Source organism: Puccinia triticina, chromosome 4A (assembly GCF_026914185.1).
Source record: "Puccinia triticina chromosome 4A, complete sequence".
In the NCBI taxonomy this organism is placed as follows: Eukaryota; Fungi; Basidiomycota; class Pucciniomycetes; order Pucciniales; family Pucciniaceae; genus Puccinia; species Puccinia triticina.
Genome location: NC_070561.1, coordinates 5626747 through 5769889, shown reverse-complemented (window position 1 = coordinate 5769889; position 143143 = coordinate 5626747). Strand labels below are relative to the sequence as shown.

General features: G+C 45.8%; 16 protein-coding genes across 16 annotated transcripts; 9 read left to right on the top strand and 7 right to left on the bottom strand.

Annotated features, from left to right (window-relative positions):
* Positions 1 to 9157: 9157 nt before the first annotated feature.
* On the bottom strand, positions 9158 to 9691 carry PtA15_4A657 (uncharacterized protein; the record flags this gene model as incomplete). Its single annotated transcript, XM_053168563.1, has 1 exon — positions 9158 to 9691. One exon carries the CDS (start codon positions 9689 to 9691, stop codon positions 9158 to 9160), a length of 534 nt encoding a protein of 177 aa, XP_053019760.1.
* Positions 9692 to 10593: 902 nt separating this feature from the next.
* PtA15_4A656 (uncharacterized protein) lies at positions 10594 to 12504 on the top strand (the record flags this gene model as incomplete). Its single annotated transcript, XM_053168562.1, has 8 exons — positions 10594 to 10888; positions 10944 to 11149; positions 11226 to 11390; positions 11482 to 11601; positions 11665 to 11808; positions 11880 to 11957; positions 12024 to 12256; positions 12333 to 12504. 8 exons carry the CDS (start codon positions 10594 to 10596, stop codon positions 12502 to 12504), a joined length of 1413 nt encoding a protein of 470 aa, XP_053019759.1.
* A 17605-nt stretch (positions 12505 to 30109) lies between these two features.
* Positions 30110 to 30464, bottom strand: PtA15_4A655 (uncharacterized protein; the record flags this gene model as incomplete). Its single annotated transcript, XM_053168561.1, has 2 exons — positions 30110 to 30257; positions 30349 to 30464. The coding sequence occupies 2 exons, from the start codon at positions 30462 to 30464 to the stop codon at positions 30110 to 30112; spliced, it is 264 nt and encodes an 87-aa protein (XP_053019758.1).
* A 3167-nt stretch (positions 30465 to 33631) lies between these two features.
* PtA15_4A654 (uncharacterized protein) lies at positions 33632 to 34727 on the top strand (the record flags this gene model as incomplete). The annotated part of the gene is made up of 4 exons (XM_053168560.1): positions 33632 to 33763; positions 33828 to 33914; positions 33996 to 34292; positions 34389 to 34727. 4 exons carry the CDS (start codon positions 33632 to 33634, stop codon positions 34725 to 34727), a joined length of 855 nt encoding a protein of 284 aa, XP_053019757.1.
* A 24643-nt stretch (positions 34728 to 59370) lies between these two features.
* PtA15_4A653 (uncharacterized protein) lies at positions 59371 to 60028 on the top strand (the record flags this gene model as incomplete). Its single annotated transcript, XM_053168559.1, has 2 exons — positions 59371 to 59438; positions 59512 to 60028. 2 exons carry the CDS (start codon positions 59371 to 59373, stop codon positions 60026 to 60028), a joined length of 585 nt encoding a protein of 194 aa, XP_053019756.1.
* Positions 60029 to 63665: 3637 nt separating this feature from the next.
* On the bottom strand, positions 63666 to 64456 carry PtA15_4A652 (uncharacterized protein; the record flags this gene model as incomplete). The annotated part of the gene is made up of 2 exons (XM_053168558.1): positions 63666 to 63687; positions 63810 to 64456. The coding sequence occupies 2 exons, from the start codon at positions 64454 to 64456 to the stop codon at positions 63666 to 63668; spliced, it is 669 nt and encodes a 222-aa protein (XP_053019755.1).
* A 9974-nt stretch (positions 64457 to 74430) lies between these two features.
* Positions 74431 to 77612, top strand: PtA15_4A651 (uncharacterized protein; the record flags this gene model as incomplete). The annotated part of the gene is made up of 3 exons (XM_053168557.1): positions 74431 to 74784; positions 74877 to 75544; positions 75617 to 77612. The coding sequence occupies 3 exons, from the start codon at positions 74431 to 74433 to the stop codon at positions 77610 to 77612; spliced, it is 3018 nt and encodes a 1005-aa protein (XP_053019754.1).
* Positions 77613 to 90456: 12844 nt separating this feature from the next.
* PtA15_4A650 (uncharacterized protein) lies at positions 90457 to 90774 on the top strand (the record flags this gene model as incomplete). The annotated part of the gene is made up of 1 exon (XM_053168556.1): positions 90457 to 90774. The coding sequence occupies one exon, from the start codon at positions 90457 to 90459 to the stop codon at positions 90772 to 90774; it is 318 nt and encodes a 105-aa protein (XP_053019753.1).
* Positions 90775 to 96298: 5524 nt separating this feature from the next.
* Positions 96299 to 96638, bottom strand: PtA15_4A649 (uncharacterized protein; the record flags this gene model as incomplete). Its single annotated transcript, XM_053168554.1, has 2 exons — positions 96299 to 96307; positions 96393 to 96638. 2 exons carry the CDS (start codon positions 96636 to 96638, stop codon positions 96299 to 96301), a joined length of 255 nt encoding a protein of 84 aa, XP_053019752.1.
* A 2424-nt stretch (positions 96639 to 99062) lies between these two features.
* PtA15_4A648 (uncharacterized protein) lies at positions 99063 to 99647 on the top strand (the record flags this gene model as incomplete). Its single annotated transcript, XM_053168553.1, has 2 exons — positions 99063 to 99090; positions 99274 to 99647. The coding sequence occupies 2 exons, from the start codon at positions 99063 to 99065 to the stop codon at positions 99645 to 99647; spliced, it is 402 nt and encodes a 133-aa protein (XP_053019751.1).
* A 66-nt stretch (positions 99648 to 99713) lies between these two features.
* On the top strand, positions 99714 to 100386 carry PtA15_4A647 (uncharacterized protein; the record flags this gene model as incomplete). Its single annotated transcript, XM_053168552.1, has 3 exons — positions 99714 to 99768; positions 99835 to 99986; positions 100348 to 100386. The coding sequence occupies 3 exons, from the start codon at positions 99714 to 99716 to the stop codon at positions 100384 to 100386; spliced, it is 246 nt and encodes an 81-aa protein (XP_053019750.1).
* Positions 100387 to 102080: 1694 nt separating this feature from the next.
* PtA15_4A646 (uncharacterized protein) lies at positions 102081 to 104613 on the top strand (the record flags this gene model as incomplete). The annotated part of the gene is made up of 15 exons (XM_053168551.1): positions 102081 to 102312; positions 102385 to 102441; positions 102512 to 102607; positions 102674 to 102742; positions 102809 to 102904; positions 102974 to 103033; positions 103102 to 103194; positions 103256 to 103324; positions 103402 to 103485; positions 103556 to 103627; positions 103732 to 103794; positions 103868 to 104032; positions 104124 to 104189; positions 104278 to 104442; positions 104525 to 104613. The coding sequence occupies 15 exons, from the start codon at positions 102081 to 102083 to the stop codon at positions 104611 to 104613; spliced, it is 1476 nt and encodes a 491-aa protein (XP_053019749.1).
* A 19367-nt stretch (positions 104614 to 123980) lies between these two features.
* PtA15_4A645 (uncharacterized protein) lies at positions 123981 to 124274 on the bottom strand (the record flags this gene model as incomplete). The annotated part of the gene is made up of 1 exon (XM_053168550.1): positions 123981 to 124274. One exon carries the CDS (start codon positions 124272 to 124274, stop codon positions 123981 to 123983), a length of 294 nt encoding a protein of 97 aa, XP_053019748.1.
* Positions 124275 to 124681: 407 nt separating this feature from the next.
* On the bottom strand, positions 124682 to 125523 carry PtA15_4A644 (uncharacterized protein; the record flags this gene model as incomplete). The annotated part of the gene is made up of 4 exons (XM_053168549.1): positions 124682 to 125142; positions 125222 to 125278; positions 125351 to 125447; positions 125518 to 125523. 4 exons carry the CDS (start codon positions 125521 to 125523, stop codon positions 124682 to 124684), a joined length of 621 nt encoding a protein of 206 aa, XP_053019747.1.
* A 344-nt stretch (positions 125524 to 125867) lies between these two features.
* On the top strand, positions 125868 to 127115 carry PtA15_4A643 (uncharacterized protein; the record flags this gene model as incomplete). The annotated part of the gene is made up of 4 exons (XM_053168548.1): positions 125868 to 126294; positions 126374 to 126757; positions 126829 to 126928; positions 127013 to 127115. The coding sequence occupies 4 exons, from the start codon at positions 125868 to 125870 to the stop codon at positions 127113 to 127115; spliced, it is 1014 nt and encodes a 337-aa protein (XP_053019746.1).
* An 8994-nt stretch (positions 127116 to 136109) lies between these two features.
* On the bottom strand, positions 136110 to 136348 carry PtA15_4A642 (uncharacterized protein; the record flags this gene model as incomplete). Its single annotated transcript, XM_053168547.1, has 2 exons — positions 136110 to 136136; positions 136220 to 136348. 2 exons carry the CDS (start codon positions 136346 to 136348, stop codon positions 136110 to 136112), a joined length of 156 nt encoding a protein of 51 aa, XP_053019745.1.
* Positions 136349 to 143143: the final 6795 nt, after the last annotated feature.

Sequence of the window (143143 nt, the reverse complement as noted above, 5' to 3'; positions counted from 1 at the left end):
ATGGAAGCAAGCTGTGGCTGGTAAGGAGGGTTCAAGGGTAAGGCTGGATCAAAGTGTAGAAGAACTTCAACTTTCCTCGACTGTTGAGGTTGTTGAATACATCAATATCAATGAGAAGAAGTTCACCACAAAAAGCCATCACCCAGGAAATTGCTTAGTGGAGTTCTACTTAGGGAGGGATCAACGATTTGGAGAGGTGGAACAAATATTCCGATCAGAAGAAACACCTGCAAAAACTTGGTTGATAGTCAAACCATTCAAGGAAGTAGCACAACAAGAAGATCCATACAGGTATTACCCGGATCTCAACTGCCGTCTAGTTCAATCCGATCAGGAGGTTAGTGAGGTGATTGACAGTGGAAGGGTTATTGGTCATGTTGCAATCCTGGCAAATCCGATCTCAACCTTTGGAATTTTGACAAACACCATCAGTGCTTTTGGATTGGGTACAGCTGTGAGTCTCATTCAATTTTGATACAACATTTGTGTACATACTTATCTGAATTTTGGGTTTGTTTGGTTTTGTTTTTTTTTACGTATGAAGGGGTGGGAGGGCCTTGTGAATTGATTGAAAATTGAAGGAAGAAAAAGGGATAACTGATTATCTGCCAGACCCCCTTTTCTTTGTTGTAAAATTCAGAAACGCATTTTCCACATATTCGGTGTTGTTTCCCTTGATTTGCAATAGTGATACAAATCCCCATCAGCCTCAATTGCTGAATATTTCACCGAATTTGATGCACTTTAGCCAGTTTATCCTTTATTACTCTACTTTCTCCTTTTCAACCGTCAAACTCTGCTCAAAGCGCTTTTTCTCTTGAACTACTGCATAAAATACTCTTTCAATCATATACTGTCATTCTTCTGAGATCTGCTTTCATCAAGTGTTCGAGAAAAACTTCTGTGTGTCATGCCTTCAGAATTCAACAAACAAAACGGGGCTGGGAATGAAGACAACAGGAATGATGCCTCTTCTGGTGTGGGTCCGGATGATAGTTGGATTTCGGCGGTTGTAGATGGATTAATTCCCAAGTTTGGAGTCAATGGAAGCGCTTCTACAATGGAAACCGGTGTTGGTGGTCAGTGTATAGTTAAATTTGATTGGTTTTCTGCTTGCTGATAGATGGGTGCACTTGCTAGCAGGAAGTGATGCCCAGGAGCCAAACCAGCCATCAAAACTGCCAGAGACTTCTCGATTGGATCCAAAGTTTGTGGTGGAGAATGCCCGGCGTGCAAGGGAGGAGGCAGAAGCAAATGAAGACCACCATCGAGCTGAAAAGAGGTTGAGGGGTATTGCGGGAAAACAGGCTCTGGCAGAACATTGCGACAAACTATCTCGTGGTATCCAAAGCTTTGTAAAGTTCTTTCTTGTAAATCCTGACAAACCTCAAGATTATCCGCCTGCCCCAACGCGTGAAGAAATCAAGGCCCAGTACAGGGTGGACCAACGGACGGCTTCAATCAAAAGGGAACTCGATCGATTACGCCAGAGGCTCCAAGGGAAGACTCCTGCAGAGTTGGACTACTTCGTATCTCTGGCAGAGAAGGAAATCCGAAAGAACATCCAGTTGCCTTCTTTCATTCCCGCCGCTCAGAAGGGTAATCATAAAGGTCAACCTGTCAGCTCGCAAACTAAGGGTGATGTGGAGAGAGCTCTTGCTTTGGCCGGCATCTCAAGGCTCACTTTTGAATGGGAAATTAGCCACGGCGTTGTATCAACCTGGAACTCAACCATCTTAGAGGTGTTGGGAGGCAAGTCTGTTGAATGGCTTCGATGATCTATGCCAGTCACCGATGAACAGGCAGCCCAGGCGCCAGCAATAATCCAACGATGGGTCCGTACCAAGTCCCTTGAGATTCAATAATTCAAGAACATGAGCAGCAACACTTATAGTAAGATGAAGGACGAAAAGGCAAAAAAGGTGCAGTACCAAAGATGGAAAAAGAAGGTAAGTTACAATTTTTTATTGCTAAATTTTGTTTTGTGTCCCTGTCTGATGAATTACAAATTTTGCATTGGCCAATGGATGTTCAAGATAAGGGAAAACAGGTGCAAAATGGTCAACAAAGTCTTCCAAAAGAATGTCCAGCTGGCGCACATTGTTGAAAACAAGGACTGTGGCTCCGACATTGAAGATGGCGAGCTGAACATGTTACCAGTAAGAATGTGTCCGAATTGGCGTAGTGGCAATCTCACTTCGGTACTCCACTGCCTTGACAAAATGGTGAAGGCACAGGCGCAGCACCACAAAACCATTGAAACCAACGAGAAGATCTACGGCCGCTCTAAGACAATTTTCAAGACTTTCAAAGGCGCGAGGGGGGTGCCCAGAGATTTGCCTCGAGATTGCTATGATGAGGCCTGGTGGGAAAAGTTGAGTCCATTCGAGCGGGAAACCATCTCAACAGTCAAATCATTTGGCATCAAGGATATTACGAAGAACCTTGAAACACACTGTCATGGTACAACTATAACGGGCGATTCAAATGCGGCATCTCAAAGTCCCACTCAGACCAAGAACAAGCGACAATTGGAAGACGATTCTGGGAATGCTGGTCCAAGTACGACGTCTGGGGAAGGTTCGGGTGAAAATGGAGGGAGAGGGATGAATGTGGATTAGATTGAATTCTCTTTATGCTTATTTTCCATATGCTTTTGACTATCCATTTTCCCTTAGTCAAAATTGGAGATAGTTGGGGTACTTTGTGCCAATATGAAATCGTACTCTCCTGTGTGCTAACCGGATTGTATGTTTGAGTTCCACTCTGCTGCAGTAGGGCCAAAAAGAGGATTGTCCTTATTTGTCACTCTCATGTACGCGCGTACATAGCAGTGACATAGCCCTCTAATGCAATCATAGCAAAAAAATGACATGCGAGGCAGTCTGCATGTAGATCTTCATGTAGTGGGTGAAATTTCATGTTACATTTGCATGATGTCACCCTGATGTACGCGCGTACAAAAGGGTGACTCAAGTTCATACACACTTCAGATGGACTTCCAGCACACATATCACCCATTTCCTCTTCTAAACCCACATATATTGTTGTCAGTACCACATGCCTTCCTGAGAAATCTCTTTGCAGCTCTGAATAAGTATGTGCTTACGTTTGGAATTCCATGATTTGCTGTATCTTTTGAGAGTACAACAGTTTCATGGTTGGCTAATGACGAGATAATCCACTACTCTGTAAACAGAAAGTCACGTGATATTCCAGTGCTGACCTCCTCTTCAAATAAGCATGCATATTTCAGGCTGATCTGTTTTAGGCTAATGAATACATAAGATTGGGAAGGGTTTGGCCATGCCAAACAAATATGTCTTTGTAGTTTATAACAAAGGTGGATTGTGGGTGAACAAAGGTTAGGTTAAAGGTTTTTCACACAATGGGAGTATTCTAGAACCGTGCACAAAGACTACATAAGAGCCTCCTTCCCAGCCCATTCACCCCACAACAACCAAAAATCTCAACATCCTATCCTTCATCGTTCAAAATCCTCCTGATATCATTCTAAAATTTCACATCAACATGGAAAACAATCAGCCTGTTATTTCGAATGCGCCTTCCAACACCTCATCCTCTTTGGACCCATCTTTTCCACCGGGTGCTTTGACTCCCCCCCCAAGTATGTTATTGCTAGCTTTCAGATAATCACCCGCTCTCTATGTACATCTAATTCACTTGCTTCTTTCCATAGGTCAAAATTTCATTGAAGCAAACTTTCCATCCAAGACTCTACCGGCCCCCACGTTCAAAGAGTTTGCAATCAGAAAAGACGACCCTGGTGCACCTCTCCCACTGAATCCCGATGAACCCATCCTTGACAATGAAATCCAGCAAATTACAGCAGAAGAATTTGGCTACACAATCCAAGCCGCCGAGGAGGCTGCTAAACATCTTGCCAAACTCAAGCTCCCCCGAATTTGGAAGAAACAGGTGGATGAACTTTCTCATTCCATCAACAGCACCAAGCGCAGTAAGTCATCTAGTTCCAGATTTCCCCCTCCCGAAACAACTTCGTGGTGAATTTCTTACTGACATCATTTTATAGCATGGGAGGAAACTGGTGAAATTCCAGATGACGAAGCCATTAAGACACAAACCGGTAAATCCAGTTCCAACTCACCAAAAACATCGAAAGGATCCAGCAAGCCCCCCAAGAAACGTGCCAGGAAAGCGAACTCCTCCAAGCCAGTCGATTTGTTGGTCAAAAAAAATAACACGTCAACACTCACCACCCCATTGCAACCAATACCACCTTCAAACTCGCCAAACCCATCCCAAATTCCGGTCTGCAAAGATTCTCGAGTTGAACATTGTCCTCCCGAAGATCCTCATTCCCCAGATCTTCCCATCCAGAGCACCACCACCGATTCAGGAAACGCGGTCAACTCAATCGATCCAGGAGCTTCTCCGGCTCCTGTAATAACTTCCAATCCCCTAGAACTTGCTCCTATTGACCAAAACCCTGCACCAAAATCAACTGCCAAAGATCCCCCCAGTATTTCCCCATCAAATGCCACGGAGAACAATGATCAACAACCAGCCCTTTCCAAAAACGATCAACCTGCTGCTTCCCACCCTCACCAAAATAGCTCCACCTCAGAAACTCAAAATTCAACCAAATCAATCCCTTCTAACCAAAACCCTGGCCCAACGACCTCTTCAGGTCAACTAAATCAAACTGGCATCGGCCCACAGAACCGATTTTCCACCAACCCCCCCTCAAAATCGCCTGCTCGGCTACACAGGGGGGGCGCTTCGCACATCCTGAGACGTTCCTGGGACAGCCCCATCCCAGTGGCATCCCAGGATGAGCACTGCCGTCCGCATGACAGCCCAAGAAACCGGGCTTATCCAGGGGGGATCCCCCAGACGTTTCACCGCCCTGACCGTCCTTGAGGCATCCCCGCTGAAGGGCACGGCAGGGCAGCAGCTCCGAGATGCCAGATCACCTTCGCTGCCAGCACCCACTTGATGCATCCAGGCAACCCACGCAAGTTGCCCCATAGATGCCACCAGCGCGTCCCACCCTAGCCCTAACAGCCTATTGGCATACCCCCGTCAAGGTACAGCTGCAAGCCATCCGCAAAGAGCATAGCCATGACATGTATCATCGCAAGGGAAACACCTCCTCGCCTGCCCCCTGTATCAGCCCAAGGAGATGCATGTAGTTCCCTCCCCTTCCGCACCGACATGCGTCAGCCAAAGGGCCAAACCAAGTCCAATTTGCCCCTGCAAATTCTCCTGGGCAGCACTGTCTCCCCACACTTATTTTGCCATTTTATTGCTAACTCATCCAATCAATCCGGACAATTTCAGCAGACCTTAAATTTGCCTATATCACTCCGTTCAGTCAGCAGACCCTAAGCTTAACTATGTTGCCCAATCAATTTATACGCGCCAGTATGACTTAAGGACTTCTTGTTTGCTCCACTGGGGGTCAGTTTGGTGTCCAGGCGAGCAATTAAGCATCTTTTAGCTCATCGGACGCTTCTCACCTCGGTCCGCCACAGGATGAACATTATTCTCACCCAGATGAGGCAACCAAAATTGATGAGTGCAATGAAGATTGCCTCACAATTTCTCGCGATTCATTCAGGATCCTTTCAGAGCGAGCCAAAAATACTATCGTCCAGACCTCTTGTTACTCAGCTCAGTTCTACTACTCCACCGTCAGTTGTTAAGAGATGTCAGGTTCGCAACACCCGCTGGGATTGTTGGAGTTCTCTGGAAAGCAACGAGCTCAAACATCACACTGTTGACCCTCCAGAAGAACTCACATCAATCATTTGGTTGCTTGTGATGATAAATTGATAACCTGTCCTCCCAAACAATTAGTATTGCTATACTAAATGATAATACATCTCTACTATGTGCCGAGGGCTGGGTCAACCGCTTCCAATGGTCCCGGTGGGCCTGTCCTTGTACCAGAAGCATGCCACTTGGCTAAGCCTTTGTGCAAACTTGACAGGTGGCTGCGATCGGCTAAGGATTCAAAGGGGATGCCCGAAAAATCACGATGCGCCAAAGTATTTGCTAGAGATGCCAGATTCACCACGTAGTTTTCTCGATCCGAGTGCGCAACCTCCCCTGAAAAGTTTGTGGTATCTTGCCTCTCCAATTGAACAGCTCTTGTTAGAGTGATTGGACACTCGCCATTGTGACAGTTATGCTGCACATTCAACTTGGCACGCACATTCTAGTTATTTGTTTTGAATCAGCTTCATTAAAACTCTTGTGCGGAAGAACGGAGATACTCACCACAATACTGATAAAAGTCCCCTCTAATTGACGCTTGACCTTCCGCATGTTGTAGAATGTATCCACACCTTCAAAAGCAAACGGTGACAAACACAGGTAGAGAACTACTCGCCCCCCTTTACGGCCTTCCCATAAGTGACTTATTTGACCTAAATGGGGTGTGCCCTTAGAATCCACTCCGGAATTATACTGTGTACATAAAACCAAAAATGACAAATTCAATACCTGCCAAAAACAAAAGACCCATCGGACTTACCGTGACAAATGATCCTGCCGCAAGAACAGTTTTCGAGTTCCAACTAATCTGATTAACCTGCCTGAGGACGTAGCCCCTGAGGTGTGCTTGCAACTCTGGTGGTATGCCAACTTTCAGGCCAGTTGGTACCTTCCACTTCCTGACTGCTGGATATCCAGCGCTAGTTACATCGACGGTTTCTGCGTTGTAGCCCATGGACTTCTGAACAGATGGGTTGTCCAAGAAGATACTGATGACCGCAGGGCTGGCCCTACGATAAACTCCACTTTGTTTATCATAGAAGTACCCACCGGAAACAAGTTGCCTCACATTGCGGTAATCCCCAAAAATGACGCTGATGTCCTTACCAGGACTTTGGCGGTTGGAGTGGATGGACGCATTCCGTAAAATACTATTATATCCTTCGAATTTCTCCGTTGCATACAAGGGGGGCGGGCCGAAACGGAGGACGGAATCCATCAAGTGTAAAAGCATGTGAATCTTGGGCTTGTTGACCCACTGAGCAGTTGATCGGACAAGAAAATAAAGGAATTTGCGTATGTGATGAATAAGGTGTAGTTGATATTCGACCATATCCTCGATGTGTGTTTGAAAAATCAGTGGTGCTAGTGTACACAATGCACCCCAGAGCTCCAGCTGATCGTCGTCCATATAATCAAACAGAACAAACGGTGCGGCCTGCAGAACAATGCGGTAGTCCTTGCCTATGAAATTTGCAAAGTGCCTAGTGAGGTATTCGGCTTGCATCGATGCAATATTGAGGCCGTCAATGTTGAAGGATTGATACCTTGCCTTCACTAAGGGTTTCTGTTTCGGAGCCAGGCTGCGCATGAAGTCTCCTACCATGTACTTCACAACGCCAAGGAGAAAGACATGGAGGATTTCAACAGGGGTGTCCTGACACCCATCGAAACCTTCATAAGTTTACAATTATGGATTAGAAATGGTTATTACAAAAATATCCTTCAACATGAAGCTTTGCTTACCATCAAGTTCAAAGAACGAGTTAAACAGTGTTTCTGGCAACTCCTTGAAAATTTGCTCCAGTTCCTCCACGAAAACCTTCTCCCGGGCTGTTGGCACTTTTCCCGGAGCCAGAATTGCATACCTCCGATCAATGAGCGTCCGATTGAGAATATCCTTCACCCCCAGTTCGGACGAACTATCTTCTACTGCAGTCTTCCTCTGTGGCTTGTGCGCCATGTACCACACCTCGTAGCAGTGTGCTTTAATTTGTCCCCATGAGCGCGGTGGAGCAGATATCTGTTTATTCTCAATGGGTTCAGCATTCGCTTCCCCCAATAAAATATGGAATAAATTAGACTTACACACGATCCAGTTGGTCCAATCATGAAGAACCTTGAAACATAGGCTATAGTAGCCTTTTCCTTCACACTCTCTGAGTACAATGCACACATGCGGCAAGGATGAAGTGCATTCCCGGGGATTGGTGTACTCGTGATCTCGGCATGCATTGGTGAATCGCCAAGGAAGCACAACACGGAAGAAATCAGAAGCACCTCCTCTTGAATAGTACAATCAAAAGTTGGGAATCCTTCATTAGACATCGTGCGCAATTCAGACACAATCGGAGCCGCTAGTTCCATTGCTCCAGCTTGATTAGACGTGGTCAGATAATGACAGTTGTAGTTCTGGTTTGTCATACTCGGCGGAAGTCCAGATAGAGTAAAATAGAAAGAAATGTGCTTGTTCCATCTCTTGGACTGGTTGCCAGATGTGTCATCGGAGTAAAGAGTGATAGGTAAATGGCGAATTATGCGGCCATTTGCTTTGGCTCTCCAGGGGTTCGGAACATGATGCCAAGTTACGCAATCCAAACTAAGTTCTGAAACAAGGTCCAATTGGAAGAGATTGATTTAGTGTTGTGCATGGTACTCCCCCAAAAAACAAAATAGACAACCAGTGATCATACCGTATACTGAGTGGCGACATCTCTCATGTAGAAGAGTTCCATCACCACCTGAAATTTCAGTGTAGTCAAAATCAAAGGACGAAACAACAACACTTTTCAACTGAGGGCTTCCAAATGGCAAGCCGGCCGGGAAGGTAAGTCGTAGATTTGAGCTGAATCCGTCAAAGTGGTAGTCTGGTGTGACACACTTTGCACACATCACATCCCCTTCACGATAAAAAAACAGAGGAATCACAACTTCATCAGAGGTGATTTGCACAGGTTCAAATAAAAACCAATCCCGTTCGCCAACTCGGCACATGGGTGCTCGGGAAATTGGGTCAAGTTCTTCTAGCCACTTCTTGGATTGAGAAAGCTTGTATATCCCACGTCCGTGTGCTTCCTCCGGAAAATAATCGATCAAGGGGCTGACAATAGGATTTGCGACCTCTTGAGCAAGGACCTTGGGCAGGCTCAACCCGTACGTTGGAATATTGAGTATTGATTTGCTTGCGTGGACGTCCATACCCAGTAACCCACGTAAGGCTTTCTTTTCTCGTCTGACGGTGTTCCAGTCCGGTAATTTGATGTCAAACAGCTTGAACATGGCTTTGACATAGTTATACAAGCTCCGGCTCATGATTGAGTGTGTATAACCTATTAACAACGATGCAACCAGGTACTAGGTGAAGAACAGCATGAGATTCTAATTCCAGTTGAAGTTAATTGATAAACAGATAAGAGTTCAGCTCTACCTCTTTGGATCGGTAAGGCCACCAATCTTTTTCCCCATCACACTGGTTTCGACGACCTGATGTGTCTGGCTCAGCGGGCTCAGCAGGGTTGACTCCTGGTGAAGGTTGCGGGCCTGGTCGAGGAAGTTCCCACTCCTCGTCATCAGCCTCATTGTTTGAGTCGTACTCTGATATCTGAGATGCGTCACTGATGCCGCTGCTGGAATCACTTGTGCTGGATTCGGAGTAGATTGAAGACTCATCAGCGCAACCTCGGTTAGCACCATCTTTGTCAAAGTGAGATTGTTCGTCTGGGAGCCCATCAAAGGGATGCCAAGGTGATGGAATCGGATCCAAAAATCCATGTTCTTCCCGTTCCATGTGCACCAACTCCGGTGGAGAATTCCGCTGCTCAGGTATATCTGCCTGAGTCCTGGCCTGTTCCCGTGCCACATGATACTCCGCCACCCGTTGGATGTGGCTAGGATATTTCATGTGTTTCAGAACAGATGCTTTCAGCATGGTTCGCCCCGTTTTGCAAAGCATACACATATAAACCTCGGTAGGTGACTCCGACACCCGGTGCCACACATCTTTATGTACACACAAGGAAATGTTTCTCAGAAAAATAATCAAGATTTCCTCTCCAGGCAATCACTCACCCGGTTCCAATTCCAGTGGTACACTCCTCTTGCTACGACGTCCCATTGTTCCTTCTTTGCCTCCGGGGACTGCTTCTTCTCGGTAAAAAAGGGGTTCAAGTTAAACGTCCGCCAGGCTAAGCTCAATGTTCCTGTGTGAAAAATTAATGATTTGGCGGCCTACCAACCAAAAAATTCCAGGCATGTAATTTCATACATGCAACCCCGTATGACCGTAGGTATCACCTGCTTCTTTGAGTGCGTGAAACCAGGGATATATTAATGTGTGATGGCGAAATGTAGGCACACCCAAGGTGGGTTGGTGCTTTGGTGATTTCTGTGTAATTCCAAGGCTGGGTTCACCCATATCGCTTATGGAAAGAAGCCCAGGTCCTTTGAGCAATTTAACTGGGAATGATTGGGCACAATTTTACGGTGCATTTTGTTTGGTGTGGCGTATTCCCCTGGGATGAGGCAATTCTTGTACTTCTTGGTGTAATTCTTTTCTCGGGAATCATCAAAAACATCAATGAATGGGGGACAGCCATTTGCCGTGAGCTGGTTGCTCAAAGCGTCAGCTGACTGCGTGAGCAATGCTGTCTTGGGAGATGTGCTGAACAGATTGTAAAAGGCGGTCTCCTCTGCACCACCTGGTTCTCACCAGTTTCCACCCATCTGATTTCTGGTGCTCAATTGTATTGACCCAATCGTATCGACCCAATCAGTATTTCAACTTCTTTTTGTCATATTTTTGCCTCAACACAACCCAGGGAATTTTTTGCGATGTCGCTTTTATACTCAGAAGATTCTGGAAGCGACGGTGCCGATGATGACTCCAGAATATCACCTGAACCAGTCAGACAGCATACTTCGACTGGTCGTAGCTCAGCGAACACTCAAGAAAGCCAGATAGGTCCCATTCGTCAATCTGAACGTCGCGAGAGAAATGCAATGGCTGGGAGGCGTGATGCTGTACCTCTGAGAGGTGCAGCTGCCATCGCTGCCGCCGGGTCTGCCACCACTGGCCGCCAGAGTTCTACTCCTGGGGCAAGGCGCTCCACTGATATTGCACGTCCAGGTATGCCCATTTTTCTGTTCCCCTTGGGTGTAGTTTTCTCACTCGGAATGCACAGCTGCGATTCCACCAGTTCCAGGAAGTGTCGCTACTGGGGGACAAGCACCTCGACGTGTGGGTCTGCCAGCTATTCCGACTTTCCCAAATGTCCCTTTCACCATGCTCCAAGACAATGAACCGGTCACCGATGCATTCCTTGGCGAACTCGAGGGCGTGTTTGAGCTTCGAGGTGGCTACGCCGACCTGGCGGAGAACTTGGTGCACGTGAGTACATAAATAGATTGCATTGCAAGTCCAACCCTTGGAAAAATATGTTGATTCCACTCGGTGTTTTTTTCAGGTGCCCCCCCCTCGTCAATGGGCAGTTCAGATGTACAGTCAGATGTCTATCCGCCAAGCGATTGATGAAGCTAGACAGCAAGCAAAGCTTGCCCGAGTCCAAGCCGTGATGCAGCCTCCACCAACTGTCCGAACCAACGATTTCCACTATGTTCCTGTCTTCAGCGTGTGTAAAGCTTTGTTTGAATCTTGAAACCCAAAAATGCCCCACGCTGACACCTCTTTATGACAAACACGTATTATGTGTAAATGTACAGGAATTTGTCAAGAGAAGTATTCGTGAGCTCCTGATGAGCAAAAATCTGAAGATGTATAGTTCGGACCTCCCACGTGGTAACCACCGCCACAATGTCAGGGGATTGTTATCGCTTGTATTGGTATGTCCATTGGTGGCTGTTTGATTTTGGTGTAATCTTCTGATGTTCGCAACATCCGAGCAGGACAGAATCAATGCCCAGCCAGTCCAATTCAGGCTTGATTACTTGCCACATGGTTACAACGAGGCGGAGCCTTCAGCTGTGGCTAGTGTTGAGAGGTTCGTCAGAAGAAAGCTCAGAAATAGCAGGGGGAAAATGAGAGACTTGGTGAGCAGCTCGCCGGGCCAATGACTTGCAAGCAGATGCAACTGACGAGTGTCTAATCTCGAATATTTCAGCTCCTGACTGACATCCACAACACCGAGTGTTGGGAAGACATCCGACCTGTTCCGACAATCTCTACCTTGCTTGCTGAGGTATGTCGGGGTCGCTGTGCCGCTCATATGTTGAGGCTGATTTTTGCCCCCTTTTTCTGTTTTCAGATGCAGACCAGCTTGCTTCCACTGCTCCCAAACAATCAACGCAACGTCCCAGCGGGAGAGCAAAATGCACCTCGCGGACATCAAACCCACATGAAGGCCCGACTTGCATACTTGCGCATCCACACAATTGGACAGTTGGTCAGCAGGGGGCCAAGGGACACCGGTCGGCAGTGGCTCAATATAGATTCACATTTGCGGGAGTTGGATGAGAAGGGGCGGGAATATCGCACCTCGTGAGTCTTAAAGCTATTATATTGGTTGCAATACTTAGATTAACTGGTTACGGTGCCCTACGGTGCCTGTTTCCAGCTTCTTCCAGCTGGTGTTGGACTATGACCGCAACACATTTGGCCATACAACGATGTCTCAATTGGACCGCGAGTCAATCTCTCTCCCGACTGAGGAAGAAGTACGAGCTCACATGGCACGAATTACTGCCGACAACTTAAACCTTGACGAAGAAGATGTGGCACAAGTGTGAAACAACGACGCTTTCCTTGGCGGCTGGCCAGAGACCTCCAGAGACCCGCTGGTCGGGTCCAGTTTTTGATTATATGGTCTTCTTTTGTCACTTTCCTCGCTATTTTTTAGTGCCTAAATTATAAATACATCCTGTTTGTCTATCATATCAAGTCTTTCGTTACTGTATGATTTTGTGAATAATGTACAAATGTGATTCTGTACCCTGCAAGGTGTACACCTCCTGTTTGGTCCCAAGCAGCAAGGTGGTAACCCGGAAACGTACACTAATTCCCACCTGGTGGGTGGCTGTGGGGTGCACTGGGGCTAAATCCAGGATGGCTGGATGCTGCGTGTTAGTGCGCATCATGGCCGAGACCCTCGCCTTTGGGGGTGTCTGGTGGCTGGCTATTTCTCATCGTTGGTAGGGGACACTATCCTGTAGGCAACTCGTGGTTGGTTGTGGGATGCCCTGTCAAGCTGCCTTGGGGACACCATGAGGGGACATCACTGGGTTGACCGTTATAAATTGGATTTGGATGATCCTGGGATGTCACTCTTGCTGTTGAGGATCATCCGCAGGATGTTCGGCAGGAGGCCGTACCTGGGATATCGAACTGCCCCCGAGGTGTACTTACCATTCTCAAGTCTGACGATGTGCGAATTGAAGTGGTTCGCATCCACCGCGAGTTTGATGGAGCCAAGCCTTCCTGGCAAAAGTACCAAACAACCTGGGCCTCCCTTACTCTCCTGGTCCAATTCCGAGCACAGTCAATGCAGACATCAGTTCCATCCAACCCTGAATTCCGCTTCCAACGCACCTCCTGCTCATATGCTTTGTGGATCAAAACCATAAGCTCTTTGTGCAAGTACTCCATCATTATATCATAATTCCTCTTAGAAATCATTCTAAGACTAACTTTATAACCATTTATTTTATGTAGCAACAGAGTTCTTGTCACCATCTTCCAACGAACAATGGTACTGCCCTGATGTTATCGACTTTCCCCTGCTTTCTACCTTCGGAAACAAAGATATCCCTCCCCAATCCTATATATCAACAGCTTCCAAAACCCCTCATCCGGAGTCAACCCTAGTCCGCTTTCTCTATCGCCTTCTACACCCTGCTCAAACTTCAATCTCTGATTGGGTCAAGCTGGTTGCAGCCTCTGTTGAACTCATGGCCGATAGTCTTTATGTCCCACCTGCACCCACCGCCTTACACGATGAAGACCAACTCATTCAAGGTGTGCAAGTACTTCAACATATCGAGGCCATCAAAAATTCTTCCTCGAGCTTTGACACTGTGGAAGACAACCCTGGCGAAGACTCTCAACCTACTCAACGTTCTCATTCCGTTGATGTTCTTCGCAAATTTCGAAATTCAATTCTTGATGTCTTATCAGCATATGTTATCTTCCAAACCCATGCACTGAGCGAACCACCATTGACGGATGCGCAGAAGAAGACCAATTCACGCAACCTTTGCACGACCACTCGGAACCCATCTGGCACTGTTATTACCTCTGAAAACAAATCGTTGGACTTGGCGAACATTCGAGCTGAATCAAACCGTCAACTCCAATCATACCAGCACCACCAGAACTACCAGCCATTGATTTTCTTTGTCCTTGCTGGAGTTCGGGGCCTTTTTCTAGCGTCCAGAAACCATCGCCATGCTTCCACAATTGATTGCATGTCATTCAATCAGGCAATTACGGTAATTAAACAACACTCAACTGCGTCACACACGCCTGAGGAACCCATATGGAAGAACCTCTCAGCTTATATCGTCAAAATCTTTGCACCTGTCTTTCGCTTGCCAAACAAAATATCCCACCTTGAAAAGACACCAACTCGATATGAGATTGCTGAAGCAATCACTATGGATTTTCTTAATCACTGGCGTGAAATCCAGCCCACTTCCCCGTTTCTTATTCCTCATTCATCACATCAAATTCAAGAAAGTTGATTCTCAAAGCGTGTACATAGACAAGAGCTTATCTCTTTTTGCTAGACAAATCAATACTCTTGACTGCCTTTTTCCCAAATTTTACGTGTTTATCTTCTTGTGATTTGTACATGGGGGGAGTATTGAGCTTCTCACCCATTCACACCAAAATTCAGATATACTTTCTAACACGGTGAAATGTGGATCATATGCAAACACACTGCAGAGCCAGCTTTGGCACGCATAGAACACATGAATTGAGGAATGAAGAGATGAAAATCAGGATAAGATTTCATGAGTCATACTATCCATTGACATGCCCGTTGGAATTTTTGATACATTTATTGTGTGAGACAAAAAAGAAGTGGTGTAAAATTGAGTTAGGTCCGCTCGTGTCAATTTTTTTTGTTTTTCTTTCTTCTTAAGGCAACAGGGAGCCTCCAATCCTTCACTTTCAGCTGGAACCTCTTCTTTGGAGCACCCCTTAAGCCATATTTTGATATTTCAGATCGACCAAGTTTCACCGCACACTCGACCTAACAAAAGCTCCAAAAATCTATCAGGAAATGTCATATGTGTCACCTGAAAAATCATGATATTGAACCACACGTACACCTACAGCAAGTAAACCACCAAGACTTGGGACTCGCGATGCCATGCCCCCAAACCAAATGGAATCGCCAGCGCTAATTGTCTGAAAAGTTTGAAGTGCCTGACGACTGAGTGAAGCCAGTTTGATACAGCCAGATTGGGACTGAAAAAGGACATTGAATAGACATTTTTTAAGCGTATAATTTCTCCTCTGAAACTATTTATTAATTCTAGAGGGAAATTCATACCTGCTTCATGGTCCCATCAACTACCTTAATGTGAGTCACACACTCCCGAATTGGATGCCACTCCACCTTCGCCACTCGAGCCGTCCCAAATACTTGTGCATTTTCATATTCGTATAATCCGGGAAGTTGCCCCTGGTGTACATACCAGTCTAACATCTCTACTTTAATTGTTGGTTGGTCTGAATCAGGACATATGGTTAATTTTCCGCAAAAGAATACCTGGCTAGAACTATCATTGAGGATGGGATGATTAGCTGCATCCAACGACTTGAGAACAATGTGATATTCTTGATAGCTATTGTTGCGGTAGGGAAGATGAAATAAGGCTATAGGGGTTTGCATATGAATCTCTAGCCCATCACTGTGTATACTACGCTTGTTTGAAAGAAGTACATTTGCTGTGATTTCAATCATTCTGTTGATAAATTGAGCTGATTAATATGAGAGCCAGTGAAGTGCTCGGGGACACCAAGAGCAAGGGAGGTATGAGAAAAAACAGACCCAACCACCTCAAGGGTTGATTCATCTTATGGCCCACATGTGTGATGGGTCTGGCAGTGATCCTTTTTGGTGGTTTGAGCCAACAAAGGCAACACTTCTTTTCAGGCCTTCATGAATTTTTTAACATTAAAGATTAATTGCGGGGACACCATTACATACGGTAGTTACTTTAGTGGTATTCACAGGTGCCTTTGTCCTTCACCGTTGGTAGTTGGACCACCCCTTACAATCACCGTGGGTTTGGTCCTGAGGGTGTTTGTTTGTTTGTCTGTTTGTTTGTTTGTTTGAATTCGTTTTCAGCAATCCCCTTGTGAATTTATTCCCTTTCACTCTTCTATTTGGACACACTTGGTCCCTTTCAGGCCTGACAACATGCCAGTGTCACTGCGATGTACGCGCGTACATGGTAGTGACATGAGTAGTCTTCTGCTTCTTGTCCCCTCCTCTGACCACAGACATGGGACCAATGCCCTATAATAAAGACTAACCAAATTGTATAAATTTATGCATTGTATCTGGCCCAACAAAAAAGGCAACAGTACCAAATGTTTTTGTTGTCAATGGCATTGGTCCCAATCCCGTTGGAGACCCCAGTCCCTGGCTTCTGCCAAGCTCTGATCCAAACATTCAATCTATAGTAAAAAAACTTCTCCATAATTCATTATCTTCTGAAAATTGTGTTGACAAAATTCCAACCTTGGAATTAAGTTGCATCTCAAAGAAAATTTCACAAGTGTTCAAACTAAATCTTGGAAGTAAAATTAGATTATTTGTTTTCTGAATGCTTCTCTGAAGGCATACAAATAGAAATTTGGATGGAAATCACCTATCTTTGATGCATCCACAACACTTACAATATTTCAAGATATTTATCAACCCATTTTATTAGTGGTTGCATTTCTTCAATGTAAAGTGCGATGTAGGTCTTTCCTGCAGATCCTAGTTGTGTCCTGCATTCCGATTCTGTGAGACTTTTTACATGTGGTGCACCTGACCAAAAATAATCCGCAGCCAGCAGAAATTGTTAATATTATCATCTCCCCCACATTAGAACAACTAAACTGGCCTTCAAATTACGTTGAATTTTATCACCATGGTTATGTCTCAAGGCTCAATGTATCCACCCAATTCCACCTCATCTCCTGGTCCAAACCCTCCACAGTTGAAATCATCCAGCCCAGGTTCACTAATTATGCGCATTGGGGGGGGGGGGGGTGATGAGAGATAGGCAATTTCTTGGCATTAGTCATTACTCTTTTAACTTTGGCTGTTGATTTTAATACCCAGAAAGATAGCACAGATGTTTTCGCCCCAGATCAACAGCCACAAGAAATCTGTCAGATGAGTTGTCCCAATCCAAAAAAGATGGCTTGTGATTGGTACTGTCCCGGCTATGAATACACTTTCATCTCTTTCTTTTTTGAAGACCCGGAAAAAGCTCTCCAGACTGTGGAATCCACTGTCTGCATCCAGAAAATAACATTGTGAAGTCATTTTTGCGGGTGAGGAGAAGGGTTCCTTGCAAGCACGTTTGTGTTGTAGCAGGCGTAAAGACAAACCCCCTGGGTATGTTAAAAAGGCTTATTTCAAAAATATGTCACATTTCCAGAGGATAAAAGAGAAACTGAGCACAACAAGACAAAATCTGACTCCAGAAGCCAATCACATCAAAGTTACTATCAGGTTGGTTAAGTTTGAAAAAGCAGTTTTTCAAAAGGGAAAGCATGATTTGTTTTTCCGTTTTGTTTTTGAATGGGTCATTTGGGTGAAAAATAACTCATGGCTAGTGTGAAAACCTGGCTCAGGAGCCATCTACCCAAATCTTGAGTTCATGTCTTTATTTTTGTTAATTCTTTGCATTGTCTCATATCATACTCAAATCACAAGTCGTCCCTTGGTACCACTTGTTATACATACACAGATGGCTTCTCAAATACTGCGTGAACAGCTCTCCCCCTCATACACCGCTCATCCATGGCTCCTCAGAAGCATGATCCATTTCTATCATTCAAATCATCAACCACTTGTCCTCCCATGGCATTCATATGGCATTTTACCTCCAAGGCTGATCTCAGATTCATGTGAAGGCAACCTAGTTTTGTCTTGAGATGTCTATTTTGATGTCACTGTGTTGTACGCGCGTACATAGTGGTGACAATACTCACCCTTTTTCCCACATCTCCATTGATGTCATTGAATATTTGTACCGCTGTTCTGCTCCCCAAATCCACTTGCCCCCACACTCACAAAGTTTATTTTTAGAAAGGTTATCAGATTGAAAGCAGTTGATGCAGAGATAACTCGTTGCCCTTCTGCTGAGCTTCTGAATGAATACACCCATCACATGACGTTTTGCTACATACATGTATTAATTAAGTTTACTCCGGTGGATTTCTCTTTTGAATTATCCATAGTATATATAGCTCGAAGCTTTGATTTCAACTTTTAAACCAACTTAATTTTTGTTATAACTTCACCTTTAATCAATCTCTCACCACTTGGGTATTCACGTCTTCTCTCATGCCAGAGTAAATTGAACTTTCCACCACTCATAACATACCGCTTCTAGACCTCATTTCATCAATCAGAACACTCTGATGTTGATGATGATTATTAAATGAAGCTGGATTTACTGTTCAAGTGGTTGTTTAGTTTTTTTCTCCCGTACATATCACTCAGACCTATATGCATCACTCAGGCTTATTGAGAATTCCCTCGCCTCATTGAATGCTGACCTGGCTGCACTGCCTTGCATGTATTCAATTCTAGTTGCTATTTCAGTTTAATTTGGCCTGTTATTGATGAGAGCGCTGTGCTCATCATGGGATGTGCCAAATCTTGTCATGTATGTATTTCAATGTGTTGATACATTTTGCGTCAAAATAAGCAAAAAAATTCACACACGTAGGGAGTACAGGCAGCTGTCCACATTTGAACAAAATATGGTTCGTGTGCTGAGATTCTTTCAAAGTTTTTGTGTGCTTGTTTCAGACTGGCACGTGTGGGAATTGATGTGTGTTCCTGCCCACCATGTCCGGTCGGACCCAGCTGTCTTGCTTTGTGTTTGAAAATCCGAGCTTGCTGTTTCACTGTGAAACCCTCACCCGTTGCCCTTGAGACCAACTCCAAGACTCCATTCATCAAGACTTGCACACACCTTGCCACTCAGTTTCTATCCACTCGCCATCACCTTGCCAATCGCCCCTGGACAAACACTCGCCATCACCTCGCCAATTGCCCCTGAACATACACTCGCCATCACCTCGCCAATCTCCCCTGAAAAAAACCAGCATGCCCGAATCGCAACTTGCCAGCAGCAGCGATAACTCAATAGGAGCAAATGCCAGCACAAGCCCCGCAGCTGTCTTCATCTCTCTCAATGCTTATTTCTCCGCTCGATCGCGCGATTCAATGGCAAGTACCTCTATCTATGTTGTTGAAGCGATCTGTTGTTGATAAATAACTGATTGGTAATCGTTCGTCCACTCCATTTGGATCATTGAATCTTTTTATAGGACAATCGATCATGTGTTGAGTCTCGGATCAACAACCGTGAGCTCTGGCGCGACCAACTTCAGCAGAAAATGCAGACTGATCTGATTAAACACTGTTCCTGCCTGTGTTAGCGATAGCTCCCCCAGAATCAACCAATCAATCCAGCTTGGTGGATATTGTCCGCTTGGATCAGACAGACCAATCTACCTCGGTCAGTTCATTAATTCCAACTCTTTGCTACCTGAATCAGCAATTACTCATCGCCACTCCTTTCAATTTTATGAATAGATATCAATGGGTCAGGATGCTCAAAATGCTGTTCAAGATTGGCCTGAGGGTAGTGAGTCCTGCCAAGTAGTAAACAAACAACATACCTGTCGTTTTCTGACCAATTTTTTTTGGTTATGTATATGCTGGCTCAACAGCATCAACGGAACAAAGTTGGATTGAAAAATACATCACCTGCGAGGATCATCGCCAATTGATCCATCATCCCCTGCAATACACCTGGGCAACCAGACAGACAATTCGGAACGAGAAGGTTTCCGTGAAGCCACCATTCCCCCGTGTTGGCTCGGCCACCACCACTCACTTTTCTCTCATGGCTCCACCTACAATGTTTTCCTTTGGTGGTTCTTTCAATGGTTGTTTGCAGCAAGATCTCTTCTCCTTTTCTCCTGATCCTCAATATCCCGAATTGCACCTCACAGTCTCTGTTCTCAACACACGCGGCTCCAACCCGGCACCTCGCTCTGATGCTGTTTTGGCTGCAAACAATGGCCAGCTTTTTCTTTGGGGTGGCCAGCTCTCCTCAGAGGGCCTCGCCGAGCAAGACACGAATCTCTATGTACTTAAGCTGTCTACACATTCCTGGACTCGCTCAGAAACGTCGGGCTCCTCTCCCCATGCTGTGGCTGGCTCAACTGCTACACTATTCGAGGATTTTCTTTACCTCTTTGCTGGTGAAAACCTTGATGGCTCCATCAATGGCGACCTTTGGCGAATAGGTGTGGATTGGGATACATGTAAGCCATCATCTGTCTATAATCATGCGCCTGGTACCCAGTAGAGTTGATTTTTGCAATTTGATTTATATGTACAACAACCCAGCTCCATCACCTCTTTACTGGCATCGTTACTTGTTTGCACAGGACCTGAAACTACCTCCTGCTCGTACCAGGCACTCAGCAGTACAGTACAGGAAATCCTGGATCATCTTTGGCGGCACAAGCGGTATGGATCTACTCAACAATCTCTGGGAGTACTCTTTTGAAAATCAAGAGTGGAAGCCTATCTCTTGCTCCGGTTTAATCCCAGCTCCTCGCAAACTGCATTTGGCAACCCAAATTGAAGACTACATGTACGTTCTTGGTGGTACTGGCGATGATGGTGCCATACTCCACGACATGTATGCTCTAAACCTAAAATGTTCGTGTTTATTTCCTTGCTTCTCTCTCCAATTGATCTTTTTGTATGACTCACTTCCAACAAATTTTTCAGCTCATGTTTGGTATGCTTTGCCGGTCGGTGGCCTTGAGCAAATCATCAATTGTGGCCAGCTCTTAGCTTCTTGGAACGAATCCATCTACGTTTGGGGTGGTCAGGCAACGAATCTGGGAAAGCTCAGCAATACTTCACTTTACCACACTCTCAACATCCCCGTGAATCCTACCTCCGCCAGTCAACCTCTCTCGCCAATATTCTCCTTGCTTGCAAAAGAGGAATATCCAACCAATCCATTTGTGTATGTCCTTTCTTCCCTTTGCGCATTTCCTTCTTCCCTTGTCAGTGGTATTGCGTAGGAGTAGTGCAGTTGGTGAAACCATCATTTTCGCCACGGCTACTCCTACAATATGCTATCTGATTGAGGGAAAGTTATTCGGGTGCAAGCAGAAGAGTGTTGGCCAAACCATCATTTTGGCCGCGCTCATGCTGCTGGCTGCACCCCCATCGCACCACTCTCAACACTGAAATTAAGTGTGGTTTGCTACTGATTTTTCTTATTTGCCTCCTATTCATAGGCCCCACCGCCGAATTCGACCGCAGAAACAAATGAAACACCATGAGAAAGCGCGAGAAAAACGAGAAGCACCGCTTTGTCTTCCTAACCAGCATCACCACATCTACCATTGTGTTATTGAAAAATCTCGTCAACATGATCCGTGCCCTTCCAAACTTTTCACAAGCCAGAAGACCATCAAGGAAGAATACTACTCGCTCACACATGGTGTTTGCATCGTTGCGCCCGAGGACCTCCCCCCATTCTGCATGGCCGCCTGGTATCCTTTCGAGACAATGGCCGCCGATGAGAAGAAAGGGTGGGAAAGATTTGTCTTGCACCTTCTCAGCCGAATCGACTATGTAGCCAAAGTCAAAACAAACGGCCCACAGAAAGGTGGAACCTTGTGGGGTGATGGTTGGCGTAAGTGCTCCAAGAACACTGAGCACTTTGGAAGGTTTTGTGCTGTTGAAATGCTGCGGAAACAAATGCGCCTGCTCAGATTCGACCCCGATGACCAGAAGGCCCGTTTACTCGAAGCTGGCAAATGGCTCTCAGACCACTTGAAAGCCTTTGCACCCACTGTGCACAAAAACTATCACGAAACCCTAACAATCAACCAATATCCTTCGATGAATCACACAGAACTTGGCGAACCTTACACATCTTCCGACTTCGCCTCTTTCCTCACTTTCACTATGTATGACTTCTACAATCTCCCACACAACAACAACGACGTCAACGACTGGACCTTGGTGGGTTGGATCCCAATCTTCAATCCTCAAAACGGCGACAATCCTCAAATCTTAGCCGATGAAGGGTTTGATATGATTGGTGGGCAGTTTACTTTTTGTGATTTTCAAGTGTGTTTGGACTTGAATAAAACACTGGGTGTTACCCTCTGTGTGTTCCGCTCCCAAGATTATCATCACCAAACTCTCTCTGGCTGTTCCCTGTCTGGCATGTACACCAGACTTGGATTTTCTTGTCAAATAAACAAAAGAATGGCAAAAGCTATCACTGCTTATATTCAAGGGCATTATGAAAAAAAATTAAAAATAGGTGGTCTAAATGATCAAATTGAAGAAGCAAATGCTCCTCCCAAAAAAAGAAAGACCTAGTTGTATTTAGTTGGCATGTTTTCTTCTTGTGGCTCTTTTCTCTTTATCTACCAGAATCACCAACCATTAAACTCAGTTCTTTATCTCTTGCAGTGAAAAAGATTGTTCAGTTTGTTCCATTCAACTAAAATTTACTTCATTTGAGAAAGACCTGATATGTCATTCTCACTCATGGTGTGTTGAAGTATCTAATTATCCCTAAAATTTGTCTATTTCCCCCAAACTAAAATTCTGTGTAGGTAAATGGGAAATTACAAAGTTATACGTAGCAAAAGCCTGATATTTATAAGAATTACAATTCTGAGGCACTGGTATATCCAATTCGTACCACAGTGCTCCTTTTCCTGTTGGGTGCAATTTTAATCTTCATTATATTTCACATTGGAAATGGATCCTTGGTTGCCAGAACATTAAAAAGAATTGGAACAACTAAGAGTTGAATTTCCAATTAGTCCCTATACAACTAGCTACAATACTGGTGCAGACAAGGCTTTCTAAGGAAAGGAAAGTTACCTAAGAGCGGGTCGAAGTCCGACTCTTGGTTGATGAGAATGTATAGGGAATGGATGGGACTGCTTCAATGCAGCTGGGTTTTTCGCTAGTGAAGCAGAGACTCGGAAGGTCCTGGATAACTGTGCAATGCATCAGTATCTATCTTAACTCTCAGAGTTAGATATTACGCTTACGTTCAGTCCGTTCGGACAATGCCTTAACGTCTGACGATGCGCTCGGATAGGCGGCTGATCGTGCTGGAGTCTGTATTCAGACACGTCAACGATTCAGTCCTGCAACTATCTTATGGGGCTCTACAGAGATAGGAGACTCACCTCCTTTCGGAGCCGGGGTGATCCTTTCTCTGAGGCTGGAGCCGTTTGGGCCTTGACGATGGTCGGTATCGATCGTGCTGCCATAGTGCTACATAGTCAGCCGTCGATCCGTCACATCTGCTGAACCAGCTCGCAATACTTACCTGTTTGGTAGCAACACTGGGTCGCTACGCTACGCTACGCTATTTCAGCGCTACGCGTTAGCGTAGCGGAAAAAAGCGCCCATCTATTTTGCATAGCGTTAGCGTGCTGTTAGCGCCGCTACGCTGCGCTAATTTTCAGCGGCGCTAACAGCGCGCCAATTCTTTGTTAGCGTTAGCGCGCCGCTACAGTCGCTACGCTACGCTGCGCTGCGCTACACCGCTTTTAGCGGAAAAAAAGCCCTTTTTTCCCGCTAAAGTGCTGTAGCGCAGCGTAGCGCGCGCTCTTTTGCGCCCTGCATGCGTAGCGTTAGCGCAATTGCGCGCATCTGCGCTAACGCTACGCTATCAGCTAAAATAGCTGCGCACCGCGTGCGCATAGCGTTAGCGCATATGTGTGCAATTGCGCTAACGCTACGCTAAAAAATAGCGCATTCGCGCTGCGCTATGCTACGCTAACCGCTATGGTTAGCGTAGCGACCCAGTGTTGTTGGTAGTTTGCGTGGCTTGGTCTGTTGTGGCTCTGCGTCTGCTGACGTGGCTGGAAGGGAGCGGAGAAGTTAGCTTGAAGCTTCTTCATCCGCCTGGATCATATGCATATGCATAGACTGAGGAGGAGCAGTCACTGACCTGTCTCCCTGAGAGGGTTAGGTTTAGAGCCAAGCCCCTTTTGCCTTTTTGGCCTGGGCGCTGGACTCGAATCCTCACAAACATGACAGTGACTAATTTACATGAAAATCATCAAGCCTTTTGCTTGAAATGTGCTGCCATGGAAATTTCCCATTGCTATTTAAATTTCAGAATCAAATCAAATCTGAGAAACTCATTGTGCCAAAAACCTTCTCTCATTTTGTGTTGAAATCATAATTAAATCATTGTAATTTTGAGTTTGGGGGTACATTGGGTAGTTTTAACACCAATCAAATAGTTTTTCAGTTTTAATCCAGTCTGTTGAAGATGCTTTCCTGAATTTATGTTTTGTATGGAAATTTGAAAAAGGAAACTGCCAAAAATTGGTGGTATTTTTTTCTCACTGGGCAATGCAGCAGATTCTGACAGTGTTTCAGCGATATATCTATTTCAACCAAAATCATTTTTGGTTGAATTGGCCACTTGTGAATTGCGCTCCCAAATAATTGGGATTGAAGTTTGATTGGAGCATTTTACACAGCTTCTTTTTTATGGCCTGTTGCACATACTGAATCATTATAAATAAAATTATATGACTGTAGTCTTTATGTATCATCTGAATTTTATTTTTCTCTTAAATTCTACTTATATTTCAATTGCAGCCAATTTGTGATTCTTGATCAGTTTAGGTTCTAGTTTACTTCGGCAAGAATCTTATAACACTATTGCTATAAGTTGTGGATCAGCTCAGAAGTAATTCAAGAGTAGCTCCAATTGTGTTTTGGTGGATCCCAGTTGATATCCAAATGAATTCCAGAGGAGTTCTGGAGGATTTCATGTTGAGTTCCACATGGATTTTGGGTAATTTCTGGAGGATTTTGGCCAAAGTTCCAAATAAGTTCCACAACAGTTCCAGAATTTATCCTCATATTTCATACTATGATTACTCAAGGCATCCAGCACAGTTACAGAAAAAGGGTATGGTATGGCACTCTCTGGAGAGTGCGTCAAAGTCTCCCCTGGTGTAATCCATAAAGCTTGAGGAGAGCGGGAGAATTGCAATGGATCAATTGCTGACGATAATCCATGAGCAGTTGAAATGTTAGGCTTACCACGAACACGATGAGAAAGAACCAATATTGACCCATTTTCCAGTTGTTAGCAATTGGGTTAGAGGCATTGTGAAACACGTTATTCAAAGCTGTGTCATAGACATGGTGAAATTATCCCAATTGGCAGTAAGTGGGTAGCATACTTGGGTGAGGACCTGAGGTGGGAAGGCAGGCTATCGGCAATAGATCAGCTTGAGCTACTGCTACATGGGTGCAAGAGCATGAATGAAACCACAACAAACCTCCATTGGTAGTGATGAGTTTAGGCAAACTGTGAGACCATGTTTGATGTTGAAAAGCTGGAAGCAAGGATCCTTTGGTGTATGTATGCCGTCTGGAGGAAAAAAAACTTGTTTGTGGGAGATGTTGTGCAACAGCGGCAATAATCGCGGGCAAAACTCTGTTGGCCAGTGGAGGCTGGGAATTTTGCCATGCATGCTTTGCATGCAATATTGTCTTGTAATGTTATGATATGCAAAATTATGCTTTGTGAGTGCGAGATGTAATCTTGCATTACAGTGGTGCAAGTGTTGTAACAGAAGGCTGGTAAATTTACTTGGCAGGGGTCCCCAGCTGTAAGTTTGCGGGGGATATTTTGCATGTTTTGTTCTTGCATTTCATGTGTCACATGTGATGTCTTGCAAAATTCCAATGACCGGGTCATTTGGAATTTTGCACACTATCAGATTTGCAGGACTTATGTCTTGCAAAAAATGTCTTGCAAAATTCCAATGACACCCGGGTCATTTGGAATTTTGCACACTATCAGATTTGCAGGACTTATGTCTTGCAAAATTATGGGCACCCCTGTAGAAGTAAAACTGACTGAAGAATTCAGCAGGAAACATCCTACATTCCCTGTCAGCTTGGTGAAACCATACAGAGACCCCAATCCAGATAAGTTCCCCTTGAGACAGAAGGTTAAAGTTGTCATTCCCCCCATGGATAAGACCCCTCAGAGTAAAGTCATACAGAAAATTCTCAGAGAAAAAAGATTGAGAGTGGAGAACAGAGATGTTATGATGTACTTGGCTAGGCATGAGTGCTGATCATGATGAATGGCTCCTTGAAAAGGACATTCCAGACTCTGCTATCCTTCTCAGCAAGGGTGGGCAGTTACATTATCAAGTTATCCATTAATTTCATTTGTAAGTTAGATTTTGGTGGCCTATATTTTTGTTTATTGGCAATTAAAATAAAACAAAGTTTTATTTGGTTATAATGAATCATTTTTTCAACTTTGGAGACATAGGCTTTACCTCTGTAAAATATTATCCCTGAAAACAAACCTGAAATCAGTTATCCAACCAAATAGTTACGGATAACTGAATTTTTGACCTAGATTTAATGATTAAAAAGCAGCCAGTGAGCCAATATGTAAATCCAATGAATGTATGTTAGGAGGACTATCAAGCAACACAAAGATACAACAAAAACTCTGTTGCACATCTCTATAGCTTTTTACAGTCAGTTGCAGCCAGATTTTCATCTGGATAACTGCCCACCCTTGTTCTCAGGAAGTTCAGAAGTGAGAAGAGTTCTACCCCTGTGATTTAATTTCTTTGTGAAACCCCCAGCTCCACTGAGGTTTCACAAGGCCTCATGAGCCATGTTACATGACAGTGACTGTAGTTCAGCCTGTTCCACTTGCCCCATCTAGCCCGGCAGAGACTCTGGACCCCATTCTCTCTCTGCTTGGGCTAGGTAAGCCTTTCCCTTTCTTGCTTGCCATCTCTTTCTCCTTCTCCCTTCTTCCTCATGTACATAGACTAACAAGAGACTCTGGACCCCATTCTCTCTCTGCTCAGGCTAGCCACGTAATCCAAGCTCCCCAAACGTTGGTTCTAGAACCGCTAGGCCTTTGAGCCCGTGCCACCGTGCCTCTCCAGCCTCCGCTTAGTGAAGGGTCTCCCAAACCTTACATTCTTACAGAAATCCAACCCTTTTGGTGGTAGGGAATGTCAGCCTTAGAGTCAACTCAGCTGACCTAAAGTCTGCCTTTTTCTATCTTTTACATATGATTTACTTCATATCTTTTTCATCTTTGGAGATAACCTTGTTTTGAATTCATATTCTGTTTCCTCATGCAAGTTTAACCCTAGTTACAACTTGCCAATTCTTTGTAACTCTACTCCTTCCCTGAGTTATTGAGTTGTAGCGCGCATGCGCAGTTGTGACGTGTCAACGCTACCAGGCGCGCCAAACCACATGTACATATGTAAATTACATAAGCAAAGTGTGAATTTTTTTTTAGTCAGGATCCCCTTTGCCTGAGGCGGATCTACAGACTCCAGCACACCAGAACCACACCCCAGATAACCCCAGGATCACCACCAAAGAGTTTACAACACTCCCAGTATAAGTATTGTCACAGGCGCCTAGGATATTGACAGTAAGTAACCTCTTTCACTGAACCTTGTTTATCTCAGAGGTACAACTCTGTGTCTTGCTTGATCTGCTCTTCTTTGCTGGCCTTTGCCTCATTCTTGATCACAGGGCTGTCCCTGCTTAACATCATTATTTTTTTGTGGTTTTTGCAAGAAACAAACCACATAGGTTTCCCCTTAAAGAACCTTGACTATCCAGAAGGAAGCTAAAAAATTGTGGCTGGATTAAACTTGTCTAATCCAGGATCCCTCCACATTTCTTTGGTGAGAGGAGGCTGTAGCACTCTCTAGCAAAGCTTTGCGGCACTCTTCTGAAGGGGTAGCATTGCCAGTGGACGTGCATTCCCACCAGAATAACCTTCAATATCTGCTTATCTTGATCCTGCTCAGTTTCTCTCTCTCTCTTATATTTGTATTTTCTTTATCCAAAGAAATCCAAATATTCCCCCCTTCTTTCTTGTGTCCTGCTGTCACTATAGAGACTCAGGCTCACAATATGCCAAGCAGTGATGGCCAGGTGCATGCTCCCATTTAAGCCAATGGACACCTGAGGGATCGCCAGATCGCACGGCTGCTTGGTCTTTGCTTGGATTACTGTTTGGATAAGGCAAAAGGGGTCTGGGAATGAAGATGTGGGCCGCCGGTGGGCAGTTTGATCCTAGCATTTGGGACTCAAGCACGGAGAGGAGGCTTGCGTTGCTAAGCGGTGAAGTGATTTATGTTTGAACTGATGAGGCCACATTTACAGTGAGTTGTAAGGCCAGGGTGGCAATCCACGGAAAAATTGTGGCCCAATCTGGTCAAACCAGCTATTGTTTGACCATTTGTTATAAGCTGTTTTGAGAATACGCCTGAACTGGTTGTGTTTAAGCATGAGGTGCCGCGTAGTTTGAGGTATTGCTGGTATTCAAGTTTGAGCAAGAGGATAAGGGTTTGCAGATTGGACAGTCAGTTATTATTTAAATATCTGCCCCTGCCCCCCCATCCGGTGTAATTCAACATATCATTCAGCACAAAAGCGGTTAAAATATTTGCACTCAACTTCCAATAGATTACGGAGCTTAATAACTTGTTGACATTGGCCAGACTTCAAAATCCTTCTCAACTGAATTATCATCATTTCAAATGGCAATTCAAGTGGAACAAGGTACTTAGCTCTTGGTCTGGAAAAGGAATTGGATCAACTCAAGTTCAAGGTGGGGTGCAAGCTTGGAGAGAAGGTAAATGGCCATATTGCTTTGTCTTTCCTCACTAGGTTATTGGACGGGAAGAACTGACTTACATGATTGATTGTGTTACTTAGTTTGAAGTGGTCAACAGCATTGGAGAACAATCATGCTACTATGTGATGAAGATCAACAAAGGCAGGCGCCGGGGTCACAATGGTGTCTATTATAATGAAAGTGGTGATTCTGAACCCGTTGTGTTGAAAGCGCCCAATTTATCTGATTTGGGTTGCGACTTGGCCACCGGCAAGTGGTATGTGATGAGTGGACACGTGGATCAGAACTGGGATGGATTGACAGATTGGACTTTCAATACGCTGCAGGCGGAGAAGACAGGGCAATTGGACCTGGCTTTCCACCCGATTCAAATGAGATTATCTGGCCGCAGTGTGGTGCTCCATTCCAAACCATAAGTAGTATTTTATTGCTTTCCTTTACATATATTCATCATTACATTGCCCATTTCCCCATAACCCTTCACAAATATCTCATTATTATTGCATATTCAGATATTACGCCAAATTTCACCTATAGTCACTCATACATAGTACCCCCTTATCTCCAATGGTTCAATAGTTATAGAGGATATAAGAATTACATAAACCTTACAGTCTTCATTAGCAACATCACTCATTTCAATAGTAACTTACTTGAATCATTACATCACATTCCTTTTGCATATATATTCTTACATACTAAACCCTTTACATACATTACTGATTATGTACTATGGCTATTGTACACATTACATCATTGGATCTGTGCTTACCTCTTTCAGTAGTGCTCATCATTACAAGCTGTTACTATGTTCACATCACTTTCCCCATTTGTACAATCTTTTATTCCCATAACCAGAAACTTTCCCCATTTGTACAACCTTCATTCCCATAGTCAGAACTCCTCATTGTTTGTGCTCATCCTTCCTTCATATAAGAACTGTCCTTCCCCCCCTCACTTGTACCTTATGCAGAATTTTAGATACAGAAATTATAGTGCCCATTCTCATCAAACCATTGCCATTGAATCATTGCCATTTATTTCCCCCTTCAACCATTGCCCCAATCCTCTCATCCTCAGTAGTCAGTAGTCAGCTCACAGTACTAGCTCCTAAGATCAAGTAGAAATCAGCCACACCTTTTCTTCTTTTTCTTAGTGTTACTCTCATCCCCTCAGAATTAGTCAGGAAGGCAGCCTCATCAGCACCCTTGCATAGCTTACATTAGTACTAGTGTTGCTATACATTTCCCTTCCAAGCTCTATTCTCACCTTTGAGTAGTTCCACAGCGGTTCATTGAAATCAATCATGTGCGTGTGGGGGTGGGATGGAAGTGAAATTATTGAACACAAGGTGGTAGTTACTCACCATATTGGGGTAAGTCCAACAGTGGCATCGGAGACGTCAATACTGATGAATTGGGTTTTGCAGGATAACAGCCTTCCTGTTGATGTGAAGGTCATTGTTAGACTGGCGGATCTGCCGGCCAAGCTTCAAGAGTGGTATCAGGTGGGAATGCTGGTTATTTTCTCGAGGATTCATGTTGCAGGTACTGGTGACAATATGATGATCACGGTCAAGATGAGAAGTTTAATTTTGATTGTGACATTTGACAAAAATCTCATGTGCTCCGATTTGAAGACTTGGTAGTTCTGCGGGTGCGGGGGATCAACCACACATTGTAGTAGGGTGGCTGAAACTTGGGAGATGGCGATATGGTAGGGTGTACGTGGGTAAGATTTTGTATCAGGGCAGCCATGTTGGGGTGTTGGTGATGATTAAATTGAATGCGTGTTGGGGCTCTTTTGTATGGGGGCTGCGGGCAATGCGACCACTGAAGCAAGTGGGAGCTGGTAATGGGCTAAGGAGTCCGATCTCAATGTGGGGGTGCTGTTGGGCTGGTGACTAAGAGCTTGATGGCATAATTGCCTATGTCATGAGACAGACGCTTTCAGATGGTTGGAGTGCAAGGCGGATGATCCGTTTGAGTGCGGGGGGGCCCCAGAGGGGGGGGCTTGATCCCTGCGGCGGCGTAGCCGCTTTGGCCTCTAGTAAGTGAAAGAAACCACAGGGGGGGATACAAGGATGAGCACAGACATGGGAATTCTGGATATGGGAAGAAAGACTTTACAAATGGGGAAGGTTATGTGAACATAGTAACAGCTTGAAATGGTGAGCACTACTGAAAGAGGTGAGCACAGATCCAATGATGCAATGTGTACAAATAGGGATAGTACATAATGAGCAATGTCTGTAAAGGGTTTGATGTGTGAGAAAATAACTGTAAGAGGAAAGTACTGTAAGAGGAAAGTACTGTAATGATCTATATCAGTTACTAATGAAATGAGTGTTGTAACTAATGAAGACTTTGGTTTTCTGTAAATCTTATATTCCTTAAAACTATTGAACCATTGAAGATGAAGGGGTACTATGTATGAGTGACTAGAAGTGAAATGAGGCGTAGAATTTGAATGATCAATAATAATGAGGTATTTGTGCAGTGCTTTGGGGTAATAGGCAGTGTAATGATGAATATGTGTAAGGAAAAGATAATAAAATACTACTTATGGTTTGGAATGGAGCACCACACTGTGCATTTCCTCAAATTTTTTAAAAATAAATCATAAAGGCCTTAGATTTGGCTCCAAAGTTTATTAAAATTCAATTTTGAACCCCCCTAATAGACAATTGATTTCTTGGATTTGTATTTGAGGAAATACAAAGGATATCTTGATGAGGAAAAAAAGGCAAGGAGGGAAGAACAAAATCTGACTATGTATCATAAACCTGAAACAAATGATGATCCCAATGACCAAACTAAATGAAGCCTACGTCAAGGATAAAAGCGCTGCGCTTCAAAAAGCGCGGCGCAGCGGTTTTGGTGGCCTCTGCACTGTGCTAAAAGTAGCGGCCCTGCCCGCTGCGCTACCACTTTTTGGGTTGGAGAAAAAGCGGGGCCCCGCTATTTGCAGCGGTAGCGCAGAGACTGGCGCTGCGCTATTGCTTTTTGGGCTGACTGCGCAGCGGTTCCCTGCTGCGCTGCGCTAAAAGACCATTTTTTTCCAGCGCAGCGCAGCATTTCAGCCGTGCCTACGTCATAACTTCACCAATCAAATTAAAAATATATTCAATGGACAAGATTGACAAATTGACAATTCAAGCTTAGTTAAAGATTTAACAGATGAAATAAGCCAAATAGTTAGCATAACATTCAGATTAGAACCATAAACATCATTGTAATTGTTACAATTAGGCCCTTGTGTAGCAGCTCCCTGAACTTTTTCTCTTGTATGTGCTCATGTGCCTAGTTTGTTCTCTTGGTTATATAAACCCTTTGTCTCCTACCTATGTCCCATTCCCCAGTCATCTGCATTTATTTGTCATTTCACATTGTTAGCACCGTTTTAGCTTCATCTTTGCATTTCAAAGCATTTCAGCCAATTTGCTTTGCTGTGGTCTTCTTAGACCAAGAGTCCTGTGCCTTTGCAGTTACAAGTTGACAGCTCTGTTTGTGAAGCTTTGGGCTAAAAACCCGTCAAAATAAGGTTTTTGGGCCCTAGAACTATAACTGTGCTGATATAAACACTGGTAAATTAATTTACCAAACTTGATACATGGCAAATATTACCACTACAAGGGTTTAACAATCTGTAACAGAGGAAAGATTCATTATGTAATTGATCCAAGTTTATTAAAGACACATTTTTGCGCAGAAAAAAAAAAAAATCAAGGGTTTCCCCTTACATTTTGTCAAACTAGAAAAAAAACATCAAGGGTTTCCCCTTATTACAAAACACAAAAAAAATTACAAGGTTTAATCTACATACAGCAGAACTGAAAAAAATGAAATCTCAAATGCCCCCAAACAACACCAATTAAGGTGTTGTGAACAGCAATGGCTGTTGCGTCTGGGCCAACCTCCAGCCCGCGTCAAGCGCGAAGGTCAAAAAGGAAGGGCGGTGAAGGCCCCCATCCCGCAGCAAAGGCTGCAAAACCCTGGGGGGCCCACTCTTTAGCCCCTCAAACTGTGCAAGTGCAACAGGGGAGGGGGTTGAGAACGAACCACACGCTGGAAGTACAGCGGCAGAGGACGCCCTGGGGGTAAAGCAAACACAAAAGCCTACCTTTTATACAAGATAGGGCAAACCAGAAGCGATCCATTACCTCAAATCTGCAATGTCTTGGTCATGACTACGGCCACCGCCACGCTCTCCTGACATTGGTCTTCAGCTGACCTCGTCTCCGCCGCCACCCCGTTACCTGCCCAACCCACGCCGCTAGCACCCCAATATAATTTTTGTAATTCTGATTTGTACATTTTTCAAGCCCTGACATACCCCCTCACACCCTGTGACCTGTATGTATACATAATACAAACTGAACTGGCCAGTTGCCAGCCCAGGCGAACGTAGCAAAGTCCCTTGCCTGCTGGGGGTCGCAGCGCAAGGCGCCTCCCACAAAGTTTGACCTGGGTCACTTGACTTATTTCCCTTTTTCTCAATCTTGGCTCTAACTTTTTTCTGTCTTTCAAAGTATTCATGTTTGTATCTACATGTGATGGATAGGATCCACAGCCCAGATTCTTGGAATATCGAGGCTCCTAGGGTTATTGGGGGATACCCCGAGAAAGCCCATGTATCATTCTATCAGATGCTTGCTCAAGGATGCCGGGACCTTTGATGCACTCTGAATAAACACTCAAATGGTGGGAAGGGATGGTTTTGCAAACTCCAAAGCTACTACACCTTCTTTCGTCGTTTTCCTTCACACTAGACGGTTTTGCTACGTCCAATATACTTCTCCAGTAAGTCAAGAGGTTTTACATTGGGTTCCCCGCAAGGATTTCTCATCAAGTTTGGTAATCTGTAGGCATCAGCAGAGGCAGCACTTCAATTGCACAACCTGGAGGTCTCACCCAAACAGAAAATGTTGGTGCTTATATTTGATCCGACAAGGAAACAGACCCGCAGCAACAATCATGCAAATGAGAAAGAAATCTATATTACTTTTCTCAGTAAATTTGTTCAAGAAGATGATCTAAAAAAGCTCTTTGCTCAAGTGAGTTACCTTGCTTGCTACTGGTAAAATGATTTTTGTACGTTCTGATCTACTGACTTCACAGCAGTTTGGAGAAATCAAAGGTGTGAGAGTGGTTTTAGATCAGGCCGGCCATTCCAAGGGGTTTTCATTTGTTGAATTCAAAACCAAGGTGAGCGTTTGAACGGATTTTCTTGCTAGAGTCTCTGAAAACAATGTAGAAAACTAACAAATTGGATCAAACTTAATTCAGATGTCAGCCAAGGCTGCACTTACCATGAATAACGTAGAACTGAAAAAGAGAAGGATTGGTGTCACAATCTCAAGCGGCAAAGGGCCCTCCTTGGCCCGAAAGCACACAGCATTCAAAGATGAAGCAAAACTAAGCTTGACTACTGACCATCAAAGCCGAAGTGTGAAAGTTTCGAATATAGTAGATGGGACTCAAGAAGCCTTAATTCAACAATCCTTTGAACAATTTGGCAAGGTTCTAAAGACAATCACCTATCCTGAAAAGAACAAGGCCTTGGTAGAGTTTGCGCTTGAGAAAGTAGGTCATTTTGATTATAAATCATTCCCATTTGTCAACACGGTCAGACCCATTGTTCAGAAACTGAAAAAAGGTATTCTTGATATTTTTCCTTAGGATGCTGGACAAGTCTTTTTGCATAAAGAACCGATTTTAATCAATGGGCAGAAGGTGGAGGTTTCAGTTCCGACCACCTCTATTAAAGGTGGTTTGGCTGCCTCAAGTTCGTTCACACCTCTGTTACCTTGCTCAACCATCAAGGGTCAGAAGTCGCGGATCGGACTGGGACATAGTGCTCGACCAGCGACCAAGGCTCCGGCAGCTAGGAGCAAAGTTGAACTTGATGACCAACAAAACAGTTCTTCAAAAGATGTGGAAATGACCAATCGGAATCAACCTACCTCTTTTAAAGCTGGAACTAAAACTCAAGACAATTTTTGGAAAATTTTGGGTTGATCAGTCTAAGGGATTCTTGTGCCTGATCCATTTACTATTCCCCTTGTATATGAAGTTGACTTAATGGTCAGTCCATGGCCCAAAATGAAAAATGTCACTTGAGTTTTTTTCTTACTTTCTTTTTGAGTCAATCATGTTATAAGGCTCACAGCACAGGATCTTGGACAAAGTTGGTCAGACCCAAGGTAAAGCACTTCCCAAAAAGCTTGCTTTGAGGGAGGGGGGGTCAATTTCAAGCTTTTCAACTTTTTATGCCACTTTTTTTACGCCTCCCCATCCTAGTGTATTGAACCCAACAACGTGTGACGCTGGTCTGACCTGTGTCTTCACCAAGGACCAATGCGACATCTACAAGTCTTCTTCTGTTGCCACAAAAGGGACTGTGGTTGGACAGGGGTACCGTAAAGGAAATCTTTACTACCTCCCATCCAATGAGGTAAAGTCTCATTCATCCTCCAGTCTAGCACTGTCCTCAGTTGACAGTTTGCTTCTCGGGGATAAAACTGTAACTTGCTCAATTTTGAATTTCAGAGGTTGAGAGCTGGACCAGTGAGCCAGCAACTTGTTTTACATGCAACATAAATAGTGTGCTTGGTCCCAAAAACACATAAAAGTGAGCTTTCAAATCAATTCATTTGAAATGAAGAAACATCATTGGTTATTGTCATGATGACAGTACTTATGTAATACAAAATTTCCTCACCAAAATATTTTTACGATTTCACAAGGGGAAGCCCCCAAATTTGGGGTTCCAGGTGGTGTTAAAGTCATAGGGGTTTGTAAATCACAGCAAGGGCATAGCCCCCAAATTTGGGGTTACAGGGGGTGTGAAAGCCACAGGATGTGAAAGGCCCAAAAGGGAATGGGACAGAGCAAAGGAAATGACATAAAATTTTCAAACCTTTGATGATGCAATTTCAGGGTGACTATGCATTCAGTCAAAGGAGAAACCAAATTCAACTGAAAAATAGGTCAAAAAACAACATTTCAAGTGAAAACTGGGTGAAATAAGGGCATTTTAATTTGGGAAAAGGCCCAAAATTTGTTACTGAAAAAGTAAATATTTGGATAAATGGTGATGAGAGATACTCAAAAACTCTGAAAATGTGAGAGAAATTCTTTTTAAACAAGTTTTGAAGTTTATCATGAAGGCTGGCCACTTTCAGGCTGTGGAATCACTACCTTAGTAGTTTGGCTTGACTTGCTTCTTGACAATGCAAAATACAGGTTCATGAAGTACATAACCAAAATTACCAATTTTTTGACCTTGAGATTTATTGATTATGAGGGAGGAGGCCAGATTGACAGGAAATTTCTTGTGTATGAGCTTGAAAGGCAGTCCAGACAGCTCCAGACTTATCTGGGTCAGATATGAAAGGAATGTGACTCTGAGGGATGGGCACAGAATCATTAACTCTGTTACCTGATACAACTCTTGTGTTAGTCACATTTGGGCCCAACCTGGTTCCATTACAAAGTCCCATTGTCCAATCAAGGTTACTGATCATTATTATTAAGCAATTTGGTCACCTTTTGGGAGTTTTTAAACTGTTTGATCCACATTTGTAGCATTATCAGTAAGCCTTATTGAGTTATTTGGATTTATATCAGATGGAACAAATTCAAAATGTTGCATGAGAGGATATTATACAGGTCTCTTGATTAGATATCTCTCATCTTATCCTCACTCATAGATTATTCATATTCTGTTTTTCCTCTTCTCTCATTCTCTCTGTGCAAAAGTGTCATTGCCAAAACTACTTCCAATGCAAGACTCCCTACCATTTTTTCTGCCCCCACCAGGGAGCATATCCTCTACCCCAAGCTCGGGGCGGTTTCTTTCTATCTCTCAAGACTCAGCCTAAGCTTCTTGCTTTGGAATTAATGTTCTTGTTTGAATTGTTGACCTGGCAGTAGATAGATTTTCGCATACTCTGGTTGTCTTGGAAACCTTGAAGAGCTGTTAATTCTGATGTCAAACCTCTCCACCTTGCTCTTTATGTGTTGATCAATCTACTCAAATTCCACATACTTATCTTGAAAAACATTGCCACTCTGCGGAACGGTCAACCACAGCCAAGTCTCCTTGCCAGCAACAAGCCCACAGCCGGAGAGAGACTTGGCGCGCGCCTTCTTTGACCAACTCTTCCCCCTACTGCGCTGGTCCTCCCCTGCTGGATTTGATTGGCCGGCAGTAGCCCCTCTGTGCCGTCCCTCCTGAGCCAATCCCAAACTTTCCTTTGTTGCCAAAGCCGGGCGGCCTTGTAAAAATGGATGAGATTGTGCCTGTGGAATACTGGCCAGGAGGGCGCTGAAGCTATCTGACCCACTTCGCCACACGGATCAAGACTTCCACATCGACTCCATGGACTTTCTGTACGCCGGCGACCGGCTACCATTCGCTGTTCAATCCCCGGCGCGCCTTGCTGTAGGCAACTGAAGCCAGTGCCCCTGTCCATTGGACCAAAACCAGGCAAAATTTGAGGCGACTACACGTCAGGTAATGTGAATCCACTGAATTGATCAAACTGCAAGTTCTCAAGGAGAAAAACGGCAAAAAACAACAAAAACAACAACAACAGCTCACTCACTTTGAAATTTAGGCCGGTATCATCACTCCTTTTGATTTTCTGTAAACCACAAAACCACACTGTTGGAACAGTTACCACCATCAGCCATTCTTCCTTCTATTCATTCTCTTGAAATTGATGGAAGGCTGCCCTGTGAGACTGCATCCTTTTGATGAAAATATTTCAAGACAATCATCTAATGCAAATGGTCTTGAAATGATTACTGCCTACCTAGATGTTATAATTATATAATTGACACTTGCCCTCCATCACAGTATTTCAGGCCCTATGATTCCCAGTTTACAGTCATGAGAGAAAACAAAAAGTTATTGATTTTGAATTGTTATTTGGTTCATATAATTGACTGTCATGTCAGCTTGCTGAATCAACTGAAGGTCGTTGCTTCTGCCAAGTGATTTACTGTATAAAAGTACACTGTTTTTTAAATTCTAAATTATCAATACTGAATACTCCCCATCAATTGAAAGACTCATGTGAATACATGAGCCTTGATTTTTTGTGAGTGTAGCCTTGAGGCAAATTTAACAGCCTATAAATCACACTGCGTGCAAAAACATTTCATGTTACATGATCAGGTTGCGCAGTCTGGAAGCTGTTACACGAAATTCATTCCGTAGGCAGAGGCAAAGTTACTGCGGATTGAATGTCATGTAACAGCTTCAGGACATGTTACATAATCAGGTTGCGCGGTCCTGGACCGCGCAACCTGATTACGTAACATGAACTGTTTTTGCATGCAGTGCCATTTCTAAAATATCCCTTCAAGTGGAGAGTTCCCAAAAAACATAGGAATTTGATCTTTGGAGATTTTTTGAAAGATTGGTACAGATGAACACAGCTATATCCAAATCTGATGCATAGAAACAGGTCAACTATTGGTGCTGGAATAAGAATTTGCTGAATACTAAAATCACTATATGCAATTAAGTTTGCTCTCAAGTATCAAGTGCTGTTTTAAAAATGAATTACAAAGCAATTTTTCACATGGGATGAAAAATGATTGAGATTCCTGAGTGCTCAGCCATGACTTTTGAAAATATAATTTTATTCCATGCTGTCAACTATGCACATAAAAATATATACACTACAAGAAAAAGTTGTGCAACTTCCATCAGAAAGGGAGGTGGTGGTGTTTAGCTGACTCTTTTTCATATATTACTTCAATAAAGCTCTAGCCTCTAATGCACTGTCACTGTGCATCATGCAAATTGAATGTGCATAGAAACATTGTTATGTACTTGGTTGGACATTGAAAGGCCATTATCCTGGAGCATCTTGCATTTCAACTGACAGCAGTTGCACAAATGTTTCTTGTAGTGTTAGTTGAAGATAAAATGCATACATTCAAGTTTATTTACCTTTATTTTATCCCATGTGACAAGACTATAATTATAATCAAACTGAATTATGATGTGAGAAGGGTGGGCGAGATGCGCTTGACGACATTAAAAAACAATACTTAGAATGAACCTGGACATGATTGGTTTTATACATGTCCTAGGGTCCTTTGGGGAAACTGTTAAAAATACAAATGCATTTTGCACATGCTTAACAGGAAATGATTCACTGGGTCAGGATTTTGACAAGAGCCTTTAGCTTGAAGCTAAGACACTAGGGGGATTCAAAGTTGTCCTTGCATGAATTGCATGTACTTTTTCAAGTTGGTGTTCAACACTTTTCTTCAGCACCAACATTCAAGAAAACATTCAAGCAGGTTTGGGTGTAGTAAAATTTGACTTGCATGCAGTTTTGCAACTCTGTGTTCAAGAATGCAATTGAACACTAACTTGCAAAATTGCATGTGACTTGCATCTGGCCAACTGTGAAACCCCCTACCATATGCCTTTACCAACTAGGCTTCCAATTCCATGCCTGATGTGTTGATTTTGACAACTGTGGATTACAACATTTCAACAAAAGAAGGGAGATTTATGCGGAAATAGAAAGAGAATGGAGGATGGCAAAATAAAGTATTGATTTTAATCATCAATAAAACTAAATTCTAAATGTGCAGCGGCGAAGCCGCCTTGGCCTCTAGCAATATATAATTATTAATTACAGGGGATAAATTTGGCGTAAAAAGTAGGAGGTAAGCGCTTAAAGTGATTGGCTTCTTGACAGAGGCGGTGGTCTTAAGGCTACTACTCAGAAGGATAATGCTTTAAAATATGCTAATAAGGGATTTTGGAGATTTTAAAGGTTCAATCCAGTGGATTTGCGTGCAGAAGGTGCTTTAAAAGGAAAAGGGGCTACAATAGTAGCATGGGAGAATATTCACGGCAAACTTACAGTTTATGGGCAGTGAATGGTCTGGGGGATCTTTTCCTGGGGGCCAAATAGCCCTCTATTTATAGAAGGACTTCAGTGGGCGCAACCACTAAGTCCTTTTCTCCCTATGGGAGTATCCTGAGGTGTGGGTGTGAACAAAGCTTGGCTGTGTGCAATTTATTTGTATTACACTAGTCTAATTTCCCTGAATCTGTCACATGACATGTTTATAACCAATTTTCATGTGAAAGAGCTTTAGTAGAAGACTACATGATGTTTTCATGGGGTATTTTTACACGAGTAACATTAATCTTTTATGTACTGTAGTTTATTTTTATGTACTTTACTAGAGGCCAAGGCTGCTTCGCCGCTGCAAATAGAGAGTCCTGTTACATTCCCATCCAGGTACAATAGGTTTCAGTCCTAACCTGGACAGCATAGCACCTCAAAGAACACACCACCCCGGGCATTAGGGGGTTTCAAAGTTGGCAAGATGCAACTTGCATGCGCTTTTGCAAGTCGGTGTTCAAGTTCATTCTTGAACACCGATTTGCAAAAGTGCATGCAAGCCACACTGTACTACACCCCCTAAGCCTTCTTTAATGTTTTTTTGAAATTTGGTGTTCAATAAAAGCCTTGAACACCAACTTGCAAAAGTGCATGCAAGTTGTGCATGGCCAACTTTGAATCCCCCTATTATAGGAATATAGATTGTAAATAACCCATTGACATCAAGCCTTCCAGATGAAATAAGGGCCTGTACTATAGGGCATGAAGGTTGAAATTTTTCAAATTTATTTATCCCAAAAATTTCTTAAAAATCCAATCCCCTGCTACCGTTCCGCATAGGGTTGAGCTGAGTACCGGGACGGTACTCAGCTTTTGTGGGTTTATCTTTGCAGCCCTTTATCTCTTTAGGGCTGCCTAGGTGGCCCGGGAGTTGTTCCTCCAACTCCCCAAGCCGCCTGAGTGTGGGAAGGGTTCTCTCTCATCTCTCCGGCGATTTGCCGCGCTTCTCCCTTCCATGATGGAGGGCGTGGCACAACGGCCAGATGAGTTGGGGGAGTGGCCACTGCTCCTTGCGGAGTGTGGCCTCTCCTCGCCTATGAGCACTAAGATGTGGGGGTCTGAGCCCGACCCGCTACTCCAGGTGGCCTGGAGCCTGCTCAGACCCCACACTCCAGGAAACCTGGACCTAGTGAAGGCCCGATGCCTTTCCCTTCCCCCCCATTTTGCAATAAAAACCTGGATTCATTGCCGCTTCAGACCTCCCTCTTTTGCCCTAACCGTGCCGCCATGTCAGCCTACGTGATGCCAAGGATATTATCCTTCTAGCTACACGTGGTGCAAAGCAAAAGATTAGAGTTATAAAACTCTAAGACAAGGTTATAAGGGTTAATTCCAACGTAATTGTTGGGAATTATGGCGTAAGAATAAGGCAATTTGGGCCAATTTGACGTAATAAAATGAATATAATTAATTTTAAAGAGGGGCCTGATAAATCAGGGGTGTTTAATCCCTCTAGAATGAAGAACTGGGGCCTGTAAACAGGGGTGTTTCAAATCCCAGAAAGAAATAGCGGAGAATCTCAAGAGAAGGGGCTTAAACTTACTAGTATAAGACGCTAGGGGCACTTGAGGTTCTTCAGGTGTGAAGTTGGGCAGTTGGAGGCGCTCAGAAGAGGTAATCTTGAGGGCAAGGTGGTTACTGGACAGCTTCAGGGCGGAAATTGGGGCTAAAAATCATGAAAGTAGGTATTTTACCTGGCAAATCACAGGCTAATGAGGCTGTTGAAGGCGGGTAAAATTCTAATAGGTAATGTAAAAGCTGGGGAATCTCCTTTTGGGCGGAGAAAGGGCCCTTTTTATAGCCTAGGCAGGCCTCCAGGGGCGCCCAGGGGACATGGGGACACTTGTGGGCGCATTCTGAGGCAATTTGGTTGCGCTAGAAGGCGCTGTGGGTCGTGGAACCTTGGGGCTTGGATACAAGGGTTGCCAAGGACCATTTACAGAGGTTCTGCGTGATTTTACACATGCCTTACACGTCATGGGGGCTGGTTTGGGGGTTCTGTGACGCTCATTTCCGTGGAAATGTGCCACAGAAGGTACTAGAACTGGCTTCTGTGTACTTGTACACGTGTAAGAAGTGCTTTATACATGTTCTGGGGGCGCTCATTGATTGCTCCAGTCCATTTGATCCCTTCTACACATTTACTACAGTTGTAATTTACGTGTAGTGAGGCTTGGGAGAAGCTGGGGCGCTTTCTAGTGTCTCCTGTGCACGCTGCAAGAGCTCTTTTCAATCTAGAATGTTTTATATTGAATGACGTGGTAATTACATCTTGTTTGGTGATTAATTACATGTGTACAAGTCCTATAACACATGTAATATTGTTATTGGGGCGTATTCTGGCCCATTCTTACTTATTGGTAGCCTGAGCGCTTTGGTTGCGGGCTAGTTTATGCATTATGCATATATGTACACTATGGGCGCGGGCTTGAGCTCTAGGCAACAGAACACGCGGGCTTGGGTACGCCACGCAACAAATAAAGCTATCTTTTGAACTGTACACAACACCTCAGTTACGTCACTGGAAATGGTTGTAAATATATGTACTTATATATATATGTGCATACAAGTGCATTCACGTGGGGCGTGATGCACTTGCTTAAACTTTGAAGTTAGTTTACACAAGGAAGGGGTAATAATTAAGGGTATGTGTAAGTGAGGTACCCTAGGTTATTTTACCCGTAGAATAAGAATCTTCTATAATATTTCAAATATTAGTTACATAAAGCTGAGTAATTAATTATTTATATATGTATTTAATGTTTTTTGCGTAGTTTTACATATGTAAGAGTAATAATGTCTCTTTCATATGTAACACAACTTTTTATGGTTTTGTTTGTATTATTTCTATGTCACGGTGGCTCTGCCATAGTAGCCAGCTTACATGCCACGTAACATCACGCCTCTGTTACTTGTTCTATTAGGTCCCCTAGGTTGTGGGGAACCTCGACCCGCAACTGATAGCGGTTGCAATGATTCCGTCTGATTCCTCTGGATAGTTCGTTGGCCCGATTCTTGGCCGAGGTGGCACCCTTCGCCACAAGATTTATCTGGTTTTCAATCAGCGTCACTTGGATCTTCTTCCATTTGGCGTTGACAAACCAATCTTTAGATTTCCGTTTGGTGACAACGCTTTCCGTTGTAGTATTGTTGGTCCAGACAATGAAAGTCTTCCCCCCCCTTGCCCCGAGTTTGATTAACATCAGCAGCCCTAGCCGCACCGCTATGGTTTCTAGCCTTGTATTTGTTCCTCCTCTTTCTTCTCTTCGTCTATGTTCCTATCCAGTTCCGCCATTGACCGCAGGCGGAATTGTGCCCACCTTTTACCAATGAGCACCCCCACCCCAAATCCGGTTGACGCGTCACCGACCCATCTCACCTCTGTTGGTTCTTGTCTTGCGATCAGCCTTGTCAGTTTGAATTTGGACAACGTTGTGTGCCACATGTGTAGGTCCTCTTTGGCGTCTGGGGGTAGCGGGCAGTCCGTCTCCCGGTGTACCCAGTCTTTGAGCCACCTATATAGACTACACAGGTAGCATCTTAGTTGCGGTAAGATGTATGCCACGTGGTTCAACCTTCCGGCGATGACCTCCATGTCATTGTAACTGAAAGTCGCGCCAATCTCTAGGAAGTCTTGGATTTGGTTGATCCTCTTGGCTAGCTTCGCCTCTGGGAGTCGCACGGTCTTGTTGGTTCCGTTCCAAATGAATCCAACGTACTTCTGCTCTTCTAGAAAGGGCGAGTACTTTTCTTTATTTGTTTTCACTCCCAGCTCGTCCGATCTCTTCACGACGTCGGCCATTAGGGTTGCTGAGCCTGGTCTTTTGACAAACAGGTTATCGTCAACCCACCGAAACACGTTTAAAACATCAAATTCGGAGATCATGAGTTCCTTCCACGCGTCTGCCGGCCGGCCAAAGGACCCGCAGCCTGCTACACCTCCGAAAGCTATCTGGGTATCTAACAGTAGCATATTGTTGAAGTCCCGTACCATGAGGTACGGCCACTTACTTGGTGCGGTTGGGATTTGCCGGTAGGCCTTTTCCCAGTCAAATAAAGCCAACAGAACTGGCTCCTTTTGCTCTTTGAGGAAGCTGGCGACCGTGTTGAAATTGTCCCAGGACGTTTTGAAGTCTTCTGCGTCAACAAAGGAGTTTACGGAAGGGATTCCCATCTTTCCGTGTGGGAACAAAAGATCATTGATTGGCCGGAGGGAGCCATCACCATTAATTACTGCTCCCAACGGATTTGTCCTAAAGAAACCGAACCGTTCTTGGACTTGGTTGTACGTGAACGGCCCAAACATCCTACCGGCATCTAGTTCTTTGCGGATAGATGCTTCTATCTTGCCTTTTGCCATCAGCGCGGAGGTATGGTTGGGAGGTGTGAGGTAGGGTAAGTCTTCCGAAAGCTCATGTTCTGGGATTCCTTGGTCAAAACCCACTTGGAAACCGTCTAGAACGTCTTGGAATTGTGGGAGGAGGTTTGCTTTCTGTAGCGCAACCTCCCAGGCGTTGATATCCATCTCGCAAGAGACTTTTGTTGGCCAATTGATCTCGCCTGACCAACGGCCTCCGGCTCCCTCGCGCCAGGGTCTTGGGAGTGTATTCCGGCCCATTGTCTCACGGTTTATTATGTAGCAGTCCAGTGTCTCGCTCTCAGTGCTTCTCAAAAAAGGTCATAAAGAGATCCAAAAGTCAGGTTTTTGGTCTACCCTAATGTAATCAAATTTCATGTGAAACATAATGGCACCGCCCCCTTGGGCTTGGTGCTGCGCATACATGAGGGTGTGGTTGTGGTCATTGAAATTGAACAATTTGAAACAAAAACGCTAACTAGTAACTTTTCCCTTTCCCATAGCTGCTTCCTGCACCTCCTCCTCCTCCACCGTTGTTTCCTCCTCCGCTGTTGCTTGCGCCTCCCCCGTCCCGGTCATAGCCGGGCCCCCATTTGCCCCCCTTGAAGCCGCCATCTTTGCCGTTGGGCCCTCTTTGGTTGCTGGGGCCTCGTGGGGTTTTTGGACCAGGTTTGTTGGCGGGGTTGACCGCTTTGCTTGGTTGTTGTAAATGGAGTGGGGTCCTGTTCACCTGCTCGTCCTTCTTCCGGGCTGGTTGTCCAGTTGTGGGGTCCCAACCCACCCGGCATCCGCCAGCGGCGTAGGGGTTGTCGGTGAACTCGGTCTTGCCAAACCTGACCGTCTTGGCGTGAACTTCTTGAACGATTTCTGTTCGGAAGATCGAGATATTTGCGACGGAAAGTCGCCCCCCTAGTACCGGTACCCGATGACATAAGGCATTCATCCGTACGTGGATGTCATACCGCAATGCAGTCATGAAGCCCTCCCTCCTTATGATACCGTCCGCGTTCCTCTTGTGTATCACCAGCCAGTGTGCCAGGTTCGCGTGCAAGGGGATCTTGCTGACAGCTCTAAGAAAGCCCTGATGGTTGACTGACCATTCCTGGTACGTCTGGAGGTATTCGCTCGGATATGGGAAGCCCGTGTAGCGAAGCCGATCCCTGCTAGCATTGTCAGATTTGTTCCTCTTTTCGGCGTGGTGGAGGAACGCCTTTTCTTGCCACCACTCATTGAAAATTGTCAGGGGTAGGGGTGCCCGAAAACCAATGAGATTCTTCGCGAAAAATTCGGGAAGGCCGATGTCGTTGTTGTTCGGAATTGCTGCGCCATCAAAAAGGACTGCCGCCTCCGGCCCCGTGGATCCAACCATCTCGTCGTAATCCCTGACTTTCGGGGTGACTACCGACGCTGGAGTCAGTACTTTGAAGCCATGGAGTTGGTTGGAGGTGGCTGGGTTGAATGGGGTCGGGGTTGGCAACGCGAAAGAGGGGGTGGTCGTCGACCAAGTTAGACTCGCGGGTACTTGGGCCGCTCGAGTCAGAGGTTGTGGTACTGGGGTCGCCTGGTTGCTTGCGATAGTGTTGCCTAAACCTTTGCAGATTTTGAAAAGCATCGTTGCCTTGCTTGATTGCCCTGCCGCCTTGGCTGCTAACGCCCTCCCAATCACCTCCAGCATTGTCCCTTGAAGGTCCACCTTTGCCTTTTCCCCTCCTATGACCTGAATAGCCTCTTCTGCGTCGACCGGATTATCAGCTAAGCAAAATAGAACGCTGCCATCCGTTAGTCTTGACCCTCTACCCCTAGCCATATCCAGCACTCCTTGTCCCCATTTCCTTGCTTACCAGTTCCTTTTTGGTTCCCTTGTACCCCGATAACATCTCCTGTCAACTCTCTGAACTCCTCCAGCCCTGCCCCTCTTTCCTCCTTGTGACCCTCCCCAACCCCTTGGTCGTCGTCCCTCTCCTGCTCCCCTGGCCTCTTTGAAGTCGCTCGGGTCGACCTTCTTGCCGGTGCCTTCACGGTGACCTTTCTCGGTTTCTTTGGAGGGGCCGGTGTTGGCTCGTCTGCTGCGTCTCTACCGGCTTGTTCTTCTTCTGGTGGTGCTGGAGTTTCTGACTTGTCTTGCGTCCCCATGGCCCCTTGCGATTGGCCGCTAGCCTCCTCCTGTGTCGCCTGTCAACAAGCCTGCCGCTACTTTCACCGCCGAGGTCGCTGCTGCGATTGAGTTGAACATTTCGGTTAGTGTGATTGGATACTAATCAGAGATGACTTAAGTTGGCAAAATTTCCTGGGAATTTTGGCGCTGTAGTGCTTGGCGTATTGTGCTCTGTCGCCGGTTCCGTGTGCTAGGTATTGGCCGGTACCGGTTGCTCCTTGACCAACTAGATTTGGTCCGACCTGGCGCGCCTCGGCTGCGCGCTGCGGGTGCCTTTGCGCACGCGCCACGCAGTTGCTCCACTGCCGCCTTCCTTGGACTCGACCCACCTCCCGCTGGGCTCCCGGTAAGCGCACATAAAACTGAGCATGGCCCAAAATGTGGTCTTGAGCCCAAATGTGGATGATTTCATTGTTTGAACCCTCCTCTATTTTTCACTTTTTGTGTAAAGGGCAACAAAAATGAGAATTTTTGAAAATTGGAGCCCATGGTACAGGCCCTAAATGCCCACCAAAAAAAGAATCTATCTGAAATCGTGAAACTGAGCCTTGAGTTATATTTCACATACATGAATTTTTTCAAAAGGTCCCCCCATCAACTTATTCCCTATTCATTTATTACGTAACCATTCAGGTCCATAATAACAGGGGATTCACAATAAGAATTGTTGCTTCTTGCGGCATCAAATTTGGTTACTTGGGGGTGACATACTTGCTTAAAATTTTGCCTGAAGTAAGCAGCGTTTAGCAATACTGGCAAGCCCTTGGACTATTTCCCGGGTATCTTTATTGTGAAATACCCTAATAACATCTATCATTGGACCTCTGAGATGACTCATCCTCTGTGACCTTTTCAAACAAGGAAAAGCTTGTTGGGTTGTTCTTTTAAGTTCTCCCTTTAAGGGCTTCAAGTTTTTTCTACACTGATAGTAGCAAAAGCAAGTAATGGTCATAATATCAAAAAAACATAAGACTTTTGTTGGGGAGCAAGAAACTATGATTGTTTATGCTTCTATCAAAATTTCCACCTAATTAAAACTCAAGAATAAAGTGAATGATTTCACTGGAACTGGGAATCTACAGGGTTTTTATCACTATTGTAAGATATCCTTCAACTTCAACTTTTCAACACCCTTATAAGTTTACAACTGTAAGAAATTCTGAATGACTGAGTCTCTCAAGTCTGGCATGTTTCATAACTTCCCAGTATGGACACAATATTATGTATGAATTATAAATCATCATATTTTTGAAGAGGAAGATCATCAATGGCCAGTTCAAAACATAGGATGTCTTTGTAGTTCCTGGAGTATTTCCTGCTTGAGCGCTTGAAAATTCTGCGGGGTTGGATAGTTGTTTGACCCCACCTCAGCTTCAGAAGTTCTTCTTGGATTGAGCCCAAGCTGCTGGTTATCAGGGAGGCCAAACTGCCTACACACAACACAGGAGGAGATCAAAAAGAAACAAGAACAAAATGGGCAAGGGGTGCCCATCAAGGGGCAGGCGCGGGAAGGAGAATGCTCCTTGGGCTTCCGGAGCAGCAGCAGCGCCTTCTGCCTCTTTGAATGCACCTTGCACATGCACTGATGTCCCGGGAACTCTTACAAGACTTCTGGCGGCAGGCGTGCAAGAATTCAGGAGACTAAGAGCGTGTATTTCATCAGACCTCTTGAATCAACAATATATGTACAATGGTGAAAATGGAAAGAAAAGAGGTTTGAGATGAAACAATGAGAGATTCTGAGTCTTACCTAAGAGCAGGATCGTGATGATAAGAGACGGGATGAGGTAGTGACTTAGAGAAAAAGTGTGAGGAAAAACAGGCAAAGAAAAAGGTCTGTAAAGGATATGAAAGAGAAAGATGTCGAGGAAAAGAAAGAAGTAAAAGCTTCAGGCTGCTGTGATTTGTTGGTTGCACAAGACAGGACAGGGTCTAGGAGCTGAAGAATAGAAGCAAAAGAGGAAACAGGTTTTTGGGATAAAGCTGGAAATGATCTGGCTGTTGGGTTAGGACTGTGAGAAAGAAGTGCAACAAGAGAAGCGGGACAAGAGATCAGTTCCACTGGCCTCTTTTATAGTGCTACGAGTAAGGTGGCTTACTGTACTGATATAGTACTGATTATCATTGCTCTGCACTAGCCCAATACGGGTCCAGGTTGGTTGCGGTATCTAGGCCCTGACCGGTCTGGTCGTATTCTTCCTGCATGTGAGCATTGCCTGGGAGGTAAATGAGGGTAAAGTGATGATTCAGTCAGTGTGTGGTTCCTGTTGTTGGATGGAGAGCTCAAAGGAATCAATACTCCAAATCTATGAGAGGGAAATAGACTAAGTACTATGTACAAATACCTGTGACAGGTGTCGGAGTTGAGATATACACCAGTGTCACAACATCCCCCCCCTCGACAAGAAGCCTGCACACATGAGAATGAGAGGAAATGGAGAAGGAAGAAAAGAAACATAACATAAAACTAGACAGTGAAACCCTGGATGACGGCGCCGTACTTTGAGTGAGCTGATTTGCTCAGTGCCTTGGTGAGAACATCGGCGATCTGTTCTGATCCCGGAATCCATTTGATGGAGGTCTTCTTTTCATACATTGCCTGGTTGGTGACATAAAATTCGCGTTCAATGTGATGTGTTCGCTTGTTGGACACGTCTTCACACCCTATCTTCACTGCTGATTGGTTGTCGCAGAATAATGTTACTGGAAAATGAGTGCCAATTATGTTGTAAAGCAAGTCCCTTATCCACAGGGCATGTCTAGTCGCATGTCCCAGAGACATATATTTGGCCTGGCATGTCGAGCTGGCTACCGTGACCAAGCGGTGTGACACCCACATTATGGGTGTGCCGTATAGTCAAATAACTACACCATATGTGGATCGAGAGTTGGCTCCTCCCCAGTTTTCATCCACATAGCATTCTACCGGTGATCCTTCTGACTGTATCGGATGAATGCAAAGGGGTGTGGTCTTTGTTTCTGCCAGGTATCCCAGAAGATGTCGGAGTCCCTTCCAATGAATTGCCAAGGGTTTGCTGGAGAAAAGTGCTAGATAATTTACACTGTATGCTATGTCTGGGCGGGTCCCAACGGCCACGTAGCTCAGACCACCAATGGTCGATAGGAAATCTTTGCTGTTGGTTCCATGATTGTCTGGGTCTGTGTTAGCCGTGAATCCTTCTGGGAGAGGTGAAGCATGGCGTGTCACGCTGTCCCATCGCTCCTTCAGGATCTTTTCTATCAGGTTTGGCTGTGTCAGTTCAAAACCGTCAGCCGTGCGACAGATCTTCACTCCAACCATACTTGTTAAGCCTTCATTCCACTTGATCTCAAGGCTGCCTTTCAGTTGTTGTTCTGGTAATCGGAGGGCTTCATCAGATGATCCAGTGACAATCCCGTCATCGACGTGTACCCAGATTATTGACCAGTCTACCTTGTTACTGAGGGTATACACACTAGAATCGTAGTAGCTTGACACATAACCGAGATCGGCTAGTGTGCCACTGAGGTGTTTCCACCAGCACCTGGCGGCTTGTTTTGTGCCGTACAGCGCTCGTCGTAATAGGCAGGCCTCCCCATCACCGACATCCAAACCTTCAGGGGCTTGGACCCAAACTTCCTCATCAATGGGAGCATTCAGGTAAGCCGCCACAAAATCGAAGTTATATATGGGCCAGTTATTTTGCGCCGCAATGGACAGTAGGATCCTCATTGATGTGAACGTCGCCGTTGGTGCGAAAGTGTGGGCGAAGTCGGTTCCTTCCTTTTGGTTGAACCCTTTTGCGACATATCTGGCTTTGTATTTGACAGTGCCATCAGAATTTAGTTTCTTTGCAAAGACCCAGCGTGCTCCTAGCTTCCGGCGATTAGTAGGTAGACAACAAACGGACCAGACCCGTTTTCTTTTAAGGTTGTCCAGTTCAATATTGACAGCCGTTTTCCACTGCGCGGCTTCTGGGGATTGCATAGCTACCTTGAAAGTGAGGGGAACATCGTTGGATTCGTCGGCGCAATCCCGCAAGCATTGGTCGACTAGTGCTTCCTGCTTGTCCACGAGTTTCTCCTGCGTGAAATCATTCAAAATAAGGCGTTGCGTGACTGGAGTCGGCAATGGTGGCGTTGCGGCATTCTGTTCCTCGGGGCCTTTGCTAGGATTAGACTTTCCGGCAATCGTAGGTAGAGTGTTCCGGCCGAAATTGGCCCAAGCAGATGAAACAAGCTTTTTTGACTTGGGAATCCAAAAGGTCCATCCCTTTGACTCTGGGAGGTGGCCAACAACAAGTCCTTCTATAGCGCGGTCGTCCAATTTTTTGCGCTTTTCAGGGGCCACAAGGACGTAGGCACGGGATCCAAAAACCCTTGTCCTATCGAGTTGTGGCTTGTCTCCAAAAAAGAACTCGTACGGTGTCTTCTCCTTGGTTACTCGATTTGGGATACAATTGAGAGTCCAGGCCGCCCACATGAACGCATAGCCCCAGAACTCTTTGCCAAGTTCGCTATCATAGAGGATGCTGCGTCCCATATTGGATACAGTTCGATTGTAGCGCTCAGCCGCACCATTCTGAAAATGATGGTAGGGCAATGAGCGCTCGGCTATGATCCCTTTCTCTTCGAGGTACTTACCAAAAACTTTGGAGTCGAATTCGCCTCCATTGTCGGAGCGCAGGATCTTGACCTTGGAGTTGAGTTGTGTTTACCATTGGTTGATGGTCTGCATCAAAAGGCCAGCTGCTTCACTTTTTGCTTTGAGGATTTTTACTTCACTATATGATGTAAAAACATCACAAATAGTAAGCGCATACTTGCCACCTGACATTGTTGGGGTGTCGAATGGCCCCATAAGATCTACACACACCACACATAGTTTCTCAATACACCTCTTGGTGGGTCCAAGGGCGGAAGTCCTGGTTGCCTTGCAGATGGAACACACTGGACACTTGATTGAACCGGCTGGCATTTTCTCAGGTAAGCCGTAGCCAAGTCGCAGTTTCACAAGGTGTCTTATCTTCCGCAGGCTGGCATGACCGAAAAGACGATGCCAAAAAAGGAGAGTCTTCTCATCAGGAGTCAACTCATCGGGGTTCCACGTGAACTGACTGTGCTCAACTAGATTGGGTGATTTGAAAAACGAGTTTGTATTGATTCCATTGTAAGGACTAATACAAATTGAGGATGGTAGAGAATTGGGAACGAGGTTGGATGGAGCACGAAGGGGAAAAGGGAGAGGCCAGGTGTTGTGTCTTGGGTCAAAAACGCTGCACAAGAGCAAACGGCCTGTGTTGGAAACTAGATCGATGGAGTTGAAATTGCCGTTGACAATGAAGTTAGCACCTGCATTCTTGAAGGCCGCAATTGACAGAAGGGTAGACCTGGCGCGCTCACAGTAGTAAACCTTTTTAACTACGATGACCGCCTTGTTCATCCCGACAAATCGCAAGGTACCCATGCCTGTGATGTAATCACAAGCTGAGTAAGTGGCTACTTTGACTGCGATTGGTCGGTCAAGCGTGGTGAAGTTGTGTAAAGCGTACCTATCACCGGTCACGTTGTCTGAGGCACCAGAGTCCCAGAGTACTTCTTGTCCGTCTCTGTCAACTACTAACTCCCTCAGATTAAAGCGGTGGCCCGAGGGCTTGGCAGACAGATCTTCGTTTTCAAAAACGAATTCAGCTTCATCCTCTGCCTCATCGGCGAAAAGATCCGGATTGATTTGTTGCGTCTCGACAGTTTTCTGCTGAGGGGTAGGCTTGGGGTTCTTGACATAGGTCGCACTAGTGTTGCGAGGAGGCGCGGGAGGGAGTTGTCCCGGTTGAGAAGGTTTGATGTAGGGTATGCGGTCAAAGTTGTATGTGACCGAGCATGGGGGGAACTGAGGCTGGGTGTTGAGCCTGCTGGTCGTCGAGCGGTGATTTGGGTTATTCTTCCTGCTGGTCGGGCAGTTGGTTGCGTAGTGTCCGGTTTGCTTGCAGATGTAGCAGGTAGGTGGCTTGCTCAGCGCCATTGCATTGACCTGGGATTCTTCCTCAATTTCCGGGTTCGGTCCTGAAACGCAACCTGAAACGCTAGTAGTGTTGCGGCTAGCTAGATTCAAAGCAAGAGCTGAAGATTCCGATTGTCCTGACTCGGTGGCTAGACGATGTTCTGTTCGTGCGGCTTCCCAAAATCTAAGGATGTCGCCAGATGTGGGCAATTCAAATTCGTGGGTCTCCATGAAAAGATCCACCTTCCGATTGACCACCGGTCCAAGATGATTGTTGAGGTTACTCTGGAAAACAAAACTGACAATGGTGTCCCAGGTCAGTTCAACACCTTGTTCCCGGAAGGATCTAGCGCACTGGTAGACTGCTGCGATCGCCTCTGCCGAGCTGTTGTAGTCGCGCAAAGAGATTTTCTTCAGGATTTCCCAGGTGTGGAGCTGTCTAGCGCGATTGATCACACAAAACTTTGATACCAGGTGCTCGTAGACAGCGGCCGAGCTACCAAAATCAACAAGGTCATACGATAGATCACTGTGTACTGATGAATGAATGATCCCTTGTGCGATTGCCTCGTAGTAGGGGTCAACGGTTGTGTCTTCATTTGGTGTAAAGAAGTGCTGATCATTGAACCGTTCGAAAGCTGTGAGGCGAAGAGCATCCTCCCAGCGTCTGACATTTGAACCGTCCGGTTTGAGAATGTCTTCAGAGTCCAATTTGTTGATAGCCGCGTTGATGATGGCGGAGATTTTGGCTGACTTGTCAAGCTCATGACGTCGTTGGTTGCGGATGTCCTCAGCTTCCCGCCGGGCTCGATCTTCCTCACGTCGGGCGCGGTCCTCATTTAGCCGGACCTGGTCGAGTTCGCGTTGGAAGCGCATCTCGGCTATGAGACTGTTGAGGTCCACTTGTTCAGCCTCTTGAGATTGTCCTGATCGTTCGATGGGCGGGTCAAAGTTGATATGGGGGGGCGGTTCTGTGCGTCTCCAGTTGGTTGAGGAAGAGCCGATGACTCTACCAGTCAAGCGGGGCTGAAAAGTCGTCTCTTCTGGCAAATCATCCGAGGTCTCCCGTCCTTTTCCTTTGATGTTCCTGAGTAGAAAAGGGTCGTTCTTGGTTTTGGCCTGTTTGTTGAAGTTGCCAAAAGACGGGCCCTCGCCATGTGAGTCGGTGGAAGGAATGCAACCAAGACGACGTTTGAAGAAATCATTCGTCAAAAGCTGTGGACCCAGAACACTTTCAATTGTCGGGTTTTTTGGCGTTGTGCAGTCGACAGTTCGTAGTCCCGGAATCGCACCGAGTTTGGGTTTTGGGTACAGGCGTCCTGATGGTAGTTTGTTATCGGACATGATGCTTCAGGTGGCGACTATTGAACTTGCGAACCTGGGATGGAGAGATGTGGACGTGAGAGAAGAAGAAAAAAGAAAAGGGAAGTTGTCCACGGTCGGCGTAGGCATTCCAAGGTCGAGTAGAACCACGACCCGACTTGTTGGGCTACACACAAAGTTTAAACCAAGAATGCTACTCCTTCAGCGGCACCGTGGCTATGGGTGATCAGTCCAACGTAAATATCTGCAGGATATTCACCACGGGCTCGCTTAAAGAGTAGTAAACTAAGAATATACCCGTGAGCGTTACCACACAAGACTAGGATTTACAAGAGGACTAAACTCCCGAGGTCGAATTCGGTCGGATAATCGGTTAGAGAGAAGAGAAAAAAAACGATGGAAATAGGTTATTATTATTATTATTATTTTTGTTATTGTTAATGTTTTATTATTTTATTTTATGTTTTTTTTTTTTTTTTTTTTTTTGTTGATGCGTAGGTCGTTGATGGTTGGATATAAAGGAAAAAGAAAAAAAAAAATCGAGTGTTAAGGTAGATAAAAGGTGATGATTTTATTTTGTGACTCGCCGGCGGACTACGGTTGCTCGTCTGGGATGACTACGATACTCGTTCTCAGTGAGAACTACTGGAGGAAGGCTTGTCCTGGTGCCGGCTACGGATGTGTATGATTTCTGGACTTTTGAAGAATTTTCGAGCTACTCCGGCGAGAGGCTCATAACCTGTTGGATGGAGAGCTCAAAGGAATCGATACTCCAAATCTATGAGAGGGAAATAGACTAAGTACTATGTACAAATACCTGTGACAGGTGTTGGAGTCGAGATATACACCAGTGTCACAACACCTGTGTCATCCTGTATCATCAGTTAAGACTGGTATAGGAGTCAGACTTACCTGTGTTGTGAGGGTTGCTTTGATCTGTGGCTCGGGCATGATTGTTGTGAGGCTGAACTGGTCGAGGCAGAGGAGGCGCGTTGCCAGAGGTGTCAGGCAAAGTTTCACAAGGCGCACACCACCAACCTCCTGCTTGGTTGGGAGAACCAACTGCTTGTGTTCTCCCTTGTTGACAGTTTGCAGTACTCTGCTGGGGCCCTGACCGGGTTTTTCTTTTTCTTCCAAGAGCCCAGAGCTTATATTCTTGCTGTCAAGGGTCTTTTCTTCCCAACAGCGAGTCCTCTTGCGGCCTCAGAGGGATTTGTTTGCAGTTTGACCGTGTGCGAGGACCGGCTGTCCCTGTGTGGCGAGTGCTGGCCGGTTTTCTGGTGCGTCTTCCGTGCAGACAGCGAGCGCACGCTGATTGTCGACACAGGCTAGACGCTCTTTGGCGACTTGGACGGACCCCAACTGGTGCTTTGTGCGCGGCATCTGCTCCGCCAGATCGCCTGCGCTCTTCCAGTTGTTGGGGCCACTCGGCTCAGCTCTCTTCTGCTTAGCCGGGGGGAACGTGAATGCTTTCTCCTCACGGGCCATGAAGGGCTTGATAAGAACGGCCAGAGAGTGATGCCATGGCACAATGCGGAAGCCTGCAATAGAAACCAATGAGACTGCTGCTCCTGTTGCTGTGTATAGATCCGGCCAGCCGTGCCTGGGTAGCTGTCTAGTGACCACATCCAAATCAGATATATACAAAAATATAGTTGAATCAGAGTGATGGACTGGGAGGCACTTATTTTTGCGCTACAAACCTCTAAAGCCGAGTCACTTGTGTATTAGATCATCATCTGTATTCGGGGTGGTTATCAAGGCTTCTATCCCCGTGCTAGTAATTGTTGGAGTTGTGAGTGTTGCACGGAGATTCTTGTCCTGGTCCAGTCATGAGCTGCAGACCAAATATCATGTGCTTGAAGAATCACTGGTCTAGTCAGCTTGTTTGTTGCCTCCCTCATTGACAGAAAAGAACTCACAAACAACATAATCAAGCTTCCAGGGTACTTTTGCCACCTTGGTGGCCAGGAAGAGAACGGTCGCTTCATTATCCTGACAATCCAGTTGACCACCCGAGTGCATTGATGGACTTTGAACAGACTGAGATTGGCAGGTTATGCCGCCACACAGATCTTTATGATTGCCGTGGGGTGATGATTATTGAGGCGCATAGCGGAGAGGCTGCCGGAGTTTGTTACTGCGGAGCAAACTATGATATTGTAAACCTAACCATGATGTATATAGTTCAACTTTCTCTCCACACGTTTTACCGTATTCATCATCACTTCACAATATCATCCACACACTCACTCCGCACTCCCTTACCGGTCGCCCGCAGGTGTGCATCCACCGCTGGTCGTCGTGTCTACTGTTTGCATGCTCACATCTCATACGCTGTGTTCTCAGGTGTGCATCCACCGCTGGTCGTCGTGTCTACTGTTCGCGTGCTCACAGCTCATACGCTGTATTCTTAGGTCCCCTGGCTTAGTCTCCATTAATGATCAGGTGTGGTCGCTTTCCCATCACCAGAATGAGATCACGGCTTGGCTGGCAGCTTCCAGCGGGAAGGACCCGGGCGCGGGCTTCCACGCACTTTGGGGCTTGGGTACCCACACTTGAAAAGGCTTGGCGGGGGTGGGGCCGAATCGAATTAGGGAATTTTGCGGGAAGCCAGCTGCTGAACATCAAACAAGAAAGGAAGAAAACAGAAAACAGGACAATGTTGAACCTCCAGTCAAGCCCGAACAGCCCATGCCAGGAGGGACAGGTTACCAGCAAGTATCAATCAATGATTGCATTTGAACGGGCTACCAATTTTGGCAACAATGAGGATGATCAAGCGGATCCCAACTCTTCCACCTGGGAGCTGTTTTCCTGTAGTGTTGTTGTGGAGTCGGTCCAGCAATGGGATGACGAGCTTGATGTGGGGTGTTGGTAAGAGCTTGTAAGCTTGTAGATGACAACAGAACTCAGAGTACATATTGGGTTATGTTTTGGGAGGCGCCAAGGGCTGCCATGGAAAGGACAACTGTAACCAGACCAACATGGGCTGAGGTTGATACATAAATATGTAACGGGTTGGGCAAACCAAAATATTTGCTTAAAAGGAGGCCAGGAACAGACTTTTGTCCCCAGAGGAGTGGGTTTTGTCCCTTCCTCTCCCTGAAGCCCCCCCTACTTTGCTTTGGTGCGGATAGGGCGCTTACTTTTATTTAATTTTAGCCGGCCCCTTTTTACTTGTTGCTCTGTCACAAGCTGGGGGGTCAATCCAAGGCACTCACATGTTGGGGGATTATTTTTTCAACGGTTCTCTGGTGTTTTAAAGGTGGAATTTTGGGGTTTTTCATGGGCTCACAGGCCAAAACCACGATCCAGGTTTCCACAAAACTGTGGATTTAATAAACTTGGATTTATTTGGACTTACTTCGCGCACTGCAAAAAGCTCTTTGCCCACTGTGCAGTGCGCGAAGTTTGCAAACACTTCGCGCACTGCGCGTGAAGGGCGCAAATTTTTCAAATGTTTTTTTTGACCAATCAATAGACAAGTTTATTATTGTCCTCTGTGAATTTATTTGGAGCTTTTTGAAGCTTCTCTGTATGCTTAAAAATTCCACCAATAAAAAGAACAAGTAAAGTCATTTGGGGACCTGGAATCCATGTTCCCACCAGCCAAAAAATCCAAATAATTTAGTGAATCATGATAAATATGTATTTAAACTTTTTAGAATTTTTTGGCCACTTTGTGCAAGAATCAGGCTTTCAAAAATTAGGAAAGTTCACCACTTACTGGCGCATTTTGGCATACATTGAGAAAAAGTTGCTGGTTTTTGAAAGCCTTTTCCTTGTACAAAGTGGCCAAAAAGTTCTAAAACTTTCAAATACATATTTAATATGATTCACTAAATTATTTGGATTTTTTGGCCTGTGGGAATATTAATTCCAGGTCCCAAAATGGCTGTACTTGTTTTTTTTTACAAACTTACTTCGCGCACTGCAAGAAACTCTTTGCGCACTGTGGGGGTTGTTGTCTCGACGTCCCGCCCCCAGTGCGCGCTTTCGCCACGGCTCTTCGCGCACTGTGCATTCCCCCCAAAAAACGGCTTGCATTTCTTGAGATATTTTTTGATTAATCAATAGAATGACTTTTTATGATCCCCCTAAAAAATAATCAAGTCATCTAGGGGTCTCCTTGAGCCTAGAGAAAATTGACATGAAAAAATCATATTTTAACACGGCAGGGACCTGTAATACCGCTTCCTGTGCCCCAGTAGCACAAAAAATTTCACAGTATCATGGTACATGTGCAAATTCATGATCTGATAATTTTCAGAATTTTCACCAGCTTTCCTTTAGCCCAAATAGGTATTGCGTTTATTATTTTGCGTATATGTATAACTTTTTTGTTACACACAACAAAGGTAAAAAATTTTGAGAGCACAGAGAAATATGCTTCAAATTAATTCCCTGAAATTCCTAGCAATAGTGTGTCATTATAAAATGAGATATAAGGGGTGCGCAGCAGGCTTAGTAGGAAAATTACTGCTAACTGTATAGCTTTTTTGTTACACAACCAAACAGTCCTAAAATTTCAGAAATGGTTTCATTGTGAATATTCTCCGCGCCATAAATTTTTTGGCAATAGTGTGTCATGATAACATGAGATATAAGGGGTGCGCGGCGGGCTTAGTAGGAAAATGGCGGCTACATGTATAGATTTTTTGTTACACGCTGAAACAGTCTGAAATTTTCAGGAATGTTTCAATTTTGCATATTCTCCGCGTCATAAAGCTCTTAGCAATAGTGTGTCATTAAAACATGAGATAAGTTAGCAGTCATTTTCCAACTAAGCCCGCCGCACTACATCTCATGTTATCATGACACACTATTGCCAAGAAATTCATGGACCGGAGAATATCCACAATGAAAACATTTCTGAAATTTTGGGACTGTTTGGGTGTGTAACAAAAAAGCTATACAGTTAGCAGTAATTTTCCTACTAAGCCTGCCGCGCACCCCTTATATCTCTGGGAAAAATTCTGAAAATTATCAGGTCATGAATTTGCACATGTGCCATGATACTGTGATATTTTTGGGGCTACTGGGGCACAGGAAGCGATATTACAGGTCCCTGCCACGTTAAAATATGATTTTTTCATGTCAATTTTCTCTAGGCTCAAGGAGACCCCTAAATGACTTGATTATTTTTTAGGGGGATCATAAAAAGCCATTCTATTGATTCATCAAAAAATCCAAGTTTATTAAAGACACAGTTTTGCCACAATTAAAAAAATCAAGATCAAGGGTTCCCCCTGTAAAAACACAAAATCAAAAAAAAAAAAAAAATCAAGGGTTTCCCCAAGTTACAAAAGGGTAAAAAAAAAAAGACCACAAATTCACCTCCCAATAAACATACATACAAAAATAAGCTGATCTAATACAAAAATAATCAAAGTGATCACATGCAAACCTCAACCAGCCTTCCAACATCAGCAAAGCTGTGCCCACAGGCGCAACACCCAGCCCGTGTCAAGTGCACGGGTCAAAAGTGATGGACGTGAAGGCCCCCGGCCCGCAGCAAAGGCTGCAGACCAGTGGGGGGCCCACTCTTTAGCCCCTCAGACTGTGCAAGTGCAACAGCGGAGGGGGTGAGGGCGAACCGTCCGCTGGAATTACAGCGGCAGAGGACGCCCTGGGGATTATCCAAACACACAAGAGCACCCCCTCTTATATTGCATGCTCCCCCAGCAAGCTCGCCTCAACTGCCCCTTGACTCCGCCCTGCATGACTCATATCCTTGACAGCAATGCCACCGCCACGCCGCTGATGTATGTCTGACCTGCGCGGCACCGACTACAACTCAACAGCCTTTGATCACCTGGAGGCTGAGCCCACGCAACCATCGCATCTTACCTCAAGTTCTTTCTCCTAGGAAGGTTTGATACAAGGTCATCAAGGTGATGAAGAAATCCAATCGGCTGACCAACGGAATAAGAAACTTGTCGCTGAAATCAAAGAACAACAGTTGGTTGAGTTTGGTAACAATTTTGTCCTCTGCAGCCTCCTCAACACCACCCTCGCCCCCCTAAGAACAACTTCAGTAGCCCTGCAAGCGCCTTCAACACCCTTGCTACCGGGCTCGGCAGGATCACTCAGGGCAAGATTGGCATCAGCCCCGACCGCAGCTTCGACTACGCCCCCCCTGAATCCTTCACTTTGATCCCCTGTAGACCAAGCTTGACCACTCAGAATAGTGGCGACAGAAGCAGTGCTGCGAGCCATTATGGTGGCGCAAGCTCCACCTCGTTCTCCTACGACCTTCCAGGATGGTGTGCAGCCGTATTGAGCGTGCTTCACCTGCCCAAGCCGGCCGGAAACAACTCGACAACAAGTCGGAATGAGACAGCAACCGAGGAAGCCGGAGGGCTCATTGGCAGAGACGAACGGGTTCTGGGTCTATCTCTTGCATATCCATCAGCTTGCCCTCTTACAGCCCTGGCTCAAGCTGACCACCAGTTGTGTTGCCGCGCGTCCAGAAGCCTGCCCCAGCAGTTCGAGACATTTGCGCTTCGGTCCGCGCCAGCAGCTACTGGCGACCTGGTCCATGATGGCCGTTGATTGCACGATGTCCCCGACCAGCCCCAACCCCTTTTGGATTCCATGCGGTGAAGGACCACCAAAAAACGACTCCGGCCCCCTCTCAATCTCCCTCTCCAGAACACGGTCCCCCCTTCCTGCAGCGCAGATAGACGACCGGGCAAACAATCAACTCCGGCCTTTGTTTTTTTGGTCTACACAGACTTGATCAATTGCTCAACCAGTTTGATTGCACCCCCCCCTCCTCAAAGCTTTTTTTTAGGCTGCAAAGATTGACCTCAGGCAAGATCTTGAATGGACAAGCCGAACAATCGCCCCCCCTCTTCTTTTTTTCATGACTCAAAATGATAGCAGGTTGGTGAGTGGCCAATGTCCCCTCTCCCTTTCCCATCTCCCTCACGCTCTCCCTGACCAATCAACAACAAAAGACCGTTGCGACCGGCCTTCCCAACAACACCCTGCAGGCTACAGAGACAGTCCAATGACCTGCTTCAATCCTCCTCTCCCTCCGCAACCTCCGATCAACCCAATAGGCCGCTGAACGGCCTCCAAATGTTCACCAAACTCTTTATAACACCTCTGAACGCCCTCAGACCTCCCCAAGCAATCGAGCAACCCAGAGGGAAAGCTGTGACTCATGGACCGCTTATGACGCCGACATCACCCCTTTCACTTCTCTTGGACTTGACCAACCAAACAATTGTGGTGCCCTCTTACTACAATTGACCAGATGGGCCCCACCTCCCTCTTTTGTCCGGTGGTTTTCGGACAGACCAATCAAGCGTGCAACATACATCAGTATTCTCTCCTGTTTCACTGATGCATATGATGTTGAAACTGTACAAAGTAACCCAAATGGAATGTTTATCATTATCACTTCATTCCAATGGGGAAAAGAGAACAAGGAGACACATGTGCCTTGCCAAATGGCAAAAAAATTACATTTCCTTATGACTGCAAAAAAGGTCACCATTATGATGTTTGTAATTTTTGTTAACAAGTTTTGAAAAGAGACTACACATAATTTACAATGATGGAAAAAAAGGACATAGGAAGGAATGAGATAAAAAATGGATATAGGGGGGAAAGGAATGGTTGATGAAGGAAGAAAATGAGAAACAAATGACAGATTTTTGACTTCTAAGTTCTTGTTGTGACAAATTATCTTCCCAACATGGTGATGAAAAATAATTCTATCTAAAATTATGCATTTTACACTCTTCCACACAAATTAACCTAGATGTATATTTTTTCCAATACAAAAACAAACTGCAGAAAAAAAGACAAATTTGCAGTTTAATTTACCCTGTTGATGATTTTTTTTTTCAGGGGTGGAATACAAACAAAGTTTCTGGTGCATGGTCTTGTAAAAATCTGGGAGATAATATGTCAAAAATATGGGATATGTCTACTATTCTGGGCTGCATTCATCATCAAACTTGACTACACCCAAGTTTACTTGCCTGATGTGGACTTCACCACATGTGAATATCTGCAGAATTCTTTTGTCAAAATAATGCTTTGTAGATAAATTGTGCCAATTTTGAAGTGGTAGACACATCATTTGGGTTGAATCTACAACTTGGCCAACAGGACAGAAAACATATTGCCACCAGTACTTTGGGAATTGGAATGAACATAAGTGAGGTGTGATGCTGACAGGTTGATTGTGACATTTTGAAGGAGGTATAAAGGAAGTTGGAGAAATGGGACCAGGTATCTGCAGCGGCGAAGCCGCCTTGGCCTCTAGTATCTCAAGAAATGCAAGCCGTTTTTTTGGCAGAAAATGCAGTGCGCGAAGAGCCGTGGCAGAAGCGCGCACTGTGGGCTGGACGTCGAGACAACGACCCCCACAGTGCGCAAAGAGTTTTCCGCAGTGCGCAAAGTAAGTCCGTTTCTTTATTGGTGGGATTTTTAAGCATACAAGGAAGCTACAAAAAACTCCAAATAAATTCACAGAGGACAATAATAAGCTTGTCTATTGATTGGTCAAAAAATAATTTGAAAAAGGTGGGCCCTTCACGCGCAGTGCGCAAAGTGTTTACAAACTTCGCGCACTGCACAGTGCGCAAAGAGCTTTTAGCAGTGCACGAAGTAAGTCTGAATACTGATTTTTGTATGTAATCCTTCTTTGGGTGCATTTTGTGGCCAATTCTTGATTATACAATATTTACATGAAGGATTAGGAATAGGGGGTTACTTTGAGTGGGTGACCCCCCTTAATTCATATGAGGAATCTGATTCTGCAATAATAATTTACTAATTATTATTATTTACAATGTTATTGCAGTCTTTTGGATACTTGATGTATCTCTAAGGCTGACACAAGGACTCAACTTCCAAGCACACATTATTGACCCCAGTGCTCATTGAGTAGGGCGATTCAAAGTTGGCCATGCACAACTTGCATGCAATTTTGCAAGTTGGTGTTCAAGGCTTTTATCTAAGTTTACTAGAGGCCAAGGCGGCTGCGCCGCTGCAGATTTCATGGCAATTCTCCAACCAAAAATGGGTAAATTTGATACCAGTAACGGTACCATATCAATAGTTTATCAAGTTTTGCTTTGTTACAGCTGCCCTTAGCAGTAATGGCAGGGCACTACCCACAGTCAATTTTTCTCACTTTTCTTTTCCAGTGCCATTACATTACTTTTTTTCAGAAGAAGTTCATTTATATCATGTTACAGTAATGTGCTGAAGGCCTGTGACCTGTTCATTCATGGCACAGGCACCAAATATTTCAAAGCTATGTCAGATTTGGAAGAAGTAGCCACCAGTACTTTTTTCAACCTGAACCATGATTGCAAAATGAATCATCAAAAGTCCCTTGCTTTGGAATGCCCTGGTAAAGCCTGGGTTGCCACCATGCTCTCTTGCAGAAAGTGAAACCCATGAAGGATGGACTGGTAATTGCAAAACCTTGGTGTGAGAGCTTTCACCCTTTTTGTGGTAGTTTTAGAACACCCCCCCCCCCCCCCCCCTTATGATGTATTCTCCCTACAAATAATCACACCTGTGGTGCCAGTTTAAATGCCTGAATTTTCTTCTTCTTTTGGTGTCAATCAAATCTTTTCTCTCCTCACAATCTCATCCCTTTCCTCTCCCAAGTTTCTCATTTTTGAGTGTTTGGCCAGAAGTGTGTCCATAAATTCCCCCAAATTGCCTGAAGAGTTAATTGAAATACAGAATCATGTTCTCCCTCCACCTTGACATATGGGTGAGGGAAATAATTCCCCTTACCATTTCTGGAGTACAGTGAAGCTGAGATCCTCAATACCCTTCATCTAAGGTTGCTTTCTCACAATCAGTATGTGTTGTGTAAATTCAAAAAGTTGGTAAAAAGCAACCAACTTTTTGAATTAAAGTGATATCTCCAAAGCTCTTAAATTGGAAAATTCTGATAACTCAAAAGCCTTGACTTGAGTCAAATGGAAATCATGCCTTGTTCCACAACCAACAATGAAGCTCTAGACTGGGAGTACAAACAAATTATACAAGATGTAAGTAATTAGTGTCATAAGCAAAGCAGCAACATGGGATTGATATGTGAAAAGTTCAACCAAAAATTCACAACAGATATGCAGGTTTTTTAAAGAACAAGGCCCCCAAGTCCTTATTTGCCCTCCAAGGCAGCAGAGCATCGAGCGTGTGTGATTAATCACCAAGGAAGCGACAAGGTCCTAAAATCGCGAACAAACAGGTGATTAGGACATTAACCCCAGACAGACACACATGTAGTGCCAAAGCGCTGACGAGTTTGCTTTTGAACGGGAACCAGCCACTTCTGTCCACCCGGTTGGACCTCTTATCGGTCCGCACGACCGGAGCATCTTCTTCGGGGATGCAATCCCCCTTGTGGCAAGCGATGGCCATGAGGTCTGAACGGAGCTGTGAGTAGTAGGCCTGGGCAACGGGTCTCTGATGGGCAGTCGCCGCCTCAATCGCGCGAGCATGTACATGGTCCGCCGCGAGGGCGGCAATGAATCCCTGGACATAAGGGGCAGAGATGGGGGGGTCTTTGTTGAGTTCAAATAAGCCCGGGCCGCCAACGTGGAAGACAGCATCTTCTGCTTGCGCGGGCGGAGCTCTTGCTGCCGCGATGGGGTCCGGAGAAATCGGCCTCGGAGGAGAAATTGGCTGGCCAGCGGTCTTGAGCCGCTCGACGTTCCGTTGGTGGGCCGCAGAACGGACATGGCGACTCCAATGCGTTGTCCCCCTCGCTAGGGGACAGAGCTTGCAGTAGTATGTGTTGTCAGAGTAGGTGAAGTCAAGGTTGGGGTTCATTTTCAGTTGCGTGGTCGGAGAGAGGTTGTGGGGGTGATGGATCTGTGGTGATGGATCGAGGGCCGGAGCGGTATGAATGGGAATCAACGGGTGCTGCAACACCCCACTCGAGCAGAGAAGCCAGGTCCCTCGGCAGGGGGTGTTTCCTCCCCAGTATGGTATCATTGCCTGTAAGGGTCGCCAGCCTGAAACAGGGGGCATGCTCAGGTCGATGGCCAGCGTCATCAGGTCGCTGAGGGGCCGCCTCGCCCGCGCGGTGGGGCCAGACGCCTCAGTGGGTCGCCACACAGGCGACCGGGGCATGTAGGCAGCGTGGGGGCGGCCCCCTGATGCGGGCCTTGCATGCCGCCTACCTGACCCGGCCAACCCGGTGGCGGCCCCTAGTGGCGCCAAGGCTGCGCAGGTGATTGACGCCTGCCCGACCATCCCGACAGGTTGGCCTGCGGGACGGACGACCAGCAGGCGCCCAGGCTGGCATACAGCAAACTGAGGTGGTTCGTGACGCCACCTGGCCTTAGGCGCCCCGCCCCCTATCAGTGACGCCACACTGGACTCCGGGTCAAGATGGCGTCATGTAGCGCCCACCGGGCGCCTGTACGGCCCTGGCGTCCTCATGGCGCCGCGGCTTTGCCCGATTCGTCCGGGTGTGTATAGCGTAGACTGAGCTTTGACTCAGAGTATTGGCCGCCTGAGGGTTCGCTTGGTGCTCAAGACGAGGCGAGTCCCTGTGGCTGGTCTGAGTGGCGTGTGGCGGGGCAAGGTGATGTGACTCTGTTGTCAAGGCCGCCGTGGTCGTGTGGCGTAGCGGCCGTTAGTACGGTTGCGGTGTGGTAGCTAGATACGGCGGTGTTTGGTGTCCGTGGCTTGGGGGGGTGGGTAGTGTGCGTGGAGGGTATCAAAGGATTGGCGTGGTCTATAAAACAAGGGGGGGGGATGAGGGTAGTTTTCCTCAGGCGACTCACGAGCTGTAATTCCAGCTCGGGGGTCGTCTCACCCCCGTCCGCTGTTGCAATTGCGCAGTCCGGCGGGGGATGCTTGTGGGCCCCCCTTGTGCCTTAGGGCTGGGGGCCTTCCTCCCGACGCTTTTGGCCCTGCTAGACAGGGAAGGGCGGAGGGCCACGATGCGTCAGCTTGCTGCGTTAGGTGGCTGGGCGCTGTGGTGTTCTGTGCCTGTTGCAATGCCAAAAGGACATATGCAAAGGTATTGGGATAGTACAGTTACATACAGGTGGAACCCATTACAAGAGGAGGAGATAATCTTACACAACAGTTACAACATTTACATACATACACCCTTTGGTCACCGCGGCGGATTGGACGGAAGAATACACGACGTGGATACGAGGACGAGGGAGGAGGAAGGAAGGAGGACCAGAGAGAGGCTTTGACCCCCAAATCGTGGAAAGGAGGAGTATTCTAGTTGGGTGCAGCGTGCATGGAAGGTGGCTTGGTTACATAGCAACATATTCTGAAGGATATGGAAGGTGGCTTGGGTACATAGCAACGCATGACATCAGGCAGCGCAATATATGCAGGCAGATAAGGTGTACGAATAGTGTCACTGCAGCATAATTCCCTCATTGTTTGGGTGGCTGTGCAGTACAGGTGTACATATGCTGTGCAACTGAGATCCCCTGCAGCTAAATTCTCTCAAACACATTCCCCTGGAGCTAAAATCCCTCACTCTTCATTATAAAAGGAGCTCTTCTCCCCCCCATAATTTCTCTTTTTTGATCATCAGCCTACAGAGGTTTGGTCACAGTAGTAGTTTAGTAGTAGTTTAGCAGTAGTAGTATTGAGTAGCGTAGAGTCAGTCAGTCAGTAGAGTGTTAGTGCAGTAGTAGAACCAACAATCAACAACCAACCAACCAACCAACCAACCAACCAACCAACAACCAACCAACCAACCAACCAACAACCCATTCTCCTTATTAGCATATTAGTAGTAGTAGTAGTAGTAGTAGAAGTAGTGGTACAACTCATAACATCAACAACAGTAGAGGAACTTCACCATAACAAACCACGTTATCCTTAGTTATAACCGGTCTGAAAAACACATTGAATTAGATATTTAGGTCTGATAGAGATTACTATATAAAAGTAAGAGCTATCTTGGAATCTGCCACATTTTTCTTAAATATTGATTACAAGACTCTTGGTTATTTGCATAGTACTATTAGAGGGGCAGGTCTTTCAAACCACCCGTAGATTGTAATAGCCTTTCAACCTATTCATACAATCTATTTCCCCCTCAAAGGAACTTCGATTACCCATCCATCCCTGGAGTCCTACAGCGCGGTTTTTTTTTTCCCTCTAGTGTGACACTTGTAATTTTGTGCGCTTTTTTTTGTGGTTTTTTTTTACTGTGGCTGTTGCGGTTTGGTTGTTGCTTGTTTTGTAGGGGGGAAAACCTCTGATTTTTTTTTTTGTAATTTGTCAAGTTGTAGGGGAAACCCTTGATTTTTTTTTCTACAAACCTGAGACTTTAATATACTTGGATTAAAGACAGACAATCACAAAAACAAAGATCAAGGGTTTCCCCTACAAAATAATAACAAGAATAAAAAAGAAAGTCAAACAACAACACCAGAACCAATACCCATCCTCTTCTAGAGAGGTTGCAAGTATTGGGCAGATAACCCCCAGCGCACCGCATTTAAGGCAATTGCAAAGGGGGGTCATTGAGAAATAACCCTCAAACTGCGCAAGTGCAACAGCGGAGGGGTTGAGGACAAGCTGCCAGCTGGAAGTGCAGTGGCAGAGAACGTCCTGGGGTTAGAAAAATCCAAACCCCAGGTTTATATACCCCAACCAACTCACCCACCTTGAGATTTTGGGTATGTATGTTTACAAGAACTGTGTGGGCAGTCGCGAGGCAGCAGCGTGGCGGTGGCGTTGCCCTCCATGCTGTATGTTGTGTGTACCATGGAGGGTTGAGTACTGGCTGTACCAGTCACTATGCTCCAAGGCAGCGGGTTGCCCCTACTACAAAGGTTTGCCACGATGGTTGCTACATGCCGCGCCACCCACTCCGCTTGCCTCGCGCATTTCATTCGCTACACAGCGGGGCAGAGTCGGGGCGCCCAGCCGGCGCACCAGCAGTGCAGGCGCCAAATTGGCGCCACTGGGGCTCATGAGGACACACCGTCATCGTGACGCCCCCTGTCATGAACCGGGGCGCCACCGGTTGAGGTGACGCCCTCATGTGCAACATGGGATTGCCATTGACCTGCGCGCCCCAGGGACGCCCCCATTTGGCACCCCTACGCCGCCTCGGCAGGGGGGGCGCCCCGCGGGTCAATCATGGCGTCGCCGAGGCTGGCCGCAGGCAGGGCGGGGGGCGCCTTGGGATGAGTATGGCCCCGGGGTCGCCCGAGAGTCGGCCACATGCCTCCACGGCCGTACCGCCGCCCTGTTGAGGCGTAGGCCCAGAGAGGCCCCATCGGAGCCTTCGAGCTGGGTCGGGCGAGCCATGAGGGCAGCCCCGAGGGGTGTGGGATGCGGGCGGAGGGCGCTTGCATTCAACAACCCCCAGAAACACCTTGAAGAGACCCTTGGTTTCACCTCAGAGGTGAGGCAAGGTGAAACTTTAACACTTCCTTCCCCAGCACTTAGTGAGGTGAAACCATAAACACTTTCTGCCCCAGCCAAGATCCGCTTCTCATCCAAAACAACCCACTCAGACCCCACTTCACAAATTCACCCGCGCAGGACCACAAGATCATCAATCTGCGGCTGATATGGGCCCCACTGATGAGCCAGGTATGCCTTTTCTCCACTACTTCAGTTGTTTGTGACACACAGGCTCACATATTCCTCTAGAGATGGCCCCGACAAACCCGTTGCGGGTACCTGCTATCCGCTGGCAGGTACCCGCTGGGGGTCAGCGGATACCCGCTGGTGTGTGCGTGTTTGGGTGCGGATGTCTGAAATTCTGGGGAAATCCTGTTGGGTACCCGGGTATTTTTTGGCCACACCCGCGCACAGCTGTACATATGTGCGCCGCAGCTGTGCACCAGGATCCCCGACCCGGCTTCCTGCGCCGCCGATCATATCCCCCTCCCTCAACCATACCCGGCAACTCCTACATGATGGCCCAAACACGCAAGCAACCCCGACAAAGGTCAGAAGACAACACCGACAGAACCACCGTCCAGTCAAACAATGAAAACAATGATGAAGACTATCCCAAAGAAGATCTTGACTCAGCCGGTGCAAATGTATCTAATGGACCTGAAACAACCAATCAGCAGCAAATAGGTAAATCACTTCTTTTGTCATATAAATTCTTATGAATAAATCAGCTCACCAGCATTGAACCTGTAGAACATGCAACCAAACTTTCCCAGAATCAAGTAAGCTCGGCATACGCTTCTTACAAAAGACCCACATTGTTGGATCAGTTGGATAAGTTCAATCGCCGCATGATCGCATGGCAATGTAAGATGTATGTATGTTTTTCTTATTTTGGAGAAGAATACACAATATTAACAGAAACTGAATCTTTTCTTCTCACTAGCTGTACTAAAAAAATCAATTGCCCGGCATACGACTTGTCTTGCAGCAATCTTCTGACACATGCGGGTCAATGCCTGAGGAAGCAACAAAATGCTCCAAAGAACAAGTCGCTTGCATCATGTGGAATAGCAGGAACGGGTGACATAGACCCGCAGGAGGTGAGATTTATAAGTTCAAGTATTTCTATTGCCTTCTCATCCAAATTCTCCGGCTCTAGGTTTTGCAGCAATGTGCTATATGGTGCGCTGAAGGAGCAAAACCCTTTTTGGCCTTGGAGGAAATCAGCCTCAAGAGGGTTCTCCACCCAACAATCTTAAAGCATCTTCCGACTCGCAAGGCCGTATCAATTGCAATTCATAAGCTATACTTGAGTGTTCAGGAGAAACTCCTGGAGGAGTTGAAGGTAAGCTAATAGTTTTTCATTTCTTCAGATTGATTAGACCTTCTATTGACCGCCTCCAAACTTTCAACTTGCTCTCAGGTCCACCATGGGGCACTGTACTTGGGTGTCGACGCATGGCAGACACCAAATCAATACAATATTATAGGTGCAGTTGTCTACCGACTCTTGGAGGATGGGACCAGTAATCTTGTTTTGAATGCGATGCCGCTGGATTTTGTGCAGCTCAAAGAAAGGCATACTGGTAGCTACTTGGCTCGCGTTGTCCAATACATAGTTGAGAAATTTGAATTGGAAAATCGAGTATGTACACTTTCTTTTTAGTGTTGTTTTATTCCCTGCTCAGCTTTTTGATACTCCTTGACTCCCCATAGATCTGTGGGATTGTTTCTGATAATTCCGCAAACAACGGAGTGATGATTGAAGAGTTGGCGAAACTCAAATGGAAGTGATTCCAAGGTGAGCCCCAATGGATCAGGTGCTTTGCACACACCCTCAATCTCATCGTCCAGGCGATACTTCGACATTTTGCACGCCAAAAAAACACTCCCGGAGTTCCGGAGATTGATGCTTCCGATGACAAAGAAGAGGCCTGTGATTTAATTGAAAGGGATTTGAGTTTCTGACTATGTACAATGCTAATGAAAAATGGCTGATGATGAACCGTTATTCTGTCTCTAAATTTTTAGCTTCCAAAAACCTGACAATGACATCGGTGACTCCAATGATGAAGAGGGCGGCCACGATCTTCCTCATCATACCAATGGTGAACTTGGCAATGACAATGAGCTGAACCTGGCTGACCTCGAAGACATTGAAGAGGAGAGCATTGATGATAGTTATACTTTGGAATTGTTTTGCCGATCCCTTGCCAAGGTCAGTTCTCATTTGATTCTCGATCAAATTAAAACTCAAATCAACACCAAATTGTTGTCTCCAGTTTTGTGGAATCACAACCAAACTCAACAAGTCCCCGAACTCCAAGGCAAAGTTCATAGAGATTTGTCAAGAAAAGAACTGCAAGAAGCCTCATAACATCAAGCAAGATGTCCCAACACAATGGAACTCAACTTACTTGCAGCTTTTGAGCGTTGTTCAATGCAAGGACGCTATGTAAGTACCAATTGGATCATACTAATGAAGGTGGTGAATGAAACTGACTAAAATTACATGTCAGTATCATCTGGCAAAGAGATAAGCAGTTTGGCACCCATTGCAGCATTCATGTTAATCAGGAAGACTTTGACTTGGCGGCGGACTAAGTGAACGTTCTCAAGCCGTTTTATGAAATCACCCTTCAAATCTCAACATTGTCCTCCGCTTGGGTTGCCAAGGTTGTCGTCTTGATCAATCAAATCACCTCAACTCTTTCAGCGGCGATTGCAAACAAGGATGGTGATTACCCTGCTGCTTTACAAAACGCATGCCGAGCTGGTCTGGCCATCACAAACAAATATTATTTGCTCACAGACTGTTCGCCAATATACAGAATTGCAATGAGTGAGTATATTTTTCACTTCTAAATTCCTTTCCTATTGCAATAGAATTTTACTAAGAAAATTGGCCTCCCAGTTCTCCATCCGTCTTTCAAAGACAAACACTTTAAGCTTGCCAAGTGGCCCAGGGAGTGGATCGACAAGGCAATCAGACTCACTCGCAATATGTATAATAAGGGGTACAAGCCAACCGTGACTGCAGTACCTAGATTACCCAAACAAGGCCCACCAAAGGTAAATTTACTAGGTTCTTACAATCAATGTTGCTATCCGCTCAGCATAAGCTCATCACATTTTTTATTCAGGTACAAACGGGTGTTCTTGCTGGTCTAGGTGCGGCTGCTTTAGCCAGATCAGCCAAACCTGTGTCAGATCCATTGGACATTTGGCTCTCGGGTGGCCTATTTTTGGACGATGGCGAGCCAATCAATGCCCTGAAGTGGTGGGCCGGGCAGAAACAGGGCGGAAACAATTTCGACGGTCTCTGCCAGATGGCTCTTGACATTCTTTGTTGCCCAGGTAAGATTAGATCAGAAGTTTTCTTCATCTTAAGATCAAATACTTATCCGTTCTCAATTTATGCATATATAGCTACAACGGTTGATGTCAAACGCACTTTCAGCTTTGGCCAAGACTATGTCTCTGTCAGGAGACACAATCTCAATGCCAAATCAGTGAATAGAGGAATGGCCCTGTTGTTCTATTCAAAGAATGACAAGATCAAACCTCTGGCCCTCCACAAATACATGGAAAAGGAGAAGAACAAGTCTAAGAGTAAGGGTAAGGAAAGGAGCAAAAGTGGTGCCGATGGCAATGTGGTGATAATGGAGTGACTTTTAGCCACCCTGCTGTCACCATAGGAATTTATTGAGACTATATAACAAAATAAGAATGATTTTCTGGCTTTGTAACACCTTGTGAGTAGCAGGTACCCGCATGAACCCGGGCGGGTACCCGCATGAACCCGGGCGGATACCCGCACGAACCCGCTCTGAACCACCCAGCGGGTGCGGGTGCGGGTGCGTGTGTCCAAAATATCAAAAAAAAGCACCGGGTACCCGCACCAAAACGGATACCTGGTTGCGGCGGGGCCATCTCTATATTCCTCCTTGTCAAAAGACTAAACCCACGAAGAGAGTGTTACATACTATGTATTTCCCCAAGCAAGAAAAGGACTGGCAACAGCATGTCAAAAATGCCGCACACAAGAACAATGTCCAACAGCGCAATGAATTGAGGAGGTCAAGGGTACCCCCTTGGGAGCCTGATCCAACTCAGCAACAGGACAACTGGCAATTCCATGAAGAAGAAATTTCTCATGAAGATTGTACATGGGCTCACATGATGGCACTGATTGGGGGACTTAACACACAGATGCTTGAACCAGAGACAAATGATTCTTGGCGTCTAGAGCCTGGGGTTTAATATTGACAGAAATTCCATTTAACTGATGATTCTTGTATGGAAAACCTCCATAAATCACTTTTGCATACTGTGAAAACCCATTCATTAACCTTTCCACATAGGAACTTAAATGAGAGGCAATGGTCATTAATTGGTGTCTATACTTTGCCCCTTCCCATACCAAATGTAAGTCTGACTGATCCACTAATGGATGTGTTAATGTTTTATCTGCTTGCTATCTAGATTGAATTTCTTCAGATCAAAATCCACAATCCATGTTTCACTTGTTACAAATCACAAGACAAAACTACCCAATTCATGTTCAAACTGCACAACACTGAATCAACAATTCTTGCCTCACGTTAACTGAAAATTACCCTTCCTATCACCTCCATCTGGCCCCTAACTCAACTTTTACTCAAAAGGAATAATAGAATGTGATGGTTTTGGTCTCCAGGGTTTTAAACCCTGCAGCGGCGCAGCCGCCTTGGCCTCTAGTTGAACACCAAATTTCAAAAAAAACATTCAAGCAGGCTTAGGGTGTCAGCCTTAGAGATACAACAAGTATCCTAAAAGTCTGCAAAAACTGGTAAACCACTTACAAATCCTGAAATATTATTGAATATTCAGAATCCTTGTGTTAAATTAAGGGGGGTCACCTACTCAAAGTAACCCCTCATTCCTACTCCTTCACACATTCTTTCATATATGTACATATAGCCATGAAGCGCTCCAAAGAGCAGGAAAACTACATAAAAAATCTTTACATAAATTAAAATACATAAAATTATATTAATTAGTAAATTTCCTTTCCCCCGTGAAACAGGATCCACAGGTGAGAGCAACACTTAGTACAAATTGATATTACACTTCATATTAAGCTATTTTCACGTGACAATTGGTTATACAAATGTCACGTGTGGGAGTAAGGGAAGTTGTGTAATATTGTACAAATAGAATACCCATAACTAAGGCAGATTACACGTCTACTCTTGGCATTTACCCATAGCCAAAACTAATGGGAACATTTCAGCGCCCTCAAAGACCTCCCCAGTATTTAAGGAGGTAATTGAGCCACTGGAATTGTCCCCCCAGACATTTCACCACCCATTAACCTGTAAGTTAACTCGTGAAAATTCTCCTCTGGCTTATTAAAGCCACTACTTCCTTTATTTCTGCCCTCCTGGTACGAAATCCACTAGATCTTAACTCTAAAATTGCCAACATCCCTTATAAGCATTTATTACAGTTATATCTTTATAAATATTTGCTGTAAGACCTCCGCCTCTGATGCGCAGCCAATCAGTTTAAGCGCTTACCAGCTATTTCTACGTCAGAAACCTTATATATCCCTGTTCTTAATAAGTAAACCTTATTAATTACAAATATCTTCCTCTTACATAAGAGTGTTTAAACCCTTGTAGTGGTTACATACCACGTAGCAAGTTTGGCACATTATTGCCAGTGTTTTATTTCAGTACAGTTATAGTACTAGGGCAAAAACCCTTATTTCTGACGGGTTTTTACCCTAAGTTTCATAAACATAGCTGACATAGGGGGTGTAGCACAGTGTGGCTTGCATGCACTTTTGCAAGTTGGTGTTCAAGAAAGAACTTGAACACCAACTTGCAAAAGTGCATGCAAGTTGCAACTGGCCAACTTTGAAACCCCCTATTGTTTCTAACTTAACCAATTGCCTCTATTGGAGGGGGGACGCCATCCCGCAGGGACCCTCCGGAAAGAGGTTGCTTCGCTCCCCCAAGGAGGGAATTAGCTAAGTTAGCTATTGTTTGCTCAACATTTCTGGGAAAGAAGTTGAGGGACGTGGATGAATCCATCAGCCAATTGCAAGCTGATAGATGATCTATTCCACCCTTGTCCATCGTCACTATGAACACATGCGCAGCCTGGAATACATAAAAATTAAAGGAACCCAGAATGTGGTTCACGGTAGGATGGATAATTTCATATATATAAAAAGGAAGACTATTGATGTACATGCAATTATCTAAGCACAAAAGGGGTCTAAGAGAGAAACTCACTGTAACCTCACTGGGTTACAACAAAAATGCCCTAAAATGCCCCCAGTCCCACATTAATGGCGTGTGCTCACAGCTCCGTCGGGTCATCCGGGGTGTTGGTATCGGGCTGTGCGCCGGTTGACCGGGAGCCCGGCCCCCGGTGTGACCGGTGCTGACATAATCAGACAAGGAGACTGTTGTCATCGACTTTCTCGAGAGTTCCCTCCAGCTGTCGCCCGCCACTTGACCAACAACAACACTCACACAGGAAAATAACAACAGCCTCAGCAAACATCGACCATGCAGGACATAGCCCAGGAGACCGCCAGCAAGACCCCCACTAGCGACCCGCCAGAACAGAAAGCTGACCCGCCAGCCATCGAAATCAACCATGGCGAACAACTCTCACCATCGAACTCGATCCAAGTCTCACTCATTAAGCCTTCGATGATGGAAGCGGCCATCGGACCAGCCGACTCTCCACAGTCCGATCAGCTCATTCGGGTCCATATCAGCAAGACTAGAGTTCAGGATCTCAAGACTCACATCTCTTCCACTTGGAGAGGCAAACCAAAGGCCGATGGGATCAGACTGATTGCTCGTGGGAGGATCTTGAACGATCCGGAATCAGTCGGCGAGGCACTGGCCAAATCGGTGCGATTCCAGGAGTTCTCAAATTCATACCTGCAATATCATGACAAAATATTTGGCTGACTGCAGCCTTATCTGCTTTCTCCACCTGTCAGCCGGAGGATCCATTGTCCACCCATCCAGTTCATGTCGTCATCCGTCCGAATTCCTGGACTGAGAAACTACCACCCATCAGACCCGTTTCGGCCCCTCCAGCACCGACTACCAATCTCCCAGTCCCAACGAGTCCACTACCATCCAGCTTCAGATCCGTCTCTCAGTCCTTTGCTAATCTTTCCACCCCCACCAACGCCCCGGGAGAGAATGAGCCTCCCCTTTTCCCACTCTCTCGCACAAGCTTTTCCCCGATCCCCAACCGATCTACATCGGCCACCAACTCACCTGGGGTGTTATTCAACACTTACTTCTCCGGTCTAACTGCCTACGGTCGGTATAGCTTTATCCAGAACATCTTTCAGGCTCAGTTCAAGATTGTCGAACGCCTAGACTTTCTTCGTCGTCAACTCCATAATCAACATCTCAAGCTACTCGGGATCAGTCATCCATTGAAAAATTCAAACGTCGTCTCCGATCCTAACCAGTCAGACAGAAATGAGAACGAGTGGAGAATGATTGAAGGGAAACTGATCAAGCTCTTGACCGAACTAAAGTTCCCGCCCCCGTATTCAGGCCATGCTGATTCGGCCAATTCTGAACAACTACCGACACAAGTCGATCCATTGTTACCCGATGAGTGCAACGAGTTCAAGCGAGTTGAGATCGCGTAAGCTCCTTCTCTTTCTCTGATCAATCACCAACCTGATTAGCTTACTGGCGACATTCTTCTATTCAACAGGGGCCTGCCTTATCTGCTCTACATCCCAGAGAGTTTCAGCCAGCAATCCCAAAAGGAGGGATCAACCGAGATAAGCTCGTCTCTAAAGGAGTACAAATTACTCCAGAGAGACCTTAACCGCACCTTGCGTCTGGAGGCTCAGGTCCAGTTCTTAATCTTACAGGCCCAGAAGACCCAAGCCAGCTTGAACCAGTTGGACGACATTCTCGCTGCCGGTCTCCGACCTCACGACACTCCAGGTCATGATCGGGAAGCCCAGCAAGTGCAGCGAATGTTTGACGGCCTCTTCCCGCACAACGCTTTCCCATTCCCCCGTCCTCCAGTCGCCAACGGTGGCGGGCCTGCCTTGGGACTCGGCTTGGGATTAGGGCCTGCTGCTGACGGACTCCATCCGCCCAACAATTTTATGAACCCCCCTGCGCCCTTGTGGCAACACCCGATGGCCCGAGTTCGCCGGTACGAGTTTACGATCAATCTGGATGCCATCCGACGCTACATGGCCCCGCTCCTCTGGCTCTCCCTGAAGCTCTCTGTGCTCCTCTACATCTTCGGCCGGCATGCCAGCTACGGCAAGCTCGTCATTCTGGTCATGATAGCACTGGGCTGGGTGATCTGGGAGGCGTACACTATCCATCAGCGGCACGAGGCCCAAGCCAGGAGACAAAACCGCTTGCAAAGAGGCCAGCAAGCTCCGGGTGCACCAGCCGGTGCAGCTGCCCCAGCCGCCGACCCGGTTCAAGCAGTCTTGGACCGAGGCAGACGACGTGCACAACAACGTGAAAGACTCCAGCAGGTCCTAAGAGATCAGCGTCAACGGGTCGACGGTATCCTCGGCATTGAAAACCCCGAAGGAGGAGCTGCGGCGCCGAACAACCCTCAGCCTGCCCCGGTAGCTGCTCCTGGCCAACCAGCCCAACCCGCTGGTCCTCCTCCGGCGGCTGAAGCCCCTGCGGCCAACCCCCCACCTGCTCCTGCTCCTCGTAGAAATGCAGGGCGTGGTGGATTACGAGCTGCTGCTGCTGATATCCGGGCCCGAGGGGGTGCATTCCCTCCAGGTACAGAAGTCCGACCGTTCCGAAGCACGTCTGCACTCTCGCCAAAGTATTGGTTCAACTCGATTGCGGTTGTTGGACTAGCGTCAGAATACCGGGAACTGGGTCTGCATTCGATCGGCGAACGAGCGATGGGGGCGTCGAATCTGGAGTACCCTCGATGGTACCGCTACCTGCGGAATCTGAAGACTGGGCTCGTCCTGTTCGTCGGCACCCTCTTGCCGGAGATCGAGAAGAAGCGACGGAAGGCGCTCGAGAAGCGGGCTAGGATCTTGAATTTGGTCATTGCTGATGCGGCCCGAGACACCGACAACCAGAACAGAAACCCACAACCACAACCACAACCACCACAGCCGAGGGTTGCGACGCCGGCAGCGGAGACCAACAATGGCAGCGCTACCGCCCCTCCCGCACTGCCGGCAACGAGCGCCGCTCAGGCTACGGGCTCCGAGACTCCGGGTAGTAACACGGCGGCCGGTGGAGAAGGGCAAGAGAACCAACAGACTCCTCGGGCGCTTGCAGCGACGGCCCTCGAACGGGTGGGCTCGGCGAGCTCCGAGCAGACCTTATCTCAGCGCCGGCCACACTTAAGTGTCTCCCAGTCCAGCGAGTCCGGTGTGGGCTCGAGTTCCTTACAGCGAGCCGCATCCACTGAGGCAGACGAGCAACCTTCCGGCTCACACGCCCCTGCCAGAACGGCCCTCGATGAGCCGGGCCCTGCAGACGCCCCTGCCGCCTCTTCATCTGCCTCGGTCCCCGGTCCATCCGCCCCAAACACTGATCTGCCACAAGAAGCCCAGGTCAACCACCCGATCGATACCGGCTCCATCCCCTCCCCTCTCACTCCCTTGGACGCCCCTCAGGTTGTCGGCGGCTTGGACGACACGGACGACGAGGAAATCATCGGCGCTGAAAACGAAGAGGCTGGCATGCTGCTCTTCTAGTGCTCCTTCGCCCTAACTCATATTCATATACCCCCCCTTTTCCCCTCTTTGTTTTCTGTACGTCCTCGCTCTGTTCCCCTTCTTCTTCCACTACCTAGGAAAATCACAATAGACAAAAAGAAAGATGTACAAATATCGTGGTTGGTGAATTCTGGAAAAGAAATGTATACACAAGAAGCGGCCCCGGGCCTTGCTGATATTTTATGTAATTGGTCACCAACAAAAAACGAAAAGGCGGGTGGATAAACTGTGCCTAGAAAACACAACAAGCACACGTTGAGACACTGGGTGACTTCCCATTGTGATCTGCGAGCCCCACAGAATTGATTTAGAGCTGCAAAAACTGGATTGGCCTGTGCGTCAAGAATCTAGACTTTTTGGGGTCTATATTGATGTCTTCCAGGGTGGGTGATTTGACAAGAAGTTGTCCAATCAGTTAAGGAGGACTCCCTTTGTTTAGAAGAAAGAGTTGTGCATTTTCAAGGCCCCCCCCCCCTAGTCAGGGCTGGCAGCACCCCAGGCAGGTCACTTGTGAAAAATATCATTCCTGGTAGAACCTTAAGGGACAAACCTCTGCCAATCATAAAAAAATGGTGCGGAGTTTGTGCAAGACCAACGTGTGAGGACCACTGATCCTCACTTGGTCTGCAAAGGGAGAATCAACCGGATCACATCTGCCCCTCTTTTTATAGTCTCAATAATAGCACTCAAAACTCACAACCTGCACGGCTGCACCGTTTGCTGCGGTGCATAGCTCAGCTGGATCCTTTGTTGCGCTTTTACAAGAAGCGACTGCTATTTTTGGTGTGTACAAAATTGTGATATTGCATTGTTTCCCCAAGCAATCTCCTTTTTGACGCTGCTATGCCTTTGGTTGATTGGTCTGCAAAAAGTAATCATATGGATACCGCCGGTGTAACAATCCCTGTTTTGCCTATTGTGCTTTTTGCTTTAATGCTTAACTCATCCATCAAAAGCTTGGTGGTATGTTCATGTCCATCAATGCTGACAAATGTGTTGCCACACCCAGAGTTTTCAAAATATGCTGCTCTTTTGTGGGCACCCCTTCAAAAGCACATCCTCCCTCTTTGAATGTTTCTTCCATCATGCTACACGTTGTGAGAATGAAAGCTGGTTAGTCGGTGAAAATGTCCGCTGACCGCCTCCTTGAAGAATATTAGTGTCCGGGCTGTGTGATTGTTGGTAACTTGGCTCCGCACTGCTACTATCCGCTAGCCTTCAGCGCTCCTCTCTGAGCCTGATCTACAGCGTAATAATCCGCAAGTGAATAAAGCTCCGCACTTTGTAAGCACAGAATCCGCAAATACTTGTGTAAGAAAGATAGGGTCACAAATAGTCTTCCAATAACTCTAGTATGTCTGTAGGTGTAAGTGCAATACTCCATAATCCCTAAGATGATAGGATAATGATATGAGGAAGGAAGAGAAATCCGTGAGCCCCCCGTTTTCCGTCCTTCCCTCCACCAAGGCTGAAACGCTGCGCTGCGCTACAAAAAAGCGGTCTTTTAGCGCAGCGCAGCGGGGAACCGCTGCGCGGTCAGCCCAAAGAGCGGTAGCGCAGCGCCAGTCCCGCTGAAAATAGCGGGGTCCCGCTTTTTTCCCGACCCAAAAAGCGGTAGCGCAGCGGGCGGGGCCACTCCTTTCAGCGCCGCGCAGCGGCCACCAGAACAGCTGCGCTTTGCGCTACGCTGCGCTTTTTTGGCTGGCAGCGGGGAAGCGCTACGCGGCCAGCTCAAAAAGCGGTAGCACAGCGATGGTTCCGCTGCGCTACCGCTGAAAGTAGCGGGTCCCTGCTTCTTGCCAGACCCAAAAAGCGGTAGCGCAGCGGGCGGGGCCGCTACTTTCAGCACAGCGCAGCGGCCACCAAAACCGCTGCGCTTTTTGAAGCGCAGCGCTTTCACCCTTTCCTCCACGCACATTGCCGTTCCCACCCGATCCTGCACGCCTGACACTTTCCCGCACTAGTCCCCCCAGCTCCGCCCGCTATTCCGCGCGTCACTTTCCCAGACTCCGCTCCTCTCCGACGCTTGATCTCTCACCGTCCTCTGTCTAGCCCCCGCCAGTCGGTCTCTCGTCACCGCCTCCACCCCGGTTCCACCCGCTGGTGGAACCCGCTTTGGCTGTCGTGGCTCACCCACTGACGCGCCGCTGCTACCAGTCCAGGTGTGTAATCCACCGCAGTCCAGCCCTGTCTTTTCCACTCCAATCCAAATACCCAATCCAAAATCCGCAATCCGCAATCCGTGCATTCCCGGTCCGCGCGTGACTTTCCGTAAGCTTTCTTAGCGCGCTTTCCTGACATCATCCTCAGTACTTATGTCACCGGAATGCACTCTGCCTGAGCCTCTCTGTGCATTCCCACCCGCACTATCCCCGAGTGGACATTCTACCACGCTTGTCTATATAAATCACCACAATGTTACAATATTTGTTCGTCAGATACCGTTGTGGTAGACGGGAAAGTGAAAAATCAAACGTTTTTTCTAAATACATATAATTACCCATACTGGGCCTCAAGATACCACCAAATGGACCTCATGAATGGATTCTAAGGCCAATCTTACCCCTAGTCACCACTGGAGGCGTCACTGGAGCCGCTCTGGATTGGAACCTACACTTCTTTGGACACTGGACACCCATCACACGTTCATCATACCCAGTCACCAACCTGTCACAAGCCTCAAGTCAAGGATCACAGAATTATGCTTATACACATCACAGGATACAAGCATACATCTCCCCATCAGACTACAGTCATTAAATATTATCAAATACTCTTCTATTTTCATATTAGACATCATCCCACACTGACTCTGCAGCCTCAGACTGCATTTATGCACCCCCTGCATCCACCTGTCAACTTATGAAGTCTACTGTCACTTCACGCAGCCCTCCTGGGGCCCTACTGCATTCTTCTGACATTGTTTATGTACCCCTGACATATCATGACATCACTTGTATCTACTCCCACTAGCTAAAATCCCTCAGACCCCTGTTCAGGCCAGCCAAAATACCTCAACCAGAGGTCCCCTTGTAGCTAAAATCCCTCACATTTGTCTATGTAAGGAGCTCTCTCCCTTCCCAGTTGTCAGCTCTCCAGCTCAGTACGCACCAGTTATTTACACACCACCTTCATACTTACCATCACCACCATAAATCACTACAACCCTTATATTTGCAAATAACCACTGAACTCACTCTCAAATCTCACATACCTGTCTTCAAACAACTTCATCTGGAATCAGACCAGACCTATCACTTGATTAAAACTTGCCAAGCTTAGCTTGGTGGGTCTTGTTATCTGATAGTATAGAAGGGCAGAGTTTGCACCTCCATCATCCCCTTCTCCATTCAGCAAAAGGGTTTCACAACCACTTTTGAGTCTTAAACCATGATTCCTCTCATTAAATTGAGAGTTCAGTCTCTGGATTTTCAAAACTCAAGAGTTCTGCCTTATGGGAACACATCACTGCATTTTCTTTGAAGGACAACGTGCGCTTGGGGCTTGATTCAGTTCTCCATTTTAGTAGAAACAGAGTGTTTGCCCTTAACTTACTGTGTATTGGCAAGAGATTGGATCAAGGAAAAGATGTCAGTTGGATAAATTTGCGAGGCCTCAACATGGAAGCATGCAACTTCGACAATGTACAAGGCAAGGCATGGAGTCGTGTTTTGAAAATATCAACACCAAATTGGATGTTGGGACGTATGGTGATTACCAGAGCGGTGTGTTCTCACACCCTTAAATGCCCACTTCAGATCAATCAACACTCAAATTCTTAGGGTGGTCCATGGCAAAGAAATCAAGTCCATATCAGTTGATAGGACAAACAAAGAGTCTACGGACACATTGCAGCCCAAGGGCTTGGCCAAGATCAATTTTTCAGGCCCTGTTTGGCACAGATATAATCAGCAATATATTTCACAGATTATATTGGTGAAATACCAATGGTGTTTGGCGGAGCAATATATCCAATTTCCTGTAATTACATTACTACCCCTCAATATATTGGCAGCTCAGACCCGGCACACACATACATATCATACACCCTCTCCACCGGTCATGGAGAGGATTGACCGGTGCTCAATGTGTACACCACCTCTCGATGATCTCAATGACCAGTCGACCGGTCATTGAGAAGGAGGATACATACACTTTCTAATAGATGACAGGTCACACAAGTCATCCAGGTGTTGTATATTCCTTCTTGATGACCAGATCAAGAGGTTGGGTTCCTCTGGATGACCGTTTGAACAGGCCATCCCAAAGCCTCTTGATGGCTTGTTTGACCGGTCACAGAGATTGACCGGTTGATCTTGTTGACCGGTCATCAAGATTGATCAAGAGGACTTCAACCTTTTGATGACTGGTTGACCGGTCATCGAAAGGGTGAAATCCACCAGAGACCAGTTTAAAGAGGTCAAGTTTCCTGTTTTCGTTTTTGTTTTCGACAACCGGTTGAGCGGTCATCAAGAGGGAGAAGTTCCTGGCAGGGATGACTTTTTGGAATGGTCATCCCAAAGGTGTACAATCTGCGTCGGACCGGGGTGAAGTGTACATAATAATTATTCCGCATGTAATGACAAACGCTAGCAATATATTAATTTAATTTTTATTTTGGGTGTAATAATCAGCATGTCACAGATTATATTGCTTGTGATTATTTCACTGATTATATCGGTGCCAAATGGGGCCTCAGGTTTTCCAGAACACCTGTTGAAACTCAAGTCAGGGGTGACGGTGGGGCTGTTGCGCAACCTGAGCATTGATGATGGTCTGTGCAATGGTACCATTTTAGTTCTATTGAAAGTCAATTGGAACACTTTGTGCAGTTGAATGCTAACTGGTCCGCTCAAGGGAAAGAGGTCAAATCCCAAAAATTACTCTTTTGCACAAGGGTGATTCTTCTGTCAAAAGTTTTTCTTATAGGTATTGATTTCCTGTAGCCCTGGCCTTTGCTATGACCATTAAACAACACATTCCTATATATAGACTACTACATAGCTGCATAGACCGGGTTATAAAGATGATCTATTAGTCAATTTCTGATTCCCGCCAGTTCCCTGTGGTTCTGCTGCATTGCCACATATTTACATGTGGCCCAACCTTCACCAACTTGAGACCCCCAGCCAGTGGCTGCGCCCGCAGCTCCTCGCGCAGAAGCTGCATCCCAAGTACCTGCAGTTGGAAGAATAGTGATCCCAACAATATGTCATTGAAAACTCACCCTTAATACCAACCTCATACACCATGGGAGTTTCCCTGGCACTTGTGTGCAAGTGCCATCTCTGAAATCAGTCATAGATTTGGTTGGATCTCAGTTAGATGCTGGTTGGAAGGCTATTTCATGTCTGCAACAAAGTAAGTTTATAAGAACTGGAATCATATTGTGTTTTGATGAACTCTTGGACAAACAAGCAACTCAATGACTTAGAGTTATGTCCTTACTGCTGCACAGCAGCACTTTTTGCCTTTGGTTTTTGCCACCCACAGCGGCAAGTTGTCATATCACATGCCTTGCTGTGATCAAGCATTGGCAGGCGTCCCACCTCATCCAATCACGACCACGGCGCCCTTTCCTGCAGTCTTTGGTTGGTCTATCCTCTCAGCAACTCACAGGAATCCAAATCTTACAATGGGCTTCCGGCCCTATGCCCGGACACCAAAGTTCATGCTGTTCAAATGGCCCTTGAGGGCCTATTGTTTTCAGACATTCAACAGCTTCTTGGATGTTCAATTTTGGGGCAGTCATTTGCTCAATTGCTGGATCTTTACCAAGAAACTTGGTGTGTGATCAGGGACCTGGATCTTACAAAACCCGCGGCCAACCGGTGGCCCTCTCTCAAGACAAATGTGCCTTTATGATTGAGCTTTTATGGCTCAAACCCGGATCGTTTCTGCACAAGATTTGTGAGAAGCTATACAACTTGACCAAAGTCCTGCTCACCACTGCAGGCATTCACCGTAACCTCATTGAATGTTTGGCAATCACCCTGAAAAAACCTGAAACCAAAAACATTTGGAAATGTTTGGTGGCTAAATATGTGTTCATGGAGCTCCTGGAGTTTTATCCAGCCAAGTTCTTAGTTTTTACAGGTGTGTACATCCAAACTGTGTCTTTTTGGTCCCAAAGCTGACCCTTTTTGATTCTTTCTAGATGAAAGTTCCTTCTGCAACAAAGATCTACTCTGATCACTTGCCACGTCACCAGAAGGCACCCCCTTGGAGCAATTCCTTGTCAATCAGAATGCAGCCCAGCTCAGCCTTCTGCCAGTGATCTCAATCAAAGGACTAGTGACCCTCACCACAACATTTGAGACATTCACCAGTCGCCAATTTGAGCACTTTTTGGAATTCAACTTGGTGAGTTGTGCTGCTGTCAGTGTCAACAGGGTGTCCACTGATATCCCACACATGTCAAGCTCCCTCAAATGAATTGCTACCCAGACGTGAACTTGGTCCTTGTATGTGATAATGCTTCTTACCATTGAGGTGACCAAGTTGAAGCCTTGTGCAATGCTGCTGGAGTTCAACTGATGTATCTGCCAACGTATTTCCCAGAGCTGAACCCCATCAAACTTGGATTTGGAGCAATCAAGCAAGAGTTGCAAGCCTTGCAAGTATTGACTTGCTCGGACAACCCCAGGTGGGACATTGTTCATGTTCAGTTGTCTGTTAGTCTGCTACCATGATGTATCACCACAGTATGGAGGGCTTTTGGATCAACCCATGAGCACTACCAACCAACCACCCAGCTGGCAGCCACAAGCGTCTGTAGCCTAGTTGGTAAATGCAGCACTCTAGTATGTGTCTCAGCATAGCTGAGGTTGTGAGTTTGACTCTCACCAGACACATCTTCATTTTACAGTCTCTACAGGTTATGAGCCCAGAGCTACCTGAGCACTACTTGCTTACAATAGAGACTTGATGAATTTGTGAATGCTTACTTGTAAGACCACACAAACCCCTATAAGCCTACATCTAGATCACGGGTTCAATCCCTACACTGATCATCTTTCCTGGGTCTCATTCCCACTCTCTCTTGGGGTCAATCCCCACCTCCCATCATGTAGCACGGGGGGGGGGGGGGGGGTTGAGTTGTCTATTATTCTGCTACCATGATGTATCACCACAGTATGGAGGGCTGTTGGATCAACCCATGAGCACTACCAACCAACCACCCATCTGGCAGCCACAAGCATCTGTAGCCTAGTTGGTAAAGGCAGCACTCTAGTATGTGTCTCAGCATAGCTGAGGTTGTGAGTTTGACTGTCACCAGACACATCTTCATCTTAAAGTCTCTACAGTTCAAGTTGTTACTCAAGAACTGACTGCACCACGCATTGTGGATATTGTGTCCCATCCCTCTAATTTCATCAATTATTTGTATCAAGGTCCTTGACCCACAAAAAGATTTCTTGTTGATATTTTTCTAACATCTCTCAATCCAAAGTTAGTCTGCAGCCTCTAGTCTAACCCTACCAGACCTGTACCTCATCCTTGAATGTATTGAAATCTTACAGAATGCATCAGGCCAAGGCTATCTTATCATCCAGACTTGAAAGTCTCTCTTTGGGCCCTTTGCTCCTGTCAAGGCCCACACCGGGCCAAAATAATCAAACAGTTGATCTGAGAAATTTTTTTCAAGCTTGTCTTTAAAGGAAAAATGCAGATATGCATTCATTCAAGGCTTGGAATGGCCAAAATTTGATCTGTGAGTACATTTAAGGCTAAGTGTGTGTTAAGATGTGCCTAAGAAATGGGCACTACAACTGCTGCAAATCTGCATTGAATAATTCAGCTAAGTGGCGGAGTCTACAAGGAAAGATTGTACAAGCACTGGGTATGGTAATGATGAACTATTATATGTGATAAATTTGGATAATAACATGAGAGGATGATGATAAGATTATACAAGAGTCACAAGTTGGGCTAAAGCTTTGGATATTATGCACAAAGGAATACTTGAGTGAAATAAGGGGCTAGATTGAATATTGAGGACTTGAGTGGTGTCTAGATTTACTATTGAGAATTTAAGTGGTGTTGAAATTTCAATACATTGTTGCAAAGCTGAGCAACAATGCCATCACTCAAGCCCCACTGATTCATCTTGTCCGCGGTGATGCTCTTTGAAAGGAACATTCTTGGATGAGTGATATCTTTCTCATCAAGCACTGCGAGGACCTGATCTTGCTTATTCGGACAAATCTTGACAAAATCAACATATTTGCAAAGCAGTTGTTTGTTGGGTTCAATGACCAAAGCAATAGAATCTGCTGATGAGCTGCGGTGGCGATGACCATTATCAACATTGGAATTTTTTAGCTTTCTTTTTTTACTGGAAGATAGTTTCTCGAATTTAAGGTCACCCAGGGGGTGCACAAACATTCACCCCCTCGGTTTTTTCCATCTAAAAACAATGGAACAAATATTAGTTTGAGAATTTGAGAATGGGATCATTCAAAGCCACTCACTATGGCTTGAGCCCACTTTGTGACCAACCCGCTGGTCAATGGAATATAACGAGTAGGATCCTTCAGATCAATGTAGACCGGCATTCAATCCTCGTAATTTTTATTGGGCGGTGTGGAACTCCAACCGGTGCTGGGCCGTCGGCAGTTACTGGAAGGGATGTTGCGCTGTTGCGCTGCCTTCACGGTGGTCCGGGAAAAACTGAGGATTCTGGGATTCGAAGGGGGTAGCGTTTGGGAAGGGGGATTTTTGAGAGACGACGGAAAGTAGATTTCCATTGGCGGTGGTTTTGATGTTGTGAGTCTGAGGGAAAAGAAAAGCCGGCGAACTTAGCCGGAGAAAAGTGATCTAAAGGGAGGGGATCTGGAAGAGGATTGGCGCGGGGCTGAGAGGAGAAACTCAGAAGCTCCGCGAGTATATTGGCAAACAAGAGGATCAATAGAATTAAGATTCGGAATTCTTCTGACTGATGGATGATCTGAGACAAATTTTTATGGTTCAGACCAAGTCCATGCTTTTGGAATTTGTCTTATGAAGCAAACTCTCAAAAGAGAAAAATTCCTGGTGAGCGACATGTGTTTCACATGTACTCATGGAAGTTAAAAAACTGAAAGATTTTTCTTTCATGTGCAGATTCAAACTGTTCCCTGATGGAACAGCCAATTGGCAAAAGAGAAGTATGCTTGATGATCAAAGACTATGATGTCATTGATAGCGAAGATTGAGAATCATCAAACTAAAGGTGAGTTAATGATTCTAATCCTGTTCAACGGTCAACAAGAAACTAATTAATTCTTCTTGATATTGAACTCAAGAATAAAGCTATCTAAAATCAAAACCAACAATAAGTTGATAAATCGAATAACTTCACCTGGTGGTGAGTTAAATGATTATTAAAAGGAACATTCTATTGAGATGAAAGGAAACTAATAAACAGTTTATAATAAACTGTCTGAACTATTAGTTATTGATCTCGAAGAAAAGGCCTAACAGATTTCCCTAAATCTTGTACGACTTTATTGAACAAAAGTAATAACACTTTAAAACTGATTCACAATCAAAACTGTTGTGTGCTAACGAGTATTATCTTTGTTTCTCAGTCATAAGATTATTACTCAGCCTTTTTTATCTCAAGAATATTTTTCTTTATATACTATTAAATAACAAATAGCCAGCAGATTTTATCTGCCTTTTAGGTATAAAGATATTTTCATTCTTTCTCATTGTATTCTTAGCACACTTTATACTTATAAAATGAAAATAATACTTTTAGTTTTCTGAAATCTTTCACATGCCGCCCCATCGTCTGAGTTAGAAATGAACTCAGACTCCGGGGTTGTTACATGCTGTGGACAAGTCATCATACAACTGCGCGCACACGCGCGCAACAACAAAGAGGAGAGAGGAAGAGAGAGAAACAAGCCAACAAAAAAAAAAAACCTGACACAAAACAGAAACAAAACCAACCCTCCGCATAACAAGGCCTAAAAAAACAACAAGAAGGAAGACATGTGATGTTTCTTGATCCTGATACGCCTTGATGAGATCTTGAGGTCTTGCTAAGTTTGAAGTCCCGCCGGATATTCCACGCGCCTGCGGCGCCACGAGTATGGTCACCACAGCAGGTGGTTAGCGTAGATTTGGTTCATGACCACATTTTGGGCTTGAAAATTGCCAGGGACAAGATCTCGGACAGGAGGGACATCATTTGATCCTTGTGAACTGGATCCGCTAGCCTGGATTGCAGCTTGCTGCGTTAGCATGTGGTTTTGGAATGCAGCAGCGACTTTCCGTTGTTTGGCTTTTGTGGCTGGGTTCTGCATTGAGATCTCCAAAGCTGCAGAGGTGTGGTCCATGCCAAGGTCCACAACGTACCTCATCCATTGGATGAATGTTTTGTCGTCGTTCATATTCTGTTTTGCAGATTTTTTGCATTTGGGGGTAGTCTTCAGACCCATCAATATGTTCCAGTCAATGTTCAATTCAGAAAATCCCAAGGCGACAGGGTTAAGAATCAGCTCTCCAGCCCCATTGTAGATCTTGTTGCATTCAGCTGCAACAATCCTCCGGAACTCTTGACGGTTCATCGAGCCTGCTGAAATTGAGACATCAAAACACTTCTTGGGTTGGATCATGTTGTATGCCTGTTTATGACCTGGCTTACAAAAGAAAAGCTTGAACATCGTCTTGCAGTGGATTACCTGCGCCTACGTGCAGCAAAAAAAGAGAGAAAAATCAGCACCGTTGGAAAGGATAAAATGCTCAACTCACATTGAGTTGAGCTGGTTCTGGGCCAATCTGACAAATGGGCCAGAGCTCGCTAGCAGAGAAGTATCCCGGCGGAGGGGTTTCCCTACCCAAAATATCAATCCAAAATCTTGACATTTGACGGTGGTGGGGGGAGAAATGCTGCTGTGGTGGGGCCCAGGTGCACTGGAATACTTGCTGCTGTGGCCAACATGATTGTTGATGAAGACATCATGGCCTTTGAGGAGTAAAAATATGAGTAAAAAGATACCTGAACAGCCTTGAACTTTGGGGGAAGATCCTACAAATCCGTCCAAGGATTCTTCAAAACACAATACCAAATGTGTTGTGCAATGTCTGTGTAAAATTTATTCCATACCTATGCTGAAAACCAGGCCAATTTAATGATAAGGTTTACTTGACGTCAAGCTTGACCAAAGTTCCTCATATTTCAATTATCATGATTTTTGACCTCTTTTGGAAACCCATAGCCAGTACTCTGTATTGAACTATCATCCGGTTTCTTTTGTCATCTTGTGATAGCTTCATCTCTACTCCGCCGCAGTCGTTTGAACCCTAAGTGATTGTACATACATCTAGAGCCTAAGGGCAACCTTGTACCGGTTTCCCTTTTCTCTTCATTCAATCACTCAGTCTTCAACACTCAACTGATCCACAATACCTTGTGTCTCAGGTTTGTCTTTCACTGTTTTTGTCATCCCTTAAGTTTCCTTGCTCATTGTTCTTGTCTTAGGTTGGCTGTTTGTTTGTCTCGCTCCGTGTGCTCCAAGTCTGTTGGCTCACACTCATTGCTTGTCTAAAAGGTGTGCTTGAAGTAATCAATTCAATCACTCAGTCTTCAACACTCAACTGATCCACAATACCTTGTGTCTCAGGTTGGCTGTTTGTTTGTCTCGCTCCGTGTGCTCCAAGTCTGTTGGCTCACACTCATCGCTCGTCTAAAAGGTTGGCTGTTTGTTTGTCTCGCTCCGTGTGCTCCAAGTCTGTTGGCTCACACTCATTGCTTGTCTAAAACTCTGAAACGGTTTTTGTATTTATTCTCAGGGCACACACCAAAAAGCTGCCAGTTCTTTTTAAGTTGTTTCTATTACACATGGTTAAAACTTTGTATGGAGTTTAGTGATACTGTGGGAGGTAGAGCTGGTCCCTAGTACCCGTTGGCGGGTACCTGTGGAAGTGCGCAGGTATCTGCTGGGTGCGGTGTGGTAGAAGAAAGTGGTGCTCTGTCACATAATGAACACAGCGCCATTCCTCCCGCAAGATTCCCGAGTGTATCAAGGGTTCTCCAAACTCGGTGGCGTAAAAGTACTCCTGGAAAGATTGCTCAAGATGAAAGCCGCAAGAAAACCAATGAGAATAGCAAAGAGAGTAATCCAGTAAAAGCCAATAAACATATCAATAACACCCTAAATAATAACAATAACATCCTCCGCACAACGGTGGGCCGCTACGCTACAGGGCCACTTAGCGTTAGCGTAGCGGCAAAAAGCGCCCGCCCATTTTGAGTAGCGTTAGCGCCGCTACGCTGCGCTACGTTTCAGCGGCGCTAACAGCGCGCCAATTGTTTGTTAGTGTTAGCGCGCCGCTACAGTCACTACGCTACGCTACGCTGCGCTACAGCGCTTTTAGCGGAAAAAAGGCCTTTTTTCAGCTAAAAGCACTGTGGCGCACCGTAGCACGCGCTCTTTTGCGCCCTGCGTGTGTAGCGTTAGCGCAATTGCGCGCATCTGCGCTAACGCTACGCTAACAGCTAAATTAGCTGCGCACCCTTTGCGCGTAGCGTTAGCGCAGAGAAGGTGCAATTCCGGTAACGCTACGCTGAAATTTAGCGGAATTCTGCTACGCTACGGTTAGCCTAGCTGGCCCACCGTTGCTCCGCATCCCTAACAATCAAGAAGAAGTAAAAGTCCGTAAAAAGGTCAGTCAAAATATAACCAAATCCTCTGATGATGCTCATGGGGGAAAGCTCTCCGTACATAAAAAGGAAAAACCATGTGAGAAAGAAAAACTCCTCCTCCCTCCATCGTACAAAGAAACTCCCCCCCATGAGAAAACTCCCACAGGATCTCATAACCCAATAGAAATGGAAATAACAAATAACCAACAGAAAAGGAACTCCTCCTCCCATCCCACGCACACCGCCTGCCTCCGCTCCCACACCGTCATGTGCGCCTCCGCCACTCGCCGTAGACAGCCACCAGCCCTTGATCATCCATCATCCACGCCCCTGTCTAGCCTCTGGTGTTGGGATCCCACTCGCCGCCTTGGCCCCAGCCACGCCCACTGTTGTGACCTGCTCTGGCTGCCACGGCTTCCCCCAACCACCGCGCCGCTACTAAAAATTCCGCTCTGCTCCGCACGCCGCAGCTCTGCCGCCTTTGACCGCACGCTCCGCGCCTGACCTCTGCGCCCCGTCTCCGCAGCTCTGCCGCTCCGCTAAAGAAAGTCCTGCGACGTCCCAGGGCATCAGTAGCCCCTTTTCTCCGCAGCACCGTACACCCGGAAACCCTGCCGGCCGCTCTGGCACCCCGCGCCCGTATTTGTCACCACAGCGGGTGCAGGTTTCTAGTCTGGGTCCAAATTCATGCAGGTACCTGCGCACAAATCGCCATTCTGCACAGCTCTGCTTTCCCCTAGTGCCCATTGGCGAGTACTAGGTACCTGTGGGTGGGTACCTGTGTAAGTACGCAGGTAGCAGCCAGCAGGTACGGGTGTCCATTCTGGGTCAAAATTCAGGAAGGTACCTGCACCCGGGTGCAAAGTGTCAGCTCTAGTGGGAGCAACGATGAAACTGATACTTTACAAGTATCAGTATTGTGCGTGTATTGTATCAAAATAGATGTATTTTGGATGTATTGGTTATCAGACACAATACATGGTTTTCCAAAACTGTGTATTTGGGTGCCCAATACAATACAATACAGCATGTATCAGGGGAAATACATGCTGTATTGTATTGAAAAACATGTATTTGTGACGTATCTGATATAAGATACAATACACACTTTTCCAAAACTATGTATTGCCAATACAGATACAAATACACATATTGTATCAGTTTCACCGTTGGTGGGAGGTCTGATTTTGCTCTGGTACTATGGTTTGACTTTGGTGCTGTGGGGCCAACTGTCACAAAACCATGTAACCTGTGCGGGTTTCTGTGACACATTGTGTCACACAAACATACGCGCGCACCTTTGTGTGACACGTAGACAATCACCCAGCCATATCATGCCAAGACAAGTGCCCTGCAATCCCAGGGGCAAATTAGCTGAATCTTTTAATAATTGTATCTTACTTTCATCCATCAGTACAGAAATCCTGTTGAGGAGATTTTCTGAATTCATTCACAAACCCTGGGTAATGTGAGGCTCCCCTGGACTTGTCCCAGAATTCTAACTCCCTTGGGACTAAATTTAGCGCCTGAAGAATGTGTCACAAAAATCTACACATGTGTGCTGGTGTGTCACATTTTTCATCACTGAGCCAAGTGATGCCAACCTAATTAGTGCTCATGCAGAGCCAGGGGCTTTGGTGGACCCTTCAAAAATTGTTCATAACGTTCAACCATATGTACACAAATGACTATGGGGACATGTTCTGAAGTCGTACACAACTCCTGATTAATATGATGTGTTTTCCGCTGGACTTTTCCCAGAACTTGAAATATTTTGTGGAAAAATTCAGCAAGTAAAGAATGTGTCACACAAACTTACAGGTGTATCTTTTTTTGTATCACTAACATATCTTGATCTTTTAGGGATTTATGATAAACACATGATAGAATGAACAATATAGGGCCCCGTTTGGCTGCCGCATTATACGTGGTGGATGTGCAAATTTATCACGCGCAACCCAAAGTTTGCCCCCTGTCTCCACCAAAAATTTTGACCCCCCGGGGGTTGCACATGATAAATAAGCCCATTGATCACATATAATGTGGCAACCAAACGGGGCCTAGAGCTGGCACTTTGCACCTGGGTACCGGCAGCGGGTGCAGGTACCTTCCTGAATTTTGACCCAGTCCCAGAATGGACACCTGCAGCTGTGTACTTCCACGGTTACCCACCCACAGGTACGTAGTACCCGCCAATGGGCACTAGGGGCAAGCAGAGCTGTGCAGAATGACAATTTGTGCGCAGGTACCTGCCTGAATTTGGGTCCAGACTGGACAACCGCACTTGCACCCGGCGGATAATTGTGCACTTCCACAGGTACCCACCCGCGGGTGCCAAGTACCCTCCAACAGATGATAGGGGTCAGCTTTAGAAATATATGATTCCAGTGGTAAATACCTTGTTTCTGCCAAGTATTTGATATTGCTTTGCAAGTTAGTTGAAAATGTGTTCTAAAATAGTTCCAGTAATAACTAGAGTCAAGTTGGAGCTGGTTTTCAATCAAATTCAACTCCTTTCCAAAGTGCCTTCAGCTCAATTGAGCATAAGTTAAACATAAATTCATCATGAATTCAGCATACATTGAGGCTCAAGTTCCAGGATATATCTAACAGGGTTCTTAAACAATATTGTGCAAGTGCCAAGCAAACTCCCATGGTGAGACCTGTGGACATTGTTCTGTCGGGTAGGTGGTGCCTGTGCTATTGCCCTAAGCACAAGACTGGATGCTGGATATGAGTGATGGGATCCAGTTTGGTAGGGTGAAGGAGATTCATATGCCCAATCCCAAGGACCCTATCCAAATCGCACACATCACACTTGATGGGATTCTGTTGGCTGCAATTGCTGTTAGCTGTTTTCACGGCTTTGTTTTCCAAGGAGGCCCAGCAGGCAGCTTGAAAAGCATCAGAATCTTGTACTTGTTAGCCTCCCTTCCACCTTCACCCTTGTCTCTCCAATTTGTCCGAGACTGATGATTCAACGCTCTCCCCAACAAGTGGGCAAGTGTTCTTCTTTATAGAGATACACTGACCAAGAAATGGGGGAGAAGAGGGTTCTAGATGTTACTGATAACCTGACCAACCCGAACAGGCTCTCCTTCCTTCACAGAGAACTGGAACTGTTTGGGGGCCTTGAAGACAAGGATGATGGTGCTTTCAAAGGAGAACGCGCCAACCTCAGCGCCCTTGGCCAGGATCTGTTGGTTGCATGTTAGATACCATCACTATTTCCTATTGATTGATATTTGTACCACTCCCTAATAATCAGATTTGTTTGTTTGTTCCACTTTTTGGATATGTACTGCGGAGAAGGCTCTGAGAGATCTGGCCCTGCAAGCCTCCATCAATAGACAATACCGCCATGTCAGTCCCAAAAGTACGCAATTTGCAGTTGGGGAAAGAGATCAGATTCCTTATATAAATGCTGCCATAGTTAGTTATGTTAAAGGAATGCAAATGATTAACCAGATTGAACTTGATATGGGATTGCATTGCATGATGTGATGCCGCAATCATGGCAACGTTTTCTAAAAACAACTGGTGATGATTTGTAAAACGCTTCGAGCCAATCAAAACGTTTTACCATTCTTAATGAGCTACCAAGAAAGTTTTAGGCGGCTTAAGAGGAAGTTTCACAGAACTTCCTCTTAAACTGCAAACTTTTCCAGTTCAGTTTGCAGGTTTAAAAAAAATCCATAAACTTTTGTACGTTATGGGAACTTTTTCAATTGAGTTGCAAAAGTATCTCAAAACTTTTGCAGTTCTGAAAAAGTTTTTCAATACAGTTCAAAGAGTTTTCATGGTTGGCAAAAAGTTTTTTCCGCTGACACCAGGAGAGATATGTTCCCACTCCCCAGGGAGTGCCAGAGCTGAATTTTAGGTGAGTCTTGTTTGGATGTGGGCCTGATGTGGATTAGTAACTCATCCCTAAATTATTGTAAAGTAGATGAAGTAGTGATTCAAAAGTCAGTCAGAATTGATTTGGAACTCAACACAATGTTGTGGAGAATTCTCTTGTTTTCTAGGTACAACTGTAGGAAAAAATATGATGAAATGATATTTCACCCAAATCCAACTCATCAATTGCTCCTGTTTACTGATGCTGAAGGATAGCAAAGCAAAATTGACATTCTCAAATGTGATTCCTCTGAAAAATGGGTTTCTTGTAATTCAAATTATATGCCCTCATGTACAAAATTAAAGTAAAATTAAACTTGGTACTATTGGTTTCAGAATTTTGGAATTTGGTAATGTTGCAGTAAAATTGGGGAAACCCATTTTCTTGGAAATGTGGGAATTCATTTGAGTTTGGGTAAAAAAATGGTGAAACACTTTTTCCATAGGTTGAAAGTCTGAGTTAAGTCAACGTTGGACTACGGTGCCACTCCAGTTTGGCCAGACATTCTTGCCTCCTCACAAAAATGATCTGGTGATTTTTGCTTTTTTTTGCTTTCCAAAATTCACATGTGCACATGCAAGTAAACTTTTTCACACTTTGCTAATAGTCACCCTGATATACGCGCGTACATTGATGTGGAAATATCACACAATCAACGGTGGGCTGCTACGCTACGCCAAAAAATGAGCTAACAGCGAATTATGCGGCCCTTTCCGCAGCATTGAACCACTTAAACTGGTTAGAATATTCTAGGAGCCTCCCTGATCAAAATGGTCCAGTAGGACCATTGCATCAGGGAGTCAGGACATCCTGGTTACCAGATGCAGAGCCAAAATTCCATTTTGAGGACAGTTCAGCTAACATGTTCTGTTTTGCAGCATTCAACTGCTTGCCTTGAACTATAAGCCTCCATGAGGGATCAGTCAATTAGGACTGCACAATTCAGGGATTTTGGAAAATCGTGATGCCAGCTGCGCCGCTGTAATTGTCAGTTAACTCATTTCTAGCGCAGCGTAGTGGCCCACTGTTGACAGGATGGGGCTTTCAGGGCCACATGAAAAGTAAAATCTTTGTGTTGAGACACCAATTTTCCCCCTGATGTACGCGAGTACATGAGGGGGACAATATCACAGGCTGGGCCTTTCACGTATCCATGAAAAGGAAACACTGGTCATGGAGCCAAGAAAGGCCTATATTCTGGATGAGTTCTGGATGAATTGTAGATTAGTTCTGGATGATTTCTTGGCAAGTTATGGTTTATTTCAGGATGATTTCCAACTGATTTCCACAGCTGACTTCCAGTCTTTTTCATACCTATCCAATTTTTATTTACTAAAGGCCTCCAGCACAGTTATGGAAAAAATTTACGGTAGGACACTCCCTGGGGAGTACTCCCTGGGAAGTGGGAAAATATCTCCCCTGGTGTGAGAAAAAGTTTACCCAACCAACTCATGACTTTTTCTGGAATAGAAACCAAATGTTTACCAAATGTGAAATATTTGAAATAAGTCTTGGGAAACATCTCAACTTGGTTTCCGCTGCAAACGGGACCTGACGTCCAGTCTGAATTCTATTGAAAACTTTCTTGAGTGATTTCAAATACCACTCAAGAAATTTTCCTTGCAGCCATGGTGTAGCTAGTTTTGTTTACTAGCTTGAATGTAACCTGATATGCCAACCCTCCCTGCTGGGGTCCATGATTGTTGTTTGATGGCCTTTGTTGAGCTCTCATTGCATTTCAAGGAAGAAACACCGGAAAAAATTGGCCTAAAAATCACCGTCTGACAGGTCATTCTCTGGTGTTTTGAGAGACGCATACAGGAGGCTTGCAATGTTGGGATGACCAAATGAACATGCGCGGATCATCATTTTATGTTTAAATTGATGAGGTTGAAAGTTTGGTCATAAATTAAATATTGAAATTCAGGATACTGCTTGAGATCTATAGGAGATAAGAGGCGTCATACATAAGTGGTCGCATAGGTTGTGTTGAAGGAGGAGGAAGGTGGATAGGCTTCCTGGACAATATATACACGCGAACAACGACATTAAAAACTGATTAGAGGTACAAGGGAAACCGCCAGGGAGACACAGATCGCAGGATGAGGAGACTTGGGGAGAAAACCATGGTTACGAGTCCTGCGAAGCATCAAGGGTTGATGGGTCAATAAGAGGTCACATTAAGAATGAGAAGGCAATTGTGGCGAAGAGAAAAGAGACTGACATTGGTAGGTTTTTTGGCGTCTGCGTCCTTAGCATAATAGCCCATATAGTTGTTGGAGTAGCCGGTAGCGCTACTTCCGGCATTGAAGCTGTTAGACACGCCGAAGGGCGAGTAGGTGGTCGCGGCGTTCCGGTAGTTTTGCGTGCTGTATCCGTTCGAGCTGCTGGAATAGGCGCCACTGGGGAAGCCATAGCCGCCGTAGCCGCTGAGCGCGTTATTGAAAAATTGACGTTTCTGCAGAAGCATATTTGGTTCCTCGGTTTTTTCCAGCGAGGGCGGCGTCACTGGACCGCTTGGAGCGCCAAGGCTGCCCTGGAGGAGGGCGAGAACGAGTAAGCTGGCGAGAGCAAAGTGCATGGTGATGGCTTGGTGTTGATGGTGTTGGGGAGTGGGAGATAGTGTTGTTGGAGGGATTTGATTGGATGAAAGGAAGTACTGCTGGATTGCTGATGATGAGAGTAAAAAGAGTGCTAGATCAGCCTGGTTTTATATTCCATGGACGACTACGCTCGAAGAGTCTTCACTCCTGCGGTGGAAGAATTCTTCTTCGCACCCAGCTGATTGCAGGGCTCATGTACAATGTTTGGAGAACATCGACTCCATCACTGGGAAAGGTTTACAGTCAATCTACACGTTTCCTTAAGAGAACTGCAGGAATCACTTGATTTTCTCTCATCGTGGCTGATTGTGCTATCTCTTCTCACTCGAGCGATAGCTATGGTGGGTGTGCACTGTGAGCGGAGACCGCAAGATTCGCCGTATTCGCTGATGAGGGAGCACACCGGCCCCATAGATGTTGTCGAGGGTGTGCTCTCCTCACGACTTGTCGGGAAAGAGCTCCGACCTTGTCCATCATCTCCTCGGTTTGCCCTCGAGGCTAACAACGAAATAACTGGGCTTGGCGCTTAACTGACGTAGGACAACGAACAGCAACTTTGAGAGAACTATGGGCCACAGCCTGGAACCGGAGTCTACGGGTATCCGGATCCTGTAGACCCGGAGATACCCGGTCGGGTGTCGGGCCAGGCATCCGCGCGAGCACATCTGACCCGTGTCGGGCATCCGTCCGCACAAGATTCTGGAGCTTGGCATGTGCTCCAGCCTCTAGTGTACTGTCAGTTTTGTTCATCAATCACAATGTGAGGGATCAACTTTAGAGGCGTGGTTGAGGGTGGGAGTTGTGCAGTCCCGGGCGGGTGGAGGTTGAAACGAGGACGCCGATTGATGGCCATGCCCAAAATGGGAAACATTCCGGCGCCGGGCACCGGGTACGACGGTCTCATGTCGGCATACCGCATACCTGGTACCGGACCCGACTTCTCGGGTCTAATCCTTGCCTATGGGGGAAGGTGGTCTCACAGTCTTACTTCTGACCCTTCTCCCGGGGCGCGTGCACCGCCACGGAGGATCCGAGAACCTTGAGTGTTGACTGAGTAAGAGGTTCAATGATGAATTATTGAGCCAGATTGAGCCGGAGCGCGTTGATGTTGGGCGACGTTCTGTGGCATCCGGATGCCGGCGAGTTTATTGTGCCATGCAGGTGTCATGCAGTCTCGGGTACCCGAGATGACGCACCGGGGGGAGGATCCCCTCATCTGAACAAATCTCGAGCTGAAGGTCAAGGATAAGGATCCTTCATGAGTGGATACAGGTAAGTCATCGCTCAGTTGCCTGCTATTTCTTCAGGCGAGCTTTTTTTTTGTTGCATTCTGAACTGACCATCCTGTCTTTCTCGCCGATCCCAAATTAACTCGGGCGCAACGTAAAGAATGGAATCGTGCTACCACAGTCCGCTTACCTCCGTTCGACCCCCAAGGCTCAAACCCATCAGGTGGCCTTAGATGAGGAAATGTGTGGACCCTTCTCCGGAGTATGACGTGGCCAGATTCGGCCAGAAATTCCGCGAATCTTTCGGGATCCTCGATCCAAATCCAACTCCCTTCTGCCCATCGCTACTACTGTGTTCGATACGTGAGCTTAACACCACACATACCAAGTTATACCATCCTGCAAAAGGCTTTTCCTAGGGATCCTAACATAAATTTCTTTTCCTGCTGTGCATGCATCAGGACCCATCGACCGCTGATCAGACGAGCGCTTGTGGACACTTGCTTGCAAAATCCCTAGCTCCTCAGGCCGGCCGGCCCAAGCTGCGAGGCGAGCGAAATGTCGCTAGACCTCCACGTAGATGATTTCATCTGCAGGCGGGTGGCTCAAAAGGATGTTGCCACAAAGCACAGTGTAAGGTTTCTCGGTTCAACATAGAACCCCAAAAAGTCACATTGTAAAACATGTGGCTCACCTTAAATGTCTTTCTGTTTTCCAGGTCATACTCTATGCACATACCCGTTCACATTCATTCACCCAAACGGCGCAAAAGTGATTGTCGATTGAGTCGAGGCGCTACCGAGCTTTCACATCGCTCTATGGAAGATGATTCCACCGCGGCCTACTAATACCACGAAGTAAGGAAATTTGGGCGCCTTAAGCTGTTACCGCATACCATAGTAATCCATGGGGAGCAATGTAAAAGAGTCAGCAAAGAGTATCTGGAGTCAGGACATCGAGGATGAATCATGTCAGTGTGAATCTTGTTCAGCTGTGGATAGCCTCCACTTAAGTGAAATCAATGAAATGAAATGAAAAACATTATAAAAATGAACTGAACTCATGTTTTGCGCCTCAGGAGCTGTCGCCAGTGAATCCAATTTCCCCATACCGTGCCATTTAATTGAAATTAGGCTCCTTTTCTTTCAATTTGGCCCTATTGTAAGAGATTTTAGTGTTTCGCGCCTGAGGAGCTGTTGCGAGTCAATTGGATTTGCCCACAAAATCTTCTTCGTTGAAGTTCAGTATGTTTTCTTTCAATTTGGCCGTGTAGTGAGAGATTGTGTCTGGCGTGAAGGTCTGACGATCCTCAAAGCCAAGCTTCGTCTTGTTCGTGTCGAAAGGCCCCAAGTCACTCAAACCGAGCCCGCGTCATCTGCAAACACACCAGATGATGAGGGGAAATACGAAGGTAAATTGCTTTACAAAGAAAACAAATTCCCTTTGGTCTTGCAACATGCCTATAAGAACAGGACAGGGACACATGAGAACCCCGAAGCCAATCTGATCCGGCAATTGAAGGAAACCCGTGATACTCGGCGTTGTCGGATGAACGGATGCCATGACCACGATACCGATTATGTCAGTCTGCCACCCGAACACAAATCTGTGAACGTCATACCAGGAATGGGGATATCAAAATCGTAAGTTCAGAAGCTTTTCGCCCCGGAGACTGGAAGGGAATGGCCAGCGTGCGCGAGGTAAGGTCCGACAATGTCCCAAGCCTCGGACTCCAAGCTTCGTCTCCCTCGGTTGAAAGACAGTCTTGGTGGGACTAGGATTATTACCATCAGTCCGGCCAATTGAGAATCCAACCTACGATATGCCAATCAAGCGAAGAAGATCTGGGACAAGGCGGTCGTGAATGAGGACCCTAATGCTAGACTGGTCGGACAATTGAAGGAAGAAGTCGATACTCTGCGGCCTCGGACCACGGAAGGTCATAGCCGAGACACCTGTGATGCCAGTCTCTCGCCAGAGGAACAGGTGTCTCGATATCAAACCCAGAGCGGGGAAATCAAGATGATAACCAAAGCCGCCATTCAAATAAGCTGGGTAGAGTCGAGTTGTTTTGTCATTTCTTCCCTTCCAGTGTAGATGCATTACCGGACGCTGAGCCATTCGGAAATCTGAAAATTTCTTTGTCTGTTTTCCGGGGGGGCTTAGCGAACATTGTAGCAACATCAATAAGGACGTTGTCTGAATGGTTGCGCCGGCCCCGGAGATGGATGTGGTTGTGACTGTGTAAGTTGGTCGTGGTGAGACCTCGGTTCCCGCACGTCTGTGATCTTAATGTATTAACCCCCTCGCGGCATGGACTGACTGCTTCCCCTTTAGACCCCACTAGATCGGTGACCCCCAGAACCTCACCCCACTAGATCGTTGACTTCCACCCTGCAGCTTTTTTCGGGAGACCGGGAGCTCGTTGGTTTCTCCGGCGTAGAAAAATATAAGCGCCTCACCATACAAATGCAAATGACAATATATGTCTGAATGACATTGCGAGCTTTGCTCGTGGCTGCAGACTTGGTTGGCGCATTTCTGTGATCGTATGTTAGTCTGTCTTCACCGCGGCACAAATACCGTCATGGACTGACTACTGCATTTCTACACCTCATCAGGTCTTTGATCCCCAGACCCCAAGTTTAGAGGGATGGAAATGTGCTGCATTACCGCCACCGGCGCTACTTGCCGTGGCCATTTTGACCGCCGTCACTGCAAAAGACACTTCATCGAGGACACACGGATAAAGCACCACAAACAAACCATCATCATTTCAATCATGAACCACAATCTGTCGTAATATTGCATGGACTTGTGCAGGGAGTGGACTTTTTCATCAAATCATTTGTACTTTTTTTTTATCACTGACTGTTTGTAAATACTTCTCGTAGAAAGTTTGTAAACCTGCCAAATACAATGCCCAATAGAATTTGAACTTTTTTTCCAACTCAGTCACCTCCAACAAAAAAATAACAATAAAAAAAACTGGCCGCGCTTCACGCAACCAAAAACAACCTTCCATAGCAACGAGATCAGGGTATCCTGCCTTCTCATTCCTCTGAATTGGCGGCGGGTAGATGTTTGCAAGCTAGTGCCATGGCCGAGTTCGTATGTTTTTCTGGTTTTAAATAAAGTTTAGACTCGTACTATTGTGGCGGCCACAGGTAGCCGGACACCATTTCTCCCCAAACAGACTGCTTACATGACCTGGCCATATCTTTCCTTAGGTCCACAGGGTATATCGATGCCTATTGCAATACTCTACAGCACCTCAGCTCTGGCCAAGCCCAGGGGAGTCCTAGGCTAAAATTCATCGCTCGAAAAGTCACGCCTCTGAGCTGGCTGCTGTATGTTGGTATTCTCTCCTCAACAATATCGGGTCTAGGGGTGAGTGGGGCATTGCGTAAGTAAAAAGGATCCATGAGATGTTCAAGTTCAGCAAAGTATATGCCACCTTCCATGCACTTTATGGCAGATCCCCTTAGGACGGAGCAATAAAAAGTAGGGCGAGTCACCGAATTCGATTGTCCTGCCTCCAGAATTTTTTCCACCAGCGATCAATAGATGTTGAACAGGTGGTAACCAGCGCTGTATCTATTTACCTCAGGGAAGTAAGGCAGTTTGGGTGGAGTTAGAGCCGGGGACTTCTGATCGGCTAGAAAGAAAACTGAATACTCTCCCCAGAACAAAGGTGCTGATGGTCACCACCACAGAATTCTTCTCTAGGCTGGACGGAGAGAGAGTCAGGGGTTAACAACTCTCCGGTGCCAAAGAAAAATAACTAAACTCTACCGGCCAAATGAGAGAAGCCATGAGGCTGAGGGCAGATGGTTATCGTGTCCTCGTCTATAAAAGAGGTACAGACACGCTGGCAATCAGATTCTCCCAAACCACCTCTTCCACAGACACTCAAAGCCACATCATTCCCTCTTCCACAGACGCTCAAAGCCATATCCTTCCTCCCCTTCCATAAGCTCATCCTTCCTAGCCTTCCAGAAACTCGTCTTTCCTACCCTTCCATAAACTCATCCTTCATACCCTTTGATAAACCCATCCGATCCCACTCTCAATCACTCAATGGAATACTCCGGCTTTGTTGAAGAATATCCCTGCAGCGCCTCAGATATTGATAGGTATGCATCTATATCCGATGAGGACGGCAAGTTCTGGGGCTCTGCTCTCCCCGAGCATTTGCGACTACCCGTCCCAGTGATTGCACCAGGACCAGCAAACCCGGATGTGCCCATTGCGCCAATGACTTTGGGGGAAAACGATCCTTTGCATTCCGAGGTCACTCCGCCTCAAGATGGTGGGTTCAAAATTTTATCATGACTTCCGTATTGTTGCTGATGTATTCCTGTGACTTGCACTTTTAATTTAGCCCAATTTCTTGCGCCCAACCAGGGCAATGTAGCACCCTCCTTACATGCTTCACCGTGTAAGCTTTCACATTCATCTAGAGTTGTGCAGCATGACTGATAACATGCCGTGGAACCACGCATCTGAAGCATCGGCGCCAGCAAGCCCAGCTGAACCAATGGGGCCAATGGCACCGCAGTCATCTTCCGATGAGGGATATCTATCCTTGTTGCAAAATTTAAAGGGTGAGGCGATGATATTTTCGGGATTTTAGCATTGTTATTGATTCATTTCTGTGGCTCGCATCACAGGCCACATTCTTCCACCCAGCCATTGCAATGGCGCATCCTGCTTGGATGCTTCATATCTTGAGTCAGATTGTGAGCCTCATTCATCGACATTTATGAAGTATGACAAAAGCATGCTGAGGGAACACTTTTACGTAGCATCGGCCCCAGCAATCCTCACCGGATCAATAGGCCCAATCTCAGAGCAGCAACTTCCCCTCGAGGAACATTCAAATTTTTCGCGCACAATCAATCGTGAGTTGATGATGCTGATGATTTCCGCATTTTCTTGACGCACCTTTGTGACTATCATCTCTACTGCAGCCCCATCCTTCACACCCAGTCTGGTCGACGAAAGCTCCCCATCCTCACTGCAATCATATGGTAAGCCTTGACATGCACCTGATCCATACAATATAGCTGAAACTACCCTGTGGAAAACCTCTTTGTAGCATCGCCATCAACTAATCCGGCTGGATCAAATGCGCCGATCCCGTACGTGGCGCTTACTCCTGAAGAATTTGAACAATTTCAGGCTTCAAATGGTCAGTTCTTATTTCTCTCCATGAATTCTGCATGAATGCTGATAAGCTTCTGTTCCTTCAGCATTTCCCACAGCCATTCCGCGTACAACCAACTTCGCCGAAGGCTGCCCCCCTTTCTTGGCATCAGATCGTGAGTATTCATATGCGTATCAATTTCACTCAGAATTCCGATAACTGATACGATTCTGTGGAAAACCTCTCCCGTAGCATGGACTTTGACCAACCCGGCCAGGTCAGCTGCACCGGTGGCAGTGGGTCCTCAACGCGACGCCTCTAGGCCATCCCCGTATGGTGAGTCATTTCTTTTACTTCCAATCCTCCATCATTGCTGATGCAATTTTCTGCACAACCTTGACCACAGCATCGTCACAATACGAAAACCCTACTACATTCAGTCCGCAGATGGCAATGGGTACACATGCTCATTTTGATGGTTCGTTCTATTTCCCTTCGAATGATGGGCCCAGATTGCCCCCATTAATCCATCTTCGATTGTTCCTGATAAATCATGTCTTTTCTAATGTCTGTCTACCTCAGCCCGTCAGTTCGCGCCCAGTTTGGCCAATGGCGGCCAGGCGACAACGCTCCGGTCCTCACATGGTGGGTCATTATATTTTCCTGCACAAATATCTGCACTGCGGCTGATATGATATTTTCAAAAAATTAACCGTAGCTCCTCAACTGCCACGCCATGTAAATGGTATTCAAGCCGCGGCAGCCGGCATAGTTGCGCCCAGCCCCTCTCCCCTTGCCAGCCAAGCGGAATTTGTTGGCGCATCCAAAAAGACTGCCGAGGTTTCCCAGTCGGTAAGAACAGTGCGGGCGAAAGGCAAACGAGGTGACTTATCCCCATTTTGCTCAACGTTCTTAGAAAATTTATAATAAAAACAAATTAGAGTAACTAGAACTAACTCTGATTTCCCCTTCAGCCGCTGAACCAACTGAAGGCGATCAGTCAGGCGAACCACAAAACAAGAAGCCACGTTGCATGCTAGGTAACTCATTCATTTCCCTCCAAGCTCTCAGAAACGTGATCATAAACCCAGATAAGAGCAACCAGAACTAACTTCTTTTTGCATTCAGGCGAAGATTCAGCAGTCGATAAGCATGTGCTCGAGTGGCCGCATGGGAAATTACAATGCCTTGCCTGTCTCAACAAGGGCGTGACAAAAGTGTATGAGAGGAAAGATCTCTACAACTTGAGGCGGCACCTCAGGGGTCCGCACAAAATTGATCCGGGACCCTCGTGTAAGTTTTCTCATTCACCCATTTCTGCAGGCAAAAGAATTCCAGCACTGAAGATTTTTATTGTGTTTTTGACTCGTACCAGATGAATGCACGTTCCCTAAGTGTGAAAAAGAATACAAGCATTTAAGTGACCTGGTGAAACACCAGGCAAAGTGTAAAAATCGACCTTAGAAATGTATGTCCCTTGTCATCCAAACGACCTCTCACTCCTTGTTTTCTTTTCCTAATCATCTTCGTGTCAATTCTTTCATTTAGTGTATGAAGTTCCGCACAAGCAGTTCCACCAAGGTCACATGGACTTCGCAAGCCCGGATGATTGGCCCTATGACAACCCTTCGTGGGACAAACATCGCGAGGTTTTGTGTCCAGGACCCGTCCGACGCAAAATAGTGCCCACTTCCTATCGGCAGGATGGTCTGGCTCCAGTCTCCGCAAGGCGGCTGAACCTCTCAATCTTTCCTTTCTTGCTTATTTTCTCTTTTTCTGTTGTTCTTCTTGTGCATCAATATTGCTGTAGTTGGAAAGCAGTACTGTATCTAGGTTGTGATCTTTTGTAATAAAATGTACAACAGCAGGATGTTTGGATTTCAATTCATATAACACATTTTCCGTGACTGTGCTCCAATATCGAAAAATTAATCAGGTCTTTGGGACTGCTGAGAAAAAAAAAGGTACATAGCCCTTTGCTCCACCAGCCACCGGCGCTTCTTGACACTCCGGGCCCTTGCCAAGGCCCGGGGCCTTGGGGTCGGGCAGAACGGGGAAAAACTCCCAATAATAAGTTTAATTAGTGGCTAGCAGGTGTAATTTCATTGTTAAAAAAGAACAAAGTGGTGCTGCGGGGTGGTTTATGTCATTGGCAGTAATCATGTAATCCCAGGGACAGTTGCACATGACATAATACACATTCCCTGCACCCTCGAGGGTGCCCAATCATAAAAAAAACGGAGAAACAACATGGACAAGCACAGGTATACTTGCTTTCCAAGAAGCTTGGACCCTTTCATTTTTTTTTTTTTTGTTTTGGTAGATTCTTGCAGATCCCATATCTTCATAATTATTGACAGGTCTCAGATGCAGCCCAAGGCTAAAATTAACCCCAGAGCCTTCATCCCCCAGAAGATAGTCAATAAGTAGACTTCAGTAAAAAGCAGGCTCATATTGGACCCAGAGACAAGCTCCTCCTGGTGCTGGACATTTGCCCTCAGCCTGAATAGAGGGACAAAAGGAGCCCAGGATTATTACATCAGCTACAAGTATTTCAGGCGGGCTATTAATGTAAGTTCAAGCCCAAAAGACCAAAGTTACACTTGTAAATAGTCAGGCTGCAAAATAAAATGTTAATGAATTTGAAACTTCACAAACTCATTGTGAAATTTCAAAAGGTACATCAATATCCCCAGCAGAGAGTGCGCACACAAGAGCATAAGCAATAAGATGGAAAACTGAAAATATAATCTAATCAGGGATCAAGGTCTACAAGATAGTAAGAAAGAATACATGACCATAATAAGAGACAGACCTGAATGGATGGGGACTCATAAGTGTTGGATATCTTTGGTCTGAAAACATGCCGATAGAGGAGGATAAAAAGGCAGCAATGGTGGGAGTATAAATTGTAGGGATTTTTAGGGATGAGTAGAAACAAGACTTAAATTCAACAAACTCATCCAAGGCTAACTTGGCTGCATTAAGCTCAGTACCTCTGCAAAAAATATGGTGTGGCTGTTTGTTTGCAGTTGCTGTGTCCAACTTATATTCAAATCCTTCACCAAATTCATCACCCTTGTCATCTTCTTCATTGCTGTCCTCAGCAATGTCTTGGATGAGTGCAGCCTTTTCATCCTTGCTCAACAGCTTGTAGGCTGAAGAAAGGCGCTTCATCATGTCCTTGTTTTTGACGCCTCAACCACCTGTGAGTTAGAGGAAAGTCCAATTGATTTGTATTAATTAGAGGAAAGTCCAATTGATTTGTATTAGCAGGGCAAAATGAGGCCAGGAAAAGAGAGTCTGCCTCACTGGCTTGAAAGATCTTACGGGCTTGAGTTGTCTGGAGGAAGTGGTTCCAACAGGCGGCCTCGCAGATGGTAACACCTTGACAGCTGTGCAACAGGTTTGATTCAGCTGTCTGTACTCCTTTTGGAGGGCAAGGTGTTGGGTTTGACTTACAGGAATGCCCAAACCATTGGCATGGATACCTGAATTTCAATTGCTTCGAGAGCCATTGCCTGCTCCTGCTCATCAAAAAATTCAATGAAGGCAGCTTGATCAGCTGCCAACATAGCTACTTTTGAGTTGTCTTGGGAAACTTTGTGAAGCTCCACCACTGGCATCATCTTGATTTGTTTGATGGGGATGGGGTAACAAGGGTCAGATGGGTTCTCTGTTTCTATCTTCTGTTTTTTGTTAGATCTTTTGCTTGCTGGTTGATCGACGCCAGTAAGAACAGGAATTTGTGCAGTCAATGCTGTATTTAAGGTAACTGGTGACATCTTTATTAACCGGGCAACACTTGGGGAGAGAGGAATTTCAATGAAGTTGGCGGTGAGAGACAGCATTTACTGTAGAAATTTTTGGCTGAGCTAAAGTTCTGCCTTGATGCAACAATTCCTGAAACTTAAATACTCCAAATGATGCCCCAAACAAGTTCTTAAGTATATTGAGAGCACCATTTCGAGGAGAAAACACAGGGCACAAGCATCAAGGATAGAACAGGTCAGAAGAACAAGGGGAGGCATGGCTTTCTGTGGTTGAGAACCCAAAGGAAGAAACATGGCGCCAGGATATGTGAGAAAAGGGTAAGATTTGTGGAAAAAGCTGTTGACTGTTGAGTTATTCAGAAGGCACAGCGGTTGTTTACCCACCAAGATAACAGATATGCACAGTTTTCTTTCTGAAAAGGCACAGGCAAGTCTAGTTGCAAAAAGAAGGGAATCAGTGTCAGCATGAAGCAAGGACTGACAAAGGGAAATGAAGATTGAGGATAGGTGAAAACAAGAGAACACTTCAGTGTTGAGAATGATTGGAGATTTACAATTTTAGGCCGCAATGTGGAGGAGAGCAATGGATTGGATGGAATAAGCTGTGAGCTGTGAGTGAGAGTAGTACCAGTGATGATAGATGGTGATCATGGTGATGGTGAGAGGGAGATGATGGCACTGGTCAAATGATGGTCAAGATGCAACTGCCGCTGTGGCGGCCCTGCTTGTAACAATCTAGGCAGGAAAATTTTCACCACCACCGCCATCAAGATCATCAAGACTCAAGTTTCACACTCATTCTTCAAGATGCTCAAGATTTTATCCTCAAGGCCACAAGAATTCACTCCCTCAAGATCCTCAAGACCCTTCAACTTCAAGATTCAGAGCTCAGGTTCTCTTTCCCCATCCCTTCTATTGTCCAGTCTCTTCCCCCTCTTCCTATAATCTTTTTCCACTTTCCCTATTCACCGCTTCTTTCATCTTTCTTGGTCCTAACACAGCAACTGCTGTGGGTTTATTCACTGTGTTGGTTGTGGTTTCCATTTTGTTTTGATTTTTATTCTCTCTTCTCTATTCTGCTTAGGTTTTGATTTTTCTCTTTCTGTCTCATCTCATCCTATTGTTTCCTCTTTTCTTTTGTGTTGTTTTTTCTTTGGTTTCTTTGTTTTCTCCTTTCTTTCTCTCCGCTGTTTTGTTGTGTGTGTGCGTGCATAGCGCGCAGGAGGATTTGATGAAATGTATGTGACAGTTTATCTCACTGATTCCAAGTTTGTCAAACTTGGAGGATGGGAGCGGCATGGCATTCTGATCCCCAGAATACGGTCCATCCTCAAATCCTATCAATCAGATCATCCAAAAAAAATCCTATCAATCAGATCATCCAAAAATTTCAGCTTCCCCATCAACAGACAACCACCATCCATGTCATCCACCAGCAAAACCAAACCGCCAAGGGTGATTACATTGCCCTTGTGTCTCCAAACCATGACCCAAAAGCTATCATTGATCCTTATCAGCTTTTCATCCGGACCACCACCCCAAGGGCAGCTCAACAGCACATTCCCCTCACACAACTGCCACCTTCTAGCACATACAGGAGTCCCTCACTGCATGAGAATCTGTGTTTGCAGCCGTTGGCTGGCGGTCTCAAGCCAGTTGAGGTTGGGCCGCATGTAAATGATGTAGCAGAACCGGGGGGAACTGGCGGGAATTGGAAATTGACTACTAGATCATCTGTATAACCTGTTCTATGCATCTATGTAGTAGTCTATATATTGGAATGTGTGGTGGACCATTAAGGCCCAATTATAAATGCATGTTGAAATTTTATCCAAAAAAAATCAAAATTCATTCAAAACTTTTCCAATCTATACTTTTTCTTATGTACTTTTTCAAAAATAGCCCAAATGACCTTGAGGAGGTTATTTGGGAGCAAAAACTTTCAAAAAAAAATCCAAACAATTTACAGGCATACAGTGCATGTATCCAACACTGTACTGCACTAATCCAACGGTACAACCTAAGTTGTACCATTGGTCAGCAATACACAGCGGCAGGCAGTTAATTTGGCAACAGCCCAGCCCCCATAAGCATTTCCAAATTCTAACGGGAATCCATCCTGCCATACTGACCCAATCCAATCTCAGCTCTCCCAAAAAAGAACTCAATGGCAATAAATCCTTCAAACAGCCCACCCCACAGAACAAGCCTAGCTGACTATCAATACCAGCTGGCTTGCGGATACGTCCCCCCAGCCCCCAAGCAGCCCTCCAGAATTGCCACATGGCATACATATTGGTAGGTGTGGGTTCAAGGGGAGGAGGGGTTGTGTGTGGTCAGCCTGTTGGGTGAAGCCTTGCGGTTTTGGTTATAGCACTGTTTGGGTGGAGGGGGGGGGGGGGGGGGGGGAACAGACTGTGTTGGCCAGGAATTTGTAATTCCACCTGTGTTAGCCACAGGTTTATAATTGTACATAACTATCCAGGCTTTTTTGAAACATTTTTGGGCCTGTATTTGCCACAAAAACTTAGGAGATTCTGTTTTCAATCAAGTTTGGAAAATATTACAATAAAATTTCAGACCTACTTTGCGCAGCAGCAAAAAAATCTTTGCGCACAAAATGGACTGTCCTCCAACGTCAAGCCTGCTGTGCGCGCAAGCCAAAAAATTCTTCGCGCACAGCGACTTCCCCCAAAAGAAGGAGGGAGTTTTCTGGATTTTTTTTGATGGATCAGAAGAGGGGGTCTTGCTTGCCCCCTCCAAAAAATCTTGGATTCTTTGGAGGTGTCCTCCATCATAAGATTTTTTTTCATAATATTAATCCAAGAAATAAGCTCCCCCTGCCCCGATAACCCACCCCAGGGAATTTTGACCTGCCAAATCTTAAGCGGTCAGGTATGTAGCCCCTCAAAAAGAAACTTTGAGGGGCAGCAGCTCCGGCTAGCTCCCAGCAGCCTTGCCGTGCCAATCGCCGGCACAGGCCATCTAGCGGAGTTACACACTCCCCAATGACTGGTGTGGAACTTCTACGCTAGGTGTGATCTGAGCTTGGAAGGGAAATGTAGGAGTCACGGATAATGACAGACTACACGGGTGCTTGAAGGGCTACCTTCCTTGAATAAGCTTCTGGGAGAATGTACACTAAGAATTTATAGTGTGGCACAATCTTTAGAACTATTCTTAATTCTATCTGACTCTGAACCCTAGTTACCTTTTTTCAGTGCGCAAGAGATGAGGAATGTTATATCTAAGGGATGTAAAGAGGAATGTTGTATGTAGGAGATGTAAAGAGGAATGTTATATGTAAGTGATGTAAAGAGTAATGTTATATGTAAGGGATGAAGAAGAGGAATGTTATATGTAGGTGATGTAAAGAGGATTGTTCTGTGTAGGTGATGTAAAGAGGATTGTTATATGTAAGTGATGTAAAGAGAATTGTTATATGTATGAAATTTATCTATGTCAAGGGGGCAAGTTATATATATCAATTAATATTTCAAAATATTATAATTCAACTATTTATATCAAGTGATGAGTGCTAGTAATCTACAATATTACTATCAAGTGCAAACATGGGGAAAGAAGACAACAGGAAGGGGCAGAAGAGGCCTCCTTGTATAGTAGATAAACTTGTCTGAGACTAGAAATATGTAGCTGAAGGTTTCTTCTACTATGTGATGAGAATAGCTGTGTGAAATACAAAAGGGCTTGGTATTTGACTATATAAGTAGGAATTTCTTTTCACAGAAGGGTGTATCCAATGTGAATATACTCTGAGAGTGGAAAATATTCTGAGATCTACTGTGTATCTACTGTATATCTACTCTTGTATGGAAAATACATCTATGAGCTTTTTCTTAGAGGTGATTCTTGAATGTTACTATAAGATTTGTTGCATGTCTGATTATTGATACTTCTGTGAAGAAATGTTACTAGTTTTCTGGGTGTGAAAATAATTGTGACAGCTGAGTGAAATTTAATATGGAGGTTATTTGTACTAAGTATGTTTTGTATATAGTTTGTACTGTACTTTAATATTAAAATATACTATGATTTGATGTAGTTGATGGTTGATTGGTCTTACCACACTGGCCAGCACAGACTAGCGGTCATTGAGGGGATCATGTACTTCTCTCAATGGCCACTCTGTTCCGGACATTGAGAGGGGTACAAACTTCCCTTGATGACCAGGTCCGTTCCGGTCACAAGGGGAGTGTTCACTCCTCTCGACAACCGGAGCAACTGGGCTGTCAAGGGGAGTACATAGATACATACTCCTCTCAAGAATGACCGGAACATTCTGGTCATCGAGAGGAATACATCCTTCCCTTGATGACCGAGTCCATTCCCGTCATTGAATCAAGGGGAGTGTTACTCCTCTTGATGATCAGAATATTATTGAGAGGAGTACATCCTCCCCTCAGTCACCCAATTACTCTGATCATCAAGAGGAGTAAAATACGCCCCTCAATGACCAGAGTGTTCCAGTAATTCTTGAGAGCAGTACATACTCCCCTTGGTGACATTGTCAAGATGAGTGAACACTCCACTTGATGACCGGAACGGACTTGGTAATTGAGGGAAGGATGTATTCCTCTTGATGACCGGAATGTTCTGATCATTCTCAAGAGGAGTATGTATCTACGTACTCTCCTTGACAGCCCCATTGCTCTGGTTGTTGAGAGAAGTGAGCACTCCCCTTGTGACTGGAACGGACCTGGTCATCGAGGGAATTTTGTACTCCTCTCAATGACCGGAACAGAGTGGCCATTGAGAGGAGTACATGATCCCCTCAATGACCGGTAGTCTGTGCTGGCCGGTCATCAGGGAGTGTGTAACTCCGCTTGATGGCCTGTGCCAGCAATTGGCATGGCACGGCGGCTGGGAGCTAGCTGGAGCTTCTGCCCCTTGAGCTTTATTTTTGAGGGGCTGCATACCCGACTGCTTAAGATTTGGCAGGTCAAAATTTGCTGGGGTGGGTTATTGGGGCAGGGGGAGCTTATTTCTTGGATTAATATTATAAAAAAATTTACATGATGTGTAAGGACTCTGTCGAGTCCTTCACTGAACGTCGTCGAAGGGGCACGGGAAGTGGCACGAAGACCATGAAATGTTCTGGTTCCATTGTTGGGGGGCTTCATTGCATGTATCTAGACCGGAGAGAGGGAGAGCTCTCTCTGTAAGTACAACTAGGAATGAGGAAAGAAAAGGGGAAAGGGTGACTGGCTTACCTAGACCGGAGAGAGGGAGAGCTCTCTGCCGGACTAGGAAGGAGGGGGAGGAGACAAGTCTAAGTACTTGTGGCAAGTCGGGGATGATGTAAGCGGGTGACAGGACTTGTGAAACCCTACAAGGGGTGGGGGTTTACATGATGGAGGACACCTCCAAAAAATCCAAGACTTTTTTGGGGGGGGAAAGCAAGACCCCCTCTTTTGATCCATTAAAACAAAATACAGACAAACTCCCTCCTTCTTTTGGGGGAAGTCGCTATGCGCAAAGTATTTTTTGGCTTGCGCGTACAGCAGGCTTGATGTTGGGGGACGGTCCATTCTGTGCGCGAAGAGTTTTTTGCTGCTGCGCGAAGTAGGTCCGTAAAATTTAGTGAATAAGATTGTATTTTTGTAATATTTATTTCAACATACAGAGATACTAACTTAACTAATTCCCTCTCTTGGTGGAGGGGGGACGCTGTCCCCCAGGGTACCTTCAAAGGAGGGACTTATACACTCTGTCAACCCAGTGGCCTGAGAGAATTTCAAAAATGCTGTTTTCTGATGTTTTGTGCAGCACCAATTCTCATTGGGTTATTAGGTGTTGGGGGAAAAAAAGATGCAGAAGATCATGGAGAATCTTTCTACATATTTTTCAATTTTTTTGTGGCCTTGAGTGGCACTCAAATTGACAGCTCTGTTTATGAAGCTAAGGGCCAAAAACCTTAAAATTTATATGTAAATTAAGGTTTAATAGTCCCTTGCACTATAACTGTGCTGAAATAAAAAACTGGTAATATAATACCAAGCTTGTTGCGTGGTAATTAGCCACTACAAGGGTTTTCTCTCTTATGTAAGAGGCAGAGAACTTTATTATTAATAATATATAATTATTAATAACAGGGAGTTTGAGGCGTAAAAAATAGCTGGTAAGAGCTTAAGCTGATTGGCTGCTTGACAGAGGCTGTAGTATTACTGCAACTATTTTTTAAAGAATTTACGCTAAAAATTGCTCTATAAGGGAATTTATTGATTTTAAAGGGTAGATTCTAGTAATTTTTGACGTGCTGAGTGGGTTTTTATAAGGGGTACACTGCTCTGGAAGCAGGAGGAGGATATTCACAAGTAACTTACGGGTTATGGTGGGTGAATAGTCTAGGGGATTAATTCCAGAGGCCCTGAGGACTCCTTTAAATATTGGAGGGGACCCTGTGCACGCTACACAGTCCCTTTTTGGTTATGGGAATTGGCCACAGCTTGGCGTGTTAACTTCCTTGGCTGTGGGGAAAATATTTGTACTATGTTACTTAACTTCCCTTGCTTTGACACGTGACATTTTATAACCAATTGTCATGTGTAAAAGCTATATGTGAAAAGTAACATAAACAATACAAAGGATACTTCTCACCCGTGCTCTCTTTTCACGGTGTACATGTAATATCTCTTCTAATATAATTTTATGTATTTTATATTTATGTAATAATTTTTTTATGTAAGGGTTTTTATTTGTAGCGCTCTGTAGCGTGCTCTCTATGCTACTCTTCTTGTATTAATGTACCATGAGGAGTAGGAATAAAGGGTTACTTCAAGTGGGTAACCCCTCTTAATTTATGATGAGGAGGCGGAATCTGCAATAATGTTTTAGCATTTATTATTATTTTCTTAGTTATTGCAGTCTTTAGGATACTTGATGTATCTCTAAGGCTGACACAAATTCCTTTTTTATAACCACCATTGGGTCTGCTTTATCCTTCATTACACATCTTGCACTGTACAGGATCCAAAACTAATTATATTACAAAGGGTATTGCAGATCAAAGAAAAGGGCTGGGGGGAGATGGAAATAGTACATAGTGTTGAAACTCGATGTTGCTTCCCAACATTTGCGTGTAGCAGTCCATGAAACCTCAAGCTGCGGACTGCTGGTGTGCAGTTTATCATCAGCGCAAACCAGCTAGTTGATAAAAATCAAAAAGCTCAACCGGCGCCTCTCAGCTTCCGGATTCCTCAGTCATCCCTTCCTTTTGACCCGCCAACAACAACCATTTCCCCTTCCGTACCTCCTTCCTCGAAAATCCTCGACTCACTCTCCAGCAATACGCATTGCCTCAAGACACCAGTCTTCTTTGATCTCAATCGACTCAACCTCATTGGTCAATCAAGTGACCAATCTCTCTTCTCTTGGACGTCTCGTCCTTGCTCCAACTTGGTGAGAAGAAACCCGAGAATATCTCTTGGCGGCTTCCTTTCTTGTATTTCCTTATCAACAAACACTAATCCTTCTCTCTTTCTATCCTCAGTTCTTTTCCTTGTCCTTGTACTTATTCTGTCCTATCTTTTGTCCTGTCTAGTTGTTTGTCATCTCATAAATCTCAATCATCAGGTATGCTCTATTTTTCCTATGCTTTATTCATCACCTGTTCATCTCTGACTCTTTGTTGTCCTCAATATTTGGCTTTTAGTTTCTTGAAAATAAAGATTATCAGGGTTCTTCACATAGATGGGGACAGCTTGGGTGGTCCCAGAAATGAAAACCAGAAGGAACTTGGTCCAGAGACCCATGTGCTATGTTGGTTATAAAAAAGTGCCCACCAAAAGTTGAAATTCTCTCAGGCCGCGGGGTCTGAAAGATTTCAAGCAACTGAAATTTATGTTTATATATTTTATCTAAAATATTTAGATTAAAGTAAAGAAGAAGTTAAGATTGAATGTTTAACTGAAAGCAGCATGAGTGGGTGCTTTGCTTAGGTTTGGTTATATTTGGTTGCTTTCTTTGTTCTGCAGATGTAGGATGCTTGTTGTGAGTCCTGAAGGTGAATCTGTGTTATGCGCCTTTGTTAGCTAATCTTCTTTGTCCCTCTGGTTCTGTTCTAGGTCTGGGTTTTGCGCTTACCACTGCAGGAGCTAGTCACTGGAGTAGCCTAGTCTTATCCTGCCTGTATGGGTGTGCTTTCTCTAAGTCTGATTGCCAAATGTAGGTTGCATAAAGTTAGCTTAGGAATCTTAGGACTTTATCCTGGCTCTAAAGGATGAGTCTACTCACCGCGTGCGGTGCTGGCCGTGATCCTAGCCAGTAGGGAGGCTGGTGTCTGGTTGCAAATACAGTCTTCTAGGGTTCTATAAGTATAAGGTTGGTCAGCTTTGTCTGAGCTCAAACTTTATCTCTGCTAGTTACATACTTGGGTGATGAGTCTAATTTCCCTTTTTCCCTTGCAGTCCCGTTAAGAGCATCTCCAACGGAGCCGCTGTAGCGCTACCTGAGTCCAATTTTGGCGGGCCAGAAGGCATTTTTGGCCTCCAGCGGACCCGCAAAAAGGGCTTCGAAAGTTCGCGGGGGTGGATGAAACCCGCTTGAGGCTGCCTCTTTTGGCAGCTCTGGGCAAGCCGCCATTGACACCACTTCCCCAACATATTGACCGCTTGACCGCAAAATCATATCCACCCATTCACCACAGACAACCTTGGCTCATCACACCATGGACAACACCACCGGTGCCACCAATGAATCACCTCCTCCAACTCCTCAACTTTCAGCTCCTGTTGAAGACCAAACAACAGAGGGTGTAGAGGTATTATATGTTGGTACACCTCACACCTGTGGATATAGCTCAACGGTAGAGCAACCCAGCATGCATTGGGGAGATGCAGGTTCAATTCCCCCTGTCCGCACTATTCCTTTTACTCGCTCTACAGGTTATGAGCCCAGCGCTATAGGCAGCTGCGTACCTGGGATGAGCCTCTGGGAGGATTAGTGGGCTCTGTCACCGGTGTAGGTGTACAGGGGGTGTGTAGAGGTAGTATATGTTGGTACACCTCACACCTGTGCATATAGCTCAACGGTAGAGCAACCCAGCATGCATCAGGGAGATGCGGGTTCAATTCCCCCTGTCCGCACTATTCCTTTTACTCGCTCTACAGAGGGTACCAAAACCCAAAATCCTTGCTGGACCATTGAAGAAGATAAAATTCTCTGCACGGCATGGCTCAACGTCACCCGGGATGCTATAGTCGGAACGGGGCAAAAAGCAGTGACCTTTTGGGAAAGAGTTGCAACTTATCAGAAGAGACTCATCAAAGATTTCAATACAGAGAAAAAAACAACCAAGGGCTTCAAAGAAATTCCCTTCCAATTAACAAACACCGTCAAATGTCGCTGTGGCCATATCATGAAGACCTGTAGTCGCTTTTGTGGATGTTACAGTCAAGTCAAACGCCGATTGGGCAGCGGAAAGACTCACAATGATGTGGTTTGTGTTCATTTTCAGCTTACGAGCTGTGCTGGGGATGCTCATCTGTTTCTTTCTATCTTTCAGCTTGCCGAGGCAAAAGAACTTTACAAGATCACATACAACTCAACCTTCAACCTCGATCATTGTTGGGGTATCTTGAAAGACACCCCAAAATGGCAAGCAACACAACAAGAGTACGATGCAAAACTGAAAAAAACAAAGGCGCCAAAGGAATCTACCTCAAGACCAGCAACTGATGCCAACTCGGCCTTGGCTGCGGACAAATCCAATGCAACTCCTTCTGTTTCTGCTCCGGACGACCTTGGTGATTGACGTGTTCTTGGAGATGAGGGCCGTCCAGATGGGAGCAAAGCAGCTAAAAGAAAAAGGAACAAGGAAGCGTTGTTGGAGAAAGTCATCAAGATGCAAGAATCTCTTGTCAAAATTGCTAGAGAAAGAACGGCTTTGGTGAAAGCGGCAATGGAATCAGCAGAGGAGCATCGAACAATGTCCGTGATTCTCACTGGATTGGATGGTCCCTCAGTAGCTTATTGGGAAAAAAAGAAAAAAGAGGTTACTGATTGTTACATGTAGCTTGTAATTATACACAACCCTTTTTTCTGTTCTGACTCCCCTCTGTGAAATTGTGAAGAAACAAAATTGTTCCTTTTCTTCTTTTCCTCAAACAACAAACAAATCATACACGTGTCTTTCAATTTGTTTCCTCAAATGATGAAAATGATAAAAAAATCTTTGTATTGTCAATCAAGAAATGAGTAAAAAACAACCTTTGGAGAGGAGACAGTTTTTAACTAGAGAGAGAGAAATAAAAGTAAATAGAAATGACAAGGAATTGATTTCAAGCCTCCAAGCCCTTTTTCTTCCAGAGATGTTCAATCAAATCCTTCTTGAGACGGTCGTGAGCATCAATGTCTCGGAGGGTTTGATATTGCAGAAGAAACAGATTGAAATCATTTTCAGAGGACTTGCTAGTAGCTAGTTCTTCTTCTGTCCTAGCATTTTGATTGTACCGGTGATTGTATTCATATTTGCTTCCGGATTCATCCTCAATCGTCATGTTATGAAGAATTATTACAGTCTTCATGATTAAGCACAGTGTGCCGTGATCCCAAAGACGGCCGGGAAGTCAGATGATAGCATATTGAGCTTGCAAGCAGCCAAATGCACGCTCAATGTCTTTCCGGTACGCTTCCTGCGTTTTTGCAAAATGCTTGTTTTGCTAACCTTGCGGCGCCGAGATGGACTGTATTAGGGTCAAATATTTGGGATAGATTGCATCGGTGAGATAATACAGAAGGTTGTACGTGTTTCCATTAACTTTGTAGGAAACCACAGGAGCGGTGTCATCTTGAGCCTTCTGGAAAAGAGGGGATCAATCCAAGATTTTGATGTCGTTGAGCGTTCCTGGAAGGCCAAAAAACGTGTTCCAAAGCCATAAGTCGTGTGTTGCTACCGCCTCAAGCACGACTGTTGGCTCCTTTTCTTTTCCCAAGTATGTACCGTGGTCTGCCTTTGGGCAGTTTTTCCAGCACCAGTGCATGCAGTCCAACGAGCCAATCATTCCAGGAAATCCGCGCTCTTTTGAAACCGCCAGTATTTGTTTCAAATCCGCTGCGTTTGGACTTCACAAGTACTTGTTGCCGTAAATCTTGACAATGGCCTGACAGAATCGCCTGAGACTCTTGAGAGCAGTACTTTCACCTATCATTCATGATACCTCAATCAGGCATTGGTCACGTAGATTTTTTAAACAGGAAAAAAGCCAAAAAACTTACTTATTCGCAGGTATTCATCAAGTGAATCAGCACTGTATCCGTAGGCCAGCATCCTAATAGCAGCAGTTGCCTTTTGTAAGGGTGAAAAACCTAAACAACCAGCTGCATCTCTTTTCTGAACAAAGTAATTGTCCTCCTTGACAATTGCATCCACAATCTTCAGAAACAAAGGTTGTCTCATCCTGAAACACCAACAGAACGTGTCTAGTGTGTATACTGGCCGTTTGGAAAAATAATCATTGATGAGCTGTTCATGACCTTGAAGTTGGTTCCGATGAATTTCCTGTTGTCCAAAAGTAGATCCGCCTTGCTTGATAACGTGATTTCTTTGGTGAATGAGCAATGTGAGTGTTGCTTGAAGTGAAGCTAGTTCTTTGGTTTCATCTTCGATCCACTCCAGGTATAGTGCATCAAGCCCGTCTGGGCACATGCACAAGTTCGGGGGTGAAAAGCCCAAGCCCGCTTGGCCAAGCCCAAAGCGCGCGTGGCACACCCGAAACCCCCGCTTGGCACATGGCCAAGTTGGCGGGGTTCGGCACAAAGCCCCGCTTGGCCGAGGCCAAACGAGGGTGCCACGCACACTAAAGCTCACCATTCCATGGTGAAGGGGTCATCGCACCCCTTCCTCACTGTCATCACTTTCCAGATTTGCATGTTAGGGTTATTCATTGCTAGCTATATCACATAGATGTATATTACTACTATTTAGATACATTTTTTATCTTTATTTTTATTTTTATTTATTTATCGATGTGTAATACATAATAATAATAGTAATAAGCATTAGAATACCTAATTTTAGGAAGGGGCAGCCAAGATGGGCCCAGTGATTTCCTGGTATTCAGAACATGGGCGGTAAAGACGCCGACAATGAGAAAAAAAATGGGTTGACTTTTCCGGGGTAATTGCTTCGTTGATTGCGTTCTTGATCTCGGTAACTAAAGCTGTTTGATTGGGCGGCTCTTTTGATCGGACATAGGTTTTAATCGAGTGAAAGCTGTACTCGATTGGATTGAGGAACGGGGAGTATTTCGGAAGGAATTCGATCTGAATCGATTTCGAGGTGCTGAGCGATTGTCGGACCTCGTCAAAGCGCTCGCCTCGGTGGATCGGAGCATTATCAATGATGATTATAGAATCGGGAGGAAGCCTAGCACCAAGGCTCCCAAGGAAGAGGCAGAACTGATCCGCGCCTACCCCCTTAGCCTTGGTGTTGTCCGCGTTGAGGAGTTCGTGATAGACGAAACCCTCCTCCGACAGGGCACCTATCAAGGTCACCTGCTTCGCCTTGGGTACAAGACTCAAGACAGCAGGTTGGCCTTGATTCAACGCAAAAGTCAGCAAGAAACCAAAAAAGAAAGGAAGAGAAAACACCTACCGGAGGGAGCATATCCGTGAGATCGACCCGAGTGAAGATCGAATCCAGCCTCATCGACGTACACGACCTTCCGCCCAAGATCAAGCCCACGGCGATTCACAAAATTAGCCCGTTGCTGAGTAAGGTAGGGCTGATTCCACGACGCCGGTATGTTGGTAGCCTGTTTCCATGATATGTCCATATCATGGATCAGGTTGCTGATTGCCTGAGTCGATATTTTGACGTCGAACTCGTCCTTGAGGAACTTAGCAAGCTCTGGAAGTGTAGTCGAGGATCGCTGATCAAGCTGCATGAGGATCTCAGTCTTCATCTCGTCGGTGAACTTGCTGGGGCGTTTTTTTTGCGTCTTGACAAGGTTTGGATCTTCAGCTTTGATACGCTGAATTTGACGTCGCGATACTTTGAAGGTTTTCTCAGCATCAACCACCTTCATACTGCTTCCAATAACATTCTCGCGTATGAGTTCGCGGACCTCGGGTTTAATCATTGCATTCGGTTTTCGTTCTTTATGGGCAAGTCGATTGTTTTCGTAGGTTCGTTTATCATTGATCTTGGCTTTGGCCTTTTTGATTACTTCCTGTTGAGCAATCTTCTTGTTCACATCCCGCAGATCCTCGACGAGCGCCTTGGCCTTTTCTTGATTTGCCTTGAGCTCCAGTTCCTCGGAGGTGGACATCTACAAAAAAGTGGTCAACAAGAAAAAAACCCTCAATCAGAAAAATGGACTCAGCAGTCACTAAGTAGTAGAAATTTACTCACCTGGAAAGATTTTTTGTTCTTGTGTTGTTGTTGAGTGGGTGTGGTGGGTGGTTGAGGTGTAGTTGCCGGCACGGCTGCCGGTGATCTCATCGGCCCAGAGCTTGGGGCCGGCCAGGCAAGACTTGGGCATGTGCCAAGATCCGCGGCCCGCCCAACCTCCCCGATCAAGCCCCCTGGGCACCCCCCAAACCCCCGGTGGCGCTCGGCCGCGCGGGACTGGGGCATGTGCCCAGACGCGCTTGATGTACTATACTCAATCGGGTCCATATTGATGGAGGATTCATGTTTTTTGAGTCGGCGGATGACACTTGTTGCCGGGTTTCTACCTGGCAGGCCAACTCACCCCAGCTTGGTTTGGACAGTCCATTATTTGGACTGTTGTGATAGATGTGTGACAGTCCGGGACATCTGGTTGTGGGCCGCTAGAGGCGACCCAATCCACCCCCGGACTGTTGGAGATGCTCTAAGGTTGCCGTATCTACAAGTGAGCAAGCGGAGCTTGTCAGCTAGAGAGTTGGGTTAGGGTTCTGGGTCTGGACTGCTGGAGGGGGGCTTACCTCTTTGTGCAGCTGGGGTTTCTGGGTTTCTGTCTAACCGTGCTAGCTTCCTTGTTGCTGCGGGTGGTCTGATCCTGAATTCCTACAGGGTTGACATAGCGCATAAGTCCCTCCTTTGGAGCTCCCTTTGCTCCCCTCAGGAGGGGGGAATCAGCTAAGTTAGACATAGATAGTGGCTTAATATACTATTTCAACAACAAATAGACAGGCAATTGGGAAGCATCACAAAGGTGAATTAGGTACAGGCGGCGGAGCCGCCTCAGAACCCCAGCGTATAATTACCGAGTACATTCCACGCTGCAGCGGCCTCTATCCAGTGGAGTGGCTGACTTGCCGCGTCATCGGTGGTCCTGTCGCCGCGCTTTATGTCAGCGGAGACGCGTTTGCTTCTGCGCTGTCTGGACTAACGGGGGGCTGGCGCCGTCTTTACTTTCAAGAACATCCAATTGGGCATCGGACTCAGGTAGAATTGGCGAGTCCCTGCTGCCAAACTAAATATGGAGGGTTGTCGTTTTGACAACTTGACAAAGATAAGGACAAATGGGAAGAGGCACAATGGAAAGGAGGGAACCAAAAAAACCCCAACCGCAGGGTCGACTGTAATGACTAGAGTATTACGATTGAAGATTGGACAGGCCAGAGATGATTTCTCACAAATGTCTACAGACAAGCTAATGACAACGACAGGCACACTTCAGAATTATAAAGGATTGATTTCTTATAAGGACTCTCTTCAGATATGGATTTGGATAAGATAACGATTGGATTTGCGCTGATGATAATGATACAAAAAGAACAAAAATATTACGATGGGGAAAAGGTACAATTAAGAAAGGAAGCTTCTTTTATATTTTACAATAAGGTCTGTGCGCGTTTGCTTTTGGATTTCTTGCTACAAGTCTAATCACAAAATAAAAGGAATCCGTATTTCCTATTCCCAAGGTTATTCGTATCGGAAATTCAAATGAAGGCCGAGAATCTTAACAAACTAATTAAGTTAGCTTTCATGCATAAATACGCATATCATTCTTAGTCATCATTAGTAATTTTCTCTTAGTAATAACACGTAACTCCAATTCTCACATCAACCCAGCGGATTATGCAATTCTGCTTTGGTAGAATCACCATGGTTATGTACACACAAAAAAAAAAGGTCAAGTACGTATGCTGACCATCTCAGGTGCCTACCCTCCCACCCAGCCGCGGGAGGATCTCATCCAGTATGACCAATACCAATCGCCGGCGCGGGTATTGGTCCCAATCGCCGGCGCGGGTCAATACCAATTGCCGGCGCGGGTATTGGTCCTACTGGAACGGACCAGAATGGCCGGAACAAAATGTCCATTGAGGGGAGTAGTTTGATCCCCTCCCGATGACCGGTTGGGGTCAGCCATTGAAGGCTTGGTGAGTTGTTCTTGAAGGCCGGATGGCAGGTCGCGAAGGGAGTGTGTACCTGACAATGATCAAGAGGAGATTCACACTCCCCTCAATGGCTGGAATAGATGGGCCATTGATGGGAGTGTGTACACCCTCTTGATGGCCGGCTATCAGTGTGTTGCTCTTGATGACCCCAGCCATTGAGAGGACATTTCGCACTCCTTTCGATGGCCGGATGTACGAGAAAGTAGGATATACGCACCCGGCATCAAGAGTTCTACCTTGATGACCGGTATCACCCTGGGCAAATCGGGGTCATGAGAGCTGTACAGGTTGCATGGTCCTGTATGCATGTCAGGTCATGCAGGTCCTGTCACATATACATGACAAGCTGTCCGGATCATGACATGCAGCTCACATCTCCAACATGTCACATGCACAGTGACTGTGCAGAGAGGACCCTGGAACGCGCGGCCAGAACATAGTAACCAAAATGTATGAATGTTCCAAGCCACTTTGGCTCACAACTAAACATGATATACTCAATCTGAAAAGATGGGCACATGTACGCTTAAAGGGAAAATAATGTACTGCCATCTTATCCTAAACATGTGGCAAAAGTTTGAAAGAAATGAAGAAAAACCTCTTTCAAAAATGTATGAATCCCACGGTTTTGAATTGATTTTCGTTACTGTGTTCTGGCCGCGCGTTCCAGGGTCCTGTGCAGAGGCTTTCACAGACCTGTCAGCTACAGCTCACATACATGAAAGCCTGTCCTGCAAATGATGCATGACACAGGGCGCGGGAATTTTTTATGTGACATGCAGGACTGTGCAACCTGTATGCCTGTCATGACCCCGGTTTGCCCGGGGTGTATGGACCAGCTACCCGGCTCAAGCGTGATCGCCGATATATGCTGACACATATAATTTGGTTGTGGATTTGCAACAACAGCAAAAAAAAGTGCAACAAAAAAAAGCGACTGACATGCCGAGTAGCCTCCCCGGGAAGCGGGTGCTTTAACTGCTGGAACGGACCAGTCATTGAGGCTCAATGACCGGAACAACCTGGCCATCGAGGGGAGTTGTGTGTTCCCCCTCCCCGTGGCCGGTTGTACCGCTCGGCGCTCATCTACATTGGTGATCTTTGTTTAGGCTACGTTCAGGTTCGCGATGTAAGCGAGAACCAAATTTCAAGGTCCCAAGGCAGATCGCGCCGCGCTATGTCCACCCGAGGGCACGCATTGAGAACGATTGATCCTCCAGTAGCACTGTGATAGGCCTGTTAATTAAGGTGGTATTTATGTGGTGATTTGACCCCACCAAACGTTGGACAGAATCATCTCGCAAAATTCATCACATTGGTCACTGGTTGAATGTCCAGGTTGAGCCAATCTCTCGGTTGGACGAAAGCAAGTGGAAAAAACGAATGTCGAATACTTTCAAGGCGTGTACAAGAGGCTCAAACTAATTATGGGTGAAGAAAGTGCTGTTGAAACAAGTGGGTAAAGAGCGATGGATGGCTGTAAATGTGAAACTATCAGAAAGAAAAACAGCATCTTTCAGGAGGGACCTGCGCAGATGGGTAAAGCCGATTGTTCAGGCAGCAAGTCCTACTTCGATAACCGATGAAGAGGGCTGGAGCAATGAGGATGCAAGTAAGTCAGTGGCCGTTTGCACGCTTTTGGGCGTCAAAAGAAGCGTGCCTACCTCCAGGAATCGAATATGTTCGATGGGCCCGGACAAGTTGTCCTCACTGGCTGACGCAGTCAATGCTGGTGAGCACATTGAGGTTGGCGACGGCGTGACCTTGGTTGCCACAGCTGATTTGGGGGGCGTTGTCGCCTCCGCTGCACTGGACCTGGGTAAGAATGTTTGCGTTCAAGGCGGCATTGCCCTGGTTGCCACAGCTAACCCCGCCGTTTTGCTGACCGAAAATCGATGGGACTGGCAAAAGTGATACCGGTTGGAGGACGCCCCCGAGGAAATTGGCGCAGACCGAGTTCAGTAGCGCGAGGGACAGGGCGGCGGCGATGGTGAAACGCATGTCGAAAGGTGGACTGGGTGTTTAAGGCGGGATCTATTCGTTGGCTGGGCTTCGGGGAGGTGGGGCTGGAGATGTCCTGTTGATGCTGATGAGGAGGCAACCAAAGTGGGTGGGGGGTGGCTATTTATATTCTGCAAGCCTCGGCCAATTCTTACGCTCATTCTATTCGGCTGGGCCATGTGACATTGTCTTCTGATTCCAGTCTTCCGGATGAGCCTTGTCAAGGCTCATCTGCGACGGTTGCTCATCTCATGACCGTTGCTCATGACATTCCTCAGACTCAAGGCGAATCGCTGTACGTAGTATATTATATAGAGTCAAAAACGATGTCATGAACATTTTCAACAGGCTTTAAGATATACAACACAGGCGCGTTTGTACAACATGGAGGATACAGATGGGGGGTACTATTCGACCATAGCACCGGTTTCGCCGGACTGCTCGTCGTCCTCCTCAGATCCGAAAAACTCAGTCTGGTCGGCAGCGGTCTGAGCGGAAGGAGGGGGGCGATAGGAGTTAGGATTGGGGGTCGCAAGGTTAGGGGAGATGTTGGGAGGAGGGACGAGGTGGCGGGGATCGGTGGAGCGATGGTGATGGGGGAGGTCGAGTTGGTCGGGCGGGAGGTCGTCGGGATGGAGGTCGTCGAGCGGCTCGGGGGGGCCGGAGGGGCGCAGGAGGCGGTCGGTGGCCAGCTCGGCCCAGTACGCCTGGCCTGGCTCGGCGCTGGCCGACGGCAGCAGGAGCGCCGAGCCGACCGCCAAGGGCTGGTTGATCACCCGGGCTAGTTGCGGCGCTTGGACTGGGGTCTGGCTCGGGTCGTACGGGTTCCCAAATGGGTAGGATGGATGCGAGTGGGACGGCAAGATACCTGGCTCATGCTCGTAAACACTCAGTCGTCGCGCCTCGATTTGCGTGCTTTTGTTGGGGGATGGGCTGGGAGAGCTTACCCTCGTCATCCTCGTTCTGGTACGGCGGAATCATGTCCCAGGCGGATTGGTCAACCCCTGCAGGACCATCACCCGATCATCAGCGATCGAGCATCCAAAAAAGAGAGGTGGTTTGATCCAAAGACATACGATCTTCAAGGTCTTCCAGGGCCCAGTCCACCTGGTCATCCGCATAGCACCACAACGAGGTTTCTGACCTCAGATGGATATACGTGAATCGATCGTCCTGGGCACATAGCAATCGCGAGTCAGTTTTTCTGTTCTCTTTCGCTGTCCTTTCGGATGAGTCTGCTCACGCTCATCGTCCTTTTCTTTCGTTGTTGGTTGTGGAATGGGCTGATCCGAGTCGCCCTCTGTCCCCGCCCGTGCCCCCCGGGGGGCCAGACACCCTGTTCTCCGTCCCTCGGCCGAAACTCTGTTGCGGTCGCTTCCACTCGGCTCCACACGAAAATGCCAAACTGAAAAGACGGAAATCCCAGCACACACAGTTATTCCCAAGCAAACAAGGACGGAGTGCCAGCCGCAACGCTTTTCCATCGATGAGCTCTTGATGAGTCGCGGAGACCTGTAACCTCGACTTCCATCAGCCTCTAGCTCAAGACTTGGCCCCCGATTTTATTTCCACCCACCAGACGAAGCCCAAGCCATGACTGCCTCGAAGCCCGTCCGGGCCATAGTAGCCTTCAGCCTCGCTGGAACCTTCGTCCTATTGCACCTTCTTCACCTGGTTTCCCATGGGATCCGACTGACGATCTCCGTGATCAAGAAGCTGGTCGACGAAGCAGACGAGGTCTTGATAGCCTGTCGGGTGCGCACCCGCGACGTGCGAAAGGATCTCAGGGCGATCAAGAAACTGCCCGCGCATCTGGCAATCATCTGGATCCCGATCAACTACCAGCTTCATCGTTTCTTCGCCATCCCCCATCTCTTCTCCTATATCGGCCTCAGTCGCTTAGAGAGATTGAAACATCAGCAATCTCTCGAACTCGTTGCTATGCGAGAAAACTTTGCTAAAACCCTCCTCTGGTCGATGGAGGCTGGGATCAAAGAAATTACCTTCTACGACGAACGTGGTCCGTGCTCCCTTTTTCAATCGAGCCTGAACGAAAAGAGCGGGAAAAAACTGACTTACCTATATCAATGGCGACAAAGGACTGATGAAGTCACACAAAACCGAGCTAATAAACTATCTCGCGACATTGCCCACGTTTACGAGTGGAAACGAGCACATAATGTGGGCCTCGATCGAGCCGAAGCTGACCGAAGAAGTGCAGATCCAATCGAAATTCGAGATCTCCTACCGTCCGATCGCCAAGGCCCCCCCGTCCGCGAAGAAAGGATTCATGTCTGCGAACACCGCCTCGGCCGGCTCGCTCGGCTCGAACACGATCACCATCAACCTCATCGACCGTCATCAAGGCCACGAACACCTCGTCAAAGTCACCAAGGCGCTCGTCGAGATCGTCGCTTTGAATAAACAAACTAAACTCAACCTCGATGACCTTAACGTCAAAAATATCGGCACTAAAATCTGCTGTATGTCCCCCCCCCCCCCCCCATCCACCTAATCAGTTTTATAGCTTGCTTACCTGAAATTCGTGGTGCAGCTACTTCGATCGGGTTGCCGGATTTACTCCTCGTCTTGGGCGGAAGATCGCTCCGATTCAGAGGCTTTCCTCCCTGGCAACTCACCCTCACCGAGATATAGTTGAGTCTCTCCCTCTGTCCACCAACACATCCCTCCCAATGCTGAGAGAACCTTTTTTTTTTTTATATGGTTGATTTGGAAAGCCATGCTAGGTCGTATGGTATCTTGCCTTATAAAATGAGATACACCGAATATCTCGAAGCTTTGCAAGTCTTCGGAAACTGTCAACAGCGTGTTGGCACTTGAGAAACCCGCCTCTGCTGTTACGTCGCCAGAGTTCGCTTCTTTTTTGGCCCCTGCTCGCGAGAGCGGTGTTGGCATCTGCAAGATGTATTAGGGCCCACTTCACTTAGTACCCGCATCTCTTTTGTTTTGTTTTGTTCTCTTTTCTCTGCTTTGTTTTGCCATTCATTCTTGCTTAGCATTCCTCTCACAGTGTAAAGAGAGGGTGTAGCGCTCCTGTAGTTTGTGAGACAATGTAACTTCGAAAAATAACACCCCATCTGTGTAGGTGTGTGTGTACAGCAGAAAGAACGAGTGTTAATACGGTGGTGGATGATCACCCTCTACATTGTCAATGACTCTACCGTCCCTAAGAAAACTCAGAATTAACAATATGGATTCCTTCATTTTTGGGTTGACCTTGGGTTGAATTAAGCAAGTCAGAAAAATGCTGTTGAGGTATTCGACACATTTCTGCTTGATCTTATCTTCTTGCAGCCAAGTAGGGATGGGCTTCCCTCTTTGATCTCACTCAACAACCACTACGCCAGTCTTTTGGAATTGAATGTGGTTTTGCTATCAGGGAAAGGACTCTTCTACATTGACTAACATGACAAAAGCTGGAGGCAAGATGGAGATCGGCCATAATTTGTGATACACAGTTGGGTTCATAATAAATCATGAGCGAAGAAAAATATTAGGGGTTTTGATACAAGATTAAAAAGCCGTGCGTTGATTAAAACAAGCAAATGAAATGGATGAAGTTTAATTGCTGGAAATCCATCACTGTTTTTTGAATGTTTCAGATTGCCGTATGTTTGTTAGGCCTAAGCAGAGAAAACCAGGCAATAAAGGCACGTGTGTTAACTCGGACTCTCTCATAGAACGGCATCAAGGAGGAAAAGGTACTTGAGGAGAGCAGGAAATGCTCAGTAACGTACCGAGTTGTTGGGAGCATTAGTGGAATCCGAAACATCCTTCTTGAAGAGCCCGCCGCCCAGTCCTACGCCAACTCCCAATCCACCTCCCAATCCGCCTCCCAATCCGCCGCCCATGAGGAGACCTGGGTATCCGCCACCGTAGACGCCGTTGAGCCAGCCACCTCCAAAGATACTTGTGCCATAGCCAAGACCGTAGTTCCAGAGAGGGTTGTAAAGGGGCGACATCCCGCAGCCGATGGAGTACATGCCAAAGCACTCGGATTTCGACTGGCCTTTGTTCTGGGTTGTTTGCACCTCGGCTCGAGGGGCAAGCTGGCTGGGGATCGCAAGCGCGCTCTGCACGAAGGCAAGGAAGATAGCGGCGAGGAAGAAGCAGTGCATGTTTTCGGTGGTTTTGGAGAAAGGTTTTGGGGTTTGCAGGCGATGTGGATGAGTTGAGTCGATTGGAATCTGGGAGGATGGTGGTGTTCTGAGCTATGGTGGGCTTCCAAACGGCTCTTTAAATACCTTTTGGATGCTGGCTCCGTCCAGCACTCATGCCTCAAGGACAAGCTCACACCGGTCTCGCTCTGTCCCGGTGCTCATGGAATAGTCACTCAACTTCCCGGGCAAGATGATGATGAGGTTGGATGATTCCCTCAACCGGTTTCAAGGGCCTGGCCTACCCTGTGAATGATCTATGTATTCACCCTCATCTACGGTCACCATTAATTACACGACATAAGACGCACAAAGCCTGAAACATGAACAACCGCAAATATATGTAGTTATGTCAAGACATGAACGTCTACGTAGCATTATACTCAGAACTTTTCACATCACCTCCATCAACAGACACTCCCTGAAATCTCTCCGGCCGAGCCGGTCCTACTGGATACTTATTACCGGTAACCCAGGTCAAAAATGGAATGTTATTCATATGTATGTAGTTGATACCCGCAAGTTCCACACATGCAAATGACAAAGTTCAAAAAGCAAATGGATGAATAGCCGTAACGGTGGCCCGCTACGTTCAACACTGAAGGACTTCCAGTCGAGTCTGGGAGCCTCACAGATCTCAATTTACACACCCGGACTCTTAATTTTTGGTAGAAGGGAAAATGTTTTCCTAACCCTACAGCTCATGATTTTCATGCGCACTGATTGTTGATTTGGTATAGGTCTTAATTTAGGAGTTAGAGGGGCATTTAGAGCTCTCTAAATGCCAACGGGAAGTCCTCCACTACCAGGATTAACCGGTAGTTGCTACAAGCAACATTCCGCTAACGCTACACGGGCAGGCCGCAAAAAAAGCACCTGCTATAGCATTACAGCGCTTTTTGACGCTGCACACGCTGGAGCGCAGCGCAGCAGAAACGGGCTAACAAACCGGCCAACACTACAGTGTCAGCGGTAGGGATGAAACCGGGTCAGGTTTGGGTTGGAAAACAGTGCCCAAACCCAACCCGGAATTTAGTGCGGGTCGGGTTGGGTTGGGTTAGTTTTGAAAATATGCTGCCCAAACCCAACCCAGCATCTTACTGTTTTGGGTCGGGTTGGTTTCTGACCCGACGGGTCTCGGGTCGACCCGACCTAGTAGGCGCCAAAAACACCCAAATTTACTGTTGGAGGCATCGTAGAAAATACGCTGCCTGAACCCAACCCAAAAATCTAGCGGGTCTGTAGCGGGTAGGGTCAAAAACTAGTTTTTGAGACAACAGCCGACCCAAACCCGGCCCCAGACCCGACACGGGTCGGGTACCCGGCGGGTCGACCCGATCCACTTTCAACCCTAGTCAGTGGTCAAAGAAAACCGCTACACCATTAAAACCTTTTTGAAAAAAGGGCAGTGGCCCTGCCTTACTGATGCCTTTGAAGCCAATGGTCTGTTTTTGAAACTCAGAAAAATAACACCCCATCTGTGTATGTGTGTGTACGTGTTAGGAGTAATTCAGGACTAGTGGAGGACTTCCCGTCGGAATCTGCGGGTCTCCCAGAAGTGACCTGGACCCCAAAAAGCTAAATTTCCCTGCAAAAATCTAGACTTTTCGGGTCTATATTGACATCTGTGAGAGTCCCAGATTGCATGGGAAGTCCTCCAGTACATATTGAATATGCATTATGGTGTTGTGCGCGGAGAGACTTCTCTAATTTCAAGTTTCACGGGTGAAAATTTTCACTCACTTTGTTTCCGGTCTTGAGTCGCTTGGTTTGCTGCTGCAAACTTCAAACTTAGCTAAGTCCAAGGGTTGAGGCGCAAAGCGCCTCCACTGGAGGGACTCATGCGGTATTGGTGATTTAGGCCTGAGAGGAATGGCCAAGAACACCATTTTCAAGAAATGTTGCAATAGCTCCCTTACCTCTGAAGATTTCACCAATATTTTTGGATATTAAGAAAGCCCTGCATCTTGGCTCATTTTTGATGCTCCAAGATCATCAAATTCCATCATTCCTTGCTCATAATAACACTTTGAAGCTGGTGGGTTGCAAAATGTTGGATGAAATGTCATTCACATGTCACATGAAATCAAATTACATCTTGAGAACATTCCAACACGTAGAACTTAGAAACGGAAACCGGAACCAATTTGAAGAACTCAAGACGAGAAGAATAAAACGGCTCAACTCAGATCAACTCGTCAACGATCAACGTCGGTATCGACCAAGGTAAAGTTGTTGATATCAGACCATCTAGTATCAACGCTCATCCTGAAAGCATCAACAACTCACTCAGTGTCAGCCAATAAAATTTGTAAGCGTCAACTGTGAAGAATACAACTGTTCAGGGGGAGGAGGATAGGTAGATGGTTTTACTGTTCAAATTGTTCTTATTCATTCTCATCAACTCAGCTCTATTGTTTATTTTTTAGTTTTTGTTATCCTTGAAACTTCACACCGTCTCAATTAGTCTGTCGTTACTATCAATTGCACCATCATAGGTAAACCTCATTAGACTATATATTGATTTATTTTTCCTAACATTTTATTAACTTTCATTGTTTTTAGTTTTCACTACTACTGGTTTTAAGAGCGTGCAATTAAATAAGATCTTAATAAACTACACAAAAGCCAAGCCTGAGGTCCATAAAACATCATTTTAGTGCATACACTTTCCTCGAGAAAAAAAAAGACAGGTATCCAGGACTGATGTCCAGCCTTGCCAACCAACTGCGTGAGAAAATACATTTGGACCTGTTCACTCAAGATTCCGAGGGAGCTCATTTGTAAAATAGTTATACCTTGACTCTGTTTTGCCAGCATGAAGTTTTTTTTACTACACGCTGTGGTAAGCCAATCCTGAATATGGCACCAAAATAAAGTATTTTTCCCTCAATATAACCCTCTCTGGAATACTCAAGCACCCACCTCCCTTAAGGATCAAGGCCAGGACAACTCATACCCATCAAAAGGCCCCCTCCATTCTCTCTTCACCCTTTTTTTCCCACCTTCTGGATACCCACCTACACCAACTCAATAACACTGCCAGCATATTTGGCTGGGTTGAAGTCATCCCAGTTTAACTGGAATGCACTCAACCAATTTAAAATTGGTTGATCTCAACCAATTAAATATAAACCCAAGGGGGGTACCTTGGATTTATATTTCATCAGTTGAGATCACCCAAGTTTAAATTGTTTGAGTGCATCCCAGTTTAACTGGGATAAACTCAGCCCAGCCAATTATGCTGGCAGTGTAATCCTCAAGCACCCAGCTAAGCACAAGTGGGAGAAATTCACCCATCAGACAGAGCCAGACTATTAGGAAAGACCCTGGATATTCATCACCTTTTCCTCCCTTCCCAATCCAGCATAACAACCCCAATTTGGAATTAGCCACACATGTGATAACCATAGAGATTCCATCTTGGTTAATCCATGTCCCCTTTGGTATCAGCCCATCCCTTTTCAGCCTCTAATATGATATGTAATCCCTTTCTTCTGATGTTTCATTGTCTCTCCACATTCCAGCCTCATTCCAGAACTTTCCATCCCCATAGCATTTTCAGCCTCAGCCCCTTGATTGAGAATTTTCACTGTTTCATCTTTTCTTCCAACCACAACCCAGCCCCATAATATTTTTTATATAGTCTACCCTCAAGTCTATGCCAAATATGTCAGATTGGACAGACTTTATATTATCCTTGAATCCTACTATTAGATTAGTATACCCATTAAAGTAAAACCATACAGACATACCTCAAGAATCCTCTATAGCCACACCTTTCCTTAAGAGTCCATACTCTTATAATCTTTTTCTTGTTCCCCTGAGAGGCAGCCCTTCAAGCACCAAATCCCTCTCAAGCTCTATTCGTCCCTCAGAGTAGTTCCACAACGCCTTGTATCTTGGGTTTGGGAAGAAGAAAAATGCAGACAAACGTGGCAGGAGATAGCCAGGCATCTCAAGAGTCTAAGTGTAAACATAGAGGGTGATTACACCAAGGCAGAACTGTGCAGGAGCCTTAGCATAAAAAGGTAAGGATTATTGTCATTTCTCTCAGGCAAATTTGACCAATAAGGCATAAGTCCCTCAGGCCCTTGGGAGGGGCTTAGTTAAGTTTGTTGCTGCTGGTCAATTCCTCAATGCATCAAGATCAAGAGTCAAGTTGAGTGAAGATACAAAAGAAGAAACCGTATGAGGTAAAAGAGTAACTATCCAACATCATCATCTGCTCAGGACACTCACACGTTTGCCAATAACAATCTGTCTAGTCAAATCGCTAAAGGTCAACTCGTTTCAGGAGTAGCTAAATCAACAAATACTTAACGGCTTTTTCATGTTTATTATGGTCTTGTTTCTTTGTGTGTTTGGTTAGATTAGCTACTAAAACTTGTGTTTCTTCAGTCTGCTTGTGTTCTAGTCTTGTTTATCTCACGTGTTGTTTTCATTGTTCAGTTTCCCGTATAGGCAGAATCTTTACTCTGTGTGTTCTCTTTCGTTCTTATCTCTGATGTGATTAAGACTCATTTTTCTAATTTGTTTTTATATCTTTTGTCAAGTCTATCATCTACTAATACTGGCTAAGAAATCAAATTAAGATTCCAAATAAAGAGTGATTTGTCCATCATCACAGTACGTTGGAGGAGCAGAAGGAACAATTGTTAATAATGTGTTTCAAAGAAGAAGACATAAATTCATATGATTTGGGAAATGGGTTGGACTGGTACTGTAGCGCAAACATACATGGTGGAAAAGACGCCCTTGTTGCATAAGGGTGGGTGATGATGACCCTCCACATTGTCAATGACTCTACTGTCCCTGAGAAAGCTCAGAATTTACAATGTGGATTTCTTTATTTGTGGGTTGTTGACCTTGGTTTGAATTAAGAAAGTCAGAAAAATGCTGTTGAGGTATTTGACACATTTCTGCTTGATCTTATCTTCTTGCAGCCAAGTAGGGACAACCTTCCCTTCAATCTCACTCAACAACCACTACACCAGTCTTTTGGAATTGAATGTGTTTTTGCTATGAGGGAAAGGGCTCTTCTACATTGACTAACATGAAAAAAACTGGAGGCAAGATGGAGATTGACCATAATTTGTGATACACCGTTGGGTAAATAATAAATCATGAGTGACGAAAATATTAGGGGTTTTGATACAAGATTAGAAAGACATGAGTTATTTAAAACAAGCAAATGAAATTGTTGAAGTTTGATTGCTGTAAATACATCGCCGTTTTTGGAGTTGATATTGGTTGGCCTGTTTACGATTGCCGTAGTTAGGCCTAAGCAGAGAAAACCAGGCAATAAAGGATCGTGTGTTAACTCGGACTCTCGCATAGAACGGCATCAAGGAGGAAAAGGTACTTGAGGAGAGCAGGAAATGCTCAGCTTGTAACGCACCGAGTTGTTGGGAGCATGAGTGGAATCTGGAACATCCTTCTTGAAGAGCCCGCCGCCCAGTCCCACACCAACTCCCAATCCGCCTCCCAATCCGTCGCCCATGAGGAGACCTGGGTATCCGCCACCGTAGGCGCCGTTGAGCCAGCCGCCTCCAAAGATACTTGTGCCATAGCCAAGACCGTAGTTCCAGAGAGGGTTGTAAAGGGGCGACATCCCGCAGCCAATGGAGTACATGCCGAAGCATTCGGATTTCGACTGGCCTTTGTTCTGGGTTGTTTGCACCTCGGCTCGAGGGGCAAGCTGGCTGGGGATCGCAAGCGCGCTCTGCACGAAGGCAACGAAGATAGCGGCGAGGAAGAAGCAGTGCATCTTTTTAATGCTTTTGTAGAAAGGTTATGGGGTTTACGAACAGATGCGGATAAGTGGAGTGGAGATTGGAATCTGGGAGGATGGTGGTGTTCAGCTATGGTGGGCTTCCAAACGGCTCTTTAAATACTTTTTGGATGCTGGCTCCGTCCAGCCCTCATGCCTCAAGGACAAGCTCACACCGGTCTCGCCTGGTCTCGCTCTGTCCCGGTGCTCATGGAATATTCACTCAACTTCCCGGGCAAGACGATGATGAGGTGGATGAGGGTGGATGATTCCCTCAACCGGTTTCAAGGGCCTGGCCCTACCCTGTGAATGATCTTATGTGTATTCACCCTCATCTACGGTCACCAGTAACACGACATAACACGCACAAAGCCTGAAACATGAACAACCGCAAATATATGTAGTTATATCAAGACATGAACGTCTACGTGGCATTAATACTCAGAACTTTCCACATCACCTCCATCAACGGACACTCCCTGAAATCTCTCCGGCCGAGCCGGCCCTACTGGATACTTATTACCGGTAACCGAGGTCAAAAATGGAATGTTATTCATATTTATGTAGTTGAAATAAAATTCAAAAGATAAAAATTTGTTTTAACAAATAAAGTCTTGCGTGATGAGTTTGAAAGTACCGCTTTGAATACCCGCATTTTCCCCCCATGAAAATGACCAAGTTCAATCAAAAGCAAATGGATGAATAGCCGTAACGGTGGCCCGCTACGTTATCAGTAGCAATAATGTAGCGTAGTGTTGCCAACACTACCGGGATTCAGCTGTAGTTGCTGCTACAAGCAAACTTCCCCGAACGCGACACGGGCAGGCCGCAAAAAAAGCGCTCATTATGGCATTACAGCGCTTTTTGCCGCTACACACGCTGGAGCGCAGCGCAGCGGAAATGGGCTAACAAACCGGCCAACACTACAGTGTCAGCGGTCAAAGAAAACCGCTGCACGATTAAAACGTTTTTGAAAAAAGGGTAGCGGCCCTGCCTTATATACTGATGTCTTTGAAGCTGTCAATGGTCTGTTTTTGAAACTCCAGAGCACTACTACTCCCATTGACATGTTATGAATCAAAAAAATTCACCTCACAATCAACTTTCTTAGCATGTTGACTGATCATTGATTTTTGTTTCCTGAAGAATTCTTGCTAAGAAACAATTCATGCAAAACTTAAAGTAGGAATATACATAACCTACTGGAAACTGTCATCCAGAAATCCAGCTTTCTGGATATGGATGTTTTGTTTGTGGGCTGGGTTTGGGCAAACTTTGTTTGAAATATGTAAGCTGGTCGCAAAACAACCATTGCGCCATCTAACACATTTCTTTGCGTTCTCATCAGACAAACATGTCTAAGAGGCCGGAAAATCTAGCGGGTTGAGTGAGGATTTTCTGTGCAAAGGGAAAGTAGCAGGCCACTTTTAGATTCTGACACACTAAAAGTAAATCTACTTTGTGCAAAAGCCAAGTAGCAAGCAAACAGCTCTTTTCTTCAATCCAACTCGACTCCCACTATGGTCTTTCAGCCCACGAAGTGTTTTGAAAATAGTGCAGATGACTTTTCTTAGATACTCGAGAGAAAATTAAGATCAATCATGATGTGTAATATACATACATACAGTTTGGTTACAAATTGTGAGTGACGAAAAAGATTAGGGGTTTGATTGTACAAGATTATAAAGCCGAGTTAGTTAACAAATGAAATGCAAGAAGTTTGATTATTGGAAACCCATCGTCGTTTCTTGAATTGATAATTAGTTGGCCTGTTCAAGATTGTCGTACATTTCTTAGGCCTAAGTGGAAAAAACCAGGCAATAGAGGGTTGTATGTTAACTCGAATTCCCTTGTAGACTGAGAACGGCTTCAAGAAAGAAAATGTTATTGCGGAGAGCGCAAAAAGTTGAGCTTTAACGAACCAAGTTGTTGTGAGCGTTAGTAGAATCTGAAACATCCTTCTTGAAGAGCCCGCCTCCCAGTCCCACGCCAACTCCCAATCCGCCTCCCATTAGGAGTCCTGGGTATCCGCCACCGTAGGCGCCGTTCAGCCAGCCGCCTCCAAAGATACCTGTGCCATAGCCAAGACCGTAATTCCAAAGTGGGTTGTAATAGGGCGACATCCCGCACCCGATGGAGTACAAGCCGAAGCACTCGGATTTCGACTGGCCTTTGTTCTGGGTTGTTTGGACCTCGGCTCGAGGAGCAAGGCTGGGGATCGCAAGGGCGCTTTTCACAAAGGCAAGAAAAAACGCGACAACGAAGAAGCAGTGCATGTTTTCAGTGGTTTTGCAGAAAGTTTTGGGGTTTGTGAGTGGATGTGGATGAGTTGAGTTGGTTAGAATATGTGAGGATGGCGATATTTTGACCCATGGAGGCCCTCCAAGTAACCCTTTAAATATCTTTCGGATGCTTCTGCCATCAGTTGATCCGACCAGCAATTGCCACTCAAGGACTTCACATGGTCCCAGAACTCGTGGAATACTCGCTCAACTTTCCGGGCAACACAACGATGAGGTAGATGAATCCCTCAGCCTCTTCCAAGGGCCTGATCCTCTGTGAATGATCTATTCACCCCTATCCACAATCATCATCAACTCACACGAAGCCTGAAACAGGAGCAAACGTATCAAATAATTACATATTTATGTTAAGAAACATCTACAGATAATTATCCTACCAGACTGAATTGGTGGGAGGCTCGCTGTGGCCGGCGGCGAAGCCCCCCTGCTCCAGGGAGGTACTTGGGCTGACCCCAATTTCACAGGGGAGTAGAAAGCAGTTTTTGTAACTTTTTAACAGCTCCGGTGCCATTTCTCTATCACCATCCATTTATTATTGATATATTTTTCCAAATCCACCATGTGGTGGCTCCAGGAATCATTGCATTTCAAAACCTTTCAGATCACCTTCATCAATAAACATTTTGATATCCTCAGCTGGTGGAAGGTCAATTCCTCCCACTTTCAGACCCTTTCAAAGCAAGTTAATCTTGATGGCCCCAGAGACCTCTGTGGCATTGGAATCAGCCTTTTCCACTGGGGGCCGTGTCTTGGACAACTGCCAAACAAAAGATTTGGACACCAGGGAGGAATCTGTTGCACTCTCCAGAGAGTGCCAGACTGTAATTTTATCATTCTTCTTGTCTGAAGTCAGTTCAATGTCAACTTGCAAGTAAATAGCAATCTGGTTTGAACTGAATGCTAACTTGAGTCACACATATGATGGATTGGTCTTTAAGTAATCATGAATGCATGCATGCCTCCTGATGAAAGCATGTTGAGCTTCTGTTTATGATAATCTACTCTTCACATCTGCATGAGTTTACCTGATCATCCTCCCCAAAAATATCCAGAATTTACTCCCCAGTTTCTCTCCACTGTACCTCCTTAGGAAGGAGTAACACATTTCTGCCATCATACATAAGAGCAACTAATCAGAAGTCAAAACCTGGGCTTTTCTGCCCTAGCTTTTTAGTGTCATGCCATCCAGACTTTAATACGTGGCTGAATGCATGTTGCTGGTAAAATTTGTGTTGGCTAATGGGAGAGCTGATAGAGATGTGAGGAGAATTCACCAGACAATCTGGCCTGCTGTGTATGAATTTTCAAATGAAAAACTGTACATGGCATGAACCCCACAAGTGAAACCCCAGCCACAATAGACCACTTCATGTTTATCCAACTTAGCATTAAACATCTGTCATTTGTTTAAGTTGGTCAGATTCTTCTAAAACTGATAATTTATTATTTTTACTGATGGTTGGAAAATTTCTGTAATTTTTTTGATAATTAAATGTGATAAAATCATTTTGAAATTCACCAGCTTGAACCCGGCTAATAAAACATCACCAATCATCAAGGTGAGTAACAACTTCTCCCAATGACCGGAACACCTGGTCATCCAGAGGTGTTGTAACTTCTCTTTATGACCAGTACTGACTGGCCAGGGAAAGGAGTTACAAATCCTCTTGAGGACTGGTAAATCTGATCATTGAGAGGGGTTGTAGCCCCACTCAATTGCTGCTCCATGCTGGTTGACCAGTACAGCTGGTCATCAAGAAGTTTTGTGACTCCCCTCAATGACCAGGACTGACTGGCCATCAACGGGAGTTACTACTCCTCCCAATGACCCATAGAGCTGTTCATTGAGGGGAGTTGTAACTCCTGTCAATGACCAGCTTTTCAGTCATTGGGAAGAGTTACACTTTCCAATCATTGAGAGATGACCAGACAGCTGGTCATTGACGGGAGTTACAACTCCCCTTGATTGGAATTTACAGGTGTTCATCAAGAGGATACATCTTGATGACCACCTGTACTGGTCATTGAGGGGAGGTTTAACTCTAGTCGATGGCCGTCAAGTACTGGTCATTGAGGGGAGTGACATCCTCTCAATGACCAGCTGTAGTCATTGGGAGTGTAACCCCCTCTAGATCATCAAGATGCGACTCCTCTAAATGACCACCTGTGCTGGTCATCAAGGGGAGGTACTACTCCTCTCAACAACGCTGAAACAGGTATGATACATAGAGCGTATCTGGTAAACGTTTTTCATTGAAGATGGAGACCTCTATGTCCTATTTTTTGTTTTCAGCCATCCTATACATAATCAGGGCTAAAAACAAAAAATAGGACTTGTAGGTCTGTATCTTCAATGAAAACGTTTACCGGATACGCTCCGTGTATCATACTTGTTTCAGAGTTGCTCTCAATGACCAGCTGTCTGGTAATTGGGAGTGTAACTCCTCTTCAAGACCAGCTTTACCGGTCATTTGGAGGAGTTGCAACTCTCCTTGATGACCGGGACAGGTGTTCATTGTGAGGAGTTGTCACTCCCCTCAATGGCCAGTACTGGACGGCCATTGAGGGGAGTCAGAATTACCCCCAATCACTGGTAAGCTGGTCATCATGAGGACTTGTAACTCCCTTCAATGACCAGCTTTACCGGTCATTAAGGGGACTTGTGACTCCTCCCAATGACATGTACAGCTGGACATCAACTAGAGTTACTAGCTCCCTTCAATGACCATACATTGGTTCTGAAATATTTTCCATGTTGTGGATTCCGTACCTGGATATAGGTTGACGTGGAGTATTGTTACATTGCGGTAATTTTGTGTTTTGAGGAGTTTTGTCTGAATCTGATAATTTGTCTTTGTATTGATTTCTGATTTGAAGGTTGATTCCCTTTCCTTTGTCTTTTCTGGGTGGTGCAGGTAGATTTTTTGTATCCATATTCCAATTCAAGACTGAAGATCTGGCCGCAGGTCTGTTCCTAAAACAATGGAGGAGCAAATCCATTTCCCAAATCTGGTAGGCTGAATGGTAAACTCACGTTGTCTTGTTGATTCCTAGTTTCATGCTATCACAATCTGTTGACAACTGTTTTTACTGTGCTCTGAAAAATAAACAATAATATCTGGTCTCTGGTCTCTTTACCATTGGGGGGTATTTCTTATATTTCAATATCAAAAATTACTTAAAAATATGGGAAGTACTGTTCAACATTCTACCAATTTATCCAGATTCCTAGGGTTGTTATGCCCATCTTTTGGCTTAATAAATCAGGCTGCTCCTTCTAGTAGTTCCAAAGTTCTCTTCAACAGACCCCTAAGTTATCCAGATTCCTAAGGGGGTTCTTCCCGTCTTCTGGTTTAATAAGTTATGCTGCTTCTTCAAAATTTTCTTCTCAGAGTTGTTGAAAAGTTTCCTTTCAGAGGTACGTAATTTGTTTTGTAAGATGGTGTCTAATATTTGACTAGTTGTCCAACAGAATAACTGAATATGCCGTCAAGTTTGTAGATTTTGTTCATGAATTTGATCCTTTAGCTTCTAGAAGTTGTTTTAATTTGATGTTAGTTTGAGTTGTTGAAATTGGTAATACAGTGTTGATCAAAAAAGGTTAACCAAGGGGAGTTACAACTCCTCTCAGTGAGCAGTACAGCTGGTCATCAAGAGGAGTTATATCTCCTCTCATGACCACCTGTATTTTGCATGGAAGAATGTGCCTGTCCACCCTAACATTTGGCCAAACATGAGGGTGGACAGTCACACAAGTGACAGGGATGTGATACTTACACCAGCTAAGATCCACTTTGGGCCCTATTCAGGGCCCTGTAGTCATACAACCAGGTAGGGCCCATGGGCCCCAGAACAATACCACAGTCCCTCTGTGGGGCCCTAGAACAGGAAAAAGAGTTGAAAGTCCCTATCAAGCTGTACATATATATACAGCTCAATAGGGCCCGGCCTTATTACCCTATCCTGTGTGATCATCTCCCCTCAGAGGGGTTTCACTCACTCTCAGGCACACCACAACTCCAATGAGTCATCTTTCACACATCAATAAAGCCTCTGCAGTGGAAAGACATGATCTTCTTGGGCCCTATGTCATTTTCCGGGCTCTAGTTGAGCCACACAGGGCTCCAAATATAGGACCCATGGTGGAGATGCTCTAAGATGCTACCCCCAGCACTTGTCACCAGATTGACAAGCAGAATCAGAAACCAGCGCACCCAGAGCCTAGGGCTACCGGGAACATGAACCAACAGTCCGAAGCAGCTGTACCTGTGTGAGCATGGCACAGAGGGGCTGATGAGAAACCAAGGACTGAGAATATTACTTGTACATGCTCCACAGCTGCAAACTTCCACAATTGTATTTCACAGGTCAGCCTGGTTCCAGGCAGGATGCACCATCAAGCCTACCCTAACCACCTGGGAGGTATTGAGATTTCATTACAGAGAAATTGATATGAATTGGGCTCTATGATGTCCAATTAAACCTCCCTGGAAGTAAAATCTATGCCCTGTAAAAGGCTGCATTCATGAGTCATTCTCCTGCTGCACTTATCCAATTAAGATTTGGGATCTTAACTCAGGTTATACAGTTGAAGAATCATTTTTTACCATCCACAAGTTGTGTCATTTGACATTAACCCATCATTAATTTGAGCCCAGAGCCAACTAAGCTTTCAATTAGGGTCTGCCTTTTTGCACTCCAAAAAATTACCCCGCGCACTCCAAAAAAGGCGTGCACTCCAAGGTTTTTTGGAGTGCACAACTGTGCACTCCAACATTTCTTGGAGTGAGAATTATCCACTCCAAAGAGATGGGTTTTTTGGAGTAAAGTATTTTCACTCCAAGGAATATTGGAGTGCACTTCTGCGCACTCCAAAAAACCTTGGAGTGCACGACACTGCACTCCAATTCTTTGACACTGCAACGATCCCTTGGAGTGTACTACTGTCTCAACCCAGGTCATTTGGAGTGCACCTCGGTGCACTCCAAGATCTTTGGTGCGCCATATTGTGCCATATATGAGCCACCTGTGATCCAAGCGAACTTGGATCGTACTTCAGATGATACAAAAGAAGCCCAGTTGATTCATAGCATCTGTCAAGAAAAGGAAACTAATCAGGAAAACAGAACTACTTTAAGCTTTATAATAACCTGTGATGGACAGCCATGCCCTTATCAACGCAATTGAACCAGTTTCCAGTTGCTTTGGTAGTCCACTTATTCAAAGAAAGGGGCCTAGGGATTGGCAGGACCCCATCTACCTCCTCCAAGTAAATCAAAACCCAGTGGTTATTGTTGACATGGAGAAGGTAAATGGGATCAACACACAAGACTTTGCTAGGGCCCACCCTTGAGGGCAGATAGGTGTGGCAGCAAGCGGAGGAGAGAAAACTTATCGGCCGGGTATACGCATTCGCCAGAATTTACCCATGGGATAATTTGCTGAGCCACTTCCCCGGAGGAACATCAGATTCATTCCCTTCTTCAATTGTTAGGGCGTCAATGATTTTCAGGACCTCATCTTTGCCACCCTGTAATTTCACATAAGTCTCTTGGTGATCTGTTACCTCAATAATCATCTCCTCCCTGACACGCAAGAACCCTTCAGCATTGCAGTACTCAAGCGCTTTCGAAACACATCAGAAGCCACAGTTTCCATTGCCTTCGGGGTCAAACTGGTCCTTGAACAGTTTTTGGAGATGTTTTGGCACCTGTGAAACATAGTTTTGCTGTTTGATGGGTCAGCCACAAGAAGCTACACCAACATCACATTTGAGATCAAAAATTTACTTACCTTTACAGTCGATTCATCCAAGAGGGCCAAAAGTGCCTCATTATCAAGCTCATTGTTGTTATCTAGGTTCTCTTCAAGCTGCTCAGCCACAACATTATCTTGTTTGGTTTCAGCTTGAGGTTTTGGTTTTTGGGAATTCAAATCTTGAACTTCTGGAAGTTCCTCGTTATCTTCATCCTCATCTTTGGATGTGTTGGCTTTTCTGAGTCTCTTGGATTTTCTTGCTGGGTTTACGGTGGCTTTGGCTCGCTTCTTGGCGCGTTTTGGTTTTTGAGACTGGATTTAGGCTTCAACGATCTCGTGGGCTGAAAGGTCTCGTTTGGTTGATGTCAAGTTTTTCTTCTTCAGAGACGGTGTGGTAGACGGAAAAGTGAAAAATCAAAAGTTTTTTCTCGTACATATATTTACTCAACCTAGGCCTCAAGATACCACCAAAAGGACCTCATCAATGGATTCTACGGCCAATTTTACCCCTAGTCACCACTGGAAGCGTCACTGGAACCCCGCTGGATTGGAAGTTACACCCTCCTGGACCCTCATGGACACAGCCAGCCCCAGTCATCAACCTGTCACAACCCTCAAGTCACCTTTCCCAGGTATACACATACTCAGCCTCAGCCAAACACATACTCTTTTCTATCCCTCTTATCTCCACTGCTTATGCAGGGGACTAACCCCATTTCTTCTGTATTTGACATGTCCCCGCTTCATTTATGCACCCCTAGCAGCTGCATGCAGTCTTCTGACCCCATTTCTGCACTCCTTGCATTAGTCTGACACCACTCATGCACCCCTTGCATGAGGTACCCCTGTATTTGACAT